The sequence below is a fragment of the Artemia franciscana genome, chromosome 2 (genome assembly GCF_032884065.1).
Source record: "Artemia franciscana chromosome 2, ASM3288406v1, whole genome shotgun sequence".
Taxonomy (NCBI): domain Eukaryota; kingdom Metazoa; phylum Arthropoda; class Branchiopoda; order Anostraca; family Artemiidae; genus Artemia; species Artemia franciscana.
The window spans coordinates 9,140,296-9,284,474 of record NC_088864.1 but is presented as its reverse complement, the minus strand read 5'-3'; the positions used below and the strand labels follow the sequence as shown (position 1 = coordinate 9,284,474).

At 35.2% G+C, this 144,179-nt stretch overlaps 2 protein-coding genes across 5 annotated transcripts in view; one reads left to right on the top strand and one right to left on the bottom strand.

The window, feature by feature from the left end:
* LOC136037098 (protein dopey-1-like) overlaps positions 1–11,174 on the bottom strand; it is a 109,813-nt gene extending 98,639 nt beyond the window's left edge. For all 3 annotated transcript variants that reach the window (XM_065719556.1, XM_065719565.1, XM_065719575.1), the window contains exons 1-3: positions 11,070–11,174; positions 4,340–4,430; positions 995–1,184 (exon numbers count right to left, since the gene is read on the bottom strand). In XM_065719556.1, coding sequence (XP_065575628.1) covers positions 995–1,184; positions 4,340–4,430; positions 11,070–11,122 — 334 coding nt within the window. In that variant the 5' untranslated portion in view covers positions 11,123–11,174. The remainder of the gene's footprint in view (positions 1–994; positions 1,185–4,339; positions 4,431–11,069) is intronic.
* Positions 11,175–33,923: 22,749 nt separating this feature from the next.
* On the top strand, positions 33,924–105,525 carry LOC136037085 (2-amino-3-ketobutyrate coenzyme A ligase, mitochondrial-like). 2 transcript variants are annotated; one of them, XM_065719537.1, is made up of 9 exons: positions 33,924–34,008; positions 46,642–46,715; positions 52,592–52,732; positions 55,755–55,856; positions 65,645–65,852; positions 77,147–77,330; positions 89,249–89,441; positions 99,299–99,476; positions 105,287–105,525. In XM_065719537.1, exons 1-9 carry the CDS (start codon positions 33,984–33,986, stop codon positions 105,442–105,444), a joined length of 1,263 nt encoding a protein of 420 aa, XP_065575609.1. In that variant the 5' UTR covers positions 33,924–33,983; the 3' UTR covers positions 105,445–105,525. The 2 variants fall into 2 exon arrangements, with proteins under 2 accessions (XP_065575609.1, XP_065575616.1); XM_065719544.1 differs by lacking the exon at positions 33,924–34,008 and adding an exon at positions 34,089–34,125.
* Positions 105,526–144,179: the final 38,654 nt, after the last annotated feature.

Here is a 144,179-nt window from a genome sequence, read left to right as displayed (position 1 = left end):
GACTTACAACTTTTTAAAATTCTTTTTTTTTTACTTCCAAAAATTTGATCTTTGAATACAAGCAATTTCCTGTCGAGACACTTTTTTGACAAAAGAAAGTATAGGTGACAGGCAAAATTGTGGTACTGGCACAGAATTGGAATACAGCTAATTCGCTTCTAATTTTGTGCACTTGTGGTAAATAATATGACGACGCTGGATCAACAATATTGTTGGTTTTAGTATCAACAGAGAACTCGGCGGGTGGTACAACAAAAGAAGCTAATGGAAATTTCTCTTAAGTCTTACAGACAATAAATTATTGATAGTTATACTATTTTGTTTTAATATTAGACTGAAGGGCGCACAGCATGGTGCCATTTTAATTAGCTAAAGACCATGTTATTTTTCATCTTTATGTTTATTTGATGGGAAAGATAAATCGGTCATTCGAAGTTCGGAGCAGTTGTCTTTAAATTAACCATTCAATAAATAATTTAATCGTAAATGAAGAGCTGCTGAGCAATCTCGAAGTTGACCCGTCTGGTTCACTAGATGAGGCCACAATCAGTATAAAAGACAGAAATGGACCATATACCCAGAACCAAGAGTCCAGAGCCTGAAAGTTCACATTCAAGGAGCCTTCATTTGGCTATCTAGAAGAGATAGCCAAATTATTTGGCTATCACTAGATGAGGTCATAATCAGCCTAAAAGACGGAAATGAGCCAATTACCCAGAACCAAGAGTCCAGAGCCTGAAGGATCACAGTCAAGTAGTCTTCATTTGGCTATCTAAATGAGATAGCCAAATTATTTGGCTATCCCTAGATGAGGCCACAATCAGTATAAAAGACAGAAACGGGCCATGTACCCAGAACCAAGAGTCAAGAGCCTGAAGGTCTACAATCAGGGAGCCTTTATCTGGCTATCTATGACAAATGCAGGTGAATATGGAAGAATCCTGACATTTCAGGGGATGGACTTGATAAAAAGCGATTGAAAACTTTCACTAACCTGAACTGTAAATGAACAGCTGCTGAGCCAAACGAGCTGATCCAATCATTTTGAAAATAGTGTCATAAGTTTCTATTGCTTTTAAATGGACACCACTTGGCAAATTTGGATGCATACATTGCGCCAAACGCTTCCCCACCAAGACACGCCTCGGAATTACATGATACTTCGCACCATGGGTTGATAGAACCTAAAGAAACAATATTAGAGACAACAGGTAATGGAAATACAGAACAGGGCATAAAACCTTGAACAAATATTTTTGGCAGGGTATTTGCACAAATACTTACCTAACTAAGATACTTTGTCAGTCTTCAAATGAAAGCTAACAATATCTCAGAAGGATATATTTGTATAATTAGTTTATTTAGTGATATATGTCACATAGCCTACTAAATATCTGATATAAAATTTTTTGTACATTTAGTATTTTATATTTGGTACCTAAACCAGAAGTAGAAAACTATCTGACAACACAAATATTAATCCTAAACCGACGTGGTGTTTTTTCTAAGAAGTCCCGAGCTTCCGCTCAGACCAGAGCTACTGACATTCGGAAGATGAATGCATGAAACATTACCCAACAGCCGTCGGTTTCGAAAAACTTGAAGATGAAAAAAAAAGTGATTAGTCTCTAGAAGCAATAATTGAGCCCCTTTTGAGAGCGGGAAATAATTTTATCATTTCAAAGTCGGCAGTGATCTACATTACAAGAAATCTTAAACGCAAAATGCACCGGGTCTTGTTGTTATTTGTCCTTTCCATTTGCATTAAGGTTCAGAGTTTCATTTTGTTCATTTTATGCTTATTTACCAGAGGTGTGCTGACAGCGAGATGGTTCCTCAGTGATTTTCTGCTGGTATTGCATCCAAGATAATGAAAAAGGGTAGAGACTTAAATCATTGTAACGGGTACAGCCTAATTCTTCCTCAGACCCCCGAGAAATACAGGCTCTACAACTGGCAATTTGGTTTTCATCAAAACATGATTTATGCATTTTCTCACAGATGACTAAAGAAAATAATTGAAAAAAGTGCAAGATTTGAGTTCTTTCCTATTTATTTGTATCATAGATGTGTCAGCTGCTTTTGACTCGGCAGTAAAATCTCTGGCTTTATTTGAAATACTTGACGTTAATACTTATATAGTAGCACTCTTGTATCATTGGTAATCGTCAAGCTTCGTGAGAATTCAGATCACTCATGGCAAATTTCGTGATCCTATAAGGCTTATTTATGCTCTTAGCAAAGGTTTGTCCTGAGTCCTATACTATTTAATACTCTGGCATCAGCTGTAACAATGAATAATCTAGGAGGATTTAGCATTGATCTTTGCTACTTTACTTTTCTTTGCTATGCAGATTATTTGTTGATGTTAAGTTGCAAACTTGTATTGATACAAAAGAATAACCTACTGAATATCTATTAGAAAGACATAAAAGTATTGGTCTTAGTGTTAATTCTCAGAAGACTGTTCCTAGAATTCAATGTCACGGCGTCTACAGATATAGGTAAATCATCAAAGTATTTTTTGTTGAGTAAACTCAAGTCTTCCTGACTGATTCAATGAACTAAATAGGTACAACCTATTATCAAAATAATAGAAGCACCCCTCAGTTTACATTTGAAAGTATTATATAGAGTAGCTACAAAAACTTTTGTTTCAAAAATACCCTGAATTGAAATATCTTGGCAAAATTATATTAAGCTTTAGCCCCTTCCCTCTTTACGTATCCCCTTTATGGGATTGATTAGCCCAAACTAATACGTATAAGATTCAGTCTGTTTGCTGCAAATAGCCTACTTGGAATTTCTGCTATGATACCCACTTCACGAGAGAAACACTTATATTCTAGGTTTGCACAATATGGTAGGCCCAGTTCAACATCATCTTTTTTTCTACACCTCAAAAAGAGCAATTGTAAATATGCAGGTATTTTTACCTCAGCTTGTAAGAGTGCAAGTGATGTAATGACAAATTTATTAGTGTATTTTTCTATTTAATTGTGAATTGCTTTCCTTTCTACTTATTTTATGCACCACTTTTCGTCTTTCTTTGCATAAGCAGGCACTAATAAATTATTATTATTATATATCTAGTATGATCTATGTTTAACAGTTTTGTCAAACTAGAAATTACCCCACTCACAAACAGAATGATGCACCCAAAAGAAGCTGATTATTTTTCTTACTTCCTTTTCCTCCTTTGTAAATCGAAGTCCTTCTTCTACATTACCTTAGGAAGTTAGCAGTGAAGAAACCTGCGACACTAGAGACTACTGTTTAGATTCTTTTTTTAGCCCTACTCCTTTCATAAACCCCTTGACTGCTGATAGTAAAATCAACAGATTTTTCCTGGGGAATAACTTATAAAAATAAACCTTTGGGGTCAACTCCTTCACCCAGAGAACTTTTGTAAAATTACTTTTCCAGAAATTTTTGTCACTAACTTGATGTGTTCAAAACCCTAACAGTTTACTTGCTGACTGACACACAATTGGTCATAAAGTGTGAATTCGAAGTTTATACCTGGCTTGGATTTATTATAACCTTATCATGCAAAACCGTTAGTTGATTAGCCCCAAAAGCAGTAAGCTGATGTTCGCCACTTATGATAGTAAAAATATAATACACTGCACATACAGATTAAAACAAAACTGCTTTCAATTCGAATTCACAGAGATGTAGAAAGTTGCAAACTCCACGAAACATTACTGTAAAAAGCACTAGTTGTTCAACTGATTTGAAAATTTTCTAAACTGTAGTCAGTTACAACTTCATACTGAACGATATGGTTTGAGTTCTCTCTCTAGAGAAGCTTTTTAATAGAAAAGTGACAGAAAAATTTAAATTTTTCTAGCATAACAAGGTTCCTTAGCATAAAAAGTCCACAAATAGTAGGAGTTCCTTCTTTACAGCTGCATATTTTATAAATGTATCACAGCTGCGTATTTTACAAATACAGTAAAATTTTCTTTGGCCCCTATCCAGATTTGGGGCAAAAATTATCCTAAAGATTCTGTGCTGGGCATCCATCTTAATCAAGTAACTATAGGTCGCACAAATAGTTGAAATGTCCTGGTGAACAAGTAATAGGGTTGGCTATGCCTCACTTATTTTGCGCTTATGTAGGGATGGTAAGCAGTTATTAACCTAAAACATTTTTTCACTTTTTCAAAACAATAATGAAGGAAAGAGCTTTGCAAGTTCCAGCTAGTTTTCAATACTGGAGAAAACAGTGACACATTTAGAAAGCTTTCTATTACTGATAATTAATAACTCATTGGGATTGGAAAATATTAGACTTAACCTGGTAGCATTATAGGGTTGGAATATTCTACGTTACCTTGTTTAGTTTGCCTAAGGAAGCAATCAAATCTTGCCATTCACTTGTGCTTTCAAATTGCTTCAAGATTTTGTCAACAGCAGCAACAAAGCTAGAAAAATACAAATTCGTACAATTTGAACATATGTGTGAATTCTGCATAACCTCTGCTTTTTATGACTGTGTAGGTCATGGGGTTTTTAACATTATAATTATCTGAGACACTCAAAATATTTCCAAAATAATACAGTAAGTAAAAATTGTTTTCTTGATAGTTTAATATTCTTAACATTAGCCAGTTTTGTTAAAAAATGAATAAAAAAACAAGTTTTTTTTTTAATTGAAAGTAAGAAGCAACACTAAAACTTAAAACGAACAGAAATTATTTCATATATAAAAGGGGCTGTCCCCTCCTCAACACCCCGCTCTTTATGCTAAAGTTTGATTTTTTCTCACAACTCTACTTTTTAAAGCAGTAAAAACTTTAGCGTAAAGGGCGGGGCGTTGATGAAGGGACAGCCCATTTCATATATGGAATAATTTCTGTTCGTTTTAAGTTTTAATGTTGCTCCTTACTTTCAGTTAAAAAGAAATTGTTTTTTATTTAATTTCTGAACGTTTTTGAATTAATACAGGTTTTGAATTTGGCTCACCATACACAAATAATTAAAACAAAATTTGCATATTAATTTCGCCTTTTTTAACTAATAATAAGCTTATAATAACCTATAATAACCATTTCATTCCCAAAATGCAATTTTCTCAGATTTTTCTTTTGGTTGTTATTATGTATATGTGGGAGTTGCCCCCTCCTCAGTACCTCTCTCTTTACGCTTAAGTCTTTTTGAATTTGTAAAAAGCTTATTATTCTAATTGAACGGTCCTTGTGTGTCAAGCCATTCTTAAATAATTGGAATAAAAAGTCATACATTAGCGTAAAGAGTGAGGTACTGAGAAGGGAGCAACCCTTTTATATATATAATAATTTCTGTTCTTTTTAAGTTTTAATGTTGTTCCTTACTTTTAGTTGGAAAAACCATGTTTTTTTTTATTTAATAACAACCACAGGCCAAAGATATACACTATCTTTGGTGTATCATCACATAAAAATCATAGTCATGAAGCTAAAGATAAAATTAAATGCTAAGATTGGCCAAAAGACAACAGAAACAAATTATTGTTTATATTGCCCATTATGAGGGTAAACTCCCTCATATATGTAATATGAGGGGGTTTGTCCCCTCTCAATACCTTGCTTTTTACGCTAAAGTTCGAATTCTGTTCCAATTCTTTAAGAATGACACCTGAATCACAAAGGCAGTTTAATTAGAATAAATATTTTTTTGAAATTACTAAAGATACTTTAGCATAAATAGCAAGGTGTTGAGGAGGGGACAAAACCCCCTCATATGCATGATAATTTCTGTTTGTTTTAAGTTTTGATGTTGCTCCTTACTTTCAGTTAAAAAACTTGTTTTTTAGTATAATTTCTGATTGTTTTTTAAATGATGCTGGAAAATCCAGCACCCCCTTCATGGAAATTCTCTTCTCCCATGAAAAATTTCTCCACGGAAATATATTCCCATGTAAAGTCAATTTGAAAAATAAGAATCAAAATGGGATGCAATTTAAATGGTAATAATTACTATGTTGTGAGAGAACACTATATGGTACATTCCTTTCTTTTCTTGTTTGATTTCTGTCCAATACATAACCCTGGCCCATAACACAGCACTCCTTACAAACATGGCAGTTGCTACCATTGCAATCTATCCCCTGCCCCTTAAATGCCTAGAAATAACCTAGGGCTATATACAAAAGAAATAGCTTTTGTTACATTATTTTGCATTTGAACCAACTGTTGATGAAAAGTGAGTAGAATACAATGCAAAAAAAACAGCAAAACTTTTGTACATTGTTCAGGCTTATATCCAGGCACTGAGGGGAAGTGGGATGGATACAATTGTAATGGCAGCAGTTTTAATATTAAAACACAATTAAACTGGGGACAAAATGGTTTACTTCTTTTTTTTGCTATTTAGCCTATGTACTAAAACCAACTTATTACCAGGCATAGACTGTTGCTGATTTTGGATAAACTGTGTTATATAAAAGTGAATCTAGTTGTATAGAACTTGTAGCAATGAACTCCTAACTTATACTCAGTGGCATAATTTTGTCAAAATCCTGGGAGGGGTAATGTTCTAGCTGTTTTTTCCCAAATCAGGAGAGAATGACAATGAAAACTGAAAAATCAGCCTTATAGTTTCATAAACACAAAGATATACTAAAGAAAACTGACTCATTTCTGTGGATGCTTGAATTATGCAGGCTTATCTTAGTTTTGAAGAAACAAAATTCTCAAAGAAACCAAATTTCACCTGGTCTGGGGGGGGGCATACTGGGCTCTGAGAGGGACAATTTCCTCTTCAGCCCCATAGCAAATTACGCCCCTGCCTATATTACGCTCTCGGAAGGTCTTTTGATCAAAATTATAGTATAAGAAAAACAAGAAACCACAAGAATTTCACACCCCTACCCATTCCCATCTAATACTCATTCTAAAAACAAGAATTACTATCATTGAAATAGTATTTCACCCCCTTCAAATGCCTAGTGGGAGCAGTTCATAAAAACATGTGAGGAGGGGGCAATTCTTTTATAAAAACAAAAAAAAAGGTATTTTCAACATTGAGAGGAGGGGCTTTTTTATCTTTTTAATAAGATGAGGGTTAATTTATGCTAGAATCTAGGACAAAGATTAGACAGAAAAAAAGCATAAGTTTGGAGTTTTATCCAGTAGTTGGTTAAGTAGAAGGTGAGCTTTTTGAGCTCAAAATTACCTTGATTTGCAATTTGGAATGATATGAAGGTACTGGATCTATTTTGCTCTGTGTCAATGATGGCAATGTAATGTAATGTCACTGTGTCAAGGGCAAATACCACTGCCAAAATATTTTTATACTCTTTTCAAATGCATTAATGCTTCCATTATGAATTTTATTTATAATACTCTCTTCACAAAACACACAAGTTAGCAATTAAGAATTAGCATTCACAAAAACTTTCTAAACATACTGTGAAGACACAAATATGGCAAAACTATTTTGCTGAACATGAAAATAATGACTAGAACAGTCTTCAAGACAAAACAGTGACTGCACCCACAGCTGCATTCTTTAAGTCCAGACTTGACAAAGAATGGAACAACAAGCTGTGGAAATACAAGTGGGACTGTTTGTCCTATTCAGCTGCCCACTGATTATTGATGTATTTTTCATTAGAGTGTGTTGCTAGGAGGTTAGTGTGGCTTGTTATTCCCAACCACTTTACACACTATGTAAATTTGCTTTTGTGCAGTGGTGTCAGCTCTTAACCACTGGAGAATCGTTCTTGTGAATCAGACCTACCGTACCTCATGGTCACTGTTACCAAGTGGGCTTAAATTGCATCTCTCTAGCAAATCTCTCTTAAAGCATGACACTGGGCCCTTGACTTAGTGACATTACATTTCCATCATTGACGCAGAGTAAAACAGATCCAGTATGGACCTTAATATGTTTCCAAATTTTGAATTAAGGTAATTTTGAGCTAAAAAAGGGAGTCTTATAGAGAGACTTCAGTTTAAAGTTCTAGTGTGATTTGAAGATAAAAACGGACAAAATGTCACAGCAAGGTACCAATTAACTGATTAAATAGAGTAAAAGCATGATTGAGCTCTTCTGCTACCATAATTTAAAGTTTCAGTTTATTCAGAATTATTCTTCTGTTTTGGAAATTTAGCTCTAGAATGGGTAAATTTTTATTTTGTTCAATTACCTAGCTAGGTAGAAGGTGAACACACACCCCCAGATGAATTTTTATGCTATTTCTACATATAATAATTACCTCCTTCAGAGATTTCACCTCTATCCCTTAATGTTACCCTTAAAGAGATGGTTTTTTCCTTAGTAGAAAATGATTTCCAGGAATTTTGAAAATTACCTTAAAAACATCACAGATATTTACTTATCTCATTTCTGAAAGTATATAGCTTTATTTCTCCTTCCTTCTTGATTGATAACTGTACAGTCCAAGAAAAGATTCATGCTTTTAAAAAAAAAAGGTAAATTTTCTGATTAACTAAATATTAAGATAGCTAAGAAATAGACACATCTTTAGAATCAGAATTACATTCTAAATCAAGACATAACAATCATATGCATGGTCAATGAACTTTACCACCCCACCCCCCTTTAACAGCCAAACACAGGCACAAATTATAAATATGCACTGAATTTTCTACATCTCCCTCTTTTCTTCAAATTGATTTGATCATTTATAAAAAAGGAAAATTCAGTGCATATGCACAATTCATGCTATATATATGACCATTATTGGTTATTAAAGTTCATTTGTAACACAAATGAATATTATACTCAATTCAATTCAATTTGTTTCTAACCCATCAACAAAACAAAAGAGGGTTTGTAGCTCTAGTGACAGAGTAAGACAAAAAAAAAGAGAAAATAAACAACCAATGAAAAGAGAGATTACAATCAACAAACATAAACATAACTACATACTATATGAAGAGGGAAGACCACTGGTGGTTGAGTTTTCTAGCAGAGGATTTGAAATCTTCCACTCTTTTATCAATAATGTTTGCAGGCAAATCAATTTAAATTTTTGTACCAGAGAAGAATTACTGGTCTAAAGAGGCAGATGCAGCAGATACTTGGCATATTTAAAATAGATTTGGTTAATATTTTTTTTTATTTGAAGAGAAAAAAATTTCAAATGGGAGAAATAGCAAGAAGGTGTGAAACAGTTAGACTGTTCTAAGGTTTGGAAAGGTGAAACTGACTAAGATTTGTGATATTAGATGCAAGCAAAGCATATGCAATTCAAATCTTTTTAGCAAGATTTTGAATTTCAACCTTAATGGTTTCTTTAATACTTCTTCTGATGGGCATACCAAAATAAATAAGGCTATCAGAAAGCAGAATAAATGTTTCAGAAAGTTCAAGTTGCATGTCAGAGTTACCCTTAAGATTGAAAGCATTTGCTACAGTTTTATCAACATTAAAATTCAGACTGATTTGCTGATATTGACACTGGAGTTTAGAAAAAGTTCTCTTACTTCCCAAAAAGTTGCAACTTAGATTCAAAATATCATCAGCATGGATTCAGGACAAAATTCTGGTTCTAAAGGTATGTCTATTCATTAGCTATCTTAATATTCATTTAATCATAAAATATATCAAAGATAGCATGAATATTTTATGGCAGGCTGTACATTTATCAATCAGAGAGAGGGGGGGCAGGTTAAGTGAAGCAATGCACTTATATTCTTGATGCAAGGTAGACTACTTAGTAGCTAATCATCCCTTCAGCAGTTAATTCACTGTAAAATTTCTATAATACAACCAGAAAAGTGAATTGTTTCACCATAGGATTTGTTTAATTTTTTGCAATTTCATTTTTGTATATTATATACTCCTTGATAGGATTTGTAATTTTTTGCAATTTCATTTTTATATATTATATACTCCTTGATTTCAAAGGTTATAAATAAATAAAACTAACAACTTTAAACGAACTGACAGTCAACAGTAGAACTAAGTCTCAGATATACTTTAAGCAAAACTTAAAAAATGCTGCAAAATTTTGGATAACGTGTCTTAAAATAAGATTAAACTGCAGTATCTAAATTGTAAATATAATACATCAAGGGTATATTTAATCTAAGGCAAGTGTTGCAAAACAGAATAACTCTATTTAAATAGGTTATGATGTAGTTGTAAGTGTAACTTTGGGCTAGGTAAAAATGTTGGTAAAAAATTCAATAGATTGTAGCCAACCAATCCCAACTAGTCTAGTTCTAACCATTAGCTAATCTAAACTAAAGCTGCTATAGCCTACATCATACCAGATGGATATGATGTTGACAACATAATTTAGCTAAAATGAAAGTAAATACATCACCTGTTGCCTTTTTTATGCTCTTTCATAATTAAATAATTGCTCCTGGGTGAAATTCTATTGTCAGCCCTTAATGGGGCCCCAAAAGGTAAAACAGTCCACAATAACCAATAGTTTAAAAACACGTTGCTAAAAAAACTGTCTAGTGTGAAAAAATGCACTTGCAGTTGTTTCAAGAATCTTAGGCTATTTGTTATTCTCTTGAGTTTTAACAGTAAAATGCAGAATAATTGTACCTGACACATTAGGCATGCAGACCCATTATACTTAACCCCCACCCCCTAATGTACAAATAAATAGCCCATATTTGTTTCTAAAGTAGGCTATTATATTTTATCTTAGGCTACTTAGGTATTTTTCATTGAGATTGAGCATTAGAAAAACATATTTGAAAATATTAGTTAGGGCATATATTATACAAGTACCTTCAATAATTCTACACTCAGAACATCTAAGTAATGTGAGGTTGCTTGATGTTGCCTACCACCTTATCTTGCTGGCAAATGCAATTTAAGGTAAGGTAATTTTACCTTAATTTAGCAGTTTTGCAGTGGTGGTTCTATGCCTAGGCAGGAGGGAAAGCTGCTCCCCCCTAGTTTTCTGACATCAAATTCCTTTTATTTTATATTTTACACTCTTATTAAGGTACCTTGCCCCTCCCTTCAGATTATAAGGTCTAAAACTGCTACTATAGCCTAGTAAAACTACCCTAGCCCTATCTCTTCTGCATAGAAAACCTGCTGACACATAATATTTATCAATAGATTTCCTAAGCTATGTGTCTTACTTTCTGTAGCCTGGATCAATTGGAGCTTCTAAGTCTTCAAATATTTTACTCATTTTAAAATAAATTATTGCACGTCGTTTACATTTGAAAATATTGTGCTTCACTGTCACATCTTAAAACCTATGTTTTAGAGCGAAAAGAAATTTAGCTATGACATTGAGCTAAAAACTGCTTTGGAAATTCCAAGTAATGCTAGGCTCACACACATAGATTTTGGAAAAATCCTTTAAGGATTTGGTCATAATGGCCAAATACTTAAACCGTTTCCAAGGGCGAAAGGATTTTACGCTTGAAATTTTTTCAAGCGGTGAGCCGAAATCCTTACAAGCAATAAGCCAAATCCTTAAAGGCTTTTCTAATGCGTACGCCCTTTTAAGAAGAAATAGTTTTAAATACCTTTGGGTAGGTAGGTTATAAATCCTCAGTAGCTGTCAAAAGGTTAGATTAGTTGGATGGTTGACTTTTTTTCTGTTTGGGCGTTGTTTTAGAGTTTGGACGTGTTTCTTTAAGAGCCATGGGGTAAAATTCCAGTTTAGGAACTTCTAGCCTATGTACCTATGAACATAGCCTAGTTCAGTTTTGTGAATCCAATTATCAGAAATAAGTCCTGTTTCTACAATGTAATCTTGAATTTTTTTTCCCAGGATAGGCAACTGCTTATATCCTTTTCTTATTCCCAGGGCTTGAAGGCTGCATTAATGAGATTTATTATTACCATATCAAACTAAAAAAGGAAAATATCAAACAATATTTATATTACCATATCAAACAGGCCCAGTTTCCAAACCACACTACATTTTTTAGTTGAAAAAATAGAATGATGTAAAATTCTACTTTAGCTGCTTTTGGTTATCTTGGAAAGAGGTTAGATTAGGAAAATGAAAGTTTCAGGGAAATGTCTACAGGCTAAAGTATGTCCCAGAAAGGTATTGCAAAGTAACTATCTCCACTACATCTCCCTATAGAGGGTCCTAAAATTTGCTTACATGCCAAGTCTATATCTTTAGAAATTTTGAAAAAAACAACATAGGCTATTACCTTTATTTTCAGCTTCTTTTTCTCTGGCCTTAGCTCTGAAATTGCAATTCCTATTAATTGAGTAGAACTTTAAGCCATAACCCTGGGTATTTCTAACTTGAGAGACAATCTTTTATGACACCTTGCTAAAGGTTAAATATATGGCTGATATTAGGCCTATTTAATCTCAATGAATTTTTGTTTTGATTAATTTCATTAAAGTCACTTGCTTTCTGTTAAAGATACATATATTTTAAATCAAGCTTCTTCTTTTGTAAAAAAAAAGTGTGAATTGTTGTCCTTTTACATGTTGTACAAATTGGGAAGGAATACCTGGCCCCTTAATTCATAGATTTGATTAAAAGTCCTTGAAGTATCTTATATCAAACATTTTAATTCTTTTTTTTAGAGATGACATAAGTCAGCATTAAAGTTTTGCATTTGCTTTGCTAAGAAATTGTCTTAAACAGTGCCAAGTTTAGAGAGTTATGTTAATATTCTTTTTTTCTGATCAGTGTATTTGTTTTTAAAGTTCCTTCTGTTTTAAAGCATTTTAGAGAGATTTTAAGCCAACCATGGGCATATTGCTGTCACAAATGATTTTGCTCAAATGAGCTGGTAGAAAATAAATAGAACATATAATTTTTCTTTTTTTATTATTTTAAGACTAGAATATCACAAAGCTAAGCATTCATATTGCTGGTTGTATCTTAAGTAAATACAATCCCTGATGAGTTTTGTTGATACCTATCTTAAAGTTAATTTGTCTAAATAAAATATATATTATTCATATGACAGTAGAGAAAATGGCATCAAAGCATCCTGGCAACCATGACTTAATTTTTTTTGTAATATTTTTTTACAAGTAACTGTCGTTTTCTGGTCATATCTGTGCTCCTTGATAAGTGGTTGGCAATTGGGGTCGAGAATCTTCTGTCCAAGGAGCACAGGTTTAATTAATGGCATTGCCAGTGTATTTGGTGTATTTGGGTCAGTGACATGACTCTGTAAGCTCAGCAGGAATTAGCCCAAATTTAAATGAGTACCTAGAGCAATCTGGGGATAGTGGCAGGAAGGGCATACAAAAGCATAGGATGCCTAGACCCTAGATTCCAATTGCACTTCCCTTTCCCTGAATTGTTGATGTATAGACAAGAGTGTAGGTCATGACAGATGGCTGGTGAATGTAATGGGGGTGAATGTTTTGGAAGATTTAAAAATTTAGGACAATTGTTCAGGTTGGCAAGTGAGCACAGAAGTAAAATTTAGCAATTTGTTTTTCTTTGTGACTGTTATAATTATGTGATGTCAAGTATTTTAAAGTTAATCTTCATTGTTTTGTTATAATTGCCATGACTCTAGGGCTTTAGTGTAATAAAACCTACTTTTGTCCATCCATTTTCTTTAAACAGACAGTAATTCTATGTTTCCTAGCTTCAACATATTTATATGCAATTTTGAGTCAGGGATTACAAAGTAGGTCAAAAACTAATAAATGGAACTCTGGTATGACTGATTAATTTGTAAGAAATACATATCAATTTAAATATTAAAAAACAATCTTGTAGAAAACAGACAATACAAATGAATAAATAAAAGTATCCATTTTCAAACATTTAATGAAGTGGCACAAACATAGGTCATTTTTAAGATTGTAATTAACAAATCTTCAATTATGAATCTGTTTTCTTTAAAAGACTGAAGGGGTAAACCTCCAAGCTTTAACAATTCAATATCACTTTTGGGCTCTTTTCTTTTCAATGGGAACTTTCTTTGTTTTTTTTTCTATCTAACTTAAAACAGTAGAAAGAGCATCAGGTACAAGTGACCTTCCACTTAGTCTACATATCCAGGGGAAAAATCATGCAGCTCTAAACTAATAATTGGTAAATTTTTTGTTGATCATATTTTTGACTTACAAATAAAGTGAACATACCACTTGATGCTTTTTTATGTTCTTTATGAATATAATAATTGCTTCTATTGCAAATTCAAATTTAAGCACTTTGAGCTTTTGAAAATGACCCAAATATTTTAGTTTGTGGTATAAAAAAGACTTAACACATTGGTCTTAAACTTACTGTTTCATCATAAATCCATTTTTTTTAATGTCACATAATCCAAAAGCACTGATTATCCCCAATTAAGTTGATAAATAAATTTTACAGTATTAAGCTGTTTTCTTCTTTTTTTCCTGAATTTTCAATTAAATAATGCATATTTGGTTGTTTTTAACTACGTTTTCTCAGTGCCAAAATTATTTAGGTTAGGTCAAAAAGTATTTAAATTTGAATTTACAATTGGAGCAATTATTATATTTGTAAAGAACATTTAAAAAGGTGTCAAGTTTGCTTTATTTTTATGTCAAAAATATGAAGAACAAAAAAATTATTCCCAACCTGTCTAATGTGCAAATATATAGCCCACATTATATATTTCCAGGGTACTCTGCCACCTGTTACTTGCTTTTTTTCACAGTGGCTTCAATTAACAGGAACTAGGATTGAGGGATTGATTGGAAGAATCAATGTAAAATATGTAATTTCAGCAATATATTTCTATATTAGCAGAGGCGCCATTGGGGGGGGGGGGTTCAGGGGTGGGAGCTTCCACCACAAAGGGCTCTTTGCCGGCCATAATAATCCATTATGTCCAATTGATTTGAAATTACTGCACGCCTTTTAACCAAAGAGCATTATTACCTGACAACCCTTGGGGTAATTATGCTATTTGTTATTAATCATTGTAAACTTTGAAAGTAGGTTAGATACATAATAAAATTATCAAGTTCTGTCAAATGCCCATTTCCTAGATGATTATATTAATATTATAAAACCTGAATGTTTGCAGTAATTCCTCTAAGTTGACAGATTAAAATAGGTCAGTTCCTGTCAAATTTTTTGATGTTTATTTCCTTGTTTTACTGAATATAAGCCACCGTTTTAGATTACTTGAGTCAAGTTCAGTTCTTATTCTGTTTCTGTCCTTGTCTTCCTTACATTTACTGTGTCATAATAATGTGTAAGTAAACATTTTTCTGCTCAACAGATAAACCATATGAAAGTTTGAGACACTTGACATCCTCTACCGGCCAAACCCCAGATTGTAGGCCAACACTACCATAAGACTCTAAAGACAAGAGCACAGAGAGAAGTAGAAGACTTTACATCATTAAGCCTAATAACTTTTTAGTTAGGTAAATATGAGGTATTAATAGCCATTAGCATCAGAACTCAAAAGATTACCAAGCACCTAAAATAGTTTGTGACAGCTTTGATGCTAGGAAAGAACTTCATCCAATCTGGAAATCGGATCCAATCTTTGGCAGATGAAATGAAGCGAGAGTACTCCAAGACTATCGACCATCTACTAGCCAAATTTGACAGAACTTTCACAGATGATTTGCCAGTGCTGGGCACACTTGAAGCCTTGGGTCCAAGCTCGACCAAGTTTATGGACACAGAGCTTCTCAAGCATTTCTCTGCTCTTTACAGCGAGCTGGGTATCAACGACATTCTTCTTAAATCTCAAGCTTGTATTGCCAAGCAATTCTTACTTAATGAGGAGAAAAAGCTGGAAAACTTTCTAGACATTGTTGACCATCTTCAGGCATTACCAATGGCTTACTCAGAAGTATTTAAAGTACTTTGTATTGCTGCCACACTTCCTTAGATAACAACAAGCAATGAGCGTTTGTTTTCTAGCCTAGAAATATTGAAAAACTACCTGCAGTCTAAAAGAGGAGACAATTGTCTTGGTCACCTCCTGTTGATGTTTGCACAGAAAGGTTAAGTAAAAAATTGGACTATGACCAGCTTGTTGACGATTTTGCAAAGATGAAACCTCAGTGTTTCATCTTTTGTTACCTTGAGTGTTGTAATATTTTTTCTCTGGTTATGTTTTTCCTTTGTGTAGATATATTTGATCTGAAAGATTTCAGATGAAGGAAAACCAAGATTTTGGTTACAATCCTCAGTATATTAATGAAGATTGCCTTCACTGAGGTATTGTTTACTTAAACAAGGAAGTTTCTTGCTGAGGAAGGCCAGCCTGTAGTCTGGTTGAATTTTCCAGTTTAAGTTTAATCATCTAATCTTGTTGATTTTGATCTTTGATGTCATAACTAATCTTAGAAGTCAGTGTGGCTGAGTTCCACATTTGGTTACAGTACATTTCCAAGCAACATACAAGTGCTGAAAATGCATTTCTACTTAGAATATTTGATTGGTGTGCTGCCAAAACCCACATTTTTTCTTAAGCGACATGAAGTGAGTCAGGGGGTGGGCCAAGATGTAGTGCATGCCCACCCCAAGATTTGGCCCAAATGGCGCCTCTGTATATTAGGAAGGTTAAGTGTAGAGTAGAGTGGGGCTGCATGTAGAATGTATTAGCTATAACTGTTATGGAAATTATAAAGAACCCCTTTTTTTAAATAATTTTTTCAATAGGCCTACAGGTCCTTCTTTTGGCTTATACCACATCAAACATTGTATACTCAAGAAAAATAAGTAGCAACAAGCTATATATACTTAAGCACGCACTTTTTAACAATGAGTTCTCTAGTGCTAAGCTATGACCCCTCAGTAATATGGATAAGAAATGAGTAACAGACAAAACGAAATTTAAATGGCAATCAGGACCTGGATATTGGCTAAAGGGGGCAAAAAAGATAGGTGGCGATTTTTTAGTGGAATAAACACTTCCCTGGCTAGTTTAGGACTTTTAATGGTAAAATTCTAGTTAATTGACTTCTTGCTGTCTCGGAAAGGGTTTAGATTAGGAAAATGAAACTTTCAGGGATGGGCCTACAGGCTAAAGTATGTCCTGGGCTGGTATTTTAAAGTACCCACCTCCACTCCTAAGTCCCTTTAAAGGGCCCTGAAATTTGCCTAAATGACAGGTCTCTATACCTATTGAAATTTTGACAAAACAACATTTTACCTTAATTTTCAGTTACCAGTTGCTTTTTCTCTGCCTTTAGTTCTGAAAATGCAATTCCTGTTATTTGAGTATAATTTTGAGCCATATCAATGTTTTTTTTCAAAATTTTTGGAAATGTATTTGCATATCTTTAAAACCTTATTTGGGATTGAGCAAAGTTATAAAGCTGTAAAAAATTTTGTTTTGCTTCAATTAAGCAGAAGATCTATGTTGCAAGGTTTCACTTTTATAATACACATATTTTTAAAGGTCATCAAAAGTCAGGGCCCTCAAGAGGGAGAAGGAGTGGAGGTAGTTGCTTCAAAATACCTTCCCGGGACATACTTTAGTCTGTAGATTTGTCCCTGAAAGTTTCATTTTCCTAACCTAAACCCTTTCTGAGATAGCAAGAATTCAATGAGCTAGAATTTTACCCTTTTAATTGATTAATCTACTAAAATTTTCCTATCCTATGCAATGAAAATATTTTTCCTTTTTCAATAGATCATTACGACAGTCTATCACAATGAAAAACATCCAGGGTAACCTGAATGGAATAACCATAAAAAGGCAAATGAAAAACACAGTTTTTAATCTTAAAATTATACTTCTGGCCACACAAATTGAATTAAGCTACCCAATCTAAATCTTCCAGATTTGAATCTGAATCCATGTTTGAACTTTTCGAATATTCCACCATCAGAAATATTTTCGGCACTAATCACATGCTTACCCTATGCATACAGAGGCTTCTTTGCGTGTGAACACTTTTCTTTGGAACCTTTAAGGATTTGGCTATAGGATTTTTAAAAGTCCTATGCGTCTGAACCTGGCATAACCTTTCGTTCCCAAACGCTGTGGATTGAAGAAAAAAAATTGCAGTAACTGCAAGAAATTTTTTGCAAAAATTTTTAATTTCGTGAGAAAATCTCAAAAGATTTATTGGAAATAGCTATTTTGAATGCAGAAAAACCACATGCGGAAGCAGTGCAGGACAAACACACTAAGACGTTTTGCACTGATGCTATCCCCCACAGCAGCTTTTATTGTCAATCTTTTACTTTGTAGAAGAAGAAGAAGGGTAGATATTTTTCACCATATTAACTGATTTTCCCAAAGAGTTATTTAAGCTGATAAAACGCAGTTTAAGATGCCTATATGTCTATTTTGGAATCCCCTCCCCGGAATTTATTTTATAAGGGGCATAGACCCTAGTGCTCGGACAAGGGACAAATCCAAGAAAAAGAAAAATTGAAATTTGTGTATGTGATCACAACAGCCTCAAATATAATTTTTTTTTAATGTAGCCAATACCAATTCTCTTTGTGACTTATAATGTTTTTTTTTTTTATTGTATAGCAACAAATATTGCAGTTAAAAGGTTTAAGTGTATATACACAATTTTGGAACAAAAAGATCCGCGATTTCAACTATCATTGCATATAGAATACGATAAAATCGTGAAAAAAGCTGTGCTAGAATTGTCCCCTTCACAGTTGATGCATCAACCGCAAATTGAAAAAGGGAAAAGAAAATAAAGGAAAATTTATGAACTCGTATGCTGAGGCAACTATTTTTGCTTAATAAGATTTGGTGGATAGCATCTAGGCCCCAAGTAAATGGCAAATAAACGTTTGTTCTTTTTACCTTCTAATATTTAACACAAAACACTTTTTTACCTAAGAAAGTCAAAGCCAGAACGTCAACGGCTGGTGAGACCTGTCTTTCAGAAAAAAAGAATATGCTAGAGCATTTGCCATTCCAAGAATCTATCATAGCAGGATTCTCAATGGTATTTTGATTACATTGTGAACGATGACGTTTCAATATTTACCCCAGCTCCTTAGAAATCTATATATATAAAAATAAGTTGTCTGTGGGTTATGTCTGTCGAGTGACGTCATGTCGTCATGAAGTTAGTTGTCGTCATGTTTGTTATGACGATGACGTCCTTAAAGGTATTTAAGAAAATCGTTCAAAGACAAATTTTTAATTGTAAGAAGATCGTGGACGGAAAAATGTTTGATTGTAAAATGACTGAAGAACCTACAATGGCAACAGCCGAGGAAGCTGCTCAAAGAGTCTATGCCAAAAACTTGCGGCTGACAGAGAAAGTAAGAAAAGAAAGCGTGCCGAAGTAGCTGAGCTGGTAAAGTGTTATGTTCCAGGTTCCAGGTTCGAGCCTTGGCTTTAGCATTAATACAAAAGAAGAAAAAAAACTAAAAAAGGTAAAAACTACAAAAACAACTAAAAAAGCTAAAAAACTAAAAAAGATAAAATACTAAAAAATAAAAAAATAAATAAAAAAAAAAAAGATAAAAACTACAAAAAAAAACTAATAAAAAAAAACTAAAATAACCAAAAACTGAAAAAGAAAAGAAACTAAAAAAGGAAAAAAAACTGAAAAATAAAGGAGAAAAAGAAAACTAAAAACCGGGACACAGGGAATATAAATGACGACTGGGACACAAATAACGACCGGGAGATATAAATGACGACCGGGACACTCAAAGATAAATTACAGACCGGGACACAGGGAATATAAATGACGACTGGGACAATCAAAGAGAAATTACAGACTGGGACACTGGGACACAAATGACGACCGGGATACTGGGAATATAAATGACGACCGGGACACAGGGACACAACTACAAGGGGGATGTCGGGGGCACAGGGGGATATATAAATGACGACGGGGACACAGGGAATGTTCGATTAGCAATCACCATCAACAAAGCTCAAGGGCAATCATTAGAATAATCAGGTATAGATCTGAATACGGATTGTTTTTCCCATGGACAATTTATGTTGCATGTTCAAGAGTCGGTAAACCTGACAATCTATTTATATGCACAGACAATGGGACATCGAAGAATGTTGTATATTCGCAAGTTTTACGTAGTTAAAAACATATATATATATATATATATATATATATATATATATATATATATATATATATATATATTATATAGGTAGGTATGCGTTTATTTCATCAAATAAAAATTACTAAAATTGCACTTACAATCAATAATATACTGCTCAATTTAGGGACCTTAAATATATCTATATTTATTTATATATATATATCTTTCTATATTCACAGGTGGAACACAGGGACACAACTGCAATGGTGCGTAACGACTTACGCGCGCGGGTGGGCTTGGGGGGCGCGAAGCGCCACCCCAACAGCTAGTAAAATATAAAAAAGACTCAAAATGGAGAAGATGATGTGATGTAGAGGAAAGATTGTCTCTCACACCTGGATACTCAACTATGTACAACGCTTGTTATCCTTTCACTATTTTATTGACAGGTCTACCGTAAGTAAAATAATAGCTGAGACCATTGAAGTTCTATGGGATACTTTGCAACCCAATTTGATGAGCGCCCCCTCCTAGCGATGCCTTTGAAAATATTCCTAGAGCTTTCAAAGAAAGATGGAATTTGACAAAGTGCATGGACTGAATAAATAAAAACGTGTAGGAATTAAATGTCCCGCAAACTTAGATTCGGGTTTTAATCAAACAGTTCGTGGTAACGAATTGTATTAAGGAGCGACCCGGCTCAATAGTGAACAAAACTCTAAAAAAACGAATTTTTAAACAATAGTTATATCAAAGAATTGTATTTTAATGCCAATTTAAATGTATAAGTGTCATCAAGTTTAGATTTGCCCATGAAAAGTTAAAAGCCTGAGAAAAATTTCCCTTATTTTAGAAAATAGGGAGAAACACCCTTTAAAAGTCAATTAATCTTAACGAAAATCACACCATCGGATTCAGCGTATCGGAAAATGTAGAAATTTGCATTTTTTGCCACAAGACAGATCACGGATGCGTGTTGTTTTTTTTTCAGGGGTGATCGCATCGACCCAGTGGTCTTAGAATGTCACAAGAGGGCTCATTCTGACTGAAATTAAAAGCTATAGTTCCCTTTTAAAGTGACCAAAAAATTGGAGGGCACTTAGGCCCCTCCAACACTGTTTTTCTTCCCAAAGTCGGCAGGTCAAAATTCAGAGATAGCCATTTTATTCAGGATATTAGAAAAACCTAATAACTATGTCTTTGGGGACGACTTACTCCCCCAAAGTCCCCGTGGGAGGAGCTGCAAGTTACAAACTTTGACCAGTGTTTACATATAGTACTAGTTATTGGGAAGTGTACTGACGCTTACAGGGGGATTTTTTGGTTGGGGGAGGGGTTTACGCAGGATAAATTTTTCATGGAGGAGTTTCTAATGGGAGAAGAAAATTTCCATGAAGGGGGCGCAGGATTTTTTAGCATTTTTTGAAAAAAAAACAATGAAAAAATAAATATGAAAAAGTTTTTTCAACTGAAAGTAAGGAGCAGCATTAAAACTTAAAACGAACAGAAATATTACGCATGTGAGGGTCTCACCTCCTCCTAATGCCTCGCTCTCTACGCTAAAGCAATTTTGTTAATTTCAACCATTTATTCTACGGCCTTTGTGATTCAGGGTTCATATTTAAGGAATTGGGTCACAAATTTAAGCTTTAATGTAAATAGCGAGGTATTGACAAAGGGGAGAACCCCCTCATATAAATAATAAAAACATACGGTCATTGAAGTTTGTTACGTAAGTTAGTTCGTAAGTTACGTATATTTTTACTAATAAAACCCTCGTAAAAAAATTAAAAGTTCAGATTGCCTTTTTAAATAACCAAAAATTGGAGGGTAACTAGGCCTACTCCCCTGCTCCTTCCTTCTCAAAATCGTCCAATCAAAACTATGAGAAAGGCATTTAGCCAAAAAAATAAATTAATATGCATATTTGGTTTTAATTATTCATGTGTGGAGAGCCAAAATCAAAACATGCATTAATTAAAAAAGGTCAGAGATTAAATAAAAAAAAAACAAGCTTTTTTAATTGAAAGAAAGGAGTGACATTAAAACTTAAAACGAACAGAAATTGTTCCGTATATGAAAGGGACTGTTACCTCCTCAACGCCCCGTTCTTTACGTTAAAGTTTTTTACTGTTTTAAAAATAGAGTTGAGAGAAAAAGTCGAACTTTACCGTAAAGAGCGGGACGTTGAGAAGGGAACAGCCCCATTTATATACGGAGTAATTTCTGTAACGTTTTAAGTTTTAATGTCGCTCCCTATTTTCAGTTAAAAAAAAAAGAAACTGTTTTTTTATTTAATTACAGGACAAAGTCAAATTGCAATTGAATGAAGGAATGTGTTACTTTAGCGTACTTGAGTCTGAGAAGGATAAATATGAAAGAGGAATTGAATTCACTCCAGAGTTACTTAATTCAATCGAAAATAATGATTTCTCACCCTAGATTGAAGAAGTGTTATTTTAGTGTCTGTATAGACACACGGGATGGAGGAAACGAATTCACACATGAATTAATTAACCACCCTGGAATGAAATGAAGTGATTTTGGTGTCTGAGAAGGATAAACAAGATGAAGGAACAGAATTCATGATAGAAATAAATAAAAAAACAAGTTTTTCTAACTGAAAGTAAGGAGTGACATTAAAACTTAAAACGAGCAGAAATTACCCCGTATATGAAAGGGGCTGTTCCTTCTTCAACGTCCCGCTTTTTACGCTAAAGTTTGACTCTTTCTCTCAACTCTACTTTTTAAAACAATAAAAACTTTAGCGTAAAGAGCAGGGCGTTGAAGAGGGAACAGCCCCTTTCATATACGGGGTAATTTTTGCTCGTTTTAAATTTTAATGTCGCTCGTTACTTTCAGTTAGAAAAACTTGTTTTTTTAACTTTAATTTTTGAACGTTTTTAGTTAATCCGTATTTTGATTTCGGCTCTCCGCAGATGAATATTTACAGCGAAATTTGCATATTTATTTATTTGGCTAAATGACTTTCCCATAATTTTGATCGAATGGTTTTGAGTAAAAAGGAGGGGGGAAGAGGCCCAGTTGCCCTCCAATTTTTGGTTACTTAAAAAGGCAACTAGAACTTAAATTTTTTACGAACGTCTTCATTAGTAAAAGATATACGTAACTTACATTAGCTTACGTAACAAACTTCTATATTCGCCTGTTTTTATTACGTCTATGAGAGGGTTTGCCCACTCGTCAATACCTTGCTCTTTACACAAAAGCTTTAAATTTTTCCCCCTGAATCACAAAGGCCATAGAATAAGTAGTTGAAACTACTAAAAATACTTTAGCGTAAAGAGTGAGGTATTTGGAGGAGGTGAACCCCTTATATGCGTAATATTTTCTGTTCGTTTTAAGTTTTAAGGCTACTCCTTACTTTCAGTTGTAAGAAGTTCTTCATATTTATTTTTTCATTATTTTTTAAATAATGCTAGAGAATGTTGCACCCCATGGAAATCTTCTTCCCCCATAACAAATTCCTCCATGGAAAGTTTCCCCCACATAACCCTCTATTCCCAACCCCTCCTCCCAACCAAAAGATCCCCCTGAAAACGTATGTACACTTCCCAATAACCATTACTATATGCAAACACTGGTCAAAGTTTGTAACTTGTAGCCCCTCCCATGGGGACTGTGGGGGAGTAAGTCGTCCCCAAAGACATAGTTATAAGGTTTTTCGACTATGCTGAATAAAATGGCTATCTCAGAATTTTGATCCGACGACTTTGGGAAAAAATGAGCGTGGGAGGGGGCCTAGGTACCCTCCAATTTTTTTGGTCACTTAAAACTTTTCATTTCCGTTCGAATGAGCCCTCTCGCAAAATTCTAGGACCACTGGGTCGATATTATCAACCCTGGGAAAAAGAAAAAAAAACAACAAATAAACACGCATCCGTGATTTGTCTTCTGGCAAAAAATACAAAATTCCACATTTTTGTAGATAGGAGCTTGGAACTGGTACATTAAGTTTCTCTGATATGCTGAATCTGATGGTGTGATTTTCGTTAAGATTCTATTACTTTTAGGGGGTGTCGCCCTCTTTTCTAAAATAGGGCAAATTTTCTCAGGCTCGTAACTTTTGATTGGTAAGACTAAACTTGATGAAACTTATATATTTGAAACCAGCATTAAAATGCGATTTTTTGATGTAACTATTGGTGTCAAAATTCTGTTTTTTAGAGTTTTGGTTACTATTGAGCCGGGTCACTCCTAACTACAGTTCGTTACCATGAACTGTTGATAAAATCATGTAAGTGACATCACATTTGTCGGAGGCAATGCTTTAGTGTTGCCTATAGTAAAGGCCATATGGCTTCAATGTTTTACCATTTATTATATTTTTCCCCTAGAGGCACTTGATATGGAAGGGGTAATCGTATTAACTTCAGAGGAGGCTCATTCGGTCGGAAATGGTAAGTTCTAGTGCCCTATTTAAGAGTCAAAAGTGATTGGGGGCAACTAGCCCCCTCCCGCGTCCTTTTTTCCCAAATGCATCAGATAAAAATTTTGAGATAGCCATTGTGTTAAAACACTTTAAAGGTCAGATAACAAAAAACTCCATTGTCGACAAAACCCCCTAGGGCCTGCAGGTAGGCTTTAAAGCTATGCCCTGGGGGTTATATGGTTCTTATGGATGGAAAGCTCGTATAAGCTTCAGAGAGGGCTCTTTTGGTTGATAATTTAAAGTTCATGTTCACTTTTTAAGAGTCAAAAGAGACCACAGGGCAACTAGCCCTCCTACGCCTTTCCCCCCCAAATCTATCCAATAAAAATTTTGAGATAAATATTTTATTAAAACAATTCAAAGATCAGGTTCTTATGGACGGGATGCGCGTATAAACTCCATAGAGGGCTCATTTGATTGAAAATTGAAATTTTTAGTTCCATTTTTAAAGTGTCAAAAGAGATCCGAGGGCAACTAGCCCCCCTCCTCACACCATGAGGCTTCAAAGTTTTATTTTTCCGATTGGCACAAACTTCGAAAGGGGGCACGTTCGATTGTAAATCGTAATTTGTAGTGCCCTTATTAAGAGTAAAAAGCGATCAGAGGGCAACAAGACCCTCCCCCACCAAAGCCTTTTTACGAATGAATTAAGGCATGTTTGGTTTTGGCTCTCCGCACTTAAATTATTAAAATGAAATTTGTATATTAATTCTTTTTTTGGCTAAATGGCTTTCTCTTAGGTTTGATCAGACGATTTTGAGAAATAAGGGGTGGAGAAGGAGGCCTAGTTGCCCTTCAATTTTTTGGTTACTTAAAAAGGCAAGTAGAACTTTTAATTTTTAACGAACGGTTTTATTAGTAAAAAATATACGTAACTTAAGAATTAACTTACGTAACAAACTTTCATAACCTTATATTTTTATTATGTATACGAGGGGGTTTGTACCCTCGTTAATACCTCGCTCTTTACACTAAATCGTAAGTTTTGTCCCAATTCTTTAAGAATGACCTCTGAATCAGAAAGGCCGTAGAATAAATATTTGAAATTACTAAAAATACTTTAGCATAAAGAGCGAGGTATTTATCTCCTCCTAAATACCTCGCTCTTTATGCTAAAGTATTTTTAGAACCCCTCATATGCGTAATAATCTCTGTTCGTTTTAAGTTTCAATGCTACTCCTTCCTTTCATTTGAAAAAACGTTTTCATGTTTATTTTTCATTGTTTTCTTATAGTAATGCTAGAAAATCCTGCGCCCTTTTCATTGAATTTTTCTTCCCCCGTGACAGATTCCTCCAAGGAAAGATCCTCCAACATAGCCCTCTCTCCTCAGCCCCACCCCCAAACAAAATAAAATCCCCCTGAAAACGTCTGTACACTTCCCAATAACCATTACTATATGTAAACACTGGTCAAAGTTTGTAACTTGCAGCCCCTCCCCCAGGGATTGTGGGGGAGTAAGTCATCCCCAAAGACATAGTTATTATGATTTTTGACTATGTTGAACAAAATGGCTATCTCAAAATTTTGATGCCTTGACTTTTGGAAAAAAATGAGCGTGGGAGGGGGCCTAGATGCCCTCCAATTTTTTAGGTCACTTAAAAAGGGCACTAGAACTTTTCATTTCCGTTAGAATGAGCCCTCTTGCGACATTCTGGGACCACTTGGTCGATACGATGACCCCAGGGAAAAAAAACAAACAAATAAACACGCACCCGTGATTTGTCTTCTGGCAAAAAATACAAAATTCCACATTTTTGTAGATAGGAGCTTGAAACTTCCACAGTAGGGTTCTCTGATACGCTGAATTTGATGGTGTGATTTTTATTTTCTTAAATAAGGCAAATTTTCTCAGACTCGTAACTTTTGATGGGTAAGACTAAACTTGTTGAAACTTATATATTTAAAATCAGCATTAAAATGCGATTCTTTTGATGTAGCTAATGATATCAAAGCTCAATTTTTTAGAGTTTTGGTTACTATTGAGCTGGGTCGCTCCTTACTACAGTCCGTTATAACGAACTGTTTGAAAAACCCAAAGCCTACTGCGTCATTGGCGCTTCACCGAAAACGAATTATATATCAAATATTTTCTTTTCTGTTATTACAGCACTGAAAATTAAAATAAAAACTAGACCTATGCTGCCTGAGCAGCGTGAAGTGTTGCGGCACCCTTTGTCTGGCTTCGCCGAATAAAGTGTTGCGAGAGCAACACTTTGGTTTTGTTTCTTTGCTATCGGTTAAATGCTGAAGTTGTCAGCCTATCGAATCTTTTAAAATGTTATGTTCAAAGAAGAACGCGATCAGTAATCACATGATCAAAGGCTATTCCTCAGCGTTGAAAAAACAACAATAACAAAAGAATATCGAAAGAAGGGACTAAATTGACTTTGCAGCCAGTTGAACTTTATCCTTTTCAATCGTGACGGGTCAATACTTGGAACAATATCTTATATAATCTAGTTGGTATTATAAAGCTATCCGTAGCTTTTCAGGATCAAAATACCATAGACAACACTCTATTAATTATTACGAAACTGCCTCGTTGTTTTACGTTATCGTTTGTACCCGTTGCGTAACCACTTAATTCTAGGCTACAGTGATTAGAAATTAGACACTTCATTTAGCCAATCAAGCAGTGAAAATAATTAGGAATTCCGATATTTACAGGCAATTGCGCTGTGATAGAGGTGGCGTGAGAAAAGTAAGCAGAAGGGGGGTGAGTGAGTTGGTAGCAAGAGCCGTGGTACCCGCCGGGCGTGTCCCTTAAATTGCGGGGACAAGGTAGCCAACCCTGAACACTTCCCTTACTTTTTTCGTAAGGAAAACACCAGTAAAATGGGTGATAACCTAGTGCGGAATGCAGTACTGAATTTTTTCTCAAGAGCTATGATAGCAGGTGTGAAAACAAATGTTTTTACTAGGCGAGGACTCGAGTTTTTCAGCCGTGAAGCGATTTTAGAAGAAAAAGGAATTATCTATCGCTAGTCGAAATTAGGGGAACGTGTAATAAAACACGTAAAGGACGAGGACAACTTGATGGACATTGCGAAGATGTTCGCTCGCTGTGCCGAAGAAAAGAGACAGCTTCCTTAGTTCGTTAAATCTTAGCCCCAAGAAATTCCCGCCTGCAATGAAGAGATCGCTGCTTGTATAGTGTCTACTGTCAACGAGATGAATCGCAAGTTCAATGGCCTGCTTGACTGTTTGAACCAGAAACCATTACCATGGCCTGAATGCAATCCTGTTGCTGCTGAAGCTAATGAGTCTACTCCTTCTCCTCCGTCTTATTCAGTAGTCTTGAAAAAGCCTCCTCCTACCGTTGTTACTGCGGAAGAAAGGAAAAACTTCCTGTCGAATATTTGCGATGATGCTTTGAATGATGACGATTTTGAACTCCGTCGAGGGAAGTACGAATGGCGCCTCGTAACTAAAAACAAATCTAAAGCAGCCGTACTAACAGCATCTATTAACAAAAAATCGCCTGAAACACTGGCCAGCGTTAAAACTCCCACTTTCATCGGTATGACCAAGTTTGTCCCAGCTCATATTAATGGTGACGCGCTTAAGAGAATTATACCGAATTGTGAAAAAGCTGATCAATGTGGCAAAACCAGATCTTTCAAATTATACTTCTCATCCCGCCTCCATCTGAACAACGCCATGAAAAAACCTCCTAAAATTGACTTGGAGCGGTACCCCATCGAGGAATTTATCTTTCTTCCAAAGCACTGTTTTAATTGCCAGAATTTTGGTCATATTTCTGCTACCTATTCTAGCCAGCAAATTTGCTCTCGATGGGGAGAAGGAGGTCATGGCTATAGCCCCGACCAGTTCTGTGGAAACCCTATAGCATGCGCCTTCTGCAAATCAAAACGGCACACTTGCCATTCCTTCAAGTGCCCCACAATAATAAAAATCGTCAGTGAGCTGAAGCGGCCCAATGTCTAATAGCCCAGTCTGTGTCAAAATTGCGTCATGGAACATGAACGGAGGAGTCCCCAGCAAACTTGCCATAATTCAAAAATTTTGTGCAGGCTGTGACATTATGTTTATACAAGAACATATGCTCTCTCCTCACAATATTTCTCTCCTAAAGTTCTCGCACGAATTTACTTTTTACTTCGAGCCCGCAAAAATTCGGTCTTTCGGACGCCCCTCCGGTGGCTTGGCGATTATTTGCCACCCGTATATTGAAAGTAAGGTGTTATTTACGCATGATCACTTATTGGCAACCTCTTCCGGCAGTATCGCATTCTTCAACGTGTATCTTTCTACAAACTACCATAATGATAAATCGGAGCGAAAGTTTATGAACGCAGTTCGTGAACTACCGAAGTGCCTGAAGTCTGTGACCCAGAGATATTTGTAATGCGTAGTCATTGGGGACTTCAACTGCAACCTGCTTGACAGCACGTGTGCCCGTAGTCAGCTTCTAAATGGCATCTTTGATGACAAACTTATCATCCTCTCAAAAGACAGTGATTACTCCGTTCATAATTCTCAGTCCGTTTCAAACATTGACCACACGGCCTCCTCTAAGAATATTAATGGAAATGTAAGTGTTCTAAAAGACGCTGTCTTCGCTGATCACTTACCCCTACTAGCATCTCTAAGCATAAAACCAGCTCTGTGTCAACCCAAGAACGACAAGTGGAAAGTAGTAAGTGAATGGGATAAAATTAATACTACTTTGTGTCATCAGATGCTGAACTCACTTCTTGTAAAGATACGAATCCCCTTCCATTTACTCCAAGTGAATTCGAATTTTGATCCCGCAGATGCGAGAGCACTCATCAATATATTCTGTGCCGAGATTACTCACTCGCTCCTCTCACCTGAAAAAAAGCAGTTCCTACTAGAAAGGTTAGAATTAAAACAGAAATTCACAAATTCTCGCAAAATCCGGCCCTAGTTAAGTGTTGCAACGATGCTAAGTTTTGGTTTAGAATCTGGCAAGATTGTAATAGGCCCGAATTCGGTCCTGATAACTCCGTCCGATTATGGACAAAACGAACATTTGACAAGCAACTGAAAGCTCATCGTACCAAATTAAAAGAAGATTACTCCTCCAGAATCGTAAGTGACCCAAAACTAATCTGGAAAGCCCGGTTGAGCGAACGGGCCACCGGAAAACCCGATGATTCGATTAGCGAAAAAGATTGAGAATCGTACTTTTCCAACGAATTTAGTGCCCCCGACCCAAATACGTCAAATCCCTTCGCAAACCGGCTAGAATCGGATTATCCAACCAGTGTGTCCCTGATTTTGTCGTTACTTACGGAAGCGTACATGAAGCTATTTTAAAGCTGAAGAAGAAACATTCCCGTGGTGTAGACGAACTGTGTTCGCTAAATCTGCTACACGGTACCACTATGCTTTTGAATATCTGACGCTGCTATTCCAGATTATTTTCACCACTGGTATAGTACCTGACTCTTTTTATGTCGGTTTGCTCTCGCCCAACCTTAAAAAAGGAAAACCAACAGACCAATGCTCTTCGTACAAGTCAATCACTGTTGCTCAAGTGCTCTGTAAAATTCTAGAGATCTTAGTCTCAAAAGAAATTCAATATCCGTGCCGAATGCCTGACCACCAGTTCGGTTTCCGACCGGGTCTGGGTTGTGCTCACGCTCTCTTCAGTCTTGCCGCTATTCTAGCAGATTCTCACGAATCTGGTGACCTTATAGTGATTGGTGTTTTTGATGTGAGCAGAGCGTTTGATTCGTCGATTCACGCTCGGGCCCTTTTAGCTGCTTACCAGCAAGGTGTAAACCTCCGTGTCACTAGCGTACTGTACGATATGTATTGCCGTTTAAAAGCGCGTATAAAGATAGGTAACCGCATCACATCAGTGGTTGTTCCAGTAAAGAAAGGTGTCCGCCAGGGCTCATTATTATCCCCAAGTTTGTACAATAACAGTGTTTTAAATGCCCAGGCATGGGTCAATGTTTCATGTATCTCCAAGAATATAAATTTGTCACTACTTACATACGCGGACGATCTATTAAATCTAAGTCGGTCTATTAGGGGCCTGCAATCAAATTTCTCGAACCTACGTGATGAATACCGAAAAATCGGCCTGGCTTTCAATACTTCTAAATATGTAGTTCTTTTTTTCAACAAAAGTACTTCTCAGCCTGAACACCTCCTGCTGGGTATTGAGTCAATTACCGTTTCATCTCACGTCGTGTATCTGGGTCTACCCATAGGCTGTAACCTTAACGAAACTCGTCTACTGCTCGTCAAACACGTCGAGAAAAAACTCCGCACCGCGTATGGGTCTATCGTCGCCAGCAGACTCCTCTTATGCCGAAAGTATCTCGCGAATATGTATAACGCTGTTGCACTGCCGCATATTCTATATATCGTGCCATTTCGGAATTTATTAACTGACACCCAAAAACACAAGCTCCGGTCCCTTCATTTTAGGTTCGCGAAGTTCCTGCTGCGATGCCCCTTGTGGACGAGAAATACTTACATGATTGATAAACATAGGATTGAAGACCCCAGTATCACGGTAAACTGGTTGATTTCTAATTTCCAGGCAAAATGGAACCACCCCTGGCTGAAGCATTTCTACAGTTCTTGATTGTGTATTTTTCCATGTTATGTTTTAAATTTCCCTCTGTTTTCTTTTATTTTTTTTTCATTGTACTCCGTTTTGTTCCATTTGAAAAATACGGGTAATAAATATCTTACTTACTTACTTACTTACTTACTTACTTACTTACCACTGGAACCAACTCGATCTTACCATCAAATACACTGGAAACAAATAATAGGTACACCAAATAGCTAAATTTGCAAACCCCCCACTGCCGAAGATGATTATGAGCCAACAGCCTACCTTTCCTTACAAGTCCCCTACATGTCTCACAATTGTTATCGGCTTATTTTTGGTTTCAGTGTGTACCTTACTACTAAAGTTGTCAACCCCTTTAAACTTTCGGACTGGTATACCTCATGAAGGAATTTTTCTACCAAAAAAATGGATGACATATATTTTGATCAGCTCAACAAGAGCTATTGACTGCCGACGAAAAAAAAATCTATTTGTCTTAGTTCAAAAGTTGACTTTTTTTGCCGTAGGCCAAGTTTCTAACTTCATCATTTAAAAAGGAGCAAAGGATAGACTCTAATTTCTTTAGCAATGAGCGAACTTTTGAAGTTTAAGAGGCACATCCTGATACCATTTCTCTACCGCAATCCCAAGTGCAAAAAAATGAATGATAAACTCACCTGAAATCACGAACAGAAATGGGTAGAAACAATAGATTTTTGGCCCCAGGCAAAAGTTCTACGAAGCTTTCCAAAATGCAAAGTCATATTCATCAATCCGACCTGAGGTCCACACTTTCCGTAAAAACTACAGAGGTTAGACCCTTACCACTTTCTAGGAATAAGCTGAAATCGGGATACTAGGAAAAAAAAAACACGACAAAACCAAAGTCTAGCTCTCGCAACACAAATTACAGTGACTCTTGAACTGATGATCTTTTCTACAATTAATGTCATCATAAATCAAATATCCAATTTGATTTTATTTGTACTTTCCAAGACTGTTCAAGACACATATAGTTTTCAGTAGAGCGCCAATGACGCAGTAGGTTTAGACTTCTACAGCGAGAGAAGGAGGAGATACCCAAACTCTCGTTTGTGGTGATTTTTGTTCGTCTCAAGCTTAATTTGCATATTTAATTTAAGTTTCACTCGTTTAAAACTTTTTTGTTCATTTATATTAATATCTATTGTATGTTTCTTTGTATTGATTGTTTATGTAATTACTGTTCGTTTTGGGTTTCATTTTAACTTCAATAGGATTTTTTTTGGTTTTAAGCTTTATTTGCACACTTAAATTTTAACATTAGTAGTTTTAAGATTTATTTATTCATTTATATTAGCACTTGATGTATGCTTTTGTTATGATTGTTTATTTAATTTCTGTTCGTTTTCGGTTTCTTTTGTTCTTTAACAGTAATTGTGTTGCGAGAGCAACACTTTGGTTTGTCGTTTTTTTTCTAGCACCCCAATTTCAGATTATTCCTAGAAAATGGTAAGGGTCTAACCTCTGCGGTTTTTACTGGAAGCGTGGACCTTAGGTCGGATTGATGACTTTGTATTTTGGAAAGCTTCGTAGAACTTTTGCCTGGGGCCAACAATCTATTGTTTTTACCCATTTCTGTTCGTGATTTCAGGTGAGTTTATCATTCGTTTTTTGCACTTGAGATTGCGGTAGAGAAATGGCATCAGATGTGCCTCTTAAGCTTTAAAATTTCTCTTATTGCTAAGGAAATTAGAGTTTATCCTTTGCTCATTTCTAAATGATGACTTTAGAAACTTGGCCTACGGCAAAAAAGTCAACTTAAGAACTAACACAGATAGATTTTTTTTTTGACGGTAGTCGCAGCAGTCGGCTGTTAGCTCATAATCATCTTCGGCAATCAGGGGTTGACAACTTTTTCTAGTTGGTGCACCTATTATTTGTTTCCGGTGTATTTGATGGTAAGACCAGTTTGGATCCCCAGAATTCACCCCAGAAAATCTCCTTCTTACGATTCAACCTGAAAAATATTCCTTTGCGTATTATTATTTGAAAAAAGTTTATTTTTGTTTTTACTTAACTTCTGATCCTCTTTCAGGTGATGGTTAAATCCTGGCTTTGTGGAATACATTTCCTGGAGTCCCCCTCCCAATGGAAAGATTTTGCCGCGGAAAATTTCCCCATTAAGAATTTCTCCTGGCGGTAATTCTCCCATGAAAAAATTTATCCCTTGGGAAGTCCGTCCTCCCCACGTAAAAATACCCCAGTGAATTTAACTCAACTGAAAATTCCCCCCGGACAGTTCCCTTAAAGCACCTCCACATGTAAAAAAAAAGGTTGCCAACGAGAAATTAAGACAAATAAAATGAATTTCGTATGCGAATTCAGGTAAATTTCCCCTGGAACATTTATCCGTAGAGACTTCCATCTCAATGGAAATTCACGCTGAATATTATGGTGTGGTATGAGAATTTTGAAGAGTTTTTTCCCCCCATTTTTCGGATTTCAGGCATATATTCTCAGGCTCGTCACATTTGACGGGAAATATTAAACTCGGTGAATCTTATATAATAGAAATCAGTATAAAATTCACTTCGTTTGATGGAGCTATTGTTGTCAACATTTCTTTTAGAGTTTCTGTTACTATTTGGCCGAGTCGCTCCTTACTTACAGTTCGTTACCACAAACTGTATGATCAGACATTTCTCTATATTATCCTGTAAATCATAACTTGCGAAAGCGATAAGATGCAAAATTCAAATTGAAAAACGTAAAAAAGTTGTAACTAAGAGGGAAACTGATACACAAGAACAGTTTAACTTCAGTTTGAGAAATGATTACGTGATTAATAACATTTACATAATAATTTATTCCATTATTCATAAAAAGAATATGTATGCAGTTATTTCCTAGTCGATATAGCCAAAATATCAGCTTTTCAATCCATTACGATTTATAAACCTTTTCTTTAAGTCCGGCTCTGCCTAAGGAATAACACGGATGTTTGCTATTTAATCATTCAAGCATCATCTATTTTTTTCTGTCATCCTGAAGGCTCTGGAAAAATTTGGAACTTTGACTGGCCCTTTTTTCCGTAGTGTCAGTTGTGAAATGTTTGGAGCCAGTACTCTTTCAGGTAAGAGTGGGAATAGATTTTTCATGCCAAGTTTCTTATTAGAGCTCTGAGATTCCTTAGAAAATCTGAGAAAATTATACAATGGACCCAGAACCATGAAGAAAATTGCAAACGCAGGTCGTATCTTTACCAAGACTCTTTTATAGTTCGAGATATGAGGGGAAATACTTTTACGTAATCACTCGAAGGAACATTTTTTTTAATTGAAGTTGGAGAATACCTGTAGAAGCTAAAGCAAGGGGCTTAATAGTATGGCTTTACTTATGTTTCAGGAATATAGTGCATAAAATTATATCGTCCTAACTGTGGGTTTGACAGAACTTTTTAGCCTTTTTGCGGTTTTCTATTTTGCTAACCTTCTTTGGAGTAGACTCAATGCTTTTACTAAAATGCCATTTTAAATATATACCATATAAGATGATTGTAAAAAAAAATCATCTCCTAAGTTGGCCCTAGAAATTGCATTATTTTGATCCTGAGGCTTCATACAAAAATATAGAACTTTAATATTTTCATGATTTTCGCAAAAGAGGGAAATACTATTACGTAACTATTCGAAGGGCCGTTTTTACCAATAAAAATGGAGTAGTAAATTACCTTTAAAAACTTAATGGGGCTCTAATTAGAATTAGGTATATAGTGTGTAAAGATGTATCTGAACATCAGTGGGTTGAATAGAATTTCTTACTTTTTTACAAGTGCACCACCCTTCAGAATTTTGAACAGTTTTATATCTTCCACAGAGCAGTCTAAAGTATTGTTGCTAAAATGATATTCTGAACCTGCGCCATAGACAATTGCACAGAAGTCACCTCCAAAATAAGCCCTCGAAATTTTTTTTTTTTGTGACTTAGGGTTGCATCAATGTCAAAGCATTTGACCTTATTTATTGTTTTCACGATTTTAAAAAAGAGAGGAGAAATACTGTTTTCGTTACTATTGGCATGAATATTTATATTTAGAACTGATGATCAGACACATGTCTGAAAATTAAAGTGGCGGGAGGACTAAATAATACGGTTTCATTTCAGAATTAGACATAAATTATTTAAAATTTATGTTGCAATATTCACGAGCCCGAGAGATATTTTTCCCTTTTTTGGAGGTTCGACCTTCTGAATTTGAACAATCTCACACCTTCCTTAGAATAGGCTACACAATATTTGCTAAATACCATTTAAAATACGTACCATATTAGAAAATTGTACAGAAATCAGAATCAAACGGAGCATTGGAAATTTTTTATTTTGGGCTATGGTTGCAAATATCTCCAGTTAAACCCCTAGACTAAGGGTATTCAGTTACTGTTTCCTTACCTGATTATGAGAACAAAACTGATTCATATGATTATAATCAGTCTCCCTTGCCTGATATGCAACAAAGGTATCTTTTCAAATGCGCCAAAAGGATAAGAACTGACTGGAGAACTAGTTCTCAACGCATTTGACAAAGCCCTGGTGTTGTATAGTCCTAAATGGGGTTAAGAGAAAGAATCATAGGCAGCGCAACAGTGCTGTCTAAATAAAAAGCGATGTGGAAACAATGTATTATTTTTTTTTATTATTATTATTATTTAAGACCAGGGCACTTCATATCGAAGGAGTTGTCATAGAAACTTCAAAAGGGCTCTCCGCAGATGAATAATTAAAACGAAATTTGCATAATTATTTTTTTGCTAAATGGCTTTCTCATAGTTTTGATCGAATGATTTTGGGAAAAAAAGGAGTGGGGGAGGAGGTCCAGTTGCCCTCCAATTTTTGGTTACTTAAAAAGGCAACTAGAACTTTTAATCTTTTTACGAATGTTTTTATTAGTAAAAGATATCGTAACTTACAAATTAGCCTACGTAGCGAACTTCTGTATTGTCATATTTTTATTACGTATACAAAGGGGCTGACCCCCTCGTCACAACCTCGCTCTTTACACTAAAGCTTACATTTTGTTCCAATTTCTTAAGAATGACCCCTGAATCACAAAAGCCGTAGAATAAATAGTTGAAATTACTAAAAATACTTTAGCTTTAAAAAGAGCGAGATATTAGGAGGAGGTAAGCCCATCATATGCGTATTAATTTCTGTTCGTTTTTAATTTTAATGTTTCTCCTTACTCTCAGTTGAAAAAACTTTTGCATATTTATTTGTTTATTGTATTTTTTTAAATGATGCTAGATATTCCTGCTCTCCCTTCATGAAACTTTTCTTCCCCCATGAAAAATTCCTCCAAGGAAAGTTCCCCCGACATATCCCCTCTTCTCAACCCCTCCCAACCTAAAAATCCCCCAGAAAACGTCTGTACACTTCCAAATAACCATTACTATAGCCTATGCAAGCACTGGTCTAAGTTTGTAACTTTTGGCCCCTTCCACGGGGACTGTGGGAGAGTAAGTCGTCCCAAAAGACATAATTATAAGGTTTTTTGACTACGTTGAATAAAATGGCTATCTCAGAATTTTGATTTTGGTCACTTAAACAGGGCACATAACTTTTCATTTCCGTTAGAATGAACCCTCTCGCAAGATTCTAGGACCACTGAGTCGATACGATCATCCCTGGGGAGAAAAAAAAACAAAAAACAAATATACACGCATCCGTGATCTGTCTTCTAGCAAAAAATACAAAATTCCACATTTTTGTAGATAGGAGCTTGAGACTTCTACAATAGGGTTCTCGGATATGCTGAATCTGGTGGTGTGATTTTCTTTAAGATTCAATGACTTTTAGGGGTTGTTTTCCCATATTTTCTAAAATAAGGCAAATTTTCTCAGGCTCGTAACTTTTGATGGGTAAGACTAAACTTAATTAAACTTATATATATATATATATATAAAATCAAAATTAAAATGCGATTCTTTTGATGTAGCTATTGATATCAAAATTCCATTTTTTAGAGTTTTGGTTACTATTGAGCCGGGTCGCTCCTTACTACAGTTCGTTACCACGAACTGTTTGATTAAATAAATAAAAAAAAGTTTTTTAACTGAAAGTAAGGAGCGACATTAAAACTTGAAACGAACAGAAATTACTCCGTATATGAAAGGGGCTTTTCCTCCTCAATACCCCGCTCTTTTCGCTATTGACTCTTTTTGTTAACTCTACTTTTTAAAACAGTAAAAAACTTCAGCGTAAAGAGTGGGGCGTTGAGGAGGACAAGCCCCTTTCATATATGGAGTAGTTTGTGTTCGTTTTAGTTTTAATGTCGCTCCTTACTTTCAGTTAAAAAAAAACTTGTTTTTTTATTTAATTTTTGAACATTTTTGAATTAATGCATGTTTTGATTTTGGCTCTCCACACATAAATAATTAAAGCGAAATTTGCATGTTAATTTTTTTTTTAGCTAAACGGCTTTCTCATAGTTTTAATTGGAAGATTTTGTGGAAAAAAATGAGCGGGAAAGAGGCCTAGTTGCCCTCAAATTTTTTGATTACTTAAAAAGGCAACTAGAACTTTTAGTTTTTTACGAATGCTTTCATTAGTAAAAAAATACTTACATTACGAATTAGCTTACGTATCAAACTTCTATATTCTTATGTTTTTATTACGTATATGAGGGGGCTCACCACCTCGTCAATACCTCGCTCTTTATACTAAAACTTGAATTCTGTCCCAATTCCTCAAGAATGACTCCTGAATCATAAAGGCCGTAGAATAAATAGTTGAAATTACTAAAAATATTTTAGCGTAAAGAGCGAGGTATTACGAGGAGGTGATCCCCTCATATGCGTTATAATTTCTGTTCGTTTTAAGGTTTAATGCAGCTCCTTACTTTCAGTTGAAAAAAAACTTTTCATATTTATTTTCTCATTGTTTTTTGAAATAATACTAGAAAGTCCTGAGCCCCCTTCATTGAAATTCTCTTCCCCCATGAAAAATTTCTCCATGGAAAGATCCATACACCTAGCCCCCTCCAACTTCTCCCCCCCCCCAAAATAAAAAAAATCCCCCTGAGAACGTCTGTAAGCTTCCCAATAGCCATTAGTACATGTAAACAACGGTCAAAGTTTGTAACTTCCAGCCCCTTCCAAGGGGACTTTGGGAGAGTAAGTCGTCCTCAAAGACATAGTTATTGGGTTTTTCGATTATGGTGAATAAAATGGCTATCTCAAAATTTTGATCCGGTGACGAACTATTTGATAGTCGAAAGTGATTGGCGGGTAACTTACAAACCTTCCCCAAACACATCCAATCAAAATTTTGAAAAAGAGAGATGAGAGGGTAGATACTTCCTCTCCCTCAAAACGTCATATTTTTCCAAAATATATCTGATAGAAATTTTGAGATGGCTATTTGCTGTCGTAGAAACTTCGTAACCCACCTTCCACGCCCACCCTTTCCCCAAACACATCCAATGAACATTTTGAGATATCTATTTTATTCAACGTAGTTGAAAAGTCTGAAAATTGTATCTTTGAGGATGAACCTCCCCCCCCCAGAGCCCACAGGGGAAGGGTTGTAAGTTATACCCTGGGGATATATAAGAATATATAGAAATGGTGATCATAGAGGGGGCTCATTGGATTGGTAATCAGAAGTCCTAATGATCCTTTTAAGATTCAAAATAATCGAAGGGTGGATATCCACCCCCCCCCCAAACCGTGTATTTTCACGAAATGCATCAGATGCAAATTTTGAGATGGTCATTTGTTGTCGTAGAAACTTCAAAAAAGGCTCATTCGATTGGAAATTGATAGGGTAGTGCCCTTTTTATTGTTCAAAGGTGATTGAAGGGCAACAAGCCCCCTTCCACGCTCATTAACTCCAAAAAGAAAAAAAAATCAAAATTTTGTGATAGGCATTTTGTTCATCGTAGTTGAAAGCTCTGGAAATTGTGTCTTTAACAACCCCCAAGCCTTCTCAAGACCAGAACATAATTTACACTTTACTGAAAAAAGACAGCTGTGGATTGTCAGTTTAGTATGCATATACTGATATTTATTCCTTAAAGTTTAATTTTTTATTTTTTAAAGTTGAAAAAGTTGAAACATTTAAACGTAGTTAAGAGTCAACTTTTAAGAGTCAAAAGTGAATCAAGGGAAAGTCTTCAAGGACATGATGAGAAGGATGTATGAGAAGGATTGATGAGAAGGATATTCAATACTATTACTAGTAATATCAATACTACTACTGTGACTACTATTACAACTATGCCTAAGGGCATGATGGTGAAATTTTCAAGAAATTTTGAGGGGCAAAGATGAACTGAATTAGAGCAGGCCCTCTGTATGCAGGCTGACAAAAGGGTGTAACATCAATATCTTAGGAACAGTTAGGCGTGTGTTGACAGTTGGTGTGTGTTTAAGTTGAAATTAAAAGTCGAAATTAGGAATAGTTAGGTGCGTGTTTACAGTTGGTGTGTGTTTAAGTTGAAATTAACAGAGCTTGTTGTGAGAAAGGATATATCTATGTTGAGGACTTCTTTGCATCCTAATGGTTGTGATTCTACTCATACTAATATTAGTGTTACAATTGTTACTACCTCTGTTACTGCTACTGCCACTAAAGCTTAGGCTACTACAATTAATTACTACTACTACTACTTTTAAAACTAAGGATATTAAGGCAATAAATTTGGGATATATAGAAGCTGTGAGGACCTAAATCGAAGCACACTATACCCACACAGGTTGTCAAGCGTGCACATCAGAAACACTTCAGGAATGGTTGATGGTATGTAATAAGCTGAAGCTTTCAGCGTGTGTTAAAGGGCATGTTGAAGAAATCCGAGATGTTATACACATACTGCCGCTAATGCTGTTGCAACTATCGCTACTGCACAGGCTAAAGGTATTGAGGTATAGCTTTTAAGGAATATTTAGGCGGATGTTGAACTGAATAAAAAAAAACTATAACTATGAGAACATGGACTCGCAGAAAGGCGACAAAGGAATATCTGATGAACAACTTATATTATTAGTTTAGACCTTTAAGGTAAGTTTTGGGGATTTTGAACTAGCCACTAGGCAGTATACTTTTACACTACCACTACAATTAATGTAACTAATGACACTAAAACAATTAAGGTGAAACTTTTAGGGAACGTTTCGGAGTTTCACTTAAAGGAAAGAAGTCTACGCGTACAGGTTTTGAAAAGGGCATATAAGCAATATCATAGGCAGTTCATCTCTATAGGGGCTAGAAACGTCATTGATCAAACAGTTCGTGGTAACGAACTGTAGTAAGGAGCGACCCGGCTCAATAGTAAACGAAACTCTAAAAAACGGAATTTCGATACTAAAAGATTTATCAAAAGAATCGGATTTTTATGCTGATTTTAAATATATAAGTTTCATCAAATTTAGTCTTTGTCATCAAAAGTTACGAGCCTGAGAAAATTTGCCTTATTTTGGAAAATAGGGGGTAACACCCCCTAAAAGTCATAGGATCTTAACGAAAATTACACCATCGCATTCAGCGTATCAGAGAACCCTATAGAAAAAATTCCAAGGTCCAATCTACAAAAATGTGGAATTTCGTATTTTTTGCCAGAAGACAAATCACGGGTGCGTGTTTATTTGTTTTTTTTTTTTGTTTTTTTTTTTCCCAGGGGTCATCGTATCGACCAAGTGGTCCTAGAGTTTAGCAAGAGGGCTCATTCTAACGGAAATGAAAAGTTCTAGTGCCCTTTTTAAGTGACCAAAAAAATTGGAGGGCACCTAGGCCCCCTCCCACGCTCATTTTTTTCCCAAAGTCAACGGATCAAAATTTTGAGATAGCCATTTTGTTCCGCATAGTCGAAAATCATAATAACAATGTCTTTGGGGATGACTTACCCCCCACAGTCCCTGGGGGAGGGGCTGCAAGTTACAAACTTTGACCAATGTTTACATACAGTAATGGTTACTGGGAAGTGTACTGATGTTATCAGGGGGATTTTTTGGTTTGGGTGTGGGGTTCAGGGGAGGGGGCTATATGGGAGGATCTTTCCTTGGAGGAGTATTTCATGGGGGAAGAGAAATTCAATGAAAAGGGCACAGGACTTTCTAGCATTACTATAAAAAAAAAAAACAATGAAAATATAAACATGAAAAAGTTTTTTCAATTGAAAGTAAGGAGAAGCATTAAAACTTATAAAACGAACAGAGATTATTACGCATATGAAGGGTTCTAAAAATGCCTTAGCATAAAGAGTGAGGTATTTAGGAGGAGATAAATACTTCGCTCTTTATGGTAAAAAATTTTTAAATAATTTCAACTATTTATTCTACGGCCTTTCTGATTCAGGAGTCATTCTTAAAGAATTGGGATAAAACGTAACGTAAGTTACGTAAGTTATGTACGTTTGTTACGTAAGTTAATTCTTAAGTTACGTTTTTTTTTACTAATAAAAACGTTCGTTAAAAATTAAAAGATCTAGTTGCCTTTTTGAGTAACCGAAAAATTGGAAGGCAACTAGACCTCCTTCCCCACCCCTTATTTCTCAAAATCGTCTGATCTAAACTAAGAGAAAGCCATTTAGCCAAAAAAAGAATTAATATGCAAATTTCATTTTAGTAATTTATGTACGGAGAGCCAAAATCAGACATGCATTAATTCAAAAACTTTCAGAAATTAAATAAAAAAAACAAGTTTTTTTAAATGAAAGTAAGGAGCGACATTAAAACTTAAAACGAACAGAAATTACTCCGTCTATGAAAGGGGCTTTTCCTCCTCGACACCCCGCTCCTTGCGCTAAAGTTTGATTCTTTCTCGCAACTCTACTTTTTAAAACAATAAAAAACTTTAGCGTAAGGAGCGGGGTGTCGAGGAGGAAAAGCCCCTTTCATATACGGAGTAATTTCTGTTCGTTTTAAGTTTTAATGTCGCTCCTTACTTTCATTTAAAAAAAACTTGTTTTTTTTTATTTAATTTTCTTAAAGGAGCCAATTCAATTCAAAATTAAAAGTTCTATGCCATTTTTTAGAATAACAAGAGATTGGAGGGCAAGCAGTCCTTCTCTCAAGCCCCTTCATTTTCCAAACGTATCCAGTCAAAATTTTGAGACAGCCATTTTGTTCAGCTTGGTGGAACAGTCCAGTGATAATGTCTTTAGGGATATTAGACATTTCAACTCCCCACAATTGTGTAACTGGCCAATTATGCTTTAAAACTAATTGATACTTAAAAATAAATCAAAACGCATTGTGTTTATGGTTACCAATAAGACACCTCATCAATATATTGAGAACGACAAGTGGTAATAAGTTGAAACTTTTGGGGATATTACTATTACTACTTCTGCTCTTACAATTTAAATAGATAAAAAATTGTGAGTGTATCCAGGTTGCCAAAGAGCATAAATAGAATCTTTTGTGAGTGATATTAAGTTTTATTTTTCATGTCAACTTCAGAAGCTATAAAATTAAATTAACAAATACTGTTTGTGTCAGGATTAACAATTCTTGAAAAAGTTTCTCCAGCATACAAATAGCAACCCATACTATGGTTTCCTATAAGAAAAAACTGAATAGATATAGAATATTATTTTACCTATAAAAAAAGACTATGTCAATAAAAAAATAATTTAAAAAACTTTTCCACAAAAAAAATTTTTGGAAGAAAAGTAAAGGACTCCATTCAGCCAAGAATGAGCAAAACTAAAGTCAGATGATCTTCCAAGCGTACCACAAGTAAATAATTGAAACTCAAAACGAACAGAAATTATAATAAGTAGCCAAGTCAAACTCAAAACGAGCAAAAATTGACATTAGCTGATAATTAGCTGATAAGAGGGGCTGATAACCCCCATGCCTTCTAAAGACCAGAACATAATTTGCGCTTTACTGAAAATAAAATACGCTTGATATATGTTTTCACGTTTCTTACTTTGAAAAATAAATAATTATCAAAACTTTTAAGCAATAAATATAAGTAAATGTCAATTAAACTGACAATCTACGGTTATTTGTTTGTTGTTTTGTTTGGTTTTGTCATTTGTTTTTTGTTGTTGTTGTTTTTTATTCAGCAAAGAACAAATTCTGTTCTGGTCTTGAAAAGGCACGGGAGTTATCAGCCCTACTCATGTTAATTTTTGCTATGTTATTCTGAAATACTTTTCGCTCGATGCTTTCGCATCAATCAGGTGTTTCTTGTCAATAATATAATATTTTTGTCCTGGCAAGTAGCACTACCGCTCTGAGCTCCTAGCCGAAATTCTGATTACAATTATGGTCAGGTTGCATGTTACTTTTGTGATTGACGAGACAGGTTTTAAGATTGGAAATTTCAAGTAGAATTGCCCCCCTCTATATTTAAAAAAAAATATATTTCTCCCGCCCTAAACATTTTGTTGAATTAGTGCAACTGAATTGCCAAACAGTAATGTAATTATATACACATATCACGTCAAACAAATTAGAATAATATTTGAACATAGGATCGGGCGTACACCAACGGGGGGAGAGGGCTAAAGAGGCTGTAGCCCCCCTAAAAAAATTATATTTTGTTTTTAAATTTTATTTAATCTGCTCGGTTTTATCATTCAATCCTTAGTCCGTACTCAAAACTTGCATTCAAAGGACTACAACAAACTTGAAGTAATTCCCTCAATGGCCTAAAATACCGTTTTTCTAAGGGATCTTTAAAGTTTTACGTTGGTTGGCACAAGGAACCAGTCAGGACCCCCCCCCCTCCTGCATAATAATGTTCTGAGTGCGACACTGCACAGGATATATATCAACATATTTATTTTTTTACCTCACAAAACGCATGCTTTGCTTAATCATTATTCCAAGATATTTTAATATGATAATTCAAAACTACTTTTAGGATATTCTGAAGTCAGTGGCATCATAGAAAATCGTAACTAATTCTAGTGGTGCCTGTGCCTGATCAGCTGACTACCTGATCAGGCGTGGTTAGAACAAATTTACTTATTTTTACAATAGTTGGTTGGTTGGCACAGGGAACCGGTCAGCACCCCCCCCCCCTGCATAATTATTGTCTGAGTGTGCCACTGCGCAGGAGACATATCAAAATATTTTTTTACCGTACAAAATGTACCCTTTGCTTAATCATTATTCCAAGATATTTAATAAGATAATCCAAAGCTACTTTTAGGATATGTTGAAACCACTGGCATCATAGAAAATCGTAACTAACGTTAGTGGTGCCTGTGCCTGATTAGCTGACTACCTGATCAGGCTCGGTTAGACCAACTTTACTTATTTTACAATAGTTGGTTGGTTGGCAGAGGGAACCGGTCAGCATCCCCCCCCTCCCGCCTACATAATTATTGTCTGAGTGCGCCATTGCACAGGATACATATCAACATATCAATTTTTTTTTACCGTACAAAACGTACCCTTTGCTTAATCATTATTCCAAGATATTTGATAAAGTTTCATTTGATAATTCGAAGTTACTTTTAGTATAAGCTGGAGTCATGGAAAATCGTAACTAATGCTAGTGGTGCATGTGCCTGATCAGCTGACTGCCTGATCAGGCGCGGTTACACTAAATTTACTATTATTGCGATAGATTTGAGACACGTTTATTTTATTACTGTTTTGGACGGACTCCATAAAAATTGAACGGTAACAAGTTCGAAAAGTTTGGCAGTCAATGCTGTATAGCAGCATTTCTCAAAGTGTGGGTCCCGACCCGGCACAGAATCGAAGAAAATTTTTGCCGGTTTGTAAAAAAAAACTGTAAAGACAAAAAAAAAATTAGTATTTTCTGTTTTTGACTTCAGTTAGATTGTAGGAAGAGAATCAAAGTGTTTATTCGTACTATCTTTGCTAGGTGTCTGGGTTCTTCAAGGGTTCTTATCCTCCATTTCCCGACTGAAATATATTCCAAAATCTCCGTCCATTCCAAAGTGGTGACTATTTTATCGTCTGATTTTCCTTCACTTAGAAAAACGAGGAAATTTTTTTTACCTAATCTACTAAAGTTTTAAATAAATACAATTATTATTTCTTTTTTGCTTATGGTTATATTATATAGTTATTTTGAATGTATTGCGCAGGAAATAGCCGTGCAAACACCTTGAGCTTAATAAAATACGAAATTCGATTTGTAAAGTAATGCTTTTTTTCAAAAGGGGGGTCAAGAACAATTTTAAAACGTCGTACCATGCTTCGGATAAAAACAAATTCAAATTTAAGCTCCTGTGATATGTTGCCCTTCTCCCTAAAAAAAAGTTCTTTGTACGATACAGTTACTTATGAGAAAAATAGAGCTCGTAAAGATGTTCCTAGCTGGGGAAGGAGGAAGGCCAAAATTTTCTATTTGCCTACCTACGAATTCCAAGAGTTAACACTATAACTAACTAATAGTTTACGCCACCCTGTAAACAGAGCATATTATAGGTTTGAGATCTATTATCTTTGCGCCTCTACCCCTTGTTTTTTTAAATTTATGGCTTTCTTTTTAATTTCTTATATTTCCCCAAAATTGGCGAATTTTACTAATTCCACTAGTAATTCCACTATAACTAATAAATAATTTATGCCAGTCTGTAAACATAACATTTTACAGGTTTGAAACCTATTATCCTTGTGCCTCTGCCCCCTATTTTATAAAATTTACTACTTTCATTTTAATTTCTTACTATTCCCAAACTTAGCAAATTTTTCCCAAATTTGCTTGGGAAATTTCCCTAACAGTTGTTTAATTTGGATCCTTCTCCCCATAGTTGCTTTGCTTAAATGTTGTTGTTTGATAAACAACACCTATACATTATCTGATATGAGTCAATTTCGCTTTCTTTTCCCTTTTATAGTATTTGCATTTTTGTCTTCTTTTTACGTTTTTCTCCAATACATGTTGTAACTAATTAATAATTTACGTCACTCTTTAAAGAGAGCATATTGCAGGTTTGAAACCTATTGTTTTTGTACCTCTACCCCCTATTTTTTTTAAGTTTACGACTTTTCTTTTAATTTCTTATATTTCCCCAAAATTAGCAAATTTTTCCCAATTTTCGTTTGGGAAACTTCCCCAAAATTTTTTTTAATTTTGATCCTTTTCCCCATAGTTGGTTTGCTTTCTTTTCCTTTTTTATAGTATTTGCATTTTTTTTTCTTCTTTTTACGTTATTCGCCAATATGTGTTGTAACTAATTAATAATTACGTCACTCTGTGAACAAAGCATATTACAGGTTTGAAACTTATTGTTTTTGTGCCTCTACCCCTATTTTTTTTTTTATTTACGACTTTCCTTTTAATTTCGTATATTTCCACAAAACTAGAAAATTTTTCCCAAATTCGGTTGGTAAATTTCCCCAAAATCTGTTTAATTTTGATTTTTTTTTCCTCATAGTTGTTTGCTTAAATATTGTTGTTTGACAAACAGCACCTATACTTTATCTGATATGAGTTTATTTCGCTTTCTTTTCCTTTTGTATAGCATTTTCAATTTTTTTTTCATCTTTTTACTTTATTCTCCAATATGTGTTAACTTGTTTAATCTAAGTTTTTTTCCTTTCTGTTTTTTCCTTTCGATATATGAAGCCGAAATTTCATAGGTTTATTAGTATTTACAGAAAAAAGTTTCTTTCAGTTTTCACCGTCTTCAGTAAAGGTTTAATCTTTATTATATTCATATTTAATCTAAATTATAAGTGGAAAGTTAGTGAAGATAGTGGAAAGATAGTTTAAGGAACTATTGGCGATTTTTGGTATCCAATTAACGCCAAATACTTTCTTTTAATTTCAGTTTTATTTTCAAAATTACCGTACGGATGGGTTCGTCACAGCTCTGCACTTGCTGTTACCAATGAAATACTTCAGGTAGGCCAGTTGAATTTATTTTTTTTGCAGTAACGAAACATTAATAAACAAGCAGATACAAATAAATAAAAACTTCATATTTTCAAACCTTTAAACCTTTTAAAATAAAATTACCACAATATATCTAGGAAACGCTGATTAAAGGACAATATGCAAACTACACGAAAAGAGGCAATAATTGGTTCCGAGGTTCTCAGTAAATTAAATACCTTGGAACAAAATATTTATGCTTGGTCAAATATTTCGTGTTAAGCAACTATAAGAAAGAAGCGACTCGGCCCAATAGTAACCGAAACTCTAAAAATCAGATTTTTTATGCTTTTAAAAGCTTTTAATTGTTTTAAAAAGTAGAATTGTGGCAAAGAGTCAACTTTAGCGTAAAGAGCGAGGGATTGCAGAGGGGACAACCCATTTCATATACGGAGTAATTTCTGTTCGTTTTAAGTTTTAATGTCGCTCCTTACTTTCAGCTAAAAAAATTAGTTTTTTTTTATTTAATTTCTGAACGTTTTTGAATTAATGCATGTTTGGTTTTGGCTCTCCGCACATAAATTATTAAAATGAAATTTGTACATTAATTCTTTTTTTTGGCTAAATGGCTTTCTCTTAGTTTTGATCAGACGATTTTGAGAAATAAGGGGTGGAGAAGGAGGCCTAGTTACCCTCCAATTTTTCGGTTACTTAAAGAGGCAACTAGAACTTTTAATTTTTAACAAATGTTTTTATTAGTAAAAAATATACGTAACTTAAGAATTAACTTACGTAACAAACTTTCATAATCTTATATTTTTATTATGTATACGAGGGGGTTTGTACTCTCGTTAATACCTCGCTCTTTACACTAAATCGTAAGTTTTGTCCCAATTCTTTAAGAATGACCCCTGAATCAGAAAGGCTGTAGAATAAATAGTTGAAATTACTAAAAATACTTTAGCATAAAGAGCGAGTTATTTATATCCTCCTAAATACCTCGCTCTTTATGCTAAAGTATTTTTAGAACCCCTCATATGCATAATAATCTCTGTTCATTTTAAGTTTCAATGCTACTCCTTCCTTTCATTTGAAAAAACGTTTTCATGTTTATTTTTCATTGTTTTCTTATAGTAATGCTAGAAAATCCTTCGCCCTTTTCATTGAATTTTTCTTCCCCCATGACAGATTCCTCCAAGTAAAGATCCTCCAACATAGCCCCCTCCCCTCAGCCCCACCCCCAAACAAAATAAAATCCCCCTGAAAACGTCTGTGCACTTCCCAATAACCATTACTATATGTAAACACTGGTCAAAGTTTGTAACTTGCAGCCCCTCCCCCAGGGATTGTGGGGGAGTAAGTCATCCCCAAAGACATAGTTATTATGGTTTTCGACTATGTTGAACAAAATGTCTATCTCAAAATTTTGATCCGTTGACTTTGGGAAAAAATGAGCGTGGGAGGGGGCCTAGATGCCCTCCAATTTTTTTGGTCACTTAAAAAGGGCACTAGAACTTTTCATTTCCGTTAGAATAAGCCCTCTTGCGACATTCTAGGACCACTTGGTCGATACGATGACCCCTGGGAAAAAAAAAAAAAAAAAACAAACAAATAAACACGCACCCGTGATTTGTCTTCTGGCAAAAAATACAAAATTCCACATTTTTGTAGATAGGAGCTTGAAATTTCTACAGTAGGGTTTTCTGGTACGCTGAATCTGATGGTGGTATTTTCGGTAAGATCCTACGACTTTTAGGGGGTGTTTCCCCCTATTTTCTTAAATAAAGCAAATTTTCTCAGGCTCGTAACTTTTGATGGGTAAGACTAAACTTGATGAAACTTATATATTTAAAATTAGCACTAAAATTCGATTCTTTTTATGTAGCTATTGATATCAAAATTCAATTTTTTAGAGTTTTGGTTACTATTGAGCCGGGTCGCTCCTTACTACAGTTCGTTACCACGAACTGTTTGATTTGTGAAATTCTGTCTAGTTATTGACAGGTTCCGACTTCCCCTCGATCGATATTGGAAATGCATCAAAATGAATTATTATGTCGCTTGTATTGTTGAACGTTTGTGCAAGCTATTGATGTTATTTTCACGCAGTAGCAAATTTAAATTTGCACTTCTGTGTTGTTGGGATAAACTACCCAGAGAGAGCTTTATTGTTATTTATGAAATTCCGTCTAGTTATTGACAGTTTCTAACTTCTTCTCAATCGATATTGCAAATGCATCGAAATGAAATATTATGTCACTTGTATTTTTGAACGTTTGTGCAAGCTATTGATGTTATTTTCGCGCAGTAGCAAATTTAAATTTGCGCTTCTGTGTAGTAGGGATAAACTACCCAGAGACTTTTTTCACTGATTCGCATGATCTGAAATACCCTTTCTCTGAGCTTGTGTCCCGTTCACGTTGATTCACTTTCATTAACATACTCAAACCTAACGTACTCAAAGCAAAAAAAAAAAAACACATTCGCGGGACAAGCAGCGACCGACTTTCTAAGCAGCTACCCAGAAAACTACTCATTTCATATAAAAATTGAAAATAAATTTATAAGAAAAGCAAATAAGACCAAAAATCTAGTTGAGGAAGAAGAAGAACTGTTTTGTGTGACTAAGAACATATTCACTTTTTTTTCTGCTAAGGTAAGGTACTTGACTACAACGAGGCCAAATTTATTTCATGACTTGTCATTTGGTTTCTTTAATATGGCGTACAATTGGAGACAAAATTTTATCTAATCAAACAGTTCGTGGTAACGAACTGTAGTAAGGAGCGACCCGGCTCAATAGTAAACGAAACTCTAAAAAACGGAATTTTGATGCTAAAAGATACATCAAAAGAATCGAATTTTCATGCTGATTCTAGATATATAAGTTTCATCAAATTTAATCTTTGTCATCAAAAGTTACGAGCCTGAGAAAATTTGCCTTATTTTGGAAAATAGGGGGAAACACCCCTTAAAAGTCATAGTATCTTAACGAAAATCACACCATCGTGTTTAGCGTATAAGAGAACCCTAAAGCAAAAATTTCAAGCTCCTATCTACATAAATGTGGAATTTCGTATGTTTTGCCAGAAGACAGATCACGGGTGCGTGTTTATTTGTTGTTTTTTTTTCCCGGGGGTTATCGTATCGACCAAGTGGTCCTAGAATCTCGCAAGAGGGCTCATTCTAACGGAAATGAAAAGTTCTAGTGCCCTTTTTAAGTGACCAAAAAAATTGGAGGGCACCTAGGCCCCCTCCCACGCTAATTTTTTTCCCAAAGTCAACGGATCCAAATTTTGAGATAGCCATTTTGTTCCGCATAGTAGAAAACCATATTAACTATGTCTTTGGAATGACTCACTCCCCCAAAGTCCCTGGGGGAGGGGCTGCAAGTTACAAACTTTATCCAGTGTTTACATACAGTAATGGTTATTGGGAAGTGTACAGACGTTTTCAGGGGGATTTTTTTGGTTTGGGATGGGGTTGAGGGGAGGAGGCTATGTGGGAGGATCTTCTCTTGGAGGAACATGTCATGGGGGAAGAGAAATTCAATGAAAAGGGCGCGGGATTTTCTAGCATTACTATAAAAAAAATGAAAATATAAACACGAAAAAGTTTTTCAACTGAAAGTAAAGAGTAGCATTAAAACTTAAAACTAACAGAGATTATTACGCATATGAGGGGTTCTAAAAATACTTTATCATAAAGAGCGAGGTATTTAGGAGGAGATAAATACCTTGCTCTTTATGCTAAGTGTTTTTAGTAATTTCAACTATTTATTCCACGACCTTTCTGATTCAGGGGTCATTCTTAAAGAATTGGGACAAAACTTAAGATTTAGTGTAAAAGGCGAGATATTAACGAGTGGACAAACCCCCTCATATACATAATAAAAAATATAAGAGCATAAAAGTTTGTTACGTAAGTTAATTCTTAAGTTACGTATATTTTTTACTAGTAAAAACTTTCGTTAAAAATCAAAAGTTCTAGTTGCCTTTTTAAGTAACCGAAAAACTGGAGGGTAACTAGGCCTCCTTCCCCATCCCTTATTTCTCAAAATCGTCTGATCAAAACTAAGAGAAAGCCGTTTAGCCAAAAAAAAAATTAATATGCAAATTTTATTTTACTAATTAATGTGCGGAGAGCCAAAATCAAAAATGCATTAATTCAAAAACGTTCAGAAATTAAATAAAAAAAGTTAGTTTATTAAACTGAAAGTAAGGAGCAATATTAAATCTTAAAACGGACAGAAATTACTCCGTATATGAAATGGGTTGTCCCCTCCGCAATCCCTTGCTCTTTACGCTAAAGTTTGATTCTTTGCCACAATTTTACTTTTTAAAACAATTAAAAACTTTAGCGTAAAGAGCGAGGTATTGCGGAGGGGACAACCCATTTCATATACGGAGTAATTTTTGTCCGTTTTAAGTTTTAATATCGCTCCTTGCTTTCAATTTAAAAAACTAGTTTTTTTTATTTAATTATTTAATGAAGCAAACTATAGGCTATAGTAGTAGCTGTAGTGAAGCAAACTATAGAAGCAAGCGATTAAAATTAATGCTTGCAAATTTCTAGCAGAACGTTACCTTTTAGCTATAAATGGAACGAGAATTATTATCTAACTTATTATTTATAGTTTCATTTAAGTGGGGAGCCCTCCTAACTTTATTGTTAAAAAATTTGGAAAATTTTAAAAGTAATATGTTTAATGATCCTAGGATAACTTTTAATTATTTGTAAATGATGTAAGAGTGGTCAGAACAGTGAGAGGCGCTCCGCAAAATTTTTTCACTTTTGGTCTTCTAAGCGAAAATCTCCCTTTCTTGACCTTGATTTGCACTCTGTTTGGACGTCGGCAGTTGGCAACCCTGTACCGAACGAGCACCTTAGAATTTAATGTGGTAGGCATTGTGGGACGGCTCCTTGTTGGGACGGCTCCTTTTTAGGTGTTTAGATTTAAAGTAACAATTCTGGAAATTTGGGATTTTATTTGTTTGCCACTTCTGTTGGTTTTAAATGTTCCTTGGTTCTTAGACTCTTTGTTCTTCCAAATTTTTTTTTATTTTTTTTCGTTCTGTTGGCTTTTTGCATTGTTTGGCTTTATCTGGGTTGTCTCATCCATGTTTTTTCTTATAGGAAGTGTATTTTCATCCAATTTTTGAAAGTGCTGAATAAAGGGGCAGTTGTCCTCCCAAAGTATTTGCTTTGTTGTACTTAGTTTTGATGGCCTTAAAAAAACTATTCTCGATATTTTTTCTTCAATGTTTGTTTTTACAATGGACAAATAAACTAGTTAGGGCTGTTGCTGACTCCTTTAGAGGTGATTGGCTGCAATTGTCAAGGACACGAAACTTATATTCGGAAAGGATTTTAATTGAAAAATCGAACTCTGCCACTCTTTTGTTAAATTGAGATTTTTTTTTTCATTGGGGAATTATCACATATTAAATCCTTGCGCTCTTTTTAAATCAAGCCTTAGAAATTAATATTCATGTAAATCATTCGTCAGCAAATTTTTCGTATAGCAATTATAGCTGTTGAAGATATGAGCGCAGAAGTATGAAAAATATACAGTCTGGAATACTGTTTCAAAAAACTATAAATTATAATCTGAATTATATTGGATACATAGCAAATATTTGGACAAATAGCAAATATTTGAGCATATATTTATTTGTTTTGGATTTATAAAAGGAAAAATTATTTTTTCTAGGCAAACTGCTAAAATTATAGTTCATATCCAATTACTTTTATGGGCAAAATTGCTCATATTATAGTTCCAGGCTTTAAAAAAAAACGCTTGCGAAACGTAGAAAAAAGGATACGAATTCGAGTTAGTCTAAATTTAGGGTAGCATTATCTAATGTATAGCACAATTTATGTTTAATATATTTTATAATTTTCAGAATGAATTGGAAAATATCAAAGAAGCTGGAACTTATAAGAAAGAGAGAGTTATTGTTTCCAAGCAAGCCGTTGAAATATTTGTGGAAGGAAATTCAAAACCACTTCTAAATTTTTGTGCTAACAACTATCTGGGACTATCAGTAAGTAAAAGCTAAGACTCTGTTCCAATATTTCTACTATCCCCAAATTTTTAAGGGGATTTCCCCCCCCCCTCGCAGAAACCAATCATGCCCCCTACCCCAAAGATAATTTTTCTTCCTCCAGCTTTTAAGGAGTCCAGGGGTCATCCAAGGATTCAAAGGGGTTGTTCTTTTTGATGCTGGATTCGACTCCAGAGAAAAAGTTATCTTTTCCAAGATATGAAAAATTAACGTTTGTAAATATATGAACGTAACCACGAAATTAAGATAGTTTTTCTGTGGAATACGGTGAAAACCCACATTTTTTGGGATAGTGGAAAAACTACTCCATTCCTATGGATAATTTTTGCTCAGTAGAAACTACCATTTTACTGAAAAAAAAGAGTTTCGGGATTATTTTCTTCGCAAGGCAGTTTACTTTAAAAATGACCATACAAATCGTAACTTTCAGTAAAAATGAGTTTCTAATATTATAAAGAAGAACTAGAAGAGAGTTATCTTGGTTTTTATTTCTCGTATCTGATTTTTTTTCAAAATTTCAGGGGGGGGGAAGTAAAAAAATTGGACAAAAATATTCAAGAAATTTTCAAGGGCTGTGCTTAGGACACGTTGTACCAATCATAGTAATTCAGTGATCACCATCCATCTCGCATCGTGTAAAATATGCTTGCCACTAAATTTCAATAAAATGAATTTATATATGGCTTTTCTGCTAAGAAAAAAGATAATTTGACTCCTTGGCCGTTCTCCTAAGGCTATTGTATGTTTTGAAATATGGTTGATTTTAAAATTTGAATTTTAATGGATATAATTTTCCGTCGTTTCAAGGGGAGGTGGAAGCTAAGTATTAAGGTCAACTGACCTCTTGACATTCAAATAGAAACTACCTTGGGAAAATGAATGTCTTCTAGGAGGAGTAATTAAGTGACGTCACAAAACAAGCAGATATCAACATCGATATCTATTCTGATCACGGCAGAATAGATTTTAAAACATACAAGAGAAGCAAAATTTTAGCTACTATTGAATTTGAAAAAAAAAAAAACAATATGAAATACTTTATTGTAATTAATAAGAAATTCAACTTTAATTAATAAAAAAGAATTTTCTTTAGCAAAAAAAAAATCAACATACGACGCGTAAAAAACAATGAAGCGAAGATGTCAAACTTCAGAGAGCTAAAAAACGAACACAAAATCTGGTTTTGTTTTTGGGCCGATTGCGACTTTAAAGGTCAGGTAGTATATTTCAGAAAGTCACATATACAAGCTCTGCATACATAAAATGTGTTACAATGGGAACGGTGTTAAACCTGTAATAATTCGAGAAACATTAAATATAATTCCTTGATTTTCTTGCGTCATTGGTCGGAACTTACCTTGTCTTGTTCATTAGAGGACAATCCGATTGAATTTACTCTTGGTACAGTCATTTCTCCTCCTTAATCCACCTGATTATTTTTTTTTTTTAACAGTGTTTCAATGCATACTTTTGAGTCGTGTTGGAAAGTTAGATCATGCTAGAAAGTTTATCACCATTACGCCGCCATCTACTCAGGCATATATTCACTATCTAAGTCAGGAAAACCATCAGGTCCTGATAGCCTACAGTCAGGACGTCTGATCCACAGGAAAATGAAATTCTTTGAACATCCTGTCATTTTATTCCAGGCCTGTATCGCCCAGCAGCGTATACCTGATGTGCTATTTGAAGGTCAAGTAACGCATAAACCAAAGAAAAATAAAGATCAGGATTCTTGCAACTCATATAGACCAATAATTGTTTCTCTGACGATTGGAAAGATTCTTGAGAAACCCATCTTTAATGAAATTAGTACAAAGTATGATCACGGTGATGATCAATTTGGTTTTCATGAAAGAGCTCGCGTGCAAAATGCCCTTGCAATTTTTTAAGTGATTCTTGAAAGCTATGACCTTTCTAAGGCTTTTGATTTTTTTACTCAAAAGCAACTTTGTCTCTCTTTAGAAGGTTAATTCATTTATGTGCACCTTCCTACAAAGGTGATACCAGAATGCCAAAATCCAAATACGTTCATAAGGTACTGTTAGTGGTAAGATTAATGTGTTCCGAGGTGGTGGGAAAGGTTCTGTTCTAAGTCTACCAATATTTAATAAAGATATCAGAGCTGACACTCTTCAGGTTCCACCATGCTTAATTGAGCCCTATAGCGATGTAAGTCACTTGTCCTATGCCAGCAAAATCATTGTTTTAGCTAATAATCTTAATGGGCACTTCACGTCGCAGATGTTAGTCGCTCCGGACTGAATAAAATCGGTCTCTCAGTTGCCACTATCAATAGTAAGTTTCTTGTACTTGAACTAAATCCCACTTCTGCTGACACAATCCACGGTGGTCCAGCTACAAACTCCTCTTCTATTTCGCCCAGGTATTTAGACATTCCCTCTAGAACATCAAGCCGATCCACTAGAAAGTTTACAATTGACTCCCTAAAGAAAAGAAAAAAAAAATCTAATGGGCTTGTCGATAAAGAGCCGATTTGATAAGAAAACCCTTGGTCAGCTGTATACCCGGTTTTTTTGCGTCGCATGTTTATTTCTGATATCCCTATAGAAAATTTATGCCGCCTCTGACAAAAACCAAATCTGATCACCATTTCTTCAGGTTTTGTAAGTATTTGCCAGTATCTCTATTTAGACGCATAATAGCTATATTTCCCAACAGTACGGGGTTTTGAAGATTTGTCAAAAATGGATAAAGTGTCACATAGGTTTGGTGACAACTACAACAGAACTGTCAATTTTTGACAGAAATATCTTCTGTTAAGTGCCTAGTGTCATAAGTTGTTTGGTGTCATGTTATTTGTATCATATTGATTGAGTGATTGAAATTTAAAGTTGTTATCATAAGTATAATTCAAGTAATATCCTTTCAGTTTTTATCTTTTTTTTTCATACTCCTTTCAGTTCTTTACTGTTATGTACAGAAGAAAACATTAAATTATTATTATAGTATATATATATATATAATAACATATTTACAGAGTCATCCAGAAGTAATTCAAGCTGGGATTGATGCCTTAAAGAAGTACGGAGCAGGTTTGAGTTCAGTCAGGTTTATCTGTGGGACGCAAGATATTCATAAGGTAATTAAATGACTCTCTTATTCCGTGCATAAATGCATTTAGTGCATATTTTTATAATATGCACTAACATAATTTTTTATGCATATAAATGCATTTTCCGTGCATAGGTACATAGAACAGATCGGCTGTCTACAGATATAACCGTGAACGGCTTTTCCGCACTTCAACTCCTGGGAATTATTCAACGACCTTCGCAAATGCCCTTACTGTGTTGTCACCGTGACATTTCTGGAGACCTTCGTGCCCAAAAACGGATCAGAGTTTTTGTTCAGTTTTGATTTCAATAGGAAAAATTTTTAGTTGAAGATAGCGAGCTGACCTTGAAAAAGCACCTTTTGCTAGTGACATTGAGGATATATATATATATATATATATATATATATATATATATATATATATATATATATATATATATATATATATATATATATATATATATATATATATATATATATATATATATATATATATATATATATATATATATATATATATATCTATATATATAAAAATAAGTTGTCTGTGTGTGGATCTGTGGATCAGGTGACGTCATGTTTGTTCGCATATGACGTCTGAATTATTTCACACTAATACAAAAGAAGAAAAAAACTAAAAAAGGTAAAAACTACAAAAAAAACTAAAAAGAAAAAAAAAACTAAAAAAGCTAAAAAACTAAAAAAAACTAAAAAAAAGGTAAAAATCTAATAACTAAAAAAAAACTGAAAAAAATAAAAAAAGGCAAAAACTACAAAAAAAATAAAAACTAATAAAAAAACTAAAAAAGCTAAATAACTAAAAAAACTAAAAAAAACTAAAAAAAGGTAAAAAACTAAAAAAAACTAAAAACTAAAAAAGAAAAAAACTAAAAAAAAGGAAAAAACTGAAAAATAAAAGAGAAAAAGAAAACTAAAAAAATATGAATAAATATATATAAAAATAAGTTGTTTGTGGGTTATGTCTGTCTGTCTGTCTGTCGAGTGACGTCGTGTTTGTCCGCATATGACGTCTGAATTATTTCACACTAATACAAAAGAAGAAAAAAAACTAAAAAAGGTAAAAACTACAAAAAAAACTAAAAAGAAAAAAAAATAAAAAAGCTAAAAAACTAAAAAAAACTAAAAAAAGGTAAAAAACTAAAAACTAAAAAAAACTGAAAAAACTAAAAAAAGGCAAAACCTAAAAAAAAACTAAAAACCAATAAAAAAACTAAAACAGCTAAAAAACTAAAAGAACTAAAAAAACTAAAAAAAGGTAAAAAACAAAAAAAACTAAAAACTAAAAAAGAAAAAACTAAAAAAAGGAAAAAACTGAAAAATAAGAGAAAAAGAAAACTAAAAAAATATTAATAAATATAAAAAATATAAATATAAATATAATATAAATTAGCAATCAACAAAGCACCGAGACACAAATGACGACCGGGACACAGGGAGTATAAATGACGACCAGGACATAAGTAAAAAAAAAAACTAAAAAAATGGTAAAAACTACAAAAAAACTAAAAACTAATAAAAAAACTAAAAAATCTAAAAATCTAAATAAACTAAAAAAGAAAAAAAAAGAAAAAAGGAAAAAAATAAAGGAGAAAAACAAAACTAAAAAACGAATGTATATACAGACCGGGACACCGGGATACAAATGACGACCGGGACACAGGGAATATAAATGACGACCGGGACACAGGGACACAACTACAATGGGGACGCCGGGGGGCACAGGGGGATATAAATGACGACCGGGACACCGGGACACAAGGAATATAAATGACGACCGGGACACTCAAAGAGAAATCACAGACTGGAACACCGGGACACAAATGACCACCGGGACACAGGGAATATAAATGACGACCGGGACACAGGGACATAACTACAAAGGGGACGCCGGGGTGCACAGGGGGATATATAAATGACGATGGCGACTCAGGGAATGGTCGATTAGCAATCACCATCAACAAAGCTCAAGGGCAATCATTAGAATCATGAGGTATAGATCTGAATACGGATTGTTTTCCCATGGACCATTATATGTTGCATGTTCAAGAGTCGGTAAACCTGACAATCTATTTATATGCACAGACAATGGGACAGCAAAGAATGTTGTATATTCGCAAGTTTTACGTAGTTAAAAACATATATATATATATATATATATATATATATATATATATATATATATATATATATATATATATATATATATATATATATATATATATATATATATATATATATATATATATATATATATATATATATATATATATATATATATATATATATATATATATATATATATATCTATATTCACAGGTGGGACATAGGGACACAACTACAATGGCGCGTAACTAATATGGCGCGTAACGACTTACGCGCGCGGGGGGGCTTGGGGTGGGGGGGGCGCGAAGCGCCCCCACCAACTAGGTGTTGGGGTGGCGCGAAGCGCCACCCCAACAGCTAGTATATATATAAAAATAAGTTGTCTGTGGATGTGTGGGTCTGTCTGTCGGGTGACGTCATGTTTGTGTGTTGACTGACGTCATGAAGTTAGTTGTCGTCATTTTTGTTATGACGGTGACGTCATTAAAGATATTTAAGACATGCGTTCACGTAGAAATCTATTAATGTTTAACTGTAAAATGACTGATGAACTTACAATGGCAACAGCCGAGGAAGATGCTCAAAGAGTCTATGCCAAAAAACTTGCTGCTGATAGAGAAAGTAAGAAAAGAAAGCGTGCCGAGGAATCGAAAGAACAGCAAGGAAACAGGCTTGAGGCTGATAGAGAAAGTAAGAAAAGAAAGCGTGCCGAGGAATCAAAAGAACAGCAAGGAAACAGGCTTGAGGCTGATAGAGAAAGAAAGAACAGAAAGTTTGCCGAGGAACTACCAGAGCAACGCGAAACCAAACTTGCTGCTAAAAGAGAAAGTGAAAAAAGAAGGCGTGCCGAGGAAGAGAAATTTTCTTTTTGGATGCGCCAGGAGATACTGGTAAAACGTTTGTGATAAAACTGGTTCTGGCATCAATTCGATCAAAAAATGATACAGCGTTGGCAATTGCGTCGTCCGGAATAGCCGCAACATTGCTGCCTGGTGGAAGAACTGCTCATCCCGCTTCGAAATTGCCTCTGAATTTGCATTCCACAGAAACTCCCACCTGCAATATTTCCAAATCATCTGGAATGGGTAAAGTATTGCAGCAATGCAAACTTATTATTTGGGATGAGTGCACAATGGCACACAAAAATTCGCTCGAGGCTCTGGATCAATGCTTGAAAGATTTGCGAGGGAAGTCGAAACCCTTTGGCAGCACATTAATATTGCTTGCGGGAGATTTCAGGCAAACATTACCTATAATACATAGATCAACTCCTGCAGACGAAATGAATGCTTGCCTGAAAAATTCTAATTTACGGGCACACGTAAAAACATTAAAATTAACTACAAATATGCGTGTCCGACTGCAAAACGATGACTCTGGTCAAACATTTTCAGATCAATTGCTGGCAATTGGAAACAGAAAGCTCCCAGTAGACTCAATTTCAGGACGTATACAACTACCTGCTGATTTCTGTAATATAGTGACGTCCAAAAATGAATTGATTGAAAAAGTATTTCCGAATATTCTAAACAATTACAAAAATAATAAATGGCTAAGTGAAAGAGCGATTCTTGCACCCAAAAATATAGACGTCCACGAAATAAACAATATTGTTTTGACCAAGATTCGAGACCAGGCAGTCCTTTACAAGTCAGTCGACACAGTTTAGGAACCAAATGAAGCGGTTAATTATCCATCTGAATTTTTAAATTCCGTGGATCTTTCAGGGTTTCCACCACACGTGCTACAACTAAAAATAGGCGTACCAATAATACTTTTAAGAAATATCAACCCACCAAAGCTTTGCAATGGCACGCGACTTGCCGTAAAAAAAAAACAATGGAAAACCTAATAGAGGCCACAATCTTGACAGGGCCTTTTGAAGGTGAGGCTGTTCTTATTCCTCGCATTCCCATGATTCCAACGGATCTGCCTTTTCAATTTGAAAGATTGCAATTCCCAATTCGATTAGCATTTGCAATGACCATTAACAAAGCTCAAGGTCAATCATTAGAAAAATGTGGTATAGATCTTAATACTGATTGTTTTTCCCATGGACAATTGTACGTTGCATGTTCGAGGGTCGGTAAACCTGACAATCTATTTATATGCAGCGACAATTGGACAGCGAAGAATGTTGTATATTCGCAAGTTTTACATTTTATTCAAATTCTTCAAGAATGACCCTTGAATCACTAAGACCGTTTAAGTAAAATAAATAGCTCTTTTGAAAGTACTAAAAAAAACTTTAGCGTAAAGAGCAAGGTATTGACGAAGGGCCGAACCCCCTCGTATACCGAGTAATTCGTAAACAGTTTATAAGTAAACAGTAAAACAGTTTAAAGTAGTGTTTAAAAACAGTAAAACACTTGCATTAGACAATGCTCGCATTATTTGCTTGGTACCACGACTTAAACCAAAGACACCTAAATGTTAAAACGCTTTATTTTTAAATAATTCATGTTCTTAGCTGATAAAAAATAAGACGCTATTGGAGACAACCCCCTAAAAGTCATACAATCTTAATGAAATTCACAGTATCATATTCAGTGTATCAGAGAACCCAACTGCAGAGGATTAAAATCCTTACGGACTCTCGCTGTTGCTGATTGCAAGAAGAAAATTTAATTAAGTTACTCAAAAACTGTTGCTAACCGAGGTAGATACAATAGAAAGTCTCTTGCTAAATTATACTCGGCTTTACAGATCATTCGGTTTTGTTTCTTTCTGGTACTTACCCTATTTTTCATAAAAAAGATATCAGTTCAATTCGTTCTTATTATTTCCGGTTTTCCCGTTTTCTATTGTATCTGCCTCCATGATATAGGAATAGGAGCCTCATATCTGTTTATAGTTTCCTGGATATTGGGTTGAAGCTCACGGAGCTTGCTGGCAAAATACCCCAGTCTACTTATAAGTATCTGCCCACCCACAGAGGCCTTACTCGTTTGCTTTAGTTTCTTGTTTTTTCTGTTTCGTGTAGTCTTTTTTTTGTTTCTTTTATTGATACTGCGCTTTGATTTTTTTGTAGCGGGTCAAAAATAAATTATTGTTATTAGAGGTTTGAAGCTCCCATCTGCAAAAATGGGGAATTTTGTATTTTTTGGTAGAAGAAAGATCCCGGATCCGTGTTTTTTTTTCCAGGGGTAATCGTATCGACCCAGTGGTCCTGAAACATCATGACAGGGCTCATTTGAACGGAAATTAAAAGCTATAGTGCCCTTTCAAGTGAAATTCGAAGCCAACTAGGCCCCCTCCCACGGTCATTTTCCCCCAAAATCACCCAATCAAAATTTTGAGATAACCATTTTGTTCAGCATAGTCGAAAAATCAAATAATTATGTCTTTGAGAGTGACTTAATTCCCATCAGTCTCCGGGGGAAGAGCTGTAAGTTATGAACTTTGCCCATCGTTTACGTAGAGTAATGGTTATTGGGAAGTATAGAGATATTTTTTGGGAAAATTCTCTTCAGGGGAATTTTCTGATGAGAGGACGGGAGGGGTCTGGTGAAGGGGATTAAATGGGAGGTTTCTTTTCATGAATAAGTTTTCATGAGGGAAAGGAGTTTTCTGTAAAGGGGGCACCGGATCTCCCAGTATTATTTAAAAAACGATCAGAAATGAAATTAATAAACAAGTTTTTTTTCAGTTGAAAGTAAGGAGCAACATTAAAACCTAAAACGAACAGAAATTATTACATATATGAGGGAGTTCTCCCCCTAGTCAATACCATGCTCTTTATGCTGAAGGTTTTTGAGTACTTTCAAAATACTTATTTATCAAACAGTTCGTGGTAGCAAACTGTAGTAAGGAGCGACCCGGCTCAATAGTAATCGAAACTCTAAAAAACGAAATTTTGATACCAATAGTTACATCAAAAGAATCACATTTTAACGCTGGTTTTAAATATATAAGTTTCATCAAGTTTAGTCTTACCCATCAAAAGTTATGAGCCTGAGAAAATTTGCCTTATTTTAGAAAATAGGGGAAAACACCTCCTAAAAGTCATAGGAATTTAATCAAAAATCGAAGTTTTTTACTGTTTTAAAAAGTAGAGTTGATAGAAAGAGTCAAACTATAGCCTAAAGAGCGGGGCGTTGAGGAGGAAACAGCCCCTTTCATATACAAAGTAATTTTTGTTCGTTTTAAGTTTTAATGTCGCTCCTTACTTTCAGTTAAAAAAACTTGTTTTTTTTTTGTTTAATTCAAGTTAAACGGCTTTTGTGATTTCAAGGGTCATTCTTAGAGAATTGGAACGAAATTCGAACCTTAGCGTAAATAGTGAGATATTGACTAGGAGGCGAACTGCCTTCATATACGTAATAATATCTGTTGGTTTTAAGTTTTAATGTTGCTCCCTAATTGCAGTTGAAAAAACTAGTTTCTTATTTAATATGGCACTAAGACTAAAGCTTTTACTTTGATATCCTGGTGGGGTCTCAATGGATCTGATTTGGAGCCAGCAGCATACTAATTTTGATGCCAAATAAAATTTATGGAAAAATGGGTGTGAAGATTGCTAGTTTTTGTTCACAAGGAGACCAGATAAGTAGTGTAGATGACGTAATGATATACAGACGGGTTATGATTGTATTATTAAAAAACAGTTTTGCCAGGAGAAAATAGGTTAATAATATAGATCTTCTATTGCCCTCATCAGATTCTGGCCTTCCTTCTTCGGTGTATGGTTGAATACTGAAGACTATCCGATACAAATAATTTACAACATCTTGACAAAAAAACTACTTTTCCATAAAAAGCTAATTGATACGGATTTGTTTCCTAGGAAAAAGATTTTAAAACTGCTCCAGGTATAAACCTTTCTTTAATCAACCTTTAAAAATACTAATTAGAAGCTAACTGAATATTTTCAGAAATGGTTAATTGGATAAAGCTAATAAACTAAGAAACACTATAAAGAGGGAAATTCCTAAATTAGCTCGATCATAATACAAAAATTAGGTCAAAGAACTGTTTACTAATCAGCCACAATACTGACATTCTAAGGCTAAAGGATCTACTGTGTGATAGCAAATATCCAACAGTTCATGGTAAATAATTGTAAGTAAGGAGCAATGTGGCTCAATAATAACCAAAGTACTTGAACAGAGTCTTGGTAACAATGGATACATCGAGTGACTCTAATTTTGATACTTATTTAAAATATATATTCATCCAGTTTAAAGTTACACATTAAAAGTTACGAGCCTGAGAAAATTCGGCCAATTTGGAAAAAGGAGGGAAACACCCCCAAACCATCAAGTGATCTTAATGAGATCATAACATCAAATTCAGAATATCAGACAACCCTGTTGAATAGGTTTCAAGCTCCTATATAATAAAATGTGAAATTTAGAATTTTTTTTGCAAGAAGCATGATTGCAGGTGCGTGATTATTTGTTGTTGTTTTTTTCCCAGGGGTGATTGTATGGAAGTAGTGATCCTAGAATATCGGCAGAAGGCTCATTTGATTTGAAATTTAAAGTTCTAGTGCCCTTTTTAAGTGATCAAAAATATTGGAGGACAGCTGGCCTCTCTCCCACACCAATTTTCCCAAAATCTTCTGATCAAAGTTTTGAGCTGTTTTGTGTAACATAGTCGAAAGGTCTGATAACTATGTCTCTGAGGATTACTTGACCCTTACAGCTCCCGAATGAAGAGCCACAAGCTATGAGCTTTTGCCCACTGTTTACATATAGTATTTCCTATTGGGAAATATAAAGATACTTTTTGGGGGGAGATGGAGATTTTGTTGGGAAGCGGATACGTGGTAGGATCTCTCCAATAAAAAATTTTCTGTCGGAGAAGGCAATTTTCCATGAGGGAGCACAGGGAGCTGGAATCCCCTGCATTGTTTAAAAAATGATCAGAAACTAAGCAAAAAAACATGTTTTTTAATTGAAAGTAAGGAGCAACATTAAAACTAAAAAACAGGAATTATTTTGGATATGAGGCTTTTTCCCCCTACTCAATACCCCTCTCTTTACGCTAACGCTTTTTTAGAAGCTTTTAATAAGCTTATTATTCTAATTAAACGTCTCTTGTGTTTCGGGATTCATTCTTAAATAGTTTGAAAAAAACTCAAACGTTAGAGTAAAAAGGGAGGTACTGAGAAGAGGGCAAATCCCTCATATCCAAAATGATTTCTGTCCATTTTCAGTTTGAATGTTGCTCCTTATTTTGAGTTGAAAATACTTTTTTTTTAATTATAATCTTATCCTAAGACGCAAGGTGTGTGGGTAAAAAGTGAAAGGTGTCACTGCAAAGTTCAATCAGAGAAGAATTGAAATAACTCTGTGGTATTACACTCTGGGGTGGCCTCAGAGTTATAATAGTAACGGTTGGGGTGATGCGATCCACAAAAACTTCTCTTTTCTGGAGCTAACATAACACTGAATAAAATCTATTGTTTGAATAGGTGATGGCTATGAAAGCCTTTCCCGGAAATGACTTTAATTCTTCGACAATGTGATCTGTGGATTATAATCATGGAAATCCCAGATTGTTTTAGATTTAGATGGCCTGGAAATCAACAAGTAGAACACTCAGTTAAATTCAGCTGGATTATAATCATCCATATCACAATGTGATCTGTGGATTATAATAATGAAAATCACAGATTGTTTTAGATTTAGATGGCCTGGAAATCAACAAGTAGAACACTCAGTTAAATTCAGCCAGTTTTTTTCTTAGAAAATCAAGGGATTTTTGTTCAATATCATTAAAATGACCATTTTAATTGTATTAAGCATTAAAGTATTTGGACAGACTGAAGTTAGAAAACATTTTTTACTTCATAATAAGCAGAATAATTGTACCGAAGACACTAGGCATGCAGACCCACCATACTTAAACCTAACCTAACCTAAGCATAATTCTTGAGTGTGTTTCGTTAAATTAACAAGTATTTAATAATAATTTTGTAGTATTTAATATAATGTTTAATATTGTCTTTTATATAATATAGCAATATAATAATTTTACAAAGTAGAATTTAATAATAGTTTTAATAAAACAAGATTAATTAATAAATAATAATCAAATAAACATGATCCAAATCTGTTAAAACTACCCTCTTTAGGCTATGCATTAGTTTTAGAAATGCTTATTAGGTAAAAAAAAATGCAAGAGGTCATTCTTTTCTAGGCTATAAGCTATGAAAGAAATGGGCATTATGTAAATTACTTTCTAGATAAAAACCAGTTGGGAAAATGGTAACTAACGGAAAGTTAGTAAAGTTTACTGACCTCACCCCAAGTGTTTAGGCTAGCGAAACATTGGATTGAGCTGGCACGTCACCAACATAGTGCCAACATCGATGAGGATTTTCATAACTTTTTTTTGTTCCCTCAGTCTCAGAATGACAATGATCTTCGCCCATGGTGGTATCACCATCATCAACAAGCATAATTTTCGTTTGGTCTTTAAGTAGAATACCTCCTGTTTCCTAAAAGAAATTTTTGTAAAGTTTTGTTAGAGACAGAAATAATTAAAAACTAAACTACATCTTTCGGTTTTAAGAAGAAAGCCATCAATTTTTTTGTCATTTTTCTGCTTCCTTAGTGATTTTTCTCAAGATTTTAATGATTTTATTTTGACCTCGTGGAAACTTTGCATTTTGATTTCACCATCACGATTTCATGTAGTCAAGATGAGACAATAATGATTTAATCCACCGAATTTCTACAGGAGTTAGAAGAAAAGATTGCTCGGTTTCACGAACGGGAAGATTCAATTTTGTATGCAAGCTGCTTTGACGCCAATGCCGGTCTATTTGAAGTTCTACTGACGCCAGAAGATGCCGTCCTGTCAGATGAGCTCAACCACGCATCAATTATTGATGGTATTCGATTGTGCAAAGCAAAAAAGTTTCGATATAAACACAAAGATATATCAGGTAAATACTTCCATCTTGTCCATTCCCTGTTTTCTACGATTGTAAAACTACCATAAATCACATTTATCAATAAATAAACGAAACTCCAAACGAATAAAAATTAAAGTAAATAGCCGAGTCAAACTCAAAACAAGCAAAAATTAACATGAGTAGGGCTGATAGCCCCCATACCTTCTCAAGATCAAAGCACAATTTGTGCTTTGCTGAAAAAAAACAACAAATAACCGTGGATTGTCAGTTTAATTGACGTATACTCACATTTGTTCCTTAAGGTTCTGATATTTTTTTTTTTATGAATGTAAAAAAGGTAAAAACATTTCAAACGTATTTTGTTTTCAGTAAAGAGCAAATTGTGTTCTGCTCTTGAAAAGGGCTTGTGGGTTATCAGCCCTACTCATGTTAATTTTTGCTCGTTTTGAGTTCGACTCCGCTATTTATTGTAATTTCTGTTCGTTTTTTATTGTCATAGTCTTCTTCATGGAAAAAATAATATTGTATGTATATATCAGTCTATTTTTATAAGAATCCATAGAAGGGGTTGCTATTTGTATGTTGGAAAAACTTTTTCAACAATCCTGACACAGACAGTATGATTTTCAATTTAATTTTATAGCTTCTGAAGTTGACTTGAAAAATAAAGTTAATATCATTTCCAAAAGATTCTATCTATGCTTTTTGAAAACCTGGATACACTTACACCCTATTATTTATTTAAATAGTAAAAAGAGGAGTAGTAATAGTGGTATCCCCAAAAGTTTCAGCTTAATACCCACAGTCGTTCTCGATATATTGCTGAGGTTCTTATTGACAACCATAAACATAATGCATTTTGATTTATTTTAAAGAAAGATTTAGTTTTAAAGTATAATTGGCCAATTTCATAATTGTGAGGGGTTGACATGCCTTATTTCTCTAAGGACATAGTTGCTGGACTGTTCTACTATGCTGGACAAAATGGCCGTCTCAAAATATTGACTGGATCCGTTTGGAAATTGAACGGGCTTGGGAGAAGGACTGCCTGACCTTCAATCTATTGTTACTTTTAAAAAGGGCATCAGACGCTCGCGCTGTAATTAGAGTGCAAGGGGAAGGATTGCCTTCTTCATATATCTAATAGAAACAATTTAAACAAGTAAAATCAAATTGAAAACATTTTAGATGTATTTTGTTTTCAGTAAAGTGTAAGTTATGTTCTGGTCTTGCGGAGGTATGGAGGTTGTCAAAGACATTATTTCCAGAGCTTTTAATTACGTTGAACAAAGTGGCTATCTCAAAATGTTAATTAGATGCATTTTGGAATTGATGGGTGTTGTGGGGAAAGGGCTTGCTGCCCTCCAGTCATTTTTGACTGATACGAAGAGAACTAGTACTTTCAATTTCCAATCGAATGAGCCTTTTCAAAGTTTCTACACCAAAAAATTGCCATCTCAAAATTTCTATCAGATTCGTTTCGGAAAAATATGAGGTGAAGGGGGGTTAGCTTCCGGTCACTCTGAATCTTACAGAGGACACTAGAATTTCTGATTACCAATCCAATGAGCCCTCTACGAAGTTAAAACGGATGACCCTTTCTATATACACCTTATGTACCCCAGGGCAAAACCTAAAACCCTTACCCTGAGGGCTTGGGGGGGGGGTTGTCATTTTCAAAGACGTAATTTCTCTACGTTTCAAATACGTTGAACAAAATGGCTATTTCAAAATTTTGATTTAATGTGTTCGGGGAAATGGTGAGCGTGAGAGGGTTTTTTTGCCTTCCAATCTCTTGCGACTATTAAATAGAGCACTGGTCCTTTCAATTTCTAATCGAATGCGCTTTTTTCGAAGTTTCTAGGACAAAAAATAGCCATCTCAAAACTTCTATCAAGCGTATTTCCGAAAATTACAAGGTGTTTTTGTGGACGGGGGGGGGCTGTCCATCGATCACCCTGAATCTTAAAAAGGGCTATTGAACTTCTGATTACCAATCCAATGAACCCCCTCCAAAGTTCATTCGATCACCCTTTCTATATATGCCTTATATGACCCCAGGCCATAACTTAAAACCCTTGTTCAGAGGACTCTGGGGAGGGGGGGTTGTCAATCTCAAAGACAAAATTTCTGGACCTTTCAATTACATTGACCAAAATAGTTATTTCAAAATTTTGATTAGATGTCTTTGGGGAAATGATAGGCATGGGAGGTGGGTTTGTTGCCCTCCAATCACTTCTGACTATAATAAAGTGAACTGGCCCTTTCAATTTCCAATCAGACCAATTTTTGAAGTTTCTACACCAACAAATGACCATCTCACAATTTCTATCAAATGTATTTTGGTAAAATACGAGGTATGGGGGGAGTATCCACCTTTCGATCACTCTGAATCTTAAAAAGGGCACTAAAAATTCTCATTAAAAATTCAATGAGCCTCCTTCCGAAGTTAATACGATCCTGCATTCTATATATACCTTATATGCCCCCAGCGCGTAATTTACAACCCCTGCCCTTAGGGTTTTAGGGGTTTGTCATCCTCAAAGACATAATATACGAACCTTTCAATTACGGTAAACAAAATGGCTATCTCGAAATTTTGATTGGATGTATTTGGGGAAATGGTGAGTGTGGGGTAGGGGCTAGTTGCCCTCAATTTTCTTATGAGTATAAAAAGAGCACTAGCTCTTTCAGTTTCCAATCGAATGAGCTATTTTCAAAGTTCCTATTCTATCAGATGCATTTCGGAAGTGTACAAGGTGTTAGGGGTGTCCACCCTCCACTCACTCGGAGTCTTAAGAAATGCACTAGAACTTCTGATTGCCAATCCAGTGAGTCCCCTCCAAAATTCCTACGATCATCCTTTCCATATATTACCTTACCTGTCATGCTCAAAGCCATAATTTCCCAACTTTTCAATTACGTTGAACAAAATGGCTATCTCAAAATTCTGATTGAATGGGTTTTGAAAAATCTTGGGCGTAGGAGGGGGGGTTAGTTGCCCTCCAGTAAATTTTTACTATTAAAAAGGGCACTAGTCTTTTCAATTTCCAATCGAATGAACTGTTTTCGAAGTTTCAACAACAACAAACGGCCATTTCATAATTCCTATCAAGTGCATTTCAGTAAAATACGAGGTGTGTGTGTGTGGGGGGGGTGTTTTTGTGGTGGTCATTTGCCCTCCGATCACTCTGAATCTTAAAAAATGCACTAAAAGTTCTGATTACCAATCCAATGAGCTCCCCTCCGAAGTTTATACGATCATTCTTTCTATATATACCTTCTATTCCCCCAAGGCATAACTTACAACTGAGGGCTCTGAGGGGGGAGGGGGTTTATCATCCTCAAAGAAATAATATCCGGACCTTTCAATTACGTTAAACAAAATATATATCTCAAAATTTTGATTGGATATCTTTGGAGAAATGGTTAGCGTTGCAGGGGGCTTAGTTGCCCTCCAATTACTTTCGACTATTCGAAAGAGCTCTAGACCTTTCAATTTCCAAATGAATTAGATTTTTTCAAATTTTTTTCCGACAGCTCATTCCGGAGATTTTACGATCATACCTTATATACCCCCAGGGCATAATTACAACCCTTCCTGGGAGGGCTATGGGGGAGATGGGGTTCGTCACTCTCAAATACATAGTTTTCATATCTTTTAAGCAGGTTGGAGAAAACGGCCATACCAAAATTTGATCGGATGTGTTAAGGTAAATGGCTGGCGTTTGAGGGGGGTTAGTTGCCCTCCAAACACATTTGACTATTAGAGAGGGCACTAGCCCTTTCCATGTCCAATCGAATGAGCTCTTTTCGAAGTTTCTAAGACAATTAATGGTCATCTTAAAATATCTTTAAGATATATTTTGGAAAAATAAGAGGTGTATGAATATCCACCCTCCCATCTCTCTGAACCTCAAAAATGGCAAAATTCTAATTAGCGATCTAATGAGCCCCTCCAAAGTTTATACAACCACACTTTTTATATATACCTTATGTGCCTCCAGGCCATAGCTTACAGCCCTTGCCCTGATGGTTCTGGGTGCTCTGGGGGATTTTCATCATTGAATACATAATTTCCGACTACTTTGAACAAAATAACCGTCTCAAAATTTTTATTAGATGTGTTTGGAGAAATGGTGGGCGTGGGAGGGGGGTTAGTTGCCTCCCAATCACTTTTGACTATTAAAAAGGACACTAGCCCTTTCAATTTCCGATCAAATAAGATCTGTTCGTGGTTTATAGGACAACAAATGCCCTTCTCAAGGATACCTTATCTGGTTACGGGACAAAGCTTATAGCCTTTGCCATGAGGGTTCTGGGGGTTGTCATCCTCAAAGACATAATTTCTGAACTTTTAAATTACGTTGAACAAAATTGCTGTCTCGAAATTTTAATTGAATGTGTCTGGAGAAATGTTGTGCGTGGGAAGGGGTTTAGTTGCCCTCCAGTCACTTTCGACTATTAAAAGGGCACTAGCCCTTCCAATTTCCAATCAAATAAGCCCTTTTCGCATTTTATTAGACAACGAATGGCCTTCTCAAAATTTCTATCAGATGTATTCCGGGGAAATAAGACATTTGGGGGGGGGTATCCATCCTCAATACTCTGAATCTGTAAAAGGGAGCTTAAACTTCTGACTACCAATAAAAATAGTGACGAAGACCAAACGAAGACGAAGAATCCTTTATACTCAATTTTAATTAAAAATGATCTAACAAAATATTTTACTAAACCGATTTACAATAGTATTGAACCAGCTACGAAAAGACCTTTGAGATAGGCTGCTAAAAATGTAAGGTCGGCTCTGAGAAATTGCATTCAATCACTTTGTTCTCTTTAGTTTGAATGAATTTATATTCTCACTTCATTCTTTTTGTCAGTCCTGGTTGAACTTCGTTGAAGTAAGGATGCTAGGGCTGTTTTTTTAAAAAGTTTTTAAAAATACATTATCAGTTTGAATTCTCACAATTTAATGTAAGTTTACTTATATATACATATTTTCTCTCTCGTTCTCGTGTTGTGCTGAAGACGGCCCTTGGACATAGGGCCGAAATATTCACAGAACTGATTTCCACTGTCTTGAAAAGATTGTTTCTATTGTTTCTATTTTGTATTTGTCTGATTACCAATCCAATGAACTCCCTCCGAGGTTTATACGGTCACCCTTTCTATATATATATATATATATATATATATATATATATATATATATATATATATATATATATATATATATATATATATATATATATATATATATTGTCCTGTGGGCCATGGGGGGGGGGGGTCTTTTTCATATACACAGTTTCCGGACCTTTCAACTACGTTGAACAAAAAAGACTATCTCAAAATTTTGATTGGATGTGTTTTAGGAAGTGGTGGGCGTGGGAGTGGGGTTAGTTGACCTCAAGTCTCTTTAGACAATTAAAAAGGGTACTAGATCCTTCAATTTCCTACAGAATGAGCTCTTTTTGAATTTTCAGCGATAACTTCTTTGATACGAAGTGCCCTGGTCTAAACAAAAAAATAAATAAATAATACATTGTGCCCACATCGCTCTTTACTTAGGCAGCGCTATTGTGCTGACTATGATTATTATTATTGTCTTGGCCTCTGTGCAAGTTTTGCATTTTATTCTGGAAAAAAAATATAATGCACCTATTTCTGAGGCTTTGCACCTTCATTGCTTCTTTTGATGATTAGGACTGCTCTCCTGTTAATTTAAGCATCCTAGGGACAGTCGTAAGTTAAAGGACTTTGTAGAGGCTTATGACTGTCCTTTTATCTTACGAAATATGACTCCTAAAAAGGAAAAATTGTAATTGTTTTAATGTATACAAAAATCAATCTTGATAAAAACAATGAGCACTAATAGTCACAAAGGAGCTTCAAAAGTTGCAAAACAAGCTAATATCCACTTACGACCTAAACCTTTCAAAACATTGAAAACAGGCTGTTTGAGACACTTTTAAATATTTTCTGATTTAGGGAAATAGAAAGAGAAAGAACTTATTTAGAAAGAAAATTTTGCTTCAGAAATATTTTCAGTTTAGATTTCAGCACTTTTAAGTGTTGCATATCATTTCTGTGATTTCAGTTAGGCATCGGCAATTGGAGATGTGTATCAAACTACACTAAATGTATTTGATATCCAAGTTGTACAAACCCACACAAACGTATTACTGTTATTTGACTGGCAGTGACAGAACTAAAAAATCACCAGTATAAAAAAGAAAAGAAGACATAATGCATACTAACATACCTGTTTACATACCTGCCGATTTGTTGGGAGGTCTCAAGACTTTCTAGACAATCTCACAATCGAAACTGAGATCTCACAATCCACCAATAAATATTGATACCATTAATCTTACGAATACCGCATGAACTTTAATGAGTGAAATTAAACAGCAATAAAAAAAGTTTTTTAACTCAAAATAAGGAACAACATTATAACAAAATGAACAGAAATTATTTTGTATATGAAAGGGGCAGTCCCCTCCTCAACACCCGCTCTTTACGCTAAAGTTTTTTATTGTTTTAAAAAGTAGAGTGAAAAAAAGTCAAACACTTGAACTAAAATTTAATTTTGTTACTCATGGATAGTTATACAGGTCGGGCATTGAGGTTCACTTGTTTAGGCGTCCCCTCCTACGCCAAACACAGTTGTTTAACGTCCCTACTTCACAACAGTTGTTGCATAATTCTACATCACTACACATAATTTCAAGAAAAATCAAGTGAATTAACTTAATTGAATCAAACATTAAGATAAATATCCGTTTTAACCTTTTTTCGTGTATAGAGTATGTGACTTTTCAATAACGAATGTGCAACCGTGCGGGGTTACTTCCTCTGCAACTTGAAAGCTTAATGTATAGTTATTTCTTATACTTCTTACTCGATTGGCTATCTTAGAATTTTCAATAGATAACAACTTGGGCCTCCATGGGGCAAAATCGTAATCACAATCTTTTGATCCATTAAAGAGGGCACTTTAACTATTGATTTCCGTTGAATGAGCCCTCTCCCGATCTTCTATGAATATCTTATCGGTACGATCTCCCCTAAAAAAACACTCATCCATGATCTTTCTTCTGGGAAAAATACAAAATTGCTCATTTTGTAGATGCGTGCTTAAAATCTCTTAATGGGTTCCTCCAATATTCCATACTCAATGATGTGACCCCCAATTCCCCCCCCCCCCCCCAAAAAAAAAATCTGTGAAGTTTTCATTTTGATCCCTAAAGCCAATCCCAAGATATTGCCGATACGCTACTTTGATCTCGTGGCAATACTCAGCGTCTTCTGATCTAGCTTGATACTTAACCATGAATAGACAATAGGTGCCATAGAGGATTATAGTGCAAAAAAGTGGACCAGAAATAACGACAATTTTGGTCCCCTTGTCCCCTCTGTACTATCAGAGAGTTTGAATTTCATCCTCCAAATAGATCCCAAGATACTGAAGATATGTTTTTTGATAGCCAGGATACGCATTGTGTCTTTAGATTTACCTCAGTCTCTTCCCTAGTCAAAATAAAATGTATTTTAATTGACGACGCTACTTAACTGTGAATAGGTTCTAAGTATTATAACAGCTTATAGCGTAAAAATATTTGCCATAACATATAAAGCCATATCATGTTTTTCTCTCCCCCCTCTCCAAATCCATAATACCCCAGTCTTTCCCCTTCCTTCTCCTATACTATTGAAAATTTGGAGACAATCCACCGGAGCTATTCATGGAACGCTGCATGTATTATTTTTTGTTAACCTGGATGCAGATATACTCTTTCATTCTAATTCTACCCCGCTCCCTAAGTCTAACGTGAAGGTCAAATTGCTCCCATACCCCCTCAGCACTCTCTGTAAGCTTCAACCTAACATCCCAAGCGGTTCCAAGGATATTGCATATAAGTCATTTTGTTATCCTCACAACACTTTCCGGGTAGTGTATTTTGGCTTACCTGAATGCTCAGCTTTACATTGATTCAAATTCCATAAAAGCTTACAGTACAAAAATTTGTGATGAATCAGAGGCAAAAATTGTTTATCCCCGTCAATTTTCCCCTAACAGAGAATGTGAAGCACTCTTGCCCTACTTAGCCCAATTTCTCTAACAGTGAATGAATGAATGAATGAAATTTTATTAACTCAGTAAACATACAATAGTGTCAAAATGGAGCACACAAGGGGAAAAAAGTAGAGAAAAAAAACAACTTTAATAGGGAAAACATTTATAAAAAGGGACTGAACTGTGAATAGGTTCTAAGCATTACGACAGCTTATAGTGCAAAAATCTTTGCCATGACATATGAAGCCATATCGTATTTTTCTCCCCCTCCTCAAATCCAAAATCTTCCAGTCCCTCCCCTTCCTTCTCCTATACTATCGAAAGTTTCAAGATAATCCACCAAAGCTATTCATGAAATGTTGCATATATTGTTTTTTGTTAACCTGGATGCAGATGTACTCTTTCAATCTAATTCTACCCCACTCCCTAAGTCTAACATGAAGGTGAAGTTGCCCCCCCCCCCACACCCTCAAAAGTCCCTGTAAGCTTCAACATAACATCCCAAGCTGTTCCAAGGATATTACAGATAAGTCATTTTGATACCCTCACAACACTTACGGGTAGTGTATTTTGGCTTACCTCAATGCCTAACTTTGCATAGATTCTAAGTTCCATAAAAGCTTACAGTGCAAAAATTTGTGGTGGATCAGAGACAAAATTGTTTATCCCCTTCCATCTCCCCCTAACAGAGAATGGGAAGCACTCTTTTCCCACTTATCCTCACTTCTCCAACAGCGAATGAATGAATGAATGAAATTTTATTAACCCAATAAACACATGATGGTGTCAAAATTGAGCATACAAGGGGAAAAAAGTAGAAAAAAAACAACTTCAATACGAAAAACATTTATTATAGGGACTAAATAAACTATTAGAAGTATCCAAATTATGTTCAAAGCGTAACCTACGCTCCACGACAACAGCGAACAGATCAACAACTCCATATAGAGAGACCATAAAACGGTTTTTGCCCCATAGAGGTACACCCAGTAGGAATTTAGCGTAACGAAAACAAATTGACCAACAAGCTACTTTATCTGACATTTTAAAAAAAATTCCAAAAAGGTGACAAAGCTAACAAATGGGGCACAAAAAACGCGTTATAAATTTTAGAAAGTACTCTTCTTTTATAGCGGGCTTTGCAAGAAACAAGCAGGCCGTATGCTTTGCTAAGCTTTGCACCTAGAAATTATAATAAAAGTGGTCGAGTATGCTTTAGGTCAATTCCAATGGTTAATCCAAGGTAATTTATGAGTGGTGACAGCTTAACAGGATGACCATCAAGACAAGCGATATCGAGGATGGGCCAATTTCGTGACATACCATTTGACATAACTTCACTCTTTTCAGTATTAAACTCAAACCCTATTTTCCTACATTCGGAATATAAAGTCTCAAAATTTTTCTCAATACCAGAAATGGTCTGACTCAGGTTCAGGACTGAACCGTCAACATAATTAAACAATCACAAATTAAGGCCTCGAAAAAACAAACGATGTATGAACTTTCCTCTGGGCCTCTAGCACACAGTACTCGAAAATTTTAACTTCATCTCCCAAGCCATTACCGAGAAATTGTAGATATGCTCTTGCAATGACTAGACTAAAATATACTACTGATACTTTTTTATACTTATCTACTTTTTGACATGGCAAACAGTCCCTAAGACCTTTTGTATTAAAAAGTATGTGTAAATATTGCCTAAATTACATAATCTAGGGCCTATTCATTCATAGACTCCAGATAAATGTTCGAGAGAAACATTCGAGAAACAGTTGGATACTAAACTGGAGAGCTTAAAATTGGACAATGTGGAAGATGGATGGAATAAATTTAGTAAAACAGTTTGTGAAGTTGCTGATGGTATCTTAGGAAAGAAAGTTAGGAGTGTGGCTAGGAATATTAGTGAAAAGGCTCTATGCTTAATAGGCAGGAGAAGGGGTATGTACAAGATAGCCTATTATCTGAGTGATAGATCATATGAAAACAAAAGGAATCTAATGAAAGTGTAGGAAGCATAAGAATAAGAATATGAATTAAGTTGATGTAAAGTGCAGGCTATGGATAAAATTGACGAGGATCTAAAAGATGCAGATAGACGGCATAATAGTAAAATATTGGTCTGGCATGTTAATAAATTGAGAGAGACTAGTCAATTTGGGCTTGCCGGAGGAGGAGCTGGCGTAGCAGTTTTGGCCTCGAGTGGCTTGGTGCTGAGGTGAGTTGTTGTTAGTAGTAGTAGTAGTAGTAGTAGTAGTAGTAGTAGTAGTAGTAGTAGTAGTAGTAGTAGTAGTAGTATAGGGCTGATTTCCCTCAGTTTGCTTTCTTCCATTAAAACAGCATTAGAACTTTCAGTTTACAATTGAATAAGCTCCCTCCAAAGCTTCTATAGCCACCCTATAGCCCGAGGGAGACGTTTCAGGCCCTTTATGGGACCGTTTCCAGGGGAACAATTTTTTTTCTGTTTTTCTTTCTCAATTGTAAACTCCTTGGCCCAAGAACCTAAGAATAAAAGTTTTGAGCTGATAAAGACATATGCTTCTGGCCCTTTTTCTGGCCCCATTGTTAAGGAGGTACTGCTCTCAATTGTTTATACATTAGGTTCCTCAAAGACCAATATTCTATGGCTGCAAATTTCATACCGATCAACTACAAAAATTTTATTGGCCAATTTAATAGCATCCTGCCCCCCTCCCCACAAGAACATGTTTTTGATCATTTTAACCAAAGATCGATCACAAAAACCTTCGGGCCAGTCACATACTCAAATTCAATTAATCCCCCCTTTCCAATATAAGACCTATATTTAAACAATTGATAATTTGCATTGTTTAAGGCCATTGTCCCACGAACTGTGGGGATTATGTCTTCCTTTCAGGCAAATCTGTTGGAGCTATTGGAACTCCTATGAACAAAATAGCTTTCTGAAATTTTGGTCAGATGTTTTTGGGAATTATGGGGATTGATAGCAAAGCAAGGAGAGGCCCCCCAATTACAATTGATTCTTTAAAAGGATTCTATAACTTTCAATTTTCAGTGGATAACTTTTAACTCCAAAGCTATTAAAACAACCCCTTTCATACGAAATGGCCGGGAGAAAAATTAACAATGCATTGGAGGCTTGCAGCTCGTTATTTAGGCAGCACAACTGTAGCCTACAACGTCAAAAATAATTTAGATTTTTTGTTCTTCATGGTTAGTCATTTCGGTTTCATATCTTCTATTTATTTAAAAATATTTATAGATCTAGAAGAAAAACTGAAGGAATGTGGTGATGCTAGACAAAGACTAATTGTTACCGATGGTGTATTTAGCATGGATGGTAATGTGGCACCTTTGCCACAAATTTGTGATCTTGCAGAAAAATACAAGGCTATGGTCTTTATTGATGAATGTCATGCAACTGGCTTTTTTGGAGTAACTGGCAGGTAAATCTGCTTCATAACTTTAATTTGAGTTTGCTCAGTTACTATGCAGTACCAGAAGCACAATAGCTTCGCCACCGGGCCCATACACTCGGCAAGTGGCAGGCTTGTACAGAATATAATTGATTCTTTAATTTTGCAGTGGCATAATCATTGCGTTATTCGTTAAAGTCCTTTCTGTTAATGCATAAAACTTCATGTACCATTAAAATTCCTTCTTGTTAATGCATAAGAAATCATCCGTTTTATGACATATCTAAATTACGCATTGGCAAAATTATCGTTCTATTCTTTTGTTTCAAGTCATAGGGTGGCGAATCAGAAATTTCAGTTGAACTAACAAATTATAAAGTGAATTAAATTTCTACTTACTTTTTATCCTTTACAGATGTCAAAATAACACGTTCCTTATTTGATTGTAATTTCTGAAATTATTATCTAAATTGGCAATAGCATAATTGTCGTTTTTTTTTTCAATTCCCATTATTTGCGATTCAATGTGATTATTGTTTCTTATTCCTTACCTTTTTCATTAGCTGTTCGAAGCATTTTTATCATGCTTAATTTTACACGTGTCATCGATACTAAAATCAATTCATCTTTCCGGTTTATCCTTCACAAACTCATACATGCTAATTTAATGCGTTCATTAATTTCATGTAATTTTGCTTCGTCTACTAACCCCAAATTTCAGTGTGCAGGATTTTTGTTTGCAACTGAATGGGATTTTTGTCATTTCTTGTCTCATGCTTTTTTTCTGTAGTCGTTCAGAGTCTTTTTGAGGTCAGAAAGTCTCAGGCTGCCAATTTTCAAAAAAAAAACAATATGGAGCTGTTTTCGAGCAAAACTACACATATACAGAATTAATGCTCGTTTAAAGAGAGTACATATATATAGATATATAGATATACTGATATAGATATACTGAATTTACTTGTGGTTAATTTTAAAAGCTTTTTCCATAAAGAAAGTTTTTCAAAGAAGAGTAAAGAGCTCCATAAACTGAAAATGAGCAGAAATAAAGTCAAATAATCTTCAAAGTATAAAACTACCACAAATCATCATAAAGTCCGCATATTGATCGGAGCTGTGTTTTGCTCGTTTTGCGTTTAACTTGTCACCTATTTAGATCGTTTTTTGAGGTCAGAAAGTCTCAGCCTGCCAATTTTCAAAAAACAATATGGAGCTGTTTTCGAGCAAAAATACACATATACATAATTATTGCTCGTTTAAAAAGAGTAAATATATAGATATACTGTCTTTACTTGTGATTAATTTAAGAAACTTTTTCCACAAAGCAAGTTTTTCAAAGGAAAGTAAAGAGTTCCATAAACTGAAAATGAGCAAAAATAAAGTCAAATAATCTTCAAAGTACAAAACTACCACAAATCATCACAAAGTCCGCATATTGCTCGGAGCTAAGTTCGGAGCTAACCAAAAATGAGCAGAGATAAAGTAAAAAAAAAAACAAAGTATAAAACTACCACAAATCACCATAAAGTACAAAAAATATTCGGGGCTTGAGAAGGCATGGGGTTTTTCAGCTCTACTCATGTTAATATTTGCTCGTTTTGAGTTTGACTCGGTTATTTATTGGATTTTCCATTCGTTTTGGGTTCCATTTATTTATTGAAGGTGATTCGTCGTAGTTTTACGTTTGAAAGATTACTTGACTTTATTTCTGCTCGTTTTTGGTTTAATGGAGCTCTTTACTTTTCTTTGAAAAACTGTTTTGTGGCAAAATCTTTAAGTTAATTTCTTTTCGTTTTTTATTGACAGTCTTTTTCATCGAATAATATTGCATTTTATGTCTTTTTGGGTTTTTTTTTTCTGTAAGAATCCATAGTTTGGCCTGCTACTTGTATGTTGAAAAGGCTTTTTCAATAATTTTTAATCCTGGAACAAATATTATTGTTCGATTTAATCTTATCAAACAGGTCGTGGTAACGAACTGTAGTAAGGAGCGACCCGGCTCAATAGTTACCAAAACTCAAAAAAATGGAATTTTGATACTAATAGTTACATCAAAAGACTTGCATTTTAATGCTAATTTGAAATATATAAGTTTCATCAAGTTTAGTCTTACCCATCAAAAGTTACGAGCCTCAGAAAATTGGCCTTATTTTAGAAAAAAGGGAGAAACACTCTTTAAAAGTCATAAAATCTTAACGAAAATCGCACTGTCAGATTCAGCGTATCAGAATCCTATAGTAGAAGTTTCAAGCTCCTATTCACAAAAATGTGGAATTTTGCATTTTTTGCCACAAGACAGATCACGGATGCGTGTTTATTTGTTTTTTTTGGGCTTTTTCCCTAGGGGTGATCGTATCGACCTAGTGGTCCTAGAATGTCGCCATTCTAACTTAAATTAAAACGTCTAGTGCCCTTTTTAAGTGACCAAAAAATTGGAGGGCACCTAGGCCCCCTCTCACACAGACTTTTTCCAAAAGTCACCGGATCAAAATTTGAAATAGCCATTTCATTCGGCATAGTCAAAAAGCCTAAGAAGTATGTCTTTGAGGACGACTTACTCCCCTACAGTCCCCGTGGGAGGGGCTGCAAGTTACAAACTTTCACCAGTGATTACACATAGTAATAGTTATTGGTAAGTGTAAAGACACTTTCAGGGGATTTTTGCTGTTGGGGGGAGGCGGTTGTGGGGGGAACTTTCTATGGAGGAGTTTATCAGGGGGGAAGAGATTTTTCATGAAAAGGGTGCAGGACTTCTTGGCATTTTTTAAAAGAGCAATGGAAAAATAAATATGAAAAAGTTTCTTCAACTGAAAGTAAGGAGCAGTAAAACTTAAAACGAAAAGAAATTATAACGCATTTGAGGGGTTCTCCTCCTCCTAATACCTCGCTCTTCACGCTAAAGTAATTTTATCAATTTCAAGTATTTATTCTACGGCCTTTGTGATTCAAGTGTCATTTTTAAGGAATTGAGAAAAAATTTAAGCTTTAGTGTAAAGAGCGAGGTATTTACAAGGGGGCGAGCCCCCTCATATACAAAAGAAAACATACAAATTTAGAAGTTCGTTAAGTAAGTTGATTCGAAAGTTATGTATATTTTTATTAATAAAAACTTTCGTAAAATTAAAAGTTCTAGTTGCCTTTTTAAGTAACCAAAAAACTGGGGGGTAACTAGGCCTACTCCCCCGCTCCTTTTCTTTTCAAAATCGTCCGATCGAAACTATGAGAAGGTCACTTAGCCAAAAAAAGTAATTAATATGCAAATTTCGTTTTAATCATTCATGTGCGGAGAGCCAAAATCAAAACTTGCATTAATTCAAAAACATTCAGAAACTAAATAAATAAAAACAAGTTTTTTTAACTGAAAGTAATGTTTTGCTTTCAGTTTACTAAAAAACAATGTTTTTTACTAATGTTTTTTTTTAACTTAAATGTCGCTCCTTACTTTCAGTTAAAAAAAACTTTTTTTTTTAAAATTTAACACCTACTCAAGTTGACCTGAAAAATAAAACTCAGTATTGTTCCTAAGAAAAAATCTACCTATTCTGTTTGACAACCTGGATATACCCACGCCCTTTGATTTATTTAAATTATAAGAGCAAAAGTATTAATAGTAGTAGCCCCCAAAAAATTAACTTAATACCCCAAGTCGTTCTCGATATATTACTTAGGTGTCTTATTGGCAACCACACAAACAGTCCCTTTTGATTTAGTTTTAAGCATAATTGGCCAATTGCACAATCATGGGGGGTTTACACATAAACATAGTTCCTAGACCGTTCTAATATTCTGAACAAAATGTCTGTCTCAAAATTTTGAGTAGATGTGTTTGGAACTTGATTGGACTTGGGAGAAGGCCTGCTTAGCCTTCAATATATTTCGAATCCTAAAAGGGCCCTAGAACTTCTAATATCCAATCGAATTAGCACCTTCAAAAGTTTCAATGATATTTCTAGCTATTATAGTGCGGCACTACCTATGATATTGCTTATATGTTCTTTTAAAAATCAGCATGCATATTTTTTTTTGTTTAATTGAAAGTCCCCTTAAACGTTCCCTGAAAGTTTCACATTAATATTCTTAGTGTCATTAGTTGCAATAACTGTATTAGTGGTAGTAGTAGTGATGAGCCAAAAGAGTCTTCTGGACTCTTTTGTCCACAAAAAGTTTTGTTTTTGTCTTTCTACCCAACGCTCTCGTTGGGGTAGCCAAAAGAGTCTAGCCAAAAGAGTCTTCTGGCTAGTTTAAAATCCACCACAAATTACCCTTAAAGGTCTAACTTATATAAATCACATAAAAAAAACTAGTTTTTTTAACTGAAAGTAAGGAGCGACATTAAAACTTAAAACGAACAGAAATTACTCCGTATATGAAATGGGTGGTCCCCTCCGCAATCCCTCGCTCTTTACGCTAAAGCTTTTAATTGTTTTAAAAAGCAGAATTGTGGCAAAGAGTCAAACTTTAGCGTAAAGACTGAGGGATTGCGGAGGGGACCACCCATTTCATATACGGAGTAATTTCTGTTCGTTTTAAGTTTTAATGTCGCTCCTTACTTTCAGTTAAAAAAACTAGTTTTTTTTATGTAATTTCTGAACGTTTTTGAATTAATGTATGTTTGATTTTGGCTCTCCATACATAAATTATTAAAATGGAATTTGCATATTAATTCCTTTTTTGGCTAAATGGCTTTCTCTTAGTTTGGTCAGACGATTTTGAGAAATAAGGGATGGGGAAGGAGGCCTAGTTGCTGTGCAATTTTTTTCGGTTCCATAAAAAGGCAACTATAAATTCTAATTTTTAACGAAATTTTTTATTAGTAAAAAATATACATAACTTAAGAATTAACTTACGTAACAAACTTTTATATTCTTTAATTTTTATTATGTATATGAGGGGGTTTGTACCCTCGTTAATACCTCGTTCTTTACACTAAATAGTAAGTTTTGTCCCAATTCTTTAAGAATGACCCCTGAATCAGAAAGGCCGTAGAATAAATAGTTGGAATTACTAAAAATACTATAGCATAAAGAGCGAGGTATTTATCTCCTCCTAAATACCTCACTCTTTTTGCTAAAGTATTTTTAAAACCCCTCATATGCGTAATAATTTCTTTTCGTTTTAAGTTTGAATGCTACTCTTTACTTTCAATTGAAAAAACTTTTCCATGTTTATTTTTTCGTTGTTTTTTATTTTATAGTAATTTTAGAAAATTCTGCGCCCTTTTCATTGAATTTCTGTTCCCTCATGACATATTTCTCCAAGAAAAGATCCTCCCACATAGCCCCCTCCCCTCAACCCCACCCCCAAAACCAAAAAAATCCCCTGAAAACGACTGTACACTTCCCAATAACCATTATTATATGTAAACACTGGTCGAAGTTTGTAACTTACAGCCCCTCCCCCAGGGACTTAGGGGAGTAAGTCATTCCCAAAGACATAGTTATTATGGTTTTTGATTATGCGGAACAAAATGGCTATCTCAAAATTTTGATCTGTTGACTTTGGAGAAAAAATGAGCGTGGGAGGGGGCGTAGGTGCCCTCCAATTTTTTTGGTCACTTAAAAAGGGCACTAGAACTTTTCATTTCCGTTAGAATGAGCCCTCTTGCGACATTCTAGGACCACGTGGTCGATACGATGACCCCTGGGAAAAAAACAAAAAAAACAAATAAATACGCACCCGTGATGTGTCTTCTGGCAAAAAATATGAAATTCCACATTATTGTAGATAAGAGCTTTGAAATTTTGCAATAGGGTTCTCTGATACGCCAAATGCGAGGGTTTGATTTTCGTTAAGATTCTGTGACTTTTAGGGGGTGTTTTCCCCTATTTTCTAAGATAATGCAAATTTTTCCTGGCTCTTAACTTTTGATGACAAAGGCTAAATTTAAGGAAACTTATATATTCAAAATCAGCATGAAAATCTGATTCTTTTGATGTATATTTTTGCATCAAAATTCCGTTTTTTAGAGTTTCGTTTACTATTGAGCCGGGTCGCTCCTTACTACAGTTCGTTACCACGAACTGTTTGATAATGTAAGCCGTTCTTGAGATATTGCTTTGCCATTGTTTTGAAAATCTAAACGCTCATAGTCTGTTTTGATTTAGTTCAACGTCCACCTAAATATCAAACAGTTCGTGGTAAGGAACTGTGGTAAGGAGCGACCCGGCTCAATAGTAAACGAAACTCTAAAAAATGGAATTTTGATACCAATAGTTACATCAAAACGACTGCATTTTAATGCTGATTTAAAATATTCAAGTTTCATCAAGATTAGTTTTACCCATCAAAAGTTACGAGCCTGAGGAAATTTGCCTCATTTTTGAAAATAGGGGGAAACACCCTTTAAAAATTTTTACCCTCAAGCATAGTTGTAATAGTGGTCACAGTAGCAGTATTGGCAATACTAGCAGTAGTACTAATAGTAATAGGGTAGTGCTAGTAGCAGCATTGGTATTAATGTATTTCCTTTTGGAAAGTTGAACATCTCTCTCATCAAGCAATGGAAGTTTCAACTTAATTCAATTAGCCATTGGTACATTTACGAGTACTTCTTGAAGTTTTCATCTCAATACTCTTAGCCTTACAAGTAGTTTCAATAGAAGTAATAGCAGTAGTAAATGCATCAGTGATAGAAGTATTAGTAGTAGCGTGCACATACTGCCCGCTTGTCTAAAGGACGGATCTTCACAATTTTGGGAACGGTGAATGGTACTCAGTTGAAATTTTCATTGAGTGCTTAGGGGAATGTTAGGTTTAGTGCTTAGGGGAACGGTGAATGGAATGTTAGGGGAATCTCAATCAGAAGAAAAATGTGCATCCAGGGTAATAAAAAGGTGAGTGCAATATCTCAGGAATGGAAAGGGTATTAAGTCAAATTTTCAGGGAGTGCTGAGTGTTGTATGTTGAGGGCTGTATTCAAAAGACACTTTTTTTATTCATATTGTCAAAAGGGTGTATTTGAAGAACAGCTAGGATATTAAGTCTGAACCTTCAAGGAATGAGAAGGATATTGACTAAATCAAAAAATATATTTTTCCATCAAAAAAAGCAAACACCCACGTCAAAGTCACAAATAAAGAATTTAAAGAGTCGGAAAAAAGAGAGATAAGTAACCTTTGATGTCTGTTCATTCTCTTTTCCCATTTTCATTCATATATAATATCTTGAATCAAATTATTAGCTTGAGAACCATTTCAAATTGGGATTTCAAATTGATTGAAAATTTTCCAGTAATAATACTGAATTCAGTCAAAACAAATGCTCAGACTACCATATGGAACTTCAGAATTTAAAAATCCGAATTTTTCCAAATCCCAAATCCAAATCCCATTTTTTTCCCAAAGTCATCAGATCAAAATTCTGAGATGGCCATTTTATTCAACATAGTCGATAAACCTAATAACTATGTCTTTGGGGACGACTTACTCCCCCACAGTCCCCGTGGGAGGGGCTGCAAGTTACAAACTTTGACCAGTGTTTACATATAGTAATGGTTATTTGGAAGTGTATAGACGTTTTCAGGTGAATTTTTTGGTTGGGGGAGGGAGGGGGTTATGTGGGGGGAAAATTCCATGGAGGAATTTGTCCTGGGGAAAGGGAATTTCCATGAAGGGGGCGCAGAATTTTCCAGCATTTAAGAAAAAAATTAAAAATAAATATGAAAAACTTTTTTCAACTGAAAGTAAGGAGCAGCATTAAAGCTTAAAACGAACAGAAATTATTACACATGTGAGGGGTTCGCTTCCTCCTAATACCTCGCTCTTTATGCTAAAGTACTTTTATTAATTTCAACTATTTATTCTACGGCCTTTGTGATTCAGGGGCGTTCTTAAGGAACTGGGACAAAATTTAAGCTTTAGTGTGAAGAGCGAGCTATTTACTAATAAATACGTTCGTAAAAAAATTAAAAGTTCTAGTTGCCTTTTTAAGTGGCCAAAAATTGGAGGGTAACTAGGCCTTTTCCCCCACTCCTTTTTTCTAAAAATATTCCGATCAAAACTATGAGAAAGCAATTTAGCAAAAATAATAGGCGAATTTCGTTTTAATTATTCCTGTGCGGAGAGCCAAAATCAAAACATGCATTAATTTAAAAACGTTCAGAAATTAAATAAAAAAACAAGTTTTTTTAACTGAAAGTAGGGAGCGACATTAAAACTTAAAACGAACAGAAATTACTCCGTATATGAAAGCGGTTGTCCCCTCCGCAACGCCTCGCTCTTTACGCTAAAATTTTTTACTGTTTTAAAAAGTAGAGTTGTGAGAAAGAGTCAAACTTTAGCGAAAAGAGAGGGGCGTTGAGGAGGGGACAACCCCTTTCATATACGGAGTAATTTCTGTTTGTTTTAAGTTTTAATATCGCTCCTTACTTTCAGTTAAAAAAGACTTGTTTTTTTTTTTATTTAATTCAAACTTGAAGCAACCAGAAATTACAGTCAAGGAAAAAATGAAACCCAAAACGAACCCAAAAAGAAGTCAATATTTATAATCATACCAAATCAAGTCCATATCAAACAACTCCTGCAACAATTAAAAATCAAAATGAACACTCGGTGCAACTTAAAACGAACAAATATTGTATAATATAGAAATATAGAAAATAGAAAATATAAATATAAAAATATGTATAGAAAATATAGAAAAGGCTTCATGGTGCTATTACGCTATTACCGAATTCATCTGGCAAAAAAGTAAACTCGCTATCTAAGTTGTAAGGAAAAGTATTATCAGGGAAAAGTTTTATTGTTATGAAGGACTATTATTTGAAATGAAAGTTTGGAAACAACTGAAGTAAAAAAGCGTAATGCCAAGATGCTATTTATAATGGAAAAAAATAATTAAATATAGAAAATATAAAGGCCTCTTAAATATAGAAAATAGAGTTTTAGCTACTGCCCCTACCCCCTAACCGTAGACCTTCTAAAACCTATTGTGTCATTTGCACTTTGCTGAAGAAATGGCATATTTTTGTGTTTTTTTTTAATATTTATATCATTGAAAAATTTAGAAATTACTGTTATATAAATCTTGAACCTTGACTTACTGATAATTTAAGGAATGAATATAATAGTATGTTATATATTTTTGTATATATTTTTCAGTAAAAAGCAAACGACACACAGGTTTTATAAGGTTTACGGTTAAGGTAAAAGGTGTAGCCTAACTCCTGCTTGTAGTAATTTTTGCTCTTTTTTAGTTTGATTTGAACATTCACTTTAATTTTCTCTCTTTTTAGAAGTTGTTTATTAATCTATATTGGCATCTGTTATCTAAACTGCCTGATCTTACATGTAAAAACAGACTAATACTTCCTCCTTCAATCCCTGGGTTATACATTGAATTTCAATTTCCATATAAAAATTCTTTGAGAATAATTGTCATCCCTAAGAATCGTACCTTTTCAAATAGTTGTTAAGAAAAAGAGTTTGGAAATATCAGTACTAGATTATAAAATCATCACTTCCATGGTTTTTAAAGAGAAATTTCTTTAGACAAATCTTTTTAGAATAAGGATGTTTCCCATGGACACCAGCAGGAAAGACATGGGGTCAAAGTCCCCTGACTTTGACTATGAAATTAGTCAAAGTTAATTTTGGCAGAAACAAAGCCTCTTTTTGGGTTCCCCCCTCCTCCCTTCCTAGTAAATTCCTTGGCAGCATTCATGATGAGGAGATAGAAAGTGTTTGCATACAAATATGCTTCTTAAGGCTTGATCTACACTCAACCCTCCTCATCTAAATAGTGATCCTCCAGATCTCTTCTATAATAGTTTGTCTGCAATTATCTATGCATCACCGTGCATAATTATATCAAGCTCAAATGGTTCAACTTAGTTAAATAAACATTTAAAATTAATACGGACATCAATCGTTTATTTTGTGTAGACAGCGTGCATCTTTGGAAATGGATAAAGCCATCACGCGACATTACTTCCTCTGAAACTGGAAGGCTCGATATGTAATTTTTCGATAATTTTTAATCGTCGGCTTTTCCCCCTCTTTGGGTGGAAATTATATTTTGTTCCACAAAATGGCAAGAAACTGTACTTTGCCTTCACACTATCTTTCTTGGTACTTAAAAGGATACTAAAAATTTCAATTTCCGTCCGTTTCAGAGTTTCATAGTTTTATTCACCAATAAATACAGTATGGTAATACAATACTCTTATTCCCCCTGGAAAGGCTCCTTGGCCTTTCAAGGCCTTCTCTCAATACGTTAGTACTATTGTTTTAGTATGGTCATCCCTGTGAAAAAAAACCCGCATCCATGATTATTCTTCTCAGAAGAATATAAAATTTAGCATTTTTGTGGATTTTAGCTTGGAAAATCTGCAATAGGGCTCTTTGATAAGCTGAACCTTATAGCATAACTTTTATCACAATTTTTTCGAAAAAATTCTGGCTCGTAGCACCATCGTTTATTATTGCGTTTGTTACTCTTGCATACAGTTTGCTACTAAAAACTATTTGGATCTGCTAGATTAGAGTGATTTTTCCTATATACTAAATGTAAAAAAAAACAAAAAAAAACTTAGAGTGAAAAGTAACATTAAAATTTAAAAAGAGCATAAATTATTTTGAATATGAGGGGATCTGCCAACTTCGCAACCACCTGCTCCTTACGCAATATCTTGGAATGCTTTCAAAATATCCCTACCCCAATTCAACGGGTCTTGCTTTTGATCAATCGTTCTTAAAAAATTGGGGCAAAAGCTCAGACTTTGATGTAAAGAGCAAGAGTAAGATAAGATAAGATTTATTCATCACGAAACACACATACAATATTACATTTTACCTCCCCCAAAGGCTCTTTGGCCTGTAAAAAAGTGGGAAAATAAACGAGTCATTTACTCAGAGAAGAAAAAAAATTAAATAATCACTTACTCACAGACAGAAGAGCAAAAAGGAGAAGAAAAGAAAATAAAAAAAAATAAAAACTATAGAAAACAAAACTAAATAGACTAATAGATTGAATAGACTAAATTAATTATGTAGTAGATAAAATAGACTCCAATGAGATAATAAGGAAATATATAGACATATTCATGCATACACGCATATACACATATTTAAATAGATAAAATAATTTCTAAGAAGCTAAAGAATTTTTAAATAATTTTTTTGAACAAACCGAATGAGTGGCACCTTCGAGCTGATTCTGGCAACTTATTCCATACAATATGACTCGCAATTAAAGGATTAAAGTCTGACCTTACACAAGGAATAAAAGGAACTTGAATATGATTTTTGTATTGCGAAGATTATAATTATTCTGATCAGAGGTGAAAGATGGCGGAACACTTAGGGGATGGGGGAGGTCACCATGAAGCTGAGAAAAAGTAAAACATACACACGAAAGAATATACAGTGACTCGAGATCAAGTAATGGGATAATTCTTGAACGGTTAGTTTCATTAATTTACCACTAGTTTCTTATTAATAAACTTAGTTTCTTATTAATTAGTTTCCATTAATAAACCACTAGCTTTATTGTAAACCTTAGAAAGTGGTTTTAACAATGAAGGAAAGGTTGACATCAATACTATTGGACAGTAGGAAACGTAAGATCGGATCAAAGAGTGAAAAAAGATTTCCAAGACTGATAAAAATTGAGAGCACAGTTTATTTTTGTTCATTATTAGTAGCATGACTATGTTTACCCTAAATACAAAGAGGGTACCCTTGCCACACCTTCAAATATGAAATTTTAAGTCCAAATTTACTTTTTGCACAGCAATGCCTCAAAAAAGAGCTCATTTAGTGAATTTGCTTTTTAAAATAAAGGATGATTGTCCAAAATAAATAATTATCTCCTCAATATAAGGTAAAATGTATATGTATGGTAATATATTGTGAGTTAATATGTATTATCATAAAATGGTATTTAAATTTAATTAAAAATATGTGTAAAAACATTCAAAAAGGGATTTTTTTTTCTTCGTCTTTTTTCAGGGGAACAGAAGAATATTTTAACTTATCTGGTCAAATTGACATCATTAATTCGACTCTTGGTAAAGCTCTAGGAGGAGCAGCAGGTGGATATACAGCAGGGTCGAAGGCATTGATAGACTTACTAAGACAACGTTCAAGACCTTACTTATTTTCAAACGCCTTACCTCCTCCGGTTGTTGCGTCAGCTTCCAAGGTAAGACCAAGTCGTATTTTTCTAGTCAGAAAAAGGGGTAATATCAAACCATATCTTAAGCTTTTCAAATACTAGGCTCCCATTTCTATCATAGGCAGAACAATAGCACTACCTACGTAAAGAGAGATGTGGTCACCATTTTTTTTTTTTTTTTTTTTTTTTTTTTTTTTTTTTTTTTTTTTTTTTTTTTTTTTTTTTTTTTGTTAGACGAGGGCAAATCGTATAGTTGTCGTAAAACTTCAAAAAGGGCTGATTCGATTGGAAATTCAAAGGGATAGCGCCCTTTTTCAATAGTCAAAAATGATGACAAATAATATCATCATTTGGCTTGGGAGTGGGGTCATCATCAAAAATGATGACCCCACTCCCAAGCCCACCACTTCCTCAAAAACATCCAATCAAAATTTTGAGGTAGCCGTTTTGTTCAAGGTAATTGAAAGGTCCGGAAACTGCGTATATGAAAATGAACCCCCCCCCGCAGCACAGAAGACAAGGTTATAAGTTGTGCCCTGGGGGAATATAAACAACCCCTTCCCTCGCTCATCATTTTTCCAAACATATCCAATCAAAATTTCGAGATAGTCATTTTGTTCAGTGTAGTCGAAAAGTCCGAGAATTATGTATTTAGGGATTGCAAACCCACCATAGCCCTCAAGACGAGGGTCGTAACTTACACCCTGAGGGCATATAAGGTTCTTATAGAAAGAGTGGTCGTACAAACTTTGGAGAAGTTTGTTCGACCACCAGAAGCTTATTCGGAGAAGGATGACTGGATGGGTAATTAGAAGTCCCAGCTCTATTTATAAGAGTCAAAGTGATCAGAGGGCAGATACCCTCCCCCACACACACGTCGTATTTTCCCTAAATTTATCTGATCGAAATTTTGAGATGGCCATTTGTTGTTGAAAAAACTTCGAAACGGGCCTGTTCGAATGGAAATTGTAAAAGCTAGTGCCCTTCCAATAGTCAAAATGATCGGAGGGCAATGCCCCCCCCTCCACCTCACACCCACCATTTCCCAAAACACGCCCAATCAAAATTTTGAGATAGCCATTTTGTTCAGCATAGTTTATAGGTCTGGAGATTATGTCTTTGAGAATGACAGTCATCCCAAAGTACTCAGCGCAAGAATTGTAAGTTATGCCCTGAGGGTATATAAGGTTTTAATTGAATGATTGGTCGTAAAAACTTCAGAAGTGGGTCTTTGGATTGGAGACCAGAAGTTCTAGCACCCTTTTGAAGAGTCAAACTAGTCTACAGGCAGCAGCCCCCTCCCCACGTTGTATTTTCTCCAAATCCGATTAAAATTTTAAATGGTCATTTTTTGTCATAGAAACTTATAAAAGGGCTCATTCGATTAAAAAGTTAAAGGGCTAGTGCCCTTTTAATAGTTAAAAGTGATTTAATAGCAAGAATGCTATGGTCCCCTCTCCGCAAGACCATAATTTCTCTGAACACATTAAATCAAAATTTTTAGACAGCCAGACTGTAGCTTAAAGGTCCGGAAATTATGAATAACCCCCAGGACAGCCCTCAGCCAAAGGGTTGTAAGTTATGTCCCGAGGGCACATAAGGTTTTTATGAAAAGGGTGGTCATATAAACTTTAGAGGGGGGTTCTTGGAAAGGTAATCAGAAGTTCTAGTGCCTATTTTAAGAGTTAAAGTGATAGGAGGGTAGCCACCCCATCCAAGTCACATTTTCCCCAAATACATCTGATAGATATTTTACGATAGTCATTTGTTCAAAAATGGTCCTGAGATCATATAGCAAGGCCTTTGGAACTGGTAAAATCCCCCAGAGTCTGGGGATAAGGGTTGTAAGCTATGCCCCTGGGCCATATAAGGTCTTATGGAAGGGGTGATCTTGTGAACTTTAGAAGAGGCTCATTTAATTGAAAATATATTGTTATAATTCACTTTTATGAGTCAAAGGTGACGGAGAAGAACAAACTCCCCCACTCCCTGACCTCCTTTTTTCCCCAAACGCATTAATTTGAAATTGTGAGATAGCCATTATGTTCCTTATAGTCAAAAAATCATATAATAATGTCTATAGGGTGGACACAACTCCCCTGAACCTAAGATTAAGGGTTGTAAGTTATGCCCCAGGGCAGATAAGGTTCTCATGGAAAGGGTTGTTGTTAAACTTTGGATCAGATGGAGCTCATTTGAATGGAAGTCAGAAGTTCTAGTGCCCATTTTAAGAGTCAAAAATGAGTGGATGACGATCAGTCCCCCACGTTCATCATTCCCCGAATCAAATCTGATCAAAATTTTAAGAGAACTCATTTTCTCAGCATTGTTGAAAGGCCCAGTGATTATGTGTTAGGGGATATCAACCGCCCCATAGTTCTCGGAGAAAGGGCTGTAAGTTAGGCAATTTGTTTATTGTTTACATATGGTATGTATGTTTGAACTATACTTTCCAAAAGGACGAAGGACATTCAGGTGAGCCTTTCAGAAAATTTCGAGGGGAGTGTTGGCCTAATTCAAAAGACATTATGTGTATACTGATTGTCAAAAGCCCGTTATTCAGGAATAACTGAGTATATCATTTTGGAAAATTCAGGATGTGATAAGGGAGATGATCTGAAAGGCAATATCTTAAGAATTAATTTGGGTATTAAGTTGTTACTTTCAGAGAATACTTCAAGGGGAGGATCACCTAACCAAAAGGAAATATATGCACACTATTGATAATACCCCTGTTACTGCTACATTTACTACTACTACTTCTATTGTAACTACTGGTAAGGCTAAGAGCATTGAGATGAAAATTTCAAGAAGTATAAGAACATACAGGTCATCAATAGGAAATATCAGCAATGTCCTTGCAATGGCTAATTGTATTAAGCTGAAACTTCCAGGACTTGATGAAAGGGATGTTCTACTGACCACTAGACAGTATGGTAATATTACTGCTGCTACTAGCACTATCGCTATTACTATTAACACTATTACTAGTAATATCAATACCACTACTCTGACTACTATTGCAACTATGCCTAAGGGTATGAAGATGAAATTTTCAAGGAATTTTGAGGGGGAAGGTGAACTGAATCAAAATACGCCGTCTGTATGTAGGTTATCAATAGAGTGTAACAGCAAGAGGGGTGTAACAGAAATTGAAACCAATAGGGCTCATTGTGAGGTATGTTGAACCAACCAAAAGAAAATATTAGCATCTTAAAGTTACTGCTTCTACTCATGCCACTATTACTGTTACTATTATTACTACTATTGCCACTAAAAATTCAACCTCTACTATTAATAAAATTTGGGAAAACTATAAGGTTCTAAATCAAAACACACTATGCCCACACAGGTTGTCAAGCGGACGTATCAAACATGATTTAGGAACGGTTGATGGCATTTAGCTGAAACTTTCAGCGTGTGTTGAAGGAGATGTTGTAGAAACAAAATTAGCTATATGTGTACTAGTACTAATTCTGCTACGACTACTGCTACTGCGCAAGCTAAGAGTATTAAGGCGAAGCTTCTAGGGAATATTTTGGCGGATGTAAAACTAAATTAAAAAAAAAAAAAAACTATGAGCACGTGGAGTTTTAAGAGGTGACCAGCAATATCTCATGTACACCTTACATTTTTAAGTGAGACCTTTCAGTGTAAGTTGTGGGGGGATTTTGAACTACATAGAAGGCACTATGTGTATGCGTTTAATGTTACGTCTACAGTTACTGTAACTAATGACGTTAAGGGTATTATGGCGAAACTTTTAGGGACCGTTTAGGGGGAGTTTCAAATAAACAAGAAAATTGAATGCATGCAGATTTTCAAAAGGGCATATAGGCAATATCTTAAGCAGCCCCACTACATAATTACTAGAGATATCATTGGAACTTTAACAATATGAAACTTTTGAAACTTTTAGAATCAAAATTTTATTGAACTATTTTACTTTAATTTCTCAAGACAAGAGCATAATTTGTGATTTACAGCAAACAAAATGCGTAGTAAATGTTTTCACTTTTTATTTGATAAATACAATATGCTATTATATATTAGTAGGCCCTATATGTAGATTAAACTGACAATCCACAGTCATTTGGTTTCTGTTTTATTTTCAGTAAAGCACAGATTATGTTCTGGTATTGAGAAGGCATAGGGGCTTTCAGCCCTTCTCATGTTAATTTTTGCTCGTTTTGAGTTTTATTCGGCTATTTATCGTAAATAACGTTCGTTTTCAATTTCATTTGTTTACTGATAGTGATTTGTGATAGTTTTACGACTGCAAGATTATTTGTCTTTATTTCTACTCATTTTTTGCTTAATTGAGCTATTCATTTTTTTTTAAAAAAACTTTGTTTTGTGGAAAAGTTTTTTTAAAGTAATCAATGAAAAACTTCTACGAAAACTACAGTTTTTCCCTAAAGCTTTGGGATGCAACAAAATAAGGCTGATGATAGATCAATTCGCGTCTCACGGATGAAAGACGACAGACTCAGTGGTATCAATTCACAGAAATATGCATTATTTTTCAACATAAGAGGGGAGGGGTATATATATTTTTTTAAATTTCCTATAAAAAGAAGACGTTTGTAATGAAAATACCTTTTTTTGAAAATGTGCTCAAAGTTAGTTACTTTAAAAATAAGAAATTAAATGTCGCCTAACCACGGTCTAAAGGAAGTTTTACATAAGGTAATGATTTTGAACGTCTGTATATATATATATATATATATATATATATATATATATATATATATATATATATATATATATATATATATATATATATATATATATATATATATATATATATATATATATATATACATCGTATATGTAGTTGTAGTCGTCTTGTAATGAATAGTTCGTTCGATTTCTTGGGTCCAATTGACATGAAATAAAATTACATAGATTGAAATTTAATGTCAATGGAAGCAAATTATAATCAAATAGCAAAAATTATGATTTCGGTGACTTTTTAAATAGCAATAAACCCACCTCACAGGTTTTTCTACTACCCTCGTTTGCCTGCTCTACTCGATAACGGTCTAAGGTTAGTGTCAGATTCACGAACAACGACTGAGTTATAAGAGTGGCCTTGTTCAAGTGCTGAAATAAATGTCTTTGAAATTCGTATTTAACTAATGTCATTTATTTGTAAATAGGTATTTAAGTACATTTCCTTTTGTATATTTGAAATCTCAGGCGTATTTAAATCAAAAAACATTTCTGTATTTGAAATTCAAAATGCATGCATCTTTGCTAAATGCACTGTTTATTCGCAGTGCATTGTAGTCTCTCCTTAGATGTCTCTTATTTGCATCAAAGGGATTCCAAAATTTGACGAGTTTCAAAACCAGAAGGCTAAATAAAATAAAAGTGCTTAACTAGTCTTATTTTGGAGTTTTGGAGAAAGTTTTCATCTTGCATATGCTATATATACACCTAGCATGTAAATGCTATGGGAGCATTGTGTCTACTTTTCACCTATGAACGCTGATGCACTCTCAGTCGGGTCTGATTTCCTATTTTGGAAATTCAAAAGTAGAATATTTTAGTTTCTGAGATAAACATTTAAGCATTTAATTAAAAACTACGACCAAAAAAGCTAAGCACACTCCTTCTCCTTCCCAATCCATCCAAAGCCTTCCCCTTTACATCCTTTCAGGAAGTTCCCATTTCCTTTAAACATTTCTTTATAACATCCTCCCATCCCAGAAGATTATTAAATAAAAAAAACAAGTTTTTTTAACTGAAAGTAAGGAGTGACATTAAAACTTAAAACGAACAGAAATTACTTCGTATATGAAAGGGGCTGCTTCCTCATCAACGCCCCGCTCTTTACGCTAAAGTTTGACTATTTCTCTCAACTCTTCTTTTTAAAACAGTAAAAAACTTTAGTGTAGAGCGGGGCGTTGATGAGGAAGCAGCCCCTTTCATATACGAAGTAATTTCTGTTCGTTTTAAGTTTTAATGTCGCTCCTTACTTTCAGTTATAAAACTTGTTTTTTTTTATTTAATTTCTGAACGTTTTTGAATCAATGCATGTTTTGATTTTGGCTCTCCGCAGAGGAATGATTAAAACAAAACTTGCATATTTTTTTGGCTAAATGGCTTTCTCATAGTCTTGATCGAATGGTTTTGAGAAAAAAAGAGCGGGGGAGGAAGCCTAGTTACCCTCCGATTTTTTGGTTACTTAAAAAGGCAACTTGAACTTTCAATTTTTTACGAATGTTTTTATTAGTAAAAGATATACGTAACTTATAAATTAGCTTACGTAACAAACTTTTGTATTCTCATGTTTTATTACATATATGAGGGGGTTCACCCTCTCGTCAGTACCTCGCTCTTTATACTAAAGCTTAAATTTTGTCCCAATTCATTAAGAATGACCCCTGAATCACAAAAGCCGTAGAATGAATAGTTGAAATTACTAAAATTACTTTAGAGTAAAAAGCGAGGTATTAGGAAGAGGTGAGCCCCTCATGTGCGTAATAATTTCTGTTCGTTTTAAGTTTTAATGTTGCTCCTTAATTACAGTTGAAAAAACTTTTTCATATTTATTTTTTCATTGTTTTTTTTTTTAAATAATGCTAGAAAATCCTGCGCTCCCTACATGGAAGTTTTCTTCCCCCATGACAAATTCCTCAATGGAAAGTTCCACCAACACATCCCCCTCTTCTCAGCCCCTCCTCCAACCATAAAATCCCCCTGAAAACGTCTGTGCACTTCAGAATAACCATTACTATACGTAAGCACTGGTCAAAGTCTGTAACTTGTAGCTGCTCCAACGTACTGTGGGGGATTAAGTCGTCCGCAAAGACATAGTTATAAGGTTTTTCGACTACGTTGAATAAAGCGGCTATCTCAGAATTTTGATCCCGTAACTTTGGGAAAATAATTAGCGTGGGAAGGGGCCTATATGCCCTCCAATTTTTTGGTCACCGAAATAGGGCACTAGAACTTTTCATTTTCGTTAGAATGAGCCCTCTTGCAACATACTAGGACCACTGGGTCGATACGATCATCCCTGGGGAAAAAAACAAATAAACACGCATCCGTGATCTGCCTTCTGGCAAAAAATACAAAATTCCACATTTTTGTAGATAGCATCTTGAAACTTATACAATAGAGTTCTCTGATACGCTGAATCTGATGGTGTGATTTTCGTTAAGATTCTATGACTTTTAAGGGGTGTTTCCCCCTATTTTATAAAATTAGGCAAATTTTCTCAGGCTCGTAATTTTTGATGGGTAAGACTAAACTTGATACAACTTATATATTTAAAATCAAAATTAAAATGTTATTCTTTTGATGTAGCTATTGGTATCAAAATTCCATTTTTTAGAGTTTTGGTTACTATTGAGCCGGGTCGCTCCTTACTACAGTTCGTTACCACGAACTGTTTGACAACCTGCTTTCCGTTTAGTCCTAGACGGTTGGCCGAAAAGGACAATCTTTGGCTATCTACTATTTTTCATTCGCAGAACGGACCCTAGCCATCTCAACTTTTCTTTCATTATAACCCTTGAAAGAGGGATTGAACCACACTTTTCGTACAGCCTACTGTCTGACATAAGGTCAGTCAGCCTTATAAGGTCAGTTACCCAGAACATTCTGTAGTCAATTTCTCTGGAAAACATCGAGCAAATCATCGCTGTACCTTCAATATTCTACTATTGGTTTGCCGATATATCTTCCTATTCTTCCTATTCTGTGAAAAAATACCCTGAGCCTTGGCTATTCTACGTTTAACATATTTACATTTCCCACCGTCTTTACTGATAATACTACCAAGGTAAGTGAAGCTGCCAACCTCATCAATCTTTTCTTTACCCAACGTCACCTTTTCATCTTCACTTGTTCCTAGCCTTAGTGACTTAGTCTACTTAAACTTAATTTGCAAACCTACTCTAGCACCCTGAACTCACAAAAGCTCAAAAAAGTTCGTTCAATTTGCTCACACTTTCATCTAGGATGCTTAAATCATCATTATAGTTGCCTTTCCTTTGCTTCTTAAGACTAAATCCATCAAAATGGTCCACATAAAGAAGTATAGAACAAAACCCTGCTCAACTCCTGATATAATGCAAAAGCAGCTGCTAAACTCATTTCCTACGTTAGCCGCAGCCATATTATTCTCTTACATAACAGTGATCACTATAATGTATTTGTCTGGTATTCCATATAAGGATAAGACCTTCACTAAGACCTTTGCTAAGGCTGTTCTGTAAACAGAATCGAAGGCTTGCTCTTAATCTATAAGAACTGAGGACCAAAGATGCTTTTCAACTAAGGGACTTCTCAACTGTTAACCTAAGGGTGAAAATTTGGTTTACCTATACTCTACCTTTTCTATCGCACTTTTCTTCTCTTAAAACGTTGTTTATAGCATCTATCAGTCTAAAAAGTAGCATATTACTAAGTAATTTGCTACCAACAGAGACCAGACTAATGCCTCAATAATTACGACACTGACTCTTAACTCATTTTTTATAAGTGGTTTAATTAAGGTTGACCCAAACAAATAAAAAAAAAAGTTCAATACACAGTTTTGTAATACTTTCCTGGTGTATATTTTTGGCCCTGGATTCATTCCTGAAAATTTCATTTACCAAACTCAACTACTTTTCAATATAGCAAGAAGCCATTAAACTATAATATTACACCACTCTGATCCACTCTATCAAAGAAGCCTGGTTTTCAGGTTATATTTGGTAAATGCGAGTTTTATTAGAAAGAATCTATATAAAATATTTATTAAATTGTTATAATATATATATATATACTTGTATATATATTTTTAATTTTTTTCTGTTTTTTAGTTTTTTTTCGTTTTTTCGTTCTTTTTTATTGTTTTTTTAGTTTTTCTGGTTTGTCTTTTTTTTTTTGTTATTTTTTTTTAGTACAGACGTACAAACAGACAAATAGTATAATTATATATATATATATATATATATATATATATATATATATATATATATATATATATATATATATATATATATATATATATATATATATATATATATATATATATATATATATATATATATATATATAATATATATATATTAAAACATAGGCTATACAATTTATATTAATATTTATATAGTAATTAAGCAGGCATAATTTATTTCTAACTCCTGGTTTTGTGTTATCAATTTCCGTATTTTATTTTATTTTTCCTTTTTTTGTTAATTTCAGTTTCATGGTTTTGTTTATTTAATTTGTTTCTGTAACAAACTTTTATCCCTTAGCCTATTTTAAACTATTGTAATAATGATAACAAAGTAGTTATAAAAATTATATTAAAAATCAATTATAAACTATATAATTCATATTAAAATTTATATATTATTAAAGAAGTCTAATTTAGTTGTAACTCCTGGTTTTGTGTTTTATATTTTGTATTTTAACTTTTTTTTTCGTTTTTATAGATTTCAATTTCATTTTTTTTTCATATGCTTCCATACCAAGCGTTTATCCCCTATTTTAAATTAGGATAATAGTGATAATGAAGTAGTTAAGTAAGTTATACTAAAATTAAAATATAAATTATATAGTTTCTACTAAAAATTAAATATAATTTTTCAAAATGTAATTTATTTCCAACCCCTTGTCTTGCGTTTTCTATCTTCGTATTTGAACTGTATTTCTTTTTATTAATCTTTATTTAATTTATTTGTTTATTTCGTTTGTTCACATAATAAGTGTTTATTAATCATTTTAAGTTATGATAGTCACATTAATGTATTGTGTTTCCATTTGGTTGGCAAATAAAAGGCTCCATAGCTGTATAAAATGCGACCCTGGTTTTCAGAAGGAAACTTATACTAAATCACTTGTAAAAATAAATGCAGAGTAATCAAAAATAATGTTTCAAGGTGCTAGACATACTTGGAAGTGCATCAACTTACCAAGAATTGGTCCACAGCAACACTATGCACTTCAGAGAGCGAATGGTAGAAGCTGGTTTTACGATTCTTGGTGAAAACCATCCTATTTGTCCAGTCCTTCTTGGAGACGCTAAAGTGGCTTCACATATGGCAGACAAGCTTCTAGGTATGTACCCAAGTCAGCTGTTATTGCACGTTGAATGCTGGTTAGTATCTATCGCAGTTCATGAAGTAATTGCCGGCTCAAAATTATGGATACCAAATTTTAATATTTGGTATATAACGACTTATACTTACTAACAACACGACTGCCTGTCCATGGATTATTCTTTGTTCTTTGCAGTTGATTGTGTATGGCTATGCTGTTTGACCTATGTAATTGGATGAATGAGTAGGGTTAAGGCCTCGTTCAAGTACTCATCTATATTAATCACTAAAGTAGGAAAACAGTTTTCCTTTCTCCTTCTTTCTTTTTTCTTTCTTTTTTATCTTTCTTTTTTGTTTATATGTTTTTTTTGTTTTTTTTTAGTATTTATTTTTATTATTATTATTATTATTTTCTTTTTATGTTTGGTTTTATCGTGTGCGTTTCTTTCTGTGTTTGTGCTTTTTCACTGGTGATTATTTTTTCATTATATCTATTTTTTTTAAATTTACCATTCATTCATTCTCATTTGAGTTACCGAAAAAACGGTTCTCTATTTCTTTACTTGTAAGAAAGCCTTTTTTAATGGGCCGTATATGATCCCTGACGCACGAAACGAACAAATAATTCCAGATCACCTGACAATTACGTTTCAAATATTTTGTTTTGCAAAACCCGTATATGCAACGCAACAGATCTGGTTATCCTTTCTTAGCTTATTTTTTTTTAGTCTCTCATAATTGTTTTTAGGTTATAGATTATTTTTATATAATCTATATAAAATAGATTATTTTTATATAAGGTTATAGATAATCTAATTATAGATTATTTTTTAAAAGTTATTTACCAGTTTTAAAATAATTTTCTAATTTTAAATTCTAATTTTTCTAATTTGAAGAATTGGAGTTTTTGATAAATAGATTTATTTGTAAATAAATGGATAAATTAATTAACTGAGGTTTGAAGAGGGTGGGGCAGATGCTTTCCCAACGGATATTTCAATTTATCCAATTTTTTTCAAAGAATTTCTTTTTCAAATATTTAAAATTTGCATGCTTAAAACTTGATTAAAATTTAAAACGGGTTCCACATATTTTGAATTCATGAAATATGTACCGATATTTATTATTTTCTTTGCCAAATTCCACTGATTATGTAAGAATAACTTATGTTGAATTTTTTTGATCACATTAACGGTATTTAACATCTAATTGAGAACTTATTTACCTTAAATACATTAGTACCTTAAATTGCAACATGCAGCAATTTAAGGATTTTCCATCCTGTAGCATTGCTCAGGATTTCTTCAAAAATTCCTATCTGGATCGATTCGGAATTGTTTTGAATATTAAGTTGGTTTGATTGACTAGGGTTTATGCTCTGTTTTGGGACTCAGAGGTGTCCCATTCCAGCCTCCCTTCCTTATTGCTTGACTCCTTGTCAAGTGAGACTTTGAATTCTCAGGGAGTTCAACAGGGTTACAACCCGGTTGGTTAGGAAGTGATGGCGTTCCCTCCTCTGAGCGTTGAACTTTATGAGCTAAACTGAATGAAGAAGAGGATGTTAATGTCTAAAAAAAATTTTTGCAATAACATAGTTTTTTTAATCTTTTTAAAATAAAATTTTACTAGTGCCTTTGAGATTTACTCTTGTTTGTAAAACTGAAAAGTAATAAGGGTAACTTGCATGGCTTCAAAAACAATGAGCTTTAGCTGCTATCTATTATAATTTAGTCATTGTATAATATATACAAGTACTACTCTGTAATTTTTATTTTTAATGGTAAAATACATTAAAGTTTCTAAAAGATGATCTTTTCACTAGAGTAGGGTAGTTTGGAAGCATGAAAATATACCATGAGTAACTTTGGATCCTTAAATCCAGTAATGTCAACTTTAATTTTCCCCACAGTTCTGTTAAAGCCATAGACAGGCCAGAGTGTTCAAAGTTAATGCATCCATGAAAGTCCGGTGAAATATTATTTTCTTACTTTAAAATCATTTACCTTGTTTATCTCACTATTTAGAGATCGTCTAAGGATTTGAACACGCTCATATAGTGCGTTCAAATTCACAAAATGCTACATAAGCTAATCAAAATATAGCAACGACCGCGGTTGAAAAAATTAAAGAGCAAGAAATCGGTATTTAGTTAGTTTTCATTTTTTCTTCTCTAAGCTGTAGTAAAGCTTTTAAGTAATGAATCAGTAAGTAAGTAAGTTGGTTAACGTTAAAACCAACCTGATGACAAAAGCATATCAAAGACTAGTATTCTGAGTAAGTTGTAGAATATGCGAAATATTAGACTATAAATTTAAGGTAAAAAAAAAGTCAAAGAAACTCTACTATTATTTACTTTTCTGTTTTGTCTAGCAAAACAATGTCCGTAGTAAAATTATGTGTATAGTAAATTGATATTTCGTGGATATTTCAACGTTATTTCAATAATATATATTCCTTTATTAACATTAAAACTCAAATTTAGGCTATTAAAAAGTTACAGAAGAAATTGACTATTAGGTACTATTCTGCGTTGCGTTAGTAAAATGACGTGCGTAATGAAATCAGTTTTATATAGTCACTGTTATTTCAGTGTTATTTCAATTTTTTTTTCTTTCTCAGAGAGTCTTTCTCAATAGTAACCGAATATCTAAAAATTAAATTTTGATACCAATAGATAGATCAAAAGAATCGGAGTTTTATTGAGATTTTAAAGATACAAGTTTTATTTAGTTTAGTCTTACCCATCGAAAGTTACGAGCCTGACAAAATTCACCTGATTTTTGAATAAAGAAGGAATCATCCCCTAAAAGTCTTAGAATCTTAATAAAAATCACAACGTCAGATTCAGTGTATCAGAAAACCCTACTGTAGAAGTTTCAAGCGCCTATCTGGAAAAATGTGGAATTTTGTATTTTTTTGCCAGAAAAAAGATCACGGATGTATGTTTATTTGTTGTTTTTTTTCTTTGTTTGTTTTTCCCATGGATGATCGTATCGACCCAGTGGTCCTAGAATATCGTGTGAGGGCTCATTCAAACGAAAATTAAAATTTCTAGCTTTTTTTAAGTGACCAAAAATTTGAGGGCAACCGGGCTCCCTCCCACACCCCCTTTTTCTGGAAATCGTCCGATCAAAATTTTGAGACAGCTCTTTTGCTCAACATAGTTGAAAGGCCGAATAACTATGCCTTTGGAGATACCATGCCCCCCAGCCCCTAGGGAAAGGTCTTTAAGCTGCAAAAATTTGCCCATTGTTTACGTAAAGCACTTGTTTTGAGAAGTACACATAAAATTTTCGGGGGATGAGCCAAATTTTTTGCTGGTGGTATTTTCCACGTGAATAATTTTTTAAGGAGAGAGAAGTTTCCTGGGAATGAATTTCTCAGCGAGTATTTTACAATGAGGGAATTTGCCAGAATTCCTATATGAAACTCTTCTGGTGTCTTACTTTCTCAGGAAGGATTTTTCCTTTGGAAAAATCTCCTCCTCTGAAGGAGATTTTTTCCTCCTCTGCTCCTCTGGAGGAGATTTTTTCCTCCTCTGCTCCTCTGGAGGAGGAGTCAGATTGCGACTCTCGGAGGAGCAGCCGATTTAAAAAAACGACAAGAAATTACATAAAACAACAAGTTTTTTCAACTGAAAGTAAGGAACACCTTTAAAATTTATAATGGACAGAAACACGTATATTAGAAACATCACACATATGAAGGGAGTTACTCCTTCACAACACCTCGCTCTTTACGCTGAAGTTTGAATTCTATCCCGATTCCTTGGGAACGACTCCTAGAACCCTATATTTGTTTAATTAGAACAATAAGAAGCTTTTTTAAAATTACTAAAAACTCTAGCATAAAGAGCAAGGTGTTGTAGAAGAATAACCACTTTCATGTACGTAATAGTTCTTGTTCGCTTTATGTTTTAAAATTGCTCCTTACTTTCAGTTGAAAAAACTTTTTTTTAAATTTAATTTGTACTATAACCAACCAAATTACAAAGGTATATTAAAAATAGTATTCCAAGTGAGCTACACAGACAGCAAAATATTAGACGACAAATTAAAGTTTAAACACAAAAGTTAAAGATCTTAGCTATCATTTACTTTTCTGCTTTACTTGGCAAAATAATGTCGGTAAAAAATAGTTTTATTATGGTTTCCTATTTCATTGAAAATTTTATTCCACCTAAAACTTTTGTTTTGTTAGGAATTTTAAATGATCTTTGAGTAAATCTTAATTTTCATTTTTGAATATCTGTCGGCTTAAATAATTTCTTAAATCGGGTAAAATCGAAAATCGTCAATCGAACAGTCCGGGGTAGCAAACTGTACGTAAGAAGTGATGCGGCAAAATATTAACCAAACTTTAAAAAACAATTTTAATGCCAATTCAAAATATATAAAAATTCATTGAGTTTAATGTTACCCATCAAAAGTTACGAGCCTGAGAAATCTTGCCAAATTTTGAAAAAAGGAAAGGAAATACCCCCAAAACGTCAAGTAATCCTAATGGAAATCCCACCATCAGATTAAGCATATCAGAGAACCGTACTGTAGAGGTTTCAACTTCCTATATACAAAAATGTGGAATTTCGTATTTTTTGCCAGAAAGAAGATCACAGAGGTGTGTTTATTTATTGGTTTGTTTTGTTTTTTTCCCTAGGGGTTATCGTATAAAACCAGTTGTCTTAGAAGATCGAAAGAGGTCTCATTTGATCAGAAAGCAAAAGTTCTAGTGCCCTTTTACAGTGAACAATAATTTTGAAGGGCAACTAGCCTCCCTCACATGCCACTTTTTTCCCCGAAGTCTCCTGATCAAGATTTGAGATAACTTTTCTGTTCAGCATAGTCGAAGGATCTATAAACTATATCTTTGAGGTTAACTTGATCCCCCACTATCCCCGGAGGAAGGGCTGCAAGCTACGAACTTTGCCCGTTGTTTAAGTATAGTACTGGTTATTGGGAAGCATCAAGACATTTTTCTGGGGGGGATACGCTGGAGGATCTTTGCTTGGAGGATTTTTTCCTGAGAGAATAGAATTTTCCATGGAGGGAAAGCCAGATTTCCTCGTATTATTAAGCAACGATCGGTAATCAAATAAAAAAAACAAGTATTTTTAACTGAAAGTAAGGACCAACATGAAAACTTAAAACGAACAGAAGTTATTCTGCATATGAGGGTCGTTGCCCTCTCCTCAATACCTTGCTATTTACGCTAAAAAAAATCCAAAACTTTTAAAATGGCTTATTATTTTTATTAAATGGCACTTGAGTTATTTTGAAATAATTGGAACAAAAAATCAAACTTTAGCGTATGCTATAACGAAGCTAATTTTTTTCCATAGAATAAAATCTAATTTGACTTTATATATTGTAAAAGGTTTTCTTCCTTCTTTTTCATATCTTTAAATTGTAAAGATCAATTTTTTTTGTAGTCAACAGATACGTAACCGCGGACTCTGTCACAAGAAAAACTACTAAAATCATGAATCCAAGCATTATAGAGTCAACAGGCTCAGTTAAAAAATGATGAAAAGTTTTTGACGTCGTTTTGGTGAGTCTATCCTGTGTTTTGTTGTTGTTTTTTATCACAGCTAAGGGACTGGGTTCAAACTTTCAGGAAAAGTTTTTTTGGGGGAGGGGAGTCGAGATGACCTTAAGTTCTGTATTAAGGGACGAGGTTTGTTTACACCTGTCTTATGTAGACGAGTATCAACAAAATAAGATAGTGAAACTGATTGTAAGTGAGTGTCTTTTACATAAAATGAGATTCTTGGTAAATATTATTTAGAAAACAAATCAAAACCAATGATAATTATTATTTTTCTTTTTTTAGATAAAGGAATTTACGTCATTGGATTTAGCTATCCTGTTGTTCCAAAAGGCAAAGCAAGAATCAGAGTGCAGATATCAGCTGCCCACACGCCATCTGATATTGACAGGACTGTTGACGCATTTATTTCAGTTGGTCGAGAAATGGGAATTATCAAATAATAGTCAAAATACTTCAGTAAAATAAATAGCTTGTTATAAACTTTTGTGTAATTTTAGAGCCGAATATAAAAATTCAACTGATATGAATTCCAGATGCAGCGGCCGTAATTATTAGTGGAATATTCCTGTTAAGACAATTTTCAAAGAAAAGTTTCAACTGTCCCCCTAAATATTTTTTCCTTGTCCTCCCTCTAAATTTTGAAAATACTTACACCTTTTCATTGAAAAAATTCTAAAACATCCCCCCCCCCAAAGAATTTTTTTTGAAAATACCTCCCCCTGCTTATATGCTAGATACATTAAGATGCATTGTTTTATTTCAACAACAAAAAAAACAACAACTACATAGCACAATCAGAGTTCCCTCAAAGGCTGTATTGCCTGTAAACTAGGAAAATCACAATACAAAACTATTAATCGATTAAGCACAAATGACAAAACACGTACTGACAAAAATAAAAGGAAAAAGGGAGAAAAACACAACAAAAACAAAAAAAAGGAAAAATTAAGAAGGAGAAGTGACAGAAGGAAAGAAAATTCCTTCATAAAAGACAAAATGGACAACTGATATACAATGTGTATGATGTCGTTTTTGAGCAACTCTTCTTGGGGTCGTCCCCGTACTATATCCAGCTAAGAAAAAATCGAGTTTTTTTTTTCCTGTGTGTGATATATGACGCCATTTCAATATTTGAATAGATGATAAATATAACATCTTTAGTATCAACATAAAGTCTATATGACGCATATAACGTTCATAAATTTTTTGACTAATAAAAAAAATAAATAAATAAATTAACTGAAAGACACAACGGAGAGGAGAACTAGATCAAAAATGTTGGATGACAACTAATCATAAGTAAGCGACTCCGATAAAAGACAAAATATATTCAACACAGTAGTGGGTCAATATGCATTGTAAAGGGGAGAAAGTTTAGCTCGCTTTATCATGGGTGTCAATTTACTTCAAAAAATAATATTTGGCACTATTCCAGAGCAGAATGCTGCTTCAAGCCATTAAACATTAGGCAATCTAGTATATTACTATAGTATTAGTATTATTTATATATAATATAGTATATATAATATAGTATATTAGTAATATACTAATAATATACTAATAATTATTATTATTACTATAAAGTTACTTTATTACTATAAAGTTACTAAGTAATATACTAATAATAAATAATATAGTAATTATATATAATATAGTATAGTATTATTTAGAGTTATTAGTTTCACTTCAAGCTTTTCCACACCATTGTCAAGATTAGATTTTTAAAATCTATATGCTTTCAACTCAAGTTCAATCCGGTTAAGGACTGGATTAAAGTCGAGAAAACAAACAGCAGGCTACTTATCGGTTATATAATAGACACTATAAAATTTCAATTTCGAATGATGCAAGCATGACACAAAGAACTGGTCAAGCAACTTTTTTATACCACACAATTAGCTTTGGTTTGGTTGCAAAATAAATTGTAGCTATATTTTATTTCAGTATTTAGTTTGTATTTTGGTTTGCTTTGGTTTATGCAAACTAATTTGGGCTATATATTTGCACATTAGGGGGGGGGGGTAAAGCATAGCAAATATTAAATACAGCAATAGTTAGTTTACATATCTCATATATGGCACTTAATCGAAATTATTTTTTGCAAGGGTCAACAAATTCGAAAAAAAAGTAGGTGGATGGAGATTAATATAGTCTATTGTTGTGTCTATTATACTGTCTCTATTATAAGTCTAATATAGTGTAAGTAAAACAGTTCAAAATAGGGATGATACCTTTTTATTGACAGTGAAATATAAAATTATTTAACTGGATATTTCGAACACATATACAGTGTTTTTTCTGCTGATGATGAACACTGTATATGTGTTCGAAATATCCAGTTAAATAATTTTATATTTCACTGTCAATAAAAAGGTATCATCCCTATTTTGAACTGTTTTACTTTCGTCATGGAAAGGCAGTGTGGTCTTCGAAGTTATCTAATATAGTGTATGACATAGTTTCGTCATTTTAATAACATAAAGCAACTGTCAAGCCTCTATCGTTAGAGGGGCTTTTGTTAAGCCTTTTTGTTTATCCTCCTCAAACTGTATTAATTGGGCAGTAAATTAGCGTGATCTACCAAAACCGAAACAAAAGTTTATGAAACATTTTTACATGAGGAGTCTCCATACGTTTAGCAATGGACACATACTGAACAAGACATGGCGGTAACTTAACCTTATGAACAAGACATAGTCCCCCCGGCATAACTGATGCCGAAAAGGCGGGCATGGTGTGTCTCGTTCACGATGTGATCGATGACGCAGTTAAACAGCTCAGATGCAGCAGCGCATCCCTGCTGTACTTCATTCTGTATGGGGAAGGAAGAAGAAAGTTTCCCGTTAACCAGGACGGCGTTTTCTGTGTTGCTGTAAAGTTCTTTGAATAGGCTGACTATCTTTGCGGGTAGGCCCACAGCTTTCAAGATTAGCCAAAGGAACGGTCTGTCAACAGTGTCAAAGGCTGAACGAAAGTCAATGAAAGCTATGTAGGCTTTTTTGTTTAATTCCACTGTCTTCTCAACGATATGTCAAACCGTGTGAATCTGCTCAGTTGTCGATCTTCCTGGTATGAATCCGCTTGTTGGGGGTGGCGCAAAGTATGTAGGAAACTTGTTGCACGTTTCAGCAGTAGCATTGCAGTTTTCTAGGAACAGACAGTAGGGTGATACCGTGGTAGTTGCTGCAGTCCGTCTTGCTACCCTTGCGCTTAAGCACTGGCACAAGGATTCCTTTCTTCCAGTATGATGGTATAACTTCAATGGGCCAGATTGTTCTGAACACCATCTGCAGTCAGAGTATTATTGCAGTGCTACCTGTTGTGAGTAGCTCAGAAGCGATGCCACAAGTGCCGGCTGCTTAATTTCTCTTAAGTTTCTTTACGGCTGATCTCATCTCCTCAGGAGAAAATTCGTCACTGTCGGGGGCAGCGGTAGCCTCCGCAGCAGAAGCAACAAGCCCTGGGTCAATGGAATCGGGTGGATCTGAGTTGAGCAGTATGTCGAAGTGTTTCTTCCATAGACCAAGACATTAGGACTGATCGTATAGGGTTTCTCAATTCGCTGCTTTCAGGCTTGTGGACGCCATGGTGTGTTGGCCAGTCAACTCACGCAAGATCTTGAATGTTGCGCCTATGTCTTTCTTTTGGGCAGCTTGCTCGAGCTCAGTGGTTTTGTCTTCAATGAAGTCTTTCTTGTCCTTGTGAAGCATAGAGCTGTGCTGCTTGTTGAGCTGTCTGTAGAGTGTCATATCTCCTCGTAGTCTCGCTCGCCGTCCCTGCTCAATCACTTCAAACGTCTGGCTGCTGATACACTCTTTCTTTTTTTGCTGCTTCAAGCCCACAACTTCTGTAGCTGTAGTTACCGGGAGGTAACTTGTTTGCAGTTAACGGGAGGTAACTATTTCTATAGCTGCAGCTACCTGGAGGTAAATTATCGTTAATTCTTTGTCTTTGTAAATTTGAATAAATCATCACAATTTGATAATAAGTTCTTATTACGACTTCGTCACTTTGTAAATTACTCTCCAGAAAAAAGACTAATTTGAGAGCTGATGAAATATTTCTCAAGTATACTAGTCTTATTTCTCCTTTTACATTCATGAGTTAACATGACGTCATATTTTGTGCATAAATCCGTTTCTAGTTTAATAAATGTATTACCCCAGATTAGTATGATGTCAGTCTTGTTATAAGCGTCATAGCTGTGCATCAGCCATGACGTAATATTCACAATATATGAAAAGATTTCCAGGGGTTTCCATTAGTTATTTACAAAGAGTGATAAGATGATGATCATTAAATCTCTAGCCATCGCGATTCCCTGTGCTGGAATAGCAATCACGTGGGCCATTAAAAAGTATGGAGAATCCAAAATGAATGAAAGGTTGAAGAATAATGAACCTAAATCACCAAGTGAGGCTAAAAAAAGTTCGCCATCCATAAATGGTGAAAGTGACAAACATAAGCTGTTCATTAAATATTATACAAAAATAATAACAGTTGAAGTAGAGCCCAATGCAATTATTGAAAATGTCAAGACGGAAATACAGGTTCAGTTAGGAAAACCCAAGGATGAGATGCTTATAGTTTATAATGGCAAGCAGCTTGAAAATGACGACACAATATCGAATTCTAATTGCCAAGATTTATTTTTGATAACAATAGATAGTGATCTTTGTTCGAATTTTCTTCAGCTGCTTGTGAATACATGGTACCAAGATATGAGCATAGCAAACTCGACTGAACCTAACTGTGTCGAAACTTCACAGGGTAAAGTGTTTCTAAGAAAAGGAGACCTGATTGAGATCGAACGAAGGCGTAGTGATCAGGGGAAGCGAATGTATCAGTGGGTCGTTTACATGGGACATATGGAAGTGGCTTATGCCGAACCAAGCAACAATAACAAAGTAATGATTGGAAATCTTCAAGACATTTACATGGGAAATATACAAGTGGAGGGGAAGCATAGATGGAGAGTCAATAATTCTCTTGATAAGATTTTTCCTGCCTTTGAACAGGATACAATTGTTCGAAGAGCTCGGAAAGAGTTAAATAAAGAAAATCCAAAATTCAAATCGTTTCTAGCTTCCACCTGGCTTAACTGGCTCACCGGATTAACTTACTCCAATAGTGAGTGTTTCTGCCACTGGGTGAGAAATGGTGCGCCTTTTAGCTCTCAAGTGCTAATTTTTAAACAAGGATTAATTAGGAGTGTCTACCAATTCTACCTGTATACTATCTTGAAAATTATAGAAAATGATCAGCTTCGAAAATCTGTAAAATGTCAATGTAAATCTGAATGTAAAAAATGAGTTCTTGCAGAAACTACTCAAATATATTCATGTTTTCTTATTTACGTGTAAGTGGATATATTCGTATATTGGTCTTATTTAGACCTGAATTAATCAGGTAAAAATGATATCTTATATATATATATACATATACATATATATATATATATATATATATATATATATATATATATATATACTAGCTGTTGGGGTGGCGCTTCGCGCCACCCCAACACCTAGTTGGTGGGGGCGCTTCGCGCCCCCCCCCAGGCCCCCCCGCGCGCGTAAGTCGTTACGCGCCATATTAGTTACGCGCCATTGTAGTTGTGTCCCTATGTCCCACCTGTGAATATAGATATATATATATATATATATATATATATATATATATATATATATATATATATATATATATATATATATATATATATATATATATATATATATATATATATATATATATACTAGCTGTTGGGGTGGCGCTTCGCGCCACCCCAACACCTAGTTGGTGGGGGCGCTTCGCGCCCCCCCCAAGCCCCCCCGCGCGCGTAAGTCGTTACGCGCCATAATAGTTACGCGCCATTGTAGTTGTGTACCTATGTCCCACCTGTGAATATAGATAGATATATATATATATATGGTTTTAACTACGTAAAACTTGCGAATATACAACATTCTTTGCTGTCCCATTGTCTTTGCATATAAATAGATTGTCAGGTTTACCGACTCTTGAACATGCAACATATAATGGTCCATGGGAAAACAATCTGTATTCAGATCTATACCTCATGATTCTAATGATTACCCTTGAGCTTTGTTGATGGTGATTGCTAATCGACCATTCCCTGTCCCGGTGTCCCGGTCGTCATTTACATCCCCCTGTTTCCCCCGGTGTCCCCGTTGTAGTTGTGTCCCTGTGTCCCGGTCGTCATTTATATTCCCTGTGTCCCGGTCGTCATTTGTATCCCGGTGTACCGGTCTGTATATACATTCGTTTTTTAGTTTTGTTTTTCTCCTTTATTTTTTTCCTTTTTTTTTCTTTTTTAGTTTATTTAGATTTTTAGATTTTTTAGTTTTTTTATTAGTTTTTAGTTTTTTTTTCTTTTTAGTTTTTTTGTAGTTTTTACCTTCTTTTTAGTTTTGTTAATTTTTTTTTTTACTTGTGTCCTGGTCGTCATTTATACTCCCTGTGTCCCGGTGCTTTGTTGATTGCTAATCGAACATTCCTTTTGTCCTGGTCGCTTTCTCTTTGAGTGTCGTCATTTATTTTTTTCTTTTTTAGTTCTTTTAGTTTTTACCTTTTTTAGTTTTTTTTAGTTTTTAGTTTTTTTAGTTTTTTACCTTTTTTTAGTTTTTTTAGTTTTTTTAGTTTTTTAGCTTTTTTATTTTTTTTATTAGTTTTTAGTTTTTTTGTAGTTTTTGCCTTTTTTTTATTTTTTTTAGTTTTTTAGCTTTTTTATTAGTTTTTAGTTTTTTTTGTAGTTTTTGCCTTTTTTTAGTTTTTTTAGTTTTTTAGCTTTTTTATTTTTTTTATTAGTTTTTAGTTTTTTTTGTAGTTTTTGCCTTTTTTTAGTTTTTTCAGTTTTGACGTCACCTGATCCAGTTTTTTCAGGTGACGTCACCTGATCCACGATCCACAGATCCACAGACAACTTATTTTTATATATATAGATAGTTTTTTTTTTTACTTATGTCCTGGTCGTCATTTATACTCCCTGTGTCCCGGTGCTTTGTTGATTGCTAATCGAACATTCCTTTTGTCCTGGTCGCTTTCTCTTTGAGTGTCGTCATTTATTAGTTTTTTCCTTTTTTTTTAGTTTTTTATTGGTTTTTACCTTTATTTTAGCTTATTTTTCAGTTTTTTCCTTTTTTTTAGTTTTTTTTTATTTTTTATTTTTTTTAGTTTTTTACCTTTTTTTAGTTTTTTTAGTTTTTTTAGTTTTTTAGCTTTTTTACTTTTTTTATTAGTTTTTAGTTTTTTTTGTAGTTTTTGCCTTTTTTTAGTTTTTTCAGTTTTTTTTTTAGTTTTTATTGGTTTTTACCTTTATAGTTTTTTTAGTTTTTTAGCTTTTTTATTTTTTTTATTAGTTTTTAGTTTTTTTTGTAGTTTTTGCCTTTTTTTAGTTTTTTCAGTTTTGACGTCACCTGATCCAGTTTTTTCAGGTGACGTCACCTGATCCATCCATCCATCCATCCACAGACAGACAACTTATTTTTATATAGATAGATAGATATATATATATATATATATATATATATATATATATATATATATATATATATATATATATATATATATATATATATATATATATACATATCATGAAAAGAGAAATCCACAATGCAACAGCACAAACACATAAAAAAAAAAAAAAATTCTCTACCCAGCCAAGTGTTGTGGCTACCACAGAATATCCATGGCATCCCCGTGTCAGGTATCACCCCCAAAATACATATTTATATATATATATATATGTATATATATATATATATATATATATATATATATATATATATATATATATATATATATATATATATATATATATATATATATATATATATAAAATACGTTCCGTGTGTCTGTCGACTGACGTCATGTTTGTCGACTGACGAAATTACTGACCGGGACATCGGGACACAAATGACGACCGGGACACCGGGACATCTATCTATCTTCTATCTATCTTCTATCTATCTATCTTCTATATATATATAAAAGTAAGTTGTCTGTGTGTGTGTGTGTCTGTCGAGTGCCGTCATGTTTGTGTGTTGACTGACGTCATGTTTTCGACTGACGAAATTACAGACCGGGACATCGGGACACAAATGACGACCGGGACACCGGCACATAGGGAATATAAATGACGACCGGGAAACTCAAAGAGAAAGCGACCGGGACACAAGGAATGTTCGATTAGCAATCACCATCAACAAAGCACCGGGACACAAATGACGACCGCGACACAGGGAGTATAAATGACGACCAGGACATAAGTAAAACAAAACTAAAAAAAATAAAAAAAAGGTAAAAACTACAAAAAAACTAAAAAGAAAAAAAAACTAAAAACTAATAAAAAACTAAAAAAACTAAAAATGAAAAAAAATAAAAAAAGGAAAAAAAATGAAAAATAAAGGAGAAAAACAAAACTAAAAAAATAAAAATAAAAAAAAACTAAAAAGAAAAAAAGGGGAAAAATACAAAAATTTATTTCATCATATACCATTTCAAAAACGAATGTATATACAGACCGGGACACCGGGATACAAATGACGACTGGGACACAGGGAATATAAATGACGACCGGGACACAGGGACACAACTACAACGGGGATACTGGGGGCACAGGGGGATATATAAATGACGACCGGGACACAGGGAATGTTCGATTAGCAAAGGTTTTTTACCTTTTTTTTAGTTTTTTTAGTTTTTTTAGTAGTTTTTACCTGTTTTTTAGTTTTTTTTAGTTTTTTTTTCTTTTTTAGTTTTTTCTAAAAAGAATTATTGCAAAAGCCAAGGTTCGAACCTGGAACCTCTTGTACCTAGCAATCACCATCAACAAAGCTCAAGGGCAATCATTAGAATAATGAGGTATAGATCTGAATACAGATTGTTTTTCCCATGGACAATTATATGTTGCATGTTCAAGAGACGGTAAACCTGACAATCTATTTATATGCACAGACAATGGGACAGCCAAGAATGTTGTAGATTCGCAAGTTTTACGTAGTTAAAAATATATATATATATATATATATATATATATATATATATATATATATATATATATATATATATATATATATATATATATATATCTTTCTATATTCACAGGTGGGACACAGTGACACAACTACAATGGCGCGTAACTAATATGGCGCGTAACGACTTACGCGCGCGGGGGGGCTTGGGGGTGGCACGAAGCGCCACCCCAACAGCTAGTATCTATATAAAAATAAGTTGTTTGTTTGTGTGTCTGTCGACTGACGTCATGTTTGTGTGTCAACTGACGTCATGTTTGTCGACTGACGTCATTATAAGGATTGAGCTGTATGTCGTCATGAAGTTGTTTGTCGACTGACGTCATGTTTTTCGACCGACAAAATTACAGACCGGGATACCGGGACAAAAATGACAACCGGGACACCGAGACACATGGGAAATAAATGACGACCGGGACCCTCAAAGATAAACTACAGACTGGGACACCGGGACACAAATAACGTCAGGGACACAAAGAATATAAATAGCGACCGGGACACAACTAAAACGGGGACGCCGGAGGGGGGCACAGGGAGAATATATAAATGACGACCGGGACACAGGGAATGTTCGACTAGCAATCATCATTGACAAAGCTCAAGAGCAATCATTAGAATAATGAGGTATAGATCTGAATACGGATTGTTTTTCCCATGGACAATTATATGTTGCATGTTCAAGAGTTGGTAAACCTGACAATCTATTTATATGCACAAACAATAGGACAGCGAAGAATGTTGTATATTCGTAAGTATTACGTAGTTAAAAACATATATATATCTATCTATATTCACAGGTGGGAAAGAGGCAGACAACTACAATGGCGTGTGGCTAATATGACGCGTAACGACTTACACGTGCAGGGGGAGGGGGCTTGGGGGGGTGGGGGCGCAAAGCCCCCCCACCAATTAGGTGTTAGGGTGGCGCTTCAAAAAGAAAAGCTAAAAAAGAAAAAACTAAAAAATAAAATATATCTATACTCTGACCCTGAACATGCTCAAAAGATGCTAGATGATGTTATCGAATGGTCAAGTCTAATTGGACTTAAAGTAAGCGCAGAGAAAACTATATTTATGGTCACGAATCATCCCATCAAAATATCTTTGAGCGTAAACTTAACTCAGCTAGAAAGGTTTGAGTGCTTTACCTAAATAGGCTCCACACTTTGCACTGATGGTTCTTCAGACTTGGTCTGAAGAACCACCATCAACAAAGACTTGGATGGTTCTTCCTACTTTATGGATACGTAACTTGGTCCTTGAAACTTGAACACGAGAGAACACTATCTGCTTTTGAACATGGATGCTTACGCCAAATACTTAGAATTTGCCGGCAAGATCGTATATCTAACTCCGATATTCGCCAACTCTGCAAGATTAGAAGAGATGTCACTACCACCGTTAAAAAGTGCCGCTTAGAATGGCTGAGTCACGTCCTGCAAAGACCACCAGAATACCTGTCCCGTTGAATCCTTCTAGTTGAGCCCTGTGACTCTTGGAAGAGGCATCAAGGAGGGCAAAAGAAGAACTGGTGCACCCTGATCGAGCCTTACCTGGATCCCATTGGTGGCTTTAAGAAATTTGGACATAGATGGTTGGCCCAGTGGCTCCCGTTGGCAGAGCAATTGGCAGAAGATTGTGAACCTGGTCGAATGAGGTCAAAAGCATCTTGGATGCCGGGCGAGATGGAAACGCCTGACTCCGGCCACAAGTACAAGTAAGTGCTTACATACAGTAACGGTTATTGGGAAGTATACTGACGTTTTCAGGGGGATTTTTTGGCTGGGGGGATAGGTTGAGAAGAGGGGGATAGGTTGGGGGTAGATATCCATGGAGGTATTTGTCATGGGGGAAGAAAATTTCCATGAAGGGAACGCAGGATTTTATATCATTACTAGCTGTTGGGGTGTCGCGCCCCCCCACGCGCGTAAGTCGTTACGCGCCATATTAGTTACGTGCCATTGTAGTTGTGTCCCTGTGTCCCACCTGTGAATAGAGATAGATATATATATATTTTTTAACTACGTAAAACATGCGAATATACAACATTCTTCGCTGTCCCATTGTTTGTCCCATTGGTCCCATTGGAAGGGGCTACAAGTTACAAACTTTGATCAGTGTTTATATAGTAATGGTTATTGGGAAGTGTACAGACGTTTTCAGGGGGATTTTTGGTTGGGGGAGGGGTTGAGATCAGGGGGTTATGTTGGGGGAAGTTTCCATGGAGGAATTTGTCATGGGGGAAGAAAATTTCCATGAAGGGAGCGCAAGATTTTCTAGCATTATTTAAAAATAAAACACTACAAAAATAAATATGAAACAGTTTTTTCAACTGAAAGTAAGGAGCAGCATTAAAATTTAAAACTAACAGAATACAGAAGTTTGTTACGTAAGCTAACTCGTAAGTTACGTATATCTTTTACTAGCAAAAACATTCGTAAAAAAATTAAAAGTTCTAGTTTCCTTTTTAAGTAACCAAAACATTGGAGGGCAACTAAGCATCCTCCCCCACTCCTTGTTTCTCAAAGTTATTCGATCAAAACTATGAGAAAGCCATATAAATATGCAAATTTCGTTTTAATTATTCATCTATGGAGAGCCAAAATCAAGACATGCATTAGTTCAAAAACGTTCAGAAATTAAATAAAAAAAGACATGTTTTTAACTGAAAGTAAGGAGCAACATTTAAACTTAAAACGAATATAAATTACTTCGCATATGAAAGGGGCTGCTCCCTCCTCAACGCCCCGCTCTTTACGCTAAAGTTTGACTCTTTCTCTCAACTCTACTTTTTAAAACAGTAAAAAACTTTAGTGTAAAGAGCGGGGCGTTGAGGAGGGAGAAGCCCCTTTCATATATGTAGTAATTTCTGTTCGTTTAAGTTTTAATGTCGCTCCTTACTTTCAGTTAAAAAAAACTTGTTTTTTTTTTAATTTAATTTATCCACACGGGTTCATTAAAAAATATTCTAAAGCTCGAGTGTTGCTTGTGTATTTGTATAACTGAATTTGTGTTCGGATAAGACTGTAATGACACATGAAAACTACCTATACCTAGCACAGTTTGATTTATATAAACGGTTCTCGTATCTCCTTACTTCTTGGCAACTTTCCGTCGACAATTTCTGGTAACAGTGCCTCAAAATAAAATTTTTGTAGATTTGGCAGCATTTTGTTAGACCAGAATTCTCGGTCTTCGAAGTTATCTAATTCTCGGTCACGACCAATCTTTTCATAATATAATTCCTCTTCCCCTAAAAATATTACAGAGTATACACTATTAACTTTCTTTTCAAGACAGGTATTTTTTTTAAGCGTTATCCACTCTTCCAATGTAAGCCCTTTTGCTGTCAAAGGGCACTTTACCTCCAAAAGAGCCTTCTCACCCGAAGGAAAAATTGCTATCCCGTCCGGACTGGCCCCTAGAAACCCATATTCCTTGTGATTGAAAACCCCAGCAGAGTTCACAATACAACCCGTTTTCTTTGCAAAAGCTGCAATAGCTACAGGCTCATGCATCTGACCATGCTCCATTGCCTTTGTTTTGTTGTACTATAAACAATTTGTTTTATCAAACAGTTTGTAGTAACGAACTGTAAATAAGGAACGACCCGACTCAATAGTAACCGAAACTTCTAAAAATGGAATTTTCAAACCAATTTATATACTAAAATAAAAGACTTCAAAAATGTAAATTTCATTACGTTTAATCCCACCCATCAAAAATTAAGAGCCTGTGAAAATTTTACAGATTTTTGAAAAAAGGGGAAAACAACTTCTAAAAGTCAAGTGATCATAATGAAAAGCACACCATCACATTCAGCACATCAGAGAATTCTAAGTATAGCTTTCAAGCTCCTATCTACAAAAATGTGGAATTTTGAAAGAAAAAAATTCCAGAATAAAAATCACCAGTGGGTGTTTATTTGTTTTTTTTTTTGTTGTTTTTTTTTCCATGGTTGATTGCATCAACCCAGTAGTCTTAGGATATTGGAAGGGGGCAGATTTGAACAAAAAGTAAAAATTATAGTTTCCTTTTTAAGTGAACAAAAAACATGGAGGGCAACTAGGCAACCTCTCCTGTCACTTTTTATCCCAAAATTGTCTGATCAAAATTTTGAGAAAGCCATTTTGTTCATCATAGCTGAAAGACCCAATAACTATGCCTTTGGAAATAACATTCCCCCCCCCCAGAGCCCCAGGAGAAAGGTCTTTGAGTTATAAAATGTGCCCATTGTTTACGCATAGTATTTGTTATTGGGATGCATATATGCATTTTTGGGTGGGGACCAAATTTTCTGCTCGGATTTTTTTCACGGGTGAATTATCCATGGGGTGGGAAGTTTTCAGGGAGTGAAATTTTCATGGGAAATTGTACACTGCGGTAATTTGGCAGAATTTTTATACAAATTTTTTTTTCTTGCTTTCTCTTTTCTGTCTCAATTTTACGCGTGGAGTGGTTAAGAGCAATTGTCCGTGGTAAATTTTCATCGGGGTTGAATTGTTTAGATGATATACCCATGGGGAGGGGATTTCTCCGTGGAGGTGGAGTCAGACTTCCTGGCATTATTTAAAAAACGATCAGAAATAAAATAAAAAACGAGTTTTTTTCAAGTGAAAGCAAGAAGCAACATTAAAACTTAAAACGAAAACAAATTACTACGTATATGAAGGGGGCTGTCCCCTCCTCAACACCTTGGTCTTTGAGCTAAAGTTTGAATTTTGTCCAAATTCTTTGAGAATCATTCCTGAAACACAAGGGCCGTTTAATCAAAAAGTTCGTTGCAACAAACTGTGATTAAGGAGCGACCCGGCTCAATGGTGACTGAAACTCTACAAAGCGGAATTCTAATACCAATATATACATCAAAACAATTTATTTTTGCTCTGATTCTAAATATATATAAGTTTCATCAAATTTAATCCTACTCGTCAAAAGTTAAGAGCCCGAGAAAATTTGTCTTATTTGCAAAAAAAGGGAAAGCTCCCCGTAAAAGCTATAGAATCTTAATGACAATCGAATAAAAAAACATGTTTTTTTAACTGAAAGTAAGGAGCGATATTAAAACTTAAAACGAACAGAAATTACTCCGTATATGGAAGGGACTGTTCCCTCCTCAACACCCCACTCTTTAGGCTAAAGTTTGACTCTTTCTCTCTACTCTACTTTTTAAAACAGTAAAAAACTTTAGCGTAAGGAGCGGGGCATTGAGGAGGGAACAGTCCCTTTCATATACAGAGTAATTTCTGTTCGTTTTAGGTTTTAATATCTCTCCTTACTTTCAGTTTAGAAAACTTGTTTTTTTTATTTAATTTCTGAACGTTTTTGAATTAATGCATGTTCTGATTTTGACTCTCCGCGCATGAATAATTAAACGTAATTTGCATACTAATTTATTTTTTTTTTGGCTAAATGGCTTCCTCATAGTTTTGATCGGACGATTTTGGGGAAAAAGGAGCGGAGAGTAGGCCTAGTTACCCTCCAATTTTCTGGTTATTTAAAAAGGTAACTAAAACTTTTCATTTTTTACGAACGTTTTTATTAGTAAAAATACGCGTAACTTACAAATTAACTTACGTAACGAACTTCTATGTTTTTATGTTTTTATTACGTATATGAGGGGTTCATCCCCTCGTCAATACCTCGCTCTTTACACTAAAGCTTCATTTTTGTCCCAATTTTTTAAGAATGACCGCTGAATCACAAAGGCCGTAGAATAAATATTTGAAATTAATAAAATTACTTTAGCGTAAAGGGCGAGGTATTAGGAGGAGGTCAACTCCTCATATGCTTTATAATTTCTGTTCATTTTAAGTTTTAATGCTGCTCCTTACTTTCAGTTGAAAAAACTTTTTCATATTATATTTTTCATTGTTCTTTAAAACAAATGCAAAAAAAACCGCGCCTCCTTCATGGAAATTTTTCCCCCTTGAAAAATCCCTCCATGGAAAGTTCTCCCCACGTAACCCGGTCCCCTAAACCCCTCCCCCCAACCAAAAAAATCCCCCTGAAAGCGTATGTTCACTTCCCAATATCCATTACTATATGGAAACACTGGTCAAAGTTTGTGACTTGCAGCCCCTCCCACAGGAACTCTGGGGGAGTAAGTCGTCCCCAAAGAAATAGTTATTATGTTTTTCGACTATGTTGAATAAAATGGCTATCTCGGAATTTTGATCCGGTGACTTTGGGAAAAAGATGAGTGTGGGAGGGGGCCTAGGTGCCCTCCAATTTTTTTGGTCACTTAAAAAGGGCACTAGAGATTTTAATTTTCGTTAGAATGAGCCATCTCTCGACATTATAGGACAACTGGGTCGATACGATTACCCCTGCGGAAAAAAAACAAAAAACAAAAAAAAACAAACAAATAAACACGCACCGGAGATCTGTCTCGTGGCAAAAAATGCAAAATTCCACATTTTTGTAGGTCGGAGCTTAAAACTTCTACAGTAGGGTTTTCTGATATGCTGAATATGATGGTGTGATTTTGTTAAGATTCTATGACTTTTAAGGGGTGTTTCCCTCTATTTTCTAAAATAAGGCAAATTTTCTTAGGCTTTCAACTTTTGATGGGTTTTGATGGCTGATTTAAAATCAGCATGAAAATGCGATTCTTTTGATGTAGCTATTGTTATAAAAATAGCGTTTTTATCGTTTCGGTTGCTATTGAGCCGGGTCGCTCCTTACTAGAGTTCGTTACGACGAACTGTTTGATTACACCATCAGATTCAACGTATTAGAAAACCCTACTGTAGAGGTTTTAAGCTCCTATATGCAAAAATGTGGAATTTTGAATTTTTTGCCATAAGAAAGATCACGGATGCGTATTTATTTGTTTTTATGGCACTTGGTATTAACCAAGTGACATATAGCAGTCGCCAATTCTGTCGGTCTGTCGGTCTGTCGGTCTGTCTGTCTGTCGGTCCCGGTTTTGCTACTTTAGGCACTTCCAGGTAAGCTAGGACGATGAAATTTGGCAAGCGTATCAGGGACCGGACCAGATTAAATTAGAAATAGTCGTTTTCCCGATTTGACCACCTGGGGGGGAGTGGGGGCCCGGTTAATTCGCAAAAAAATAGAAAAAATGAAGTATTTTTAACTTATCAGCGGGTGATTGAATCTAAATGAAATTTGATGTTTGGAATGATATTGTGTCTCAGAGCTCTTAATTTAAATCCCGACTGGATCTGATGACATTGGGGGGAGTTGGAGGGGGAAAACCTAAAGTCCCGGTTTTGCTACTTTAGGCACTTCCAGGTAAGCTAGGACGATGAAATTTGGCAAGCGTATCAGGGACCATACCAGAATAAATTAGAAATAGTCGTTTTCCCGATTTGACCATCTGGGGGGGGGGCAGTAGGGGCCGGTTAATTCGGAAAAAATAGAAAAAATGAAGTATTTTTAACTTATGAGCGGGTGATTGGATCTTAATGAAATTTGATGTTTGGAATGATATTGTGTCTCAGAGCTCTTATTTTAAATCCCGACTGGGTCTGATGACATTGGGGGGAGTTGGAGGGGGGAAACCTAAAATCTTGGAAAACACTTAGAGTGGAGGGATCGGGATGAAACTTGATGGGAAAAATAAGCGCAAGTCCCAGATACATGATTGACATAATCGGAACTGATTTGCTCTCCTTGGGGTAGTTGGGGGGGGGGGGAGTAATTCTTAAAAATTAGAAAAATAAGGTATTTTCAACTTACGAACGGGTGATCGGATCTCAATGAAATTTGATGTTTAGAAGGATATCGTGCCTTAGAGCTCTTATTTTAAATCCCGACCGGATCTGGTGAGGGGGGCGGGGAGTTGGGAGGGGGAAACCTAAAACTTGGAAAACACTTAGAGCGGAGGGATCGGGATGAAACATGATGGGAAAAATAAACACAAGTCCTAGATAGATGATTGACATAAACGGAACGGATCCGCTCTCTTTTGGGTAGTTGGGGGGGGGGGGGTATTTCTGAAAAAAAGAGGTATTTTTAACTTACGAACGGGTGATCGGATCTCAATGAAATTTGATATTTAGAAGGATATCGTGGCTCAGAGCTCTTATTTTAAACCCGACCGGATCTGGTGACATTGGGAGGGGGTTGTTGGGAGGAAGAAACCTAAAAATTGGAAAACACTTAGAGTGGAGGGATCGGGATGAAACTTGGTGAAAAAAAACACGAGTCCTAGATACATGATTGAAATAACCAGAACGCATCTGCTCTCTTTGGGGTAGTTGGGGGGGGGGGTTAATTCTGAAAAATTAGAAAAAATGAGGTATTTTTAACTTATGAACGGGTGATTGGATCTCCATGAAATTTGATTTTTAGAAGGATATCGTGTCTCAAAGTTCTTATTTTAAATCCTGACCGGATCTGGTGACATTGGGGGAAGTTTGGGGTGGGGAAACCTAAAATGATGGGAAACGCATAGATTGGAGGGATTGGGATGAAACTTGGTTGGAAAAATAAGCAGAAGTCTTGCATACGTGATTTACATAATTGGAACGGATCCGCTCAATTGCGGGGGGGGGGGGGGTAATTCTGAAAAATAAGAAAAATGACGTATTTTTAACTTACGAAGGATTGATCGGATCTTCATGAAACTTCATATTTAGAAGGACCTCGTAACTCCGATATCTTATTTTAAATCTCAACCGGATCAAGCGTAATTAGGGGGGGCAGTTGGGGGGGGACCGGAAATCCTAGAAAATACTTAAAGCGGTGAGATCAGGATGAAACTGGATGGGAAGAATAGAAAGCTGTCTAAGATACGTGACTGACATAACTGGACCGGATCTGTTCTCTTTGGTGGAATTGCGGGGGGGGGTAATTTTGAAAATTGAGGTATTTGTAACTTACGAAAGGGTGACCAGATCTTAATGAAATTTGATATTTAGAAGGATCTTGTGCTTTAAAGTTCTAATTTCAAATTCCGACCAGATCCTGTGACATTCGGGGGAGTTGGAGGGGGGAACCGGAATTCTTGGAAAACATGAAAATTGGAGTATTTATATCTTACGAATAGATGATCGGATCGTAATGAAATTTGATTTTTAGAAGGAATTCATGTCTCAAAGCTCTTATTTCAAATCCCGACCAGATCTTTTGACATTGTGGGGATTTGGAGGGGGAAATCTTGGAAAAACACTTGGAGTGTAGGAATCGGGATGAAGCTTGGTGGATAGAATAAACAAATGTCCTTGATACGTGATTGACAGAATCGTACTGGATTCGCTCTCTTTGGGGGAGTTGGGGGGAGGGGATCAGTGATTTGGCGAGTTCGGTGCTTCTGGACATGCTAGGGCGATGAAAATTGGTAGGCGTGTCACGGAGCTGCACAACTTGACTTGATAAAGTCGTTTTCCCAGATTCGACCATCTGGGGGCAAAAGGGAGAGGGAAAATTAGAAAAAATTAGGTATTTATGACTTGCGAGTGGGTGATCGGATCTTAATGAATTTTGATATTTAGAAGGACTTTGTGACTCAGAGCTCTTATTTTAAATCTTGACCGGCATTAAGCCTCTTATTTTCCTTTTTAAACCAATCTATTGATTCATAGAATTTTGTTAGAGCTCATACCATATGATCTCTTGGCTCTTAGCTCTTCTCGCCTCGTCACAAGTGCCATATGAGCTCTTAGCTCTTGTTATGTGTTGGTTTTTCTTTGTTTTCCCCCGGGGGTGATTATATCAGTCCATTAGTCTTATTATCAGAAGTGGGCTCATTAGAACGGAAATTAAAAGTTCTAGGACCCTTTTTAAGTGACCAAAGAAATTGGACGGTAACTAGACCCCCTCCAGCCCCTCATTTTTTCCCAAAAGCCATCAGAACAAAATTTTGAGATTTTGTTCAGAATAGTCAGTAATCGAGTAAGGGCTGCAAGCTATGAACTTTGCCCATTGTTTAAATATAGTATTGGTTATTGAGAAGCATACAGACGTTTTCAGGGGGATTTTTCTGGTGGTTGGGGGGGGGGTGCAAGAGGGTTTACTTAGAAGGATCTTTCCATGGAGGAGTATTTTCATGGGGGAGAAAACTTTTCGTGAATGGGGGTCTTGGACTTCCCAGCATTATTGAAAAAAACGATGAGAAATGAAATTAAAAAAATATGTTTTTTCAACTAAAAGTAAAGAGCTATTTTAGACTTAAAATGAACAGAAATTATTACGTATATGAGGGTTTGCACCCCTCGTCAATGCTTCGTTCTTTACGCTAAAACTTGTTTAGTACCTGCAAATGATTTGGAACAAAATTTGAACTTTATCGTCAAGAGCGAGGTAGTGACGAGCAGGCTCACTCCCTCATAAATGTAATAATTTCTGTTCTTTTTAAGTTTTAATGTTGCTTCTTACTTTCAGTTGCAAAACTTTTTTTTATTTAATTAGAACAATAAGATGCATTGTTAAAGTACTAAAAAACTTTAGCGTAAAGAGACAGGTGTTGAGGAGGGGGCAACCCCATTCATGTACGTGATAATTTGTGTTCGTTTTCATCTTTAATGTTGCTCCTTACTTTCAGTTGCAAAAACTTTTTTTATTTCAGGAGAAGGAAAATACAACGTAGACTATCACTGACTGAATTGAGAGTCTGGGAACTGGACGAGGTCAAATTAAATTAAGAGCCTGTGAACTGGACGAGGCCAAATTAAACGACTTAAATGACCTCACAAAAGTAGAGGCCAAATCTTAACGACGAGAAAATAAGCAAATCATACTTGAGCACAAGTAGATTTTTAAGACAGAAGATTATACCAGTCCAATCCCTTCAAACCTGGTCTAATTTAAATGGCTGACTGAATTGAGAGCCTGGGAACTGGACGAGCCCCAATTGAATAGCTTAAATGACCATAAAAAAGTAGAGACCAAATCTGACCGACGAGAAAATAAGCAAATCATACTTTAGCACAAGTAGATTTTTAAGACAAGAGATTCTACCAGTCCAGTCCCTTCACACCTGTTCTAATTTAAATGGCTGACTGAATTAAGAGCCTGTGAACTGGACGAGGCCAAACTAAACGACTTAAATGAACTCACAAAAGTAGACGCCAAATCTGAACGACGAAAAAATAAGCAAATCATGCGTGAGCACAAGTGGATTTTTAATACATGAGATTCTACCAGTCCAGTCCCTTTAAACCTGGTCTAATTTAAGCGGCTCTATTTAAAAAAAAAATAAAGTTGAACGATAAAACAAGCGACTCTACATTATATGAAATAAAAAAAAACAATTTTTTTTAACTGAAAGTAAGGAGCGACATTAAAACTTAAAACGAACAGAAATTAATTTGTATATGAAAACGGCTGTTCCCTCCTCAATGCCCCGCTCTTTACACTTAAGCTTGACTATTTCTCTCAACTTTACTTTTTAAAATAATAAAAAACTTTAGCGTAAAGAGCGGGGCGTTGAGGAGGGAGCAGCCCTTTTCATATGAGAAGTAATTTCTGTTCGTTTTAAGTTTTAATGTCGCTCCTTACTTTCAGTTTAAAAAACTTGTTTTTTTATTTAATTTCTGAACGTTTTTGAATTAATGCAAGTTTTGAATTTGGCTCTCCGCAGATGAATAATTAAAACAAAGTTTGCATATTTATGTTTTTTGGCTAAATAGCTTTCTCATAGTTTTGATCGAATGATTTTGAGAAAAAAGCGGGGGAGGAGGCCAAGTTGCCCTCCTAGTTTTTGTTACTTAAAAAGGCAATTAGAACTTTTAATTTTTAAGAACGTTTTTATTAGTAAAAGATATACGTAACTTACGAATTAGCTTACGTAAAGAACTTCTGTATTCACATGTTTTTATTACATATATGATGGGGCTCGCCTCCTCGTCAATACCTCGCTCTTTACACTAAAGCTCAAATTTTGTCCCAATTCCTTAAGAATGACACCTGAATCACAAAGGCCGTTGATTAAATAGTTGAAATTACTAAAAATACTTTAGTGTAAAGAGCGAGATAATAGGAGGAGGTGAATCCCTCATATGCATAATAATTTCTGTTCGTTTCAAGTTTTAATGCTGCTCCTTACTTTCAGTTGAAAAAACGTTTTAATATGTTTTTAAATAATACTAGAAATCTTGCACTCCCTTCATGGAAATTTTTTTCCCCATGTCAAATTCCTCCACGGAAAGCTCCTTCAAAGTATTCCACCCTTCTCAGCCACTCTCCCAACCAAAAAATCCCCCTGAAAACGTCAGTACACTTCCCAATAACCTTTACTATATGTAAGCACTGGTCAAAGTTTGTAACTTGTAGCCCCTCCCATGGGGACTGTCGGGGAGTAAGTCGTCCCAAAAGACATATTTATAAGGTTTTTCGACTATTCTGAATAAAATGGCTGTCTCAGAATTTTGATCTGTTGACTTTGGGAAAATAATTAGCGTGAGAGGAGACCTAGGTGCCCTCTGGTTTTGGGTGACCTAAAAAGGGCACCATTACTTTTCATTTCCATTATAATGAGCCCTCTCGCAACATTCTAGGACCAGAAGGGTCAATTCGATTACCCCTGGAAAAAAACTGCCTAAACACGCATCCGTGATCTTTCTTCTGGCAGAAAATACAAAATTTCACATTTTTGTAGATAGGAGCTTGAAACTTCTGCAGTAGGGTTCTCTGATACACTGAATGCAATGATGTGCAGGGGATGTTTTCCCCTTTTTTTAAGTAAGACAAGTTTTCTCAGGCTCGTAACTTTTTATAGATAAGACTAAACTTGATGAAGCTTATACATTAAAAAACAACATTAAAATGCGATTCTTTTGATGTAGCTATTGGTATCAAAATTCTGTTTTTTAGAGTTTTGGTTACTATTGAGCCGGGTTGCTCCTTACTACTGTTCGTTAGAACTATTGGATTTACATACGAATTTGGTTTTTGGAATCTACGTGTGAAGCTGAGTTATGGCAAAATCAGCCATTTCTTTGTCAAGAAGTTTAAAGATGCAAAAGTCCTTCCATCAGACGGAAATACAACTAAAATTGTCTCTAATTTGAACATGTGGGATCTTAGTAAGGTTAGAATAAACAACTTATACGACTTCACGAAAACCAGGGGGGTGATTCAGTCCCTTCAACCCTTTTTTCGAGGCACCCCTTTTTGTTGTCTCTCCTTAGATGTCCTTACGTCGGACTGCTTTCATCCAAAGGATTCCAAAATTTGACAAGTCTTAAAACCCAATGGGTAAACTAAATGAAAGAGCGCAACTAGTCTTATTTTAAAATTTTGGGGAAACTTCTGTCTTACACATAACATGTATACATCTACTATTCGACTATGAACGCTAAAGTAATATCAGTCGTGTCTGACTTCCTATTTTTGAATTCCAAAAGTCAAATATTTGAGTTTCTGAGATATACATTTAAGTATTCTACATTTTGGGATAAGTCTTTGAAATCTATCTTTGAATAATTTCCAACCAGATTAATCTAAATTTGTATTTAGATACTTTTTCATTTTTCGAATATCAGTGGTGTAACATGAGAAGATTGGGGTTAGATACTACTGAGTAGCGCTGAGTGTAGCGTCTAGATAATTTATTAAAAGAATGGAAAATTGAATAATTGGGTCTGCTGATCTTAAATACCATACGACTCAAACCAAAGTTTCTCTGCAACTGACTTGATCAGCTCTGGGGTATCAAACAGTTCGTGGTAACGAACTGTAGTAAGGAGCGATCCGGCTCAATAGTGACCAAAACTCTAAAAAATTGAATTTTAATATCAATAGCTACATCAAAAGAATCGCATTTTAATGCTGATTTTAAATATATAAGTTTCATCAAGTTTAGTCTTAGCAATCAAAAGTTACGAGCCTGAGAAAATTTGCCTAATTTAGGAAAATAGGGGGAAACACCCCCTAAAAGTCGTAGGATCTTAACGAAATGACACCATCAGATTCAGCGTATCAGAGAACCCTACGGTAGCAGTTTAAAGCTCCTATCTACAAAAATGTGGAATTTTGCATTTTTTGCCAGAAGACAAATCACGGGTGCGTGTTTATTTGTTTTTTTTTTTGTTTTTTTTTTTTTTTTCCCAGGGGTCATCGTATCGACCAAGTGGTCCTAGAATGTCGCAAGAGGGCTCATTCTAACGGAAATGAAAAGTTCTAGTGCCCTTTTTAAGTGACCAAAAAATTGGAGGGCATCTAGGCCCCCTCCCACGCTCATTTTTTCCAAAAGTCAACGGATCAAAATTTTGAGATAGCCATTTTGTTTAGCATAGTCGAAAATCATAATAACTATGTATTTGGGGATGACTTACTCCCCCACAGTCCCTGGGGGAGGGGCTGCAAGTTACAAACTTCAACCAGTGTTTACATATAATAATGGTTATTGGGAAGTGTACAAACGTTTTCAGGGGGATTTTTTTGGTTTTGGGGGTAGGGTTGAGGGAGAGGGCTATATGGGAGGATCTTTCCTTGGAGAAATATGCCATGGGGCAAAAAAATTCAATTAAAAGGGCGCAGGACGAATCTGGTCACGTTAGAAAAAAACGTCAAATTAAGAGCTTAATACACAATGCTGGGTGTTCGGAGCCTCTCTATTATGGAGTATAATTTGAAAATAACACAACTATACGAGCGATAAAACATATATACCACAACCATAACTCAACTAACGAAAGAACTGCTAAGAGATAACACAACTATAAAGCGAAAACAGGTGAAAACTAACGGGAAAATAAACGAACTAAGAGGTGGAAGGGGCCCAGAGAAAAAATATAATATTTTTAAATTTTGAGCCTAACTTCCGCAAAGGATTAATAATGTCAGAAGCCCCGAAATACCGAATTATTTTCTTTTCAAACAGTTCGTGGTAAGGAACTGTATAAGGGGCGACCCGGCTCAATAGTAAACGGAACTCTAAAAAACGGAATTTTGATGCTAAAAGATACATCAAAAGAATCGAATTTTTACGCTGATTCTAAATATATAAGTTTCAATTAATTTAGTCTTTGTCATCAAAAGTTACGAGCCTGAGAAAATTTGCCCTATTTTGGAAAAAAGGGGGAAACATCCCCTAAAAGTCATAGAATCTTAACGAAAATCACACTATCGCATTCGGTATATCAGAGAACTCTATAGCAAAAATTTCAAGCTCCTATCTAAAAAAATGTGGAATTTTGTATTTTTTTGCCAGAAGACAAATCACGGGTGCGTGTTTGTTTGTTTTTTTTTGTTTGTTTTTTTCCCAGGGTAATCTTATCGACCAAGTGGTCCTAGAATGTCGCGAGAGGGCTCATTCTAACGGAAATGAAAAGTTCTAGTGCCCTTTTTAAGTGACCAAAAAAATTGGAGGGCAAATAAGCCCCCTCCCACGCTCATTTTTTTCCAAAATTCAACAGATTAAAATTTTAAGATAGCCATTTTTTTCAGCATAGTCAAAAACCATAATAAATATGTCTTTGGGAATGACTTACTCCCCCACAATCCCTGAGGGAGGGGCTGCAAGTTACAAACTTTGACCAGTGTTTACATATAGTAATGGTTATTGGGAAGTGTACAGACGTTTTCACGGAGATTTTTTAATTTGGGGGGTGGGGTTGATGGGAGAGAGCTTTGTGGGAGGATCTTTCCTTTGAGGAATATGTCATGGAGGAAGAAAAATTCAATGAAAAGGGCGCAGGATTTTCTAGCATTACTATAAAAAAAAAACAATGAAAAAATAAACATGAAAACGTTTTTTCAAATGAAAGTAAGGAATAGCTTTGAAATTTAAAACGAACAGAGATTATTACGCATATGAGGGGCTCTAAAAATACTTTAGCATAAAGAGCGAGGTATTTAGGAGGAGATAAATACCTCGCTCTTTATGCTAAAATATTTTTAGCGGTTTCAACTATTTATTCTACGGCCTTTTTGATTCAGGGGTCATTCTTAAAGAATTGGAACAAAACTTACGATTTAGTGTAAAGAGCGAGGTATTAATGAGGGTACAAACCCCCTAGTACACATAATAAAAATATAAGAATATAAAAGTTTGTTACGTAAGTTAATTCTTAAGTTACGTATATTTTTTACTAATAAAAACGTTCGTTGAAAATTAAAAGTTCTAGTAGCCTTTTTAAGTAACCGAAAAATTGGAGGGCAGCTAGGCCTCCTTCCCCACCCCTTATTTCTCAAAATCGTCTGATCAAAACTAAGAGAAAGCCATTTAGCCAAAACAAATTAATATACTAATTTCATTTCAATAATTTATGTGCGGAAAGCCAAAATCAAACATGCATTAATTCAAAAACGTTCAGAAATTAAATAAAAAAAAACTAGTTTTTTTAACTGAAAGTAAGGAGCGACATTGAAACTTAAAACGAACAGAAATTACTCCGTATATGAAATGGGTTGTCCCCTCCGCAGTCCCTCGCTCTTTACGCTAAAGTTTGACTCTTTGCCACAATTCTACTTTTTAAAACAATTAAAAACTTTAGCGTAAAAAGCGAGGGACTGGGGGGGACAACCCATTTCATATACGGAGTAATTTCTGTTCGTTTTAAGTTTTAATGTCGCTCCTTACTTTCAGTTGAAAAAACTAGTTTTTTTTATGTAATTTTCATGTTAGATTGAAAAAATCTTGGCAGGTTAACTCAGTTAGTTTACTTGGAATTGACAGACATGCTGATGACATAACCCTGACCTACCTTTAGTCTAGGAAAATGGCGAAAAAATGGGTCAACTTCAAACAAATTGTTATAAAAATGATTCTTTCACTACCCGATTCCACTGATTTCGAATCCGAAAAGTTTGCTACTCTAACTCTTTCACAAATTTGAGCTTTTTTAGGGTGAATTGGAGGTCGGGGCAAAAAATGTTGATTGAGTAAATACCAGCAAATGTGACTAGATCTGTCGTTTCTATTCTCTTTTTGCTGATGAACATAGAAATAAATGTTTAAAGTCAGAATTACTTGGGACTTAAGTCCTTGAGAGAAAATGAGGTTGGATGAGAGGTTCTAGGAAAATTGTGAAAAAAAAGCGGTCAACCTCCAACAAACTGCCATACAAATGATTCTCTCTATCCGACCAATAAATATGTGCTGATTCCAAATTCGAAAAGTCTGTCACTCCAGATCTTTCGAAAATTGGAGTTTTCTTAGGTTGAATTTGAGGTTGAGAAAACATATGTGGAATGAGTAGATAACATCAAATATGATCAGATTTGTTTTTTTTACGCTCTTTTTTGCTGAAGAACATGAAAATAAATGTTTAAAAATGACTATTTTAGGTTTAAAGCTTTGAGAGAGAGTGAGGCTGGGGTTTGGGGAGAGGTCCCCCCCAGGGGGGGGGGAATTGTGAAGAAAAGTGTCAACCTTAAAAACATTGCTATAAAAATCGTTCTTTCACTACCCGACCAAAAAATGTGTGCTGATTCAGAATCCAAAAAGTCGGCCACTCTAACCCTTTCACAGATTTAAGTTTTTTGAGGTTGAATTTTACGTTAAGGCGAAAAATGTTGAATTTCTATACTCTTTCATTTATATGTTAACTGTTTCGCAGTTAGAAAAGCTTGTTCCTCTACAATCGCCACAAGCTCAGGTACATTTTAAGTCATGATTTTTGCAAGAACATCGCAGCGTCGAACACTCCTTGCTCTTGCAATTACAGTGAAAGACTGCGAGAAGGAAAGGTGGAGCTTATGATCTATCTGAATTCTATCTGAATGCAAAGGTTTTAATCCTCCTTCCCTCATAATACTCCAAAGGATCCAGTCGACACTCAACATTTTTTCACGCTTGTGCTTGGCATGCTCGAAGTATGTTCGAAGCAAATGATACTTGCAAACAACATACTTCCCAGAACTTCCAAATTTTCGAGGAATTTCCTGTAGCGGATCTGGTCAAGACTTGTTTCATTAACTGTCGTCTTGGATAAGATAAGCATGACCTTCTCTCCAGCTTTTCTAATGTCGTCATTTGTAGAAGGTGAATCCAGGAGTAGTCTGACGAGAACTTGGACATAATTTCTCAACTTTTCAACTAAGTTGATCAAAATTGCTGTCTCGAAATTTTAATTGAATATGTGTGGAGAATATTTGGGCGTTGGAAGGCGGTTACTTGCCCTCCAGTTTCTTTTGAATGATAAAAAGGGCACTATCCCTTTCAATTTCCAATCAAATAAGCCCTTTTCGTAGTTTATAAGAAAACAAGTGGCCTTCTCAAAATTTCTATCAGATGCATTCCAGGGAAATACGAGGTGTATTTCCTATCAAAACTAGCGCAAACAGCGAGGTATTAGGAGGAGGTGAGCCCCTCATATGCGTAATAATTTCTGTTCGTTTTAAGTTTTAATGCTGCTCCATACTTCCAGTTGAAAAAACTTTTTCGTATTTATTTTTTCATTGCTTTTTTTAAATAATGCTAGAAAACCTTGCGTTCCCTTCATGGAAATTTTCTTCCCCCGTGACAAATTCCTCGATGGAAAAATCCCCCAACATATCCCCCTCTTCTCAACCCCTCCCCCCACCAAAAAATCCCCCTGAAAACGTCTTTACACTTCCCAATAACCATTACTATATGTAAGCACTGGTCAAAGTTTGTAACTTTTAGCCCCTCCCACGGGGACTGTGGGGGAGTAAGTCGTCTCCAAAGACATAGTTATACGGTTTTTTGACTATGTTGAATAAAATGGCTATCTCAAAAATTTTATCTGTTGACTTTGGGAAAATAATTAGCGTGGGAGGGGGCCTAGGTGCCATCCAATTTTTTGGTCACTTAAAAAGAGCACTAGAACTTTTCATTTCCGTTAGAATGAGCCCTCTCGCAACATTTTAGGTCGATACGATCACCCTTGAGAAAAAAAACAAACAAACCAAAAAATAAAAGCGCATCCGTGATCTGCCTTCTGGCAAAAAGTACAAAATTCCACACTTTTTAGATAGGAGTTTGAAACTTTTACGATAGGGTTCTCTGATACGCTGAATCTGACGGTGTGATTTTTGTTAAGATTCTATGACTTTTAGGGGGTATTTCCCCCTATTTTTCTAAAATAAGGCAAATTTTCTTAGGCTTTTAACTTTTAATGGACAAGACTAAACGTAATAAAACTTATATATTTAAAATCAGCATTAAAATACAATTCTTTTGATGTGGCTTTTGGTATCAAATTCTATTTTTTAGAGTTTTGATTACTATTGAGCCGGGTAGCTCCTTACTATAGTTCGTTACCACGAACTGTTTGATATGACTCCTTACATGAAAAAATGTACTTGTTTTATTTGTATACAAAAATATATAGGCCTATTGATAAGAAAATGGAACACTAGCAGTCACGAAGGAGCTTCAAAAGTTGCAAAAACATTCAAAACAGGCTGCTAGAGAAATTTTTAATGTTTTCTGATTTAAGAAACTAAAAAGAGAAAGAACTTATTTAATAATAAAAATTTGTTCTAGAAATATCTTAAGTTTTGATTTCAGCACTTTTGATCTCTTTTTCTGATTTCTGTGATTGCAGTTAGGAATCAGCGATTGGAAATGTATATCAAAGTGCACTCAATGTATTTGATATCCAAGTTGTACAAAACCCCACAAACGAATTAATGTTACTTGACCGGCAGCGAAAGAACTGAAAAAAATCACAAGCATTAAGAAGAAAAGAAGACGTAATACATACTACATAAGTGCTTACATACCTACCTTTTTGTTGAAAAATCTCAAGACTTTCTAGACAATCTCACAATCGAAAATGGGGTCTCACAATCCACGAATAAATATTGATACTATTATTCTTACGAATACCGCATGAACCTTAATGACTGAAATTAAGTAATGAAAAAAAAATGAAATAAGGAGCGAAATTAAAAACTTAAAACGAACAGAAATTATTCCGTATATGAAATGGGCTGTCCCTTCCTCAACCGCTCTTTATGGGCTATCCGCTCTTTACACTAATGTTCTTATTGTTTTAAAAAGCAGAATTATGAGAAAAGGTCAAACAGTCAAACTAAAATTTTATTCATTTAACCAACTAACGCAATGTCATTTTGTTTGTCATGGAGAGTCATACAGATTGAATATTGAAGTTCACTTCTTTAGGCGTCTCCTAAACTCAGTTGTTTAACGTCCCTACTTCATAACAATTGTTGCATAATTCTACATCACTACACATAATTTCAAGAAAAATCAAGTGAATTAACTTAATTGAATTAAACATTAAGATAAATATCCGTTTTAACCTTTTCTCCTGTATAGAGTATGTGACTTTTCAGTAACGAATGTGCCACCGTGCGGCGTTACTTCCTCGAAAGCTCGGAAGCTCAATGTATAGTTATTTTTAATACTTTTTACTCGATTGGCTATCTTAGAAATTTCAATAGATAACAACTTGGGCCTCCATGGGGCAGAATCGTAACCACAATCTTTTGATTCATTAAAGAGGGCACTAGAACTATTAATTTTCTATTTGAATGAGCCCTCTCCCGATCTTCTAAGAATATCTTCTTGATACGATCTTCTTTAAAATAAAACACTCATCCATGATCTTTCTTCTTGGAAAAATACAAATTCCTCATTTTGTAGATGCGTGCTTGAATCATCTTTTATCGGTTTCTCTGATATTTATACTCAGTGAAGTGGCTCCGAACCCTTCCCCTTCCAAAAAAAAAATCTATGAAGTTTTCATTTTGACCCCTCAAGCCAATTCTAAGAAGTTGGTGATACGCTATTTTGATCTAGTGGCAATGCTCAGTGCCTTTTGATCTACCTTGCTACTTAACCATGAATGGACAATAGTTGCCATATATGATTATAGTGCAAAAAAGTGGATCAGAAATAACGACAGTTTTGGTCCCCTTATCCCCTCTCCACTATTAGAGAGTTTGAACCGCATCCTCCAACCAGATCCCAAGATACTAAGATTTGTTTTTGATAGCCAGGATACGCATTGTGTCGCTAAATTTACCTCAGTTCCTTCCCAAGTCAAAATAAAGTGTATTTTAATTTACGACTTTACTTAACTGTGAATAGGTCCGAAGCATTATGAAAGCTTATAGTGCAAAAATCTTTGCCATGACATATGAAGCCATATCGTATTTTTCTCCCCCTCTTCAAATCCAAAATTTTCCAGACCCTCCCCTTCCTTCTCCTACACTATCGACAGTTTCAAGATAATCCACCAAAGCTATTCATGAAATGTTGCATATAATGTTTTTTTTGTTAACCTGGATGCAGATGTACTCTTTTAATCTAATTCTACCCCATTCCCTAAGTCTAACGTGAAGGTGAAAGTGCCCCCCCACACCCTCAGAACTCCCTGTGAGCTTCAACCTAACATCTCAATCTGTTCCAAGGATATTACAGATATGTCATTTTGATACCCTCACAACACTTACCGGTAGTGTATTTTGGCTTACCTCAATGCTTAAATTTGCATAGATTCTAAGTTCAATAATAGCTTACAGTGCAAAAATTTGTGATGGATCAGAGACAAAATTGTTTATACCCTCCCATCTCCCCCTAACAGAGAATGAGAAGCACTCTTGCCTCACTTATCTCCACTTTTCCAACAGTAAATGCATGAATGAATGAAATTTTATTAACCCAATGAACAGACAATGGTGTCAAAATGGAGCATACAAGGGAAAAAAGTAGAAAACCAAACAACTTCAATTGGAAAAACATTTATTATAGGGACTGAATAAACAATTTGAAGCATCCAAATTATATTCAAAGCGTAACTTACGCTCCACGACAACAGCGAACCGATCAACAACTCCATATACAGAAACCATACAACGGTTTTTGGCCCATAGAGGTACAACCAGTAGGAACTTAGCGCAACGAAAACAAATTGACCAACAAGCTACTTTATCTAACGTGCTAAAGAAATTCCAAAAAGGTGACAAAGCTAACAAATAGGGAACAAAAACGCGTTATAAATTTTAGAAAGTACTCTTCTTTTATAGGTACTTTGCAATGAACAAGCAGGCCGCATGCCTTGCTAAGCTTTGTACCTAGAAATTATAATAAAAGTGCTCCAGTATGCTTTGTCAATTCCAATGGATAATCGAAGGTACGTTAACTACACAGTACTCAAAAATTTCAACTTCATCTCCCAAGCCATTACCAAGAAATTACAGTTATGCTCTTGCAATGACTTAGATACACATAGTATCTTTTATCTACTTTTTGACACGGCAAACAGTCCCTAAGACCTTTTGTATTAAGAAGTATGTGTAACAATTTCCTAAATTACATAATGTAGAGCCATTGCTCTGGAGCTGCAGGGGATGTACCGATCCCAGAGTCATACTAATAAGATGCTATGGTATTTCTAAACCAAAAGTTTATCTCAAAATTTAGCTCCAATTTCATGGGACTCGCGGTTGGCCGGATAGAAGAAAATGCAGCTGAGAGGGCTGTTGATAGAAGACTGTCGCCAAGTGCTGAAAACCTCGTCCTGACCAAGATAGGTCCAGGATTGCGCATGGCCTCCAATTCATATTGGAGGTCACAGGGACTTTTTGTTGTCTTGCTCTAAGCTGGCTTAAGCACTTTGGTGTAGACTTTGGAATATATGTCCATCCCCTTCCTGCACTGGTATCCAGGATTATTGCTTTTCCTGAGGCCAAAATAATTTCAATCAAATAAAGAATATACAAACTGAAATTGGAATGTTATATCGTTAAAAAATGACTATCGTATCGACATTCTGGCCGACGAATTTAGATGTTTTGAACTGGACTTATTAGGAGTTTCAGAAACTCGTATGCGGGTAGTATGTATGAAATTAGGTCATGCAGGATAGATTGAGTACAGAGACAGGGAGAAGGGTTCAGGATAAATAAAAAAGTTCCTAAGTCTTGTTTAGACTTGGAAGGTATTAATAATAGAATACTAATCGCTCATTTTATGAGTAAAATGTTCAGGGTATCAGTTATAGTAGAATATGCCCCTGTAAAACCAACTGACAGAGATACTAGTGACTCAAATGAATTTTACCCAAAGTTACTGAAGCAAATAGAAAGGATCCAAGGTAGAAACATGATGTTTTATTAGGAGAATTCAACGCATAGGTCGGTAAAAATAGGGATATATAGTATTTTAGCCTAGTTAAATTTAGCATAGGAAAAAAAACAGTAATGGCTACAGACTTCTGCATTTTTGCAGGTATAACAATATAAGTTATAATTAATACACAATTTGGTCATAAGGTCACCCATAAGTCAACATGGTATTCACGTTATCAAACCTTATTGATTATATTCTTCTAAACGGAACACTGGTAGGATCAGTAATATATACTAGGGTGTATAGGAGTGCTGTTATTGATGTTAAAAGGAAAGATCACCATCTAGTCTAGGGCTAATTTAAAGCTGAAATTTCGAAAAAGTTAATGCCTTCCTGGAATTTATGAAGTTCATAAGCTCCAGGATAAATATTTGAGAGCAACTTTCGAGAAACAGTTGGATACTAAACTGGAGAGCTTAAAGTTGGACAATGTGGAAGATGGATTGAATAATTTTAGGAAAACAGTTTGTGAAGTTGCTGGTGGTGTCTTAGGACAGAAAGTTAGGAGTGTGGCTAGGAATATTAGTGAAAAGGCCTTATGTTTAATAGATATGAGAATGGTTGTTTACAAGATAGGCTATTATCTGAGTTATAGTTCATATGAAAATAAAAGGAATGTAATGAAAGTAAAGGAAGCATTAAAATATGAATTAAGTCGTTGTGTAGGCCATGGATAAACTTGGCAAGGACCTGGAAGATGCAGCTAGACGACATAATAGTAAAAATATTGTACTGGCATGTTAATAAATAGAGAGGGACTAGTCAATCTGGACTTGCCGGAGGAGGAGCTTGCGCAGCTGCGTTGGCCTAGGACAGCTTGGTGCTGTGGTGAGTTGTTAATAGTAGTAGTAGTAGTAGTAGTAAAGGGCGGATTCCCCTCAATTTGCTTTCTACCATTAAAACAGCATTAGAACTTTTAATTTATAATTGAATAAGCTCCCTCCAAAGCTTTTATAGCCACCCTATAGCCCGAGAGAAGAGTTTTTTTTTTGGCAATTTTCTGGTCCTTTATGGAATCGTTTCCAGGGCAACCATTATCTTTTTTCTGTTTTTCTTTCTGAATTGTAAACTCCTTGGCCCAAGGACCTAAGAATAAAGGTTTCAAGCTGAACAGGATAAATTCTTCCGGCCCTCTTTCTTGCCCCATGGTTAAGGAGGCAGTGCTCTCAATTTCTAGTATATTAGGGTCCTTCAGCACCAATACTCTATGGCTGCAAGTTTCATACCGATCAACTAACAAAATTTTATGGGTCCATTTAATAATACCCTGCTTCCCTCCCCACAAAAAAAATGTTTTGATCATTTTACCCAAAGATCGATCACAGAAACCTTCAAGCAAATCACATACTTAAATTCAAATAATCCCTCCTTTCCATTATAAGATCGATATTTAAATGATTGATAATTTGTATTGTTTAAGACCATTGTCCCATGAGCTGTGGAATCATGTCTTCCTTTCAGGAAAATTTATTGGAGCTATAGGAACTCCTATGAACAAAATAGCCTTATGAAAATTTTGGTCAGATGTTTTTGGTAATTATTAGGGTTGATAGCAAGCAAGGAGAAGCCCTCCAATCAAACTTGATTCTTTAAAAGGACAATATAACTTTCAAATTCCAGTGGATATAACATTCAACTCCAAAACTATTAAGACTACCCCTTTCATACGAAGTGGTCGGGAGAAAAATAAACAATGCATTGGAGGCTTGCAGCTCGTTATTTAGGCAGCGCAACTGTAGCCTACTACATCTAAAAACAATTTAGATTTTTTTTTTCTTCGTGGTTAGTCATTTCGGTTTTATACCTTCTATTTATTTAAAATAATTTATAGATCAAGAAAAAAACTGAAAGAATGTGGTGATGCAACGCAGAGACTAATTGCTTCCGATGGTGTATATAGCATGGATGGTAATGTGGCACCTTTGCCGCAAATTTGTAATCTTGCAGAAAAATACAAGGCTAAGGTCTTTATTAATGAATGTCATGCAACTGGCTTTTTTGGAGTAACTGGCAGGTAAATCTGCTTCATAGCTTTAATTCGAGATTGCTTAGTCAATATATAGCATCGGAAGCACAATTGCCTCACCACCGAGCCCCAACACTCGGCACGTGGCAGGCTTGTACCGTATATAATTGATTCTTTAATTTAGCAGTGACATAATTATTGCGGTATTCGTTAGTATTAAGTCCTTCCTGTTAATGCATCAAACTTCATGTAGCATTAAACTCTTTCTTGTTAATGCATGAACTATGGCGCACCCCCATCTGGAACAGTGGCGCACCCATCTGGAACAGTGGCGCATCAAACTGCTAAGATGAATACTTCGTTTAATGAGTAAGGAAGTACAAAATAATGAACTGAAAATACCTAAAAGATGAATACTTCGCATAATGAGTAAGGAAATAAAAAATAATGAACTGAAAATAAAAGAAGAAGGCACACTAGTTAATGTTGTAAGCAGTCAGGTCAATGGGGAAGACCAGTTGCTCCGCCTGTCTTTCTGTGCCACCAGAAATATTCGGAGCAGGTAGCTTCATTTCGACACTCGACTTGCTGAAAGTGTAATTTTCACTGGTCCTGATGAACTTGTAGAAAGGAAACATTCTCTTAATATACATGAGCTCAATGTCAAAGCTGGACTCAGAGAGGACTTCGCCCACGGAGTAAATTTTGTTCTTTTTGATCTCCCTTTCGCAAACAAGAACATAATCTCCAACACGGACTTCATCGTCACACAAAAAATCGTTTTGGTCTTCAAGGCCACAGTGGAGGCTTTCATCACTATCATTGCCTTTTGTGGCAGAGTCACCAAAGTCATCATCAGACGAAGAATCAGAAAACAGGGTCTTTACATGACTGTTTCTCTTGAAATTGCGGTCAAATTTAGCAATGTATCCAACAGCACTGCCCTTTTTCTTAGGTTGGACATCCTGTTTTTTTGGCACTGGCTTTTGGACAACGGCTTTCTTTGTCTTGGGGTTAATCTTAGAAGTTTTAGCCTTTTTCTTTGCCTCCCTTTTCATTAATTCTTTCTCTAAAGCATCTTTCACTGGGGTATCCGTGGCAATGATGGTTTTCTTCCTCTTCCAAGCTCCTTCTGGCAGCTTCCTGGGGGACGCTCTTGGGTAGGGCCTTACAGCTTCGGGTGTGACGGCGGTAGGGGAGGCAGTGCTTGGGGAGGCAGAGCTTGGACCCGCTTCGTTATGACTATTCAATTCTTGCTCGACTTCTTCGGCCTCTGGAGCTGCGCTGGGATTAGGGTCTGGTCTGTCGGTCACAGCTGATGCGAGAAAATCGTCGTCTGTGAAAAGTAGGCGGTTGAAGGGGAAAATCCCAGTAGCAGCAAAGCCACTGACTATGTTTTTCTCTGTGAAGGAGAGTTGGAAGGCCTTTCCAACAAGTTGAGCGATGATAGAGATGCCAATCATCTGTCCAGGGTTGCTGACCATCCAGTCATTGCAGGCGATGTTGTAGTAGTTTTTGAATGATTTGTAGACTGTTCTGTCCAGTGGCTGTAGCTTTCCGCTGGTGTGGGGTGGCAAAGTCAGAACCACTATCCCGTTATCTTTGCAGTACTGAATGGCCTGAATCGACACATCAGAAGAGTGTTTGTCTTCTATCAGCAATATGGGTCTCTCTTTTGTACAGTGGGCATGTTTCACAACGTGTTCGAGGACAAGCAGGAAGATGTCAGATGTCATCCATCCTTTGGCAGAACCGCTACCGCCACTGCCTGGTGGTGCCCCATTCATCAACTGGGAGCCAAATCTTTTCCTTGGGAAGACGAAGTAAGGTGGCAAGAAATTACCTTGAGCATTGATGGTGCAGCAGACTGTGGTCAGTTCGCCTCGCTCAGCAGAAGTCACTTGGCCCACCTGTTTGTGCCCCTTGGGTGCCATCACATTTGGTAGTCTCTGCACTGTTGTTGCCCCCGTCTCATCTAAGTTATAAATATCACTAGGCTGAAACTTAAACTTATTCATAACAGTCTCCAAGTTGTCATAGAACTCGTTTACAGTTGTTCTGTTGAATGCCGTGGCTCTGGCCAAGCTTGTTCCCTCTGCTTTGTGGATAGGCAGGTCTGGGAAGCGTTTCATGTAACTGTAATACCAGTCTTTCCCCATCATCTTTTTCTCATGCCATGTTGATGGCACCTTCAATGGGTTCATCTTTGCAATTTCGAAAGCGAATTGGCGGACGTTGAGCCGTGTCAAACCATGGTGCATTTTGCATGCCTTTATCAAATAATCGTGAAGTTGCTGTTCAAGTTCATCAGTTAACACTTGACAGACTTGGTAATTCGGCTCAAATTTTAAAGTCAGCTTTTTATCGTCCGACGCGTTGCGAGCCTTATTTACATATCGACGGAGTGTTGTCTCTGGATCTCGTATTTTTTTGGCAGCAGCCCGTTGTGAAAGCTTCAATTCCAGTACCGCGTGCACGGCAAGCTTCATACGCTCTGCTTCATTAGGCATTCTGCAAAAGACCAATGTTTAATGTTTGGGGGATGTAGCCTTTGTTACTGAACTTCTAGAACTTGTAGCCTAACCTGAACCTAGCTTAACCTAGAACCCCAGCCTAACCTGGGGGATCGAATTCCTAGATTAGTTCTACTTAGTGGTCTGAAGGGGGGGGGACAGGATGTCCCACGTTAGACTGGGACGAGATCATAAGAAATTACCCAAAATCTTTGGGGACAGAAGCTTTAAACAGGGTGGTATGGAGGAGAAGTGTTCGCCAGTGTGTCGGTCTCAGGCGGCTTAAGGCTGCAACGAGTTTGTAGTAGTAGTAGTAGAAGTCAAAACTATCATATAGGCTACCTACCGCGTGAAGTTTATGAATTTAAAAAATTTCGGGGTGCGCCACTAAACCCTCCACCAAAATGCGCCACTGTAGCCGAAATGCCTTCTTTCATCCATTTTGTGAACCAAAATTTGAAATAATGACCGAGAGACAAACAGATGGGTGCACTATGTTTAGAAATGTTGGAGCTACCAGATGAACTAATATTCGCCAGAATTCGACACTATTTGTAGCCTACAAACCTTAGCAAAGTCAAAAAATATTTTCCATTTGTCCAAGATTTTATTTTTCAAAGCACTTAATCACATACCTCAAAAACTGCAATCGCCCCAAAAAATTGAAAATGGCTGACGATTATAGACCATGTGACTGCCCTCCTAGTGCGTATTTTTTTAGAATTTAATCTAATTACAGGTGGCAGTGGGGATCAAGTGCGCCACTGTAGCAGACTGCGCCACTGTACCCACCTCTCCCCTACAGATGTCAAAATAACACGTTCCTTATTTGGTTGTAATTTCTGAAATTGTTATCTCAATAGGAAATAGCATAATTGTCGTATTATTCTTTTGTTTCAAATCACATTTTTATTTACGATTCAATGTGATTACTGTTTATTATTCCTTGCCTTTTTCATTAGCTTTTCGGAGTCATTTTTTATCTTGCTTAATTTTACACGTGACATAGATACTAAATCACTTCATCTTTCCTGTTCATCCTTTACAAACTCATGCATGCTGAACTAAAACATTCATTCATTCTATGTAATTTTGCTTCGTCTACTAGCCCCGAATTTCTACTCGTTTTGGGTTCCATTGATTTATTAAAGGTGATGTGTGGTAGTTTTACGTTTAAAAGATTACTTGACTTTATTTCTGCTCGTTTTTGGTTTAATGGAGCTCTTTACTTCTCTTTGAATTTTTTTTTTGTGTCAAAGTTTAGAAGTTAATTTCTTTTTGTTTTTTATTTGACAGTCATTGATAAAAAAAAAATTGTACTTTTTGTCTTTTTGGTTTTGTTCCTGTGAGAATCTATAGTTTGGCCTGCTATTTGTGTGTTGGTTTGTATGCTGGAGAGACTGGTTGCCTTCTACCCACTTTTGACTCTTAAAAAGGGCATTAGTGCTTCCTACTTCCAATCAAATGAGCCTCACTTTGTCCGAAGTTTGTACGACCACCCGTTTCATAAGAACTTTGCATGCCCCTGGGCATAAGATATAACCCTTGCCTCTGTGGTTTGGGGTGTTGCATACACCCTGAAGGCATTACTATAAGCTATTTGGACTACTTTGAACTAAATGGTTGTCTCAAACTTTTGATCGGATGCATTTGGGAGAAAGAGACTCCAGGGGCGGGGGGGGCTAGTTGCCATCCATCACTTTTAAATCTTAAAAGGGAGCTAAAGCTTTTCACTTCCAATTAAATGAGCCTCCTCTAAAGTTTGGACGACCACTCCTTCCATAAAAAGATTATATATCCCCGGAACATAACTTACAACCCTTTGCCCCCTCCCCAACTCGGGGAGGGGGGTTTGTCAACTCTGAAGCCTTTTTATATGATTTTTGGACAATTTTTTGAACAAAGAGCTATCTAAAAATTTATATCGGATGCAATGGTGAAAATTCCCCATAAAAGGGGCTAGTTACCCCTGGGCATAACTTACATCCCTTGCTTTGAGGGCTCCAGGTTTAAATTATCATTATCAAAGACATAATTACTGGACCTTTCAACTACGCTGAACACAAGGGTTATCTAAAAATTTTGACAAGATAGTGTTTGCGGAAACGTTGGTCGGAGAAGGGGAGATGGTTGCCCTTCAATCACTTTCGACTATCAAAAAGAGCAACAGAACTTTCAATTTTCAATCGAATGGTTGACTGCAACTTTTGATTGCAACTGCTTACGATTGTGATGGGGACTACTTGCGACTGTGACTGCAAACCCTTACAACTGTGACTGCTCATCATTGTCAAAATACCACATCTTCAGTATTTCAAAAACAGTTAGGGAAGTGTATTAAGCTTAAATATTCAAAGAGTGTAATGGGGATGATCAATATAAAGATACTATGTAGATAACGATTTTCAAAAGGGTGCATCGGCAATATGTCGGAAACGGCTAAGATTATTAAATTGAAACTTTAAGGAAATGCCAATTTGGATGTTGAACTAAATCAAAAGACACATTATGCATCCAGGTTGACAAAATGGCATGTCTGCAACTTTTTGTAGAATCTTGTTAGGAGGGGGGTTGTTGAACTTAATTGAAAGACACTTAGAGCATCCCACTTGTCCAAAGGGCGGATCTTAACAATTTTGGAATTGTCGAATGGTAGTCGGTTGAA

Coding starts and splice junctions, on each gene's coding strand:
- LOC136037085 (XM_065719537.1), top strand. CDS start 33,984: ATGTTTGGAGCCAGTACTCTTTCAG. Junction 52,733..55,754: donor ACAACTATCTGGGACTATCA/GTAAGTAAAAGC, acceptor ACATATTTACAG/AGTCATCCAGAAGTAATTCA. Junction 77,331..89,248: donor TTTTTTGGAGTAACTGGCAG/GTAAATCTGCTT, acceptor GTCTTTTTTCAG/GGGAACAGAAGAATATTTTA.